This window comes from Malaya genurostris, chromosome 2 (assembly GCF_030247185.1).
Source record: "Malaya genurostris strain Urasoe2022 chromosome 2, Malgen_1.1, whole genome shotgun sequence".
NCBI lineage: Eukaryota > Metazoa > Arthropoda > Insecta > Diptera > Culicidae > Malaya > Malaya genurostris.
The window spans coordinates 103,682,992-103,786,304 of record NC_080571.1 but is presented as its reverse complement, the minus strand read 5'-3'; the positions used below and the strand labels follow the sequence as shown (position 1 = coordinate 103,786,304).

The 103,313-nt window shown below is 39.1% G+C and overlaps 1 protein-coding gene across 8 annotated transcripts; it reads left to right on the top strand.

Moving 5' to 3' along the window:
• The first annotated feature begins 1,782 nt into the window (after positions 1-1,782).
• LOC131432429 (ribosomal protein S6 kinase 2 beta) lies at positions 1,783-87,147 on the top strand. 8 transcript variants are annotated; one of them, XM_058598681.1, is made up of 10 exons: positions 1,783-2,331; positions 38,323-38,366; positions 39,094-39,114; positions 61,994-62,353; positions 62,419-62,727; positions 83,427-83,588; positions 83,654-83,976; positions 84,039-84,324; positions 84,385-84,960; positions 85,026-87,147. In XM_058598681.1, the coding sequence occupies exons 1-10, from the start codon at positions 2,292-2,294 to the stop codon at positions 85,374-85,376; spliced, it is 2,472 nt and encodes an 823-aa protein (XP_058454664.1). In that variant the 5' UTR covers positions 1,783-2,291; the 3' UTR covers positions 85,377-87,147. The 8 variants fall into 8 exon arrangements, with proteins under 8 accessions (XP_058454664.1, XP_058454665.1, XP_058454666.1 ...); XM_058598677.1 differs by lacking the exon at positions 1,783-2,331 and adding an exon at positions 10,497-10,662; XM_058598686.1 differs by lacking the exon at positions 1,783-2,331 and adding an exon at positions 11,219-11,315.
• Positions 87,148-103,313: the final 16,166 nt, after the last annotated feature.

Sequence of the window (103,313 nt, the reverse complement as noted above, 5' to 3'; positions counted from 1 at the left end):
TGTTTGGTTCCAAAATAACCGGCGAACAAAATGTGTCAGGTTACTTTGCGGAACCCTGTACTACACTGGATAATCTAGATGTATTTCATTTATGATCAGATGCAACAATTTTCTGTTTTCGATAAATGTTGCAGATACATCACACCTTATTCCGAGTGATCGCTATTCTGAATGCTGCCAACAAAGAGCTATAACAGATCATCTTACGTCGTCTACCTCCTAAAAGAATGAGTTCGTGGGGAGTTATCAAACCGGCTGATTGCGGTAAATCCTCCAGAAATACTTTGAATGCCAGTCCCAACGTCCCAAGGTCATTCCTTGAATCCCCACCCTTCTTGAGCCTACCCCTTCTTTTGACCCCCCTTGAACTCTCTCTTGAACCCTTGAATGATTCCTGCGCAAATTGGTGTTCGTCACAAATCCGGTTGGAACAAGAAGAGGAGGAGCACTGTGACCAAGGTGGGAGGACTAGGTAGAACGTGATCTGATGAGCATCGGGCGTGATCGAGGATTGTTGATTATGTGTTATCTTGAATGTATACAGTATTCAGTCAAGCTGATATATTATACTTAGTACGTTGTTTCGATGTAACTCTCGAATGCTGCCGTTTCGAAATGTCAGCGAACGTTGTGTTAGAGTTTTAAGTTTACTGCAGTAGAGAGAAGATGTTTTACTGCACTGGCTGTGCGATTGTCTTTTTCAATGGTCGAGTTTGTTTACTTGTAGTGAAAAATTATAAGTGAATCTATCTGTTTTGTTTAAATTCATTGAGAAAACATCGTAAAGCATTTGTTTATTATTTCACGTTTCTTTCACATATCATATAATAAACATAATTTTCAATCATCACTTCACTTTTCTTAGTTTCTTGACATACCTTGACAACTACTCGTTTAATGTCATAAATAAATATAAATATCAAAAGATCACAAGTGTTTCGACTCTCTTACTAACAGTTAGTTATTTAATTCAATTTTTCCATAAATCATGTCTAAAAAGTTTAGGAATGGGAAGAAGTCACGCATTTTTTTTTATAACGGCCAATAAGCCATCCATCAACATTCCCTTTGCAGAGTAATTTTGAATGACTCGGCACTCGCTGAGAGTAAGTCATAATAGTAAACGGCAGGAAAAAGTTTTCTCTTTCGTCTAGTCTTAAATTTAATACTCGTATCTTTCATAGCTCGCTTGCAATTTCTTTCGTAAGCAGCGTTGCCAGGTTGCCAGATTTGTCTGGCAAATGCCAGATATGTCTGGCAAATGCCAGATATGTCTGGCAAATGCCAGATATTTCTCGCTTCGACAGACACTCAAAATAACCAGATCTTTTGCACGATTTTCCAAATTTTCCCAGATTTTCCAAATTTTGCTAGATTTTGTCAGATCTCGCTAGATCTTTACGGTTTTGCCCTCTATATGATAGGTGGGGAGACCTTTTTTTGGTTCACTGAAACTGAGGCCCGGCAATATATAGTAGACCCAGACAAATAAAGATAAATTTTTGAATTTCAACAGATTTACGAAAAAATAACCTGGCAACTCTGTTCGTAAGTGGAAGTTGACAGATTGCTTATTGGCCGTTCTAAAAAAAACGCGTGATGTATTATTTTGCAAAATTTAGGCGCGTGTAAACCGATTCGATGAAAGTGTTTGTCGCCCTTTCAGGAAAATACCCGATTTACATTTCAATTGTCATATTTTTTTCTCAAATTAATCTGGTTGCTCTGCTGTCACCAAATGCATTATTGCATTGTGAAGGAAGGAACGCGAAGAAAACGAAACACTTTTCAACGCGATTAGGAGGAATGAAGTCGTGAATGTATTTCATTGCACGTATTGTCTGTAATTATTGTGTGTTCCCATTTTATTAGTCGATGAAAGTGCATTTTCAAAAAATATTGTTGATCACAGAAATCTGCAATAGCTGATATAAACGGAAAATCTAGTGAGTTTATTGTAGTGTTGAAGTTTTTTTGCATCCGCCTTGTGATATGCTGGTATTATCCATTGAGCAGACAAGCACGAAGTGAAAATATTGGTGGCTATTGCTCTGCATCTGTTCAAAAACAACCAGCAAAGTACAAAACCGTGCGATAGGACCCGCAGCAAGATTTTTGTTCGCATAAAACCGTACTTCCGTACTTGTGTATCGTGTTTCAGAGGAAGAGTGCATTCAATGACTAGTAGCGCTGGAAGAAGTCATTTCCGTTCAGCCTCTTTGTCAGAGTCCCATAGTCAACATTATTAGAGCGAACCAGCCAAGAATGCCATTAGCTAACTCGGTGGATCCATGGAGAGAGAAAGTCCCACACAATATCGGCGGTACCGTGGTGAGTGTTTGGAGTGATTTTTGCTTGGCTGTTCAATATTTTGTATGTTGTAGCTTGTAGTAAAACTATTTTTTATTAGATTTTTTTATGCTCAAGTTATTTTGTGTGTGTCAAAATTTATATGGTAATTGAAATAATTTTTGTTTCAAATATTGCTTTGCTTTGGTTGCCTGTAGCTCAGCGAAACAAAAAAAAAAGTCATTCTGTAGGTTGTTCACAAAAGACTTTTTGTTATTAATTTTTCGAAAGAAATCTTTTGTAATAGCTATTAAATACATGTGTGGCCAATCGATTTAGTCAACCTGTAACTGTATACACTTAAAAATCAATCTTGACAAATATATGTTCTGAACAGTCGGCCTCGACTCACGTTTGATTATGTTGTATTTGTAAGAATATGGATGCAAAAAGCATTCGGTCAGATAAAAAAACATATCTGCTGTAGCGTTCAAGCGATATCTACCAGCCCAGCGTTGGCAGTGCTTGACGAAGAAGTAATTTTATTGACACTTTCATTTAATCGGAATTATGATAACGATTTATTTTGGGTCGAATCAATTAGGATTGGAATGTAGTAATATCAAGATTTTACATCAAAGACGATGTTTTTTATTACCTCTGAGTTAGCCTAGCCCAACTAGGTTTCAATGTCTCCATTTTTCTGTCACCTGATATTCTATTGACTAGTGATAAGCGTCTCTTCTTCTCATGTATTTTCTTTCGTATGCAGTTTTCGCCAGTTCGATGTATCTAACTTCGACCGTCAGTCCGATGTATGTTTTCACCATCTTCTCGCCATCTTTGTATGTAATCAGTTGCGTGACAGATTAACATCAATTAATACTGTCAGCGAATGAAAGTATTTTTCGCGCCTCAGTTGGTACGGAATAGGCAGTCGAAAAAAGAACCTGTTGCGGAGAGTACTAACTTTATTGAATCAAGCGGAACAGGCAATATTATCTATCATAATATCAGCTATTGTTGAGGTGCGTGATTGTTCTCGCATTTGTCATTTGTCTAGACCGATTAGTAACCTTCAACCTTCAACCGTTCGACGAAAAGCATGTGCAAACAAATCGATAGTCGATGAGAGCCTCTCTTTGGTTAATTTCTCTTTCGATTATTACGAAGTTATTATTGAAAGACTTTTTGAAAATGGAGTTTCTCGCAGACTTTCGTCAAAATTTACAGAATTTTAAAATTGCTACGACGTATTTTTGTTGCTCATCAAGTCAGTTTAGCGTATCACACTTTCTAGAGAAATTGAAACCTGCAGACTTTTGAAAATAAGATTTTTTTTCGTGATTTACTGACTTTTGCAACCCTGTCTGAAGATATTTGAAATTTTTATCTGCATCTCTGATCGAAACAACTTTTGATCGAATAGATTCTAAAGGTCCCGTTTAGAAATACCGGACAATATTCGAGAGTCGAGTTAAAATGAGTCTGATGTGTTGCTTGACTGAATTCTAGTTAGAATGCCATCAAGAAAATCGTATAGATTTTTATCACTACTCGATGTAGAAGATTAACAATTGCCATTGGAGATAGGCTGCGTCAACTGAGATGTGGATGTTGTAGCAGATCTAGACATCATCCACAAACGTTAAACGAGGATCTCCCAGACGTTGATGTTGATTTTCCTAAACTTAGACTCAAGTCAATGGTCTTATGGGAACTTATTTGAAATTTCAAGGTTCTCTGGAAAAATCGATGTTTAGTGAAACACATATCCAGAAACGTTTCTAATTGGTTAGAAATAATTTGACTGTATAACATTCTGTGAAGTTTCACGTTTGGAAATGTTTCTCAAAAAAAAAAATGATTTAGTAGTTTCACGTTTTCACGAAAAAAATCTTATTTACAAGAAATGTTTGCAGTTGATTGCCAAAAGCTGATACAAGAAGAAAAGTGACAGTTGGATTCTCAAGGAGGACAACGATCTGGAACGTCGAAGCAAGACCTGTCGCTTGTGTGAAGTGCAAAGTGGTGTCGTGATTTAGGATTGCCCGTTCCAGTCGTCCGATGTCATACGCGCAAAATCACGTCCAAAGTATACCTCTAACGTGCCAAGTCATTTTTGACGTTGAAGGTAATTCAACCTGCTGTTAAGTTCTCAATCCATCCAATATTCGACTGTAGTATACTGAAACCACTATTATGACAGGAATGTCATGAGACTAATGCGATGGATTTTGTATCCAAGAACATCAATTCACCGAACTGCCCTGATCTACGTCCAATCGAAACCTTTTGAGTCAAGATGAAGCGGGAATTCAAAAATTCGTGTAGTGAAAGCAAACTCCAATAATTGGCCTAATGTATTTAAACTTGGTCCAATGCATGTATAAAAATACTCTACAAGTCTGGATTTTATTCCATAAATATGTGAGATTTTTTTGCAACAGTGTTACAATAATTCAGTGTTCGCCCTTACCTGAAAAGAAACAAAAACATCGCTCATGCATCGCAAGAACTTCTGTAACTTTAGAACTGTATGAGTACAACGTCTGCCAATTTGTATTGTTTTTATCAGTAGTTTCAATCATGCGTCGTCGAATCAAGAAATTGCCCGTGAAAAAATGGTTCTGCACTTGCTTTCAAAATCCAAAATGTCTGCGGGTGTGTGCGTGTGTCTGTGTGTGTATTTGTATGTAACAATCGAATCAAATGAAAGGTCTTATGATCCCATAGCCTGCTATTGTTGCTATTTCATTGAGATCCGATTTCCGGTTCCGGAGTTGCAGAATAATATGTAAAATTAAGAAAAAAATTGCACTTAATGTTCTCAGCAACGGCTTAACCGATTTCCACTAACTAAGGTCTTATAGCTCCTTAAAAAAATCTAGAACAATTTATCCGGATCCGACTTCCAGTTCCGGAATTCAAGCGTAAAAAGTGAAAAATTTTCAATTTCATGAGCATTTTTCACAAATGATGGTCAAAAACATGTGCACATTCCATAAAACTGACTGATAAATTCTTCTAGTTTGCAGAGCTTGTTAGTCTGTGGTCATATAAACTTAATTCGACACTACTGGTCCCCATTTCCTGTTCCGGAAGCACCGAAAATAGTGAAGACAAATCCAAACGTGAAACTCACTTCAATTTCTCAACGATGCTTGAATCGATTTTTACGAATCTTGATTTAAATTAAAGCTCACATTGTCTCGAAAGCTGCTGTAAATTTTCATCCGAATCCAACTTCCGGTTTCGCAATGACAAGGCGATGAGTGTCAAAGCTTTCAAACCGTCACGTGCTGGTGTGTGCGTCACCGGTACGTGCTGGTACGGAAGAAAGATTGAAAACACAACCGAGTCCATCAGAACCGTAGCACACATGACCAGGAGTTTTCAATCGCGTCGAATAAAACAGAATCACGATGCAGCTATGAATGTCCGCTACTGGTGTTTGATTTTGGTAAAACACGGTGCTAAATCGTTGAGAAAAATCTTAGCTATTTTATGATCAGTGCGACCGAAAGAGTAAAAGAATGTCAATGGATCGATCTTTTCACCGAGGCCCGGAGAGCCGAGTTTCATATACCATTTGAATCAGTTCTTTAGTACGCAGAATGTCTGTATGTATGTCACTTTTTTGTGCATTCACTTTTCTCGGAGATTGCTAAACCGACTTTCTCAACTTAAGAATAATTACTTACTCACTATCCTCAGATAAAGCGTGACTGATATTCACAAACTTTGATCTTATGGCCCCATACAAAATTTTAGAATTTCATTTGGATGCGACTTTCGGCAACGGAATCAAAAAAAAAAAAATAAATAAAATAATTTTAAAGCGGTGGAGCAAAAAACGTAAAAAAAATCTAAACTGGACTCGCATTTATTCCAACCGTTAGTCATTGTTAGTAGACGGCCTACTGAATTAACTTCGGCTATCCTGGTTCCCGATTTCCGATTCCGAAAATAGTGTTCAAAATCGCCAAAATTGAACTATTTTGGGTAAGGAGTGTATCGAAAATAAGCTATCCACATACATTTGTGTTTTACGCATGTATTTGTGATGGTATTTTAAGCTCAGATCACAGCGTGCTGTCCGTTTGACTGTCAGCTTTCGTTTGTTTACTTGTTTGTGCGGTTGAATTACTATGCGAAAATTGGCGAAGCGGTTTGGAATTCATCATGCCAGTGTTAAAACCACCATTAATAAGTTTAGGGAACACTATTCTTTGGATGAGCTACCAGGAAGAGGCAGAAAATCCGATTCTTCCAACCCGAAACTGGACCAGAAAGTGGTATCTCTAATCATGAAGAACAAATCAATGTCAATACGTGATTTGGCCAAAATAACAGAAACGAGTGTCGGAATGATCCAGCGTATCAAGAAGCGAAATCACCTGAAGACCTACAAGAATCAGAAAATCTCGAACCAAAGTGTAAAATAGAAGAAGCGAGCAGCAACAAGGGCCCAGAAATTGTATTCGCGTTTTTTGCAGTGTCCAGATGCATGCGTTTTGATGAACGATAAGACTTATGTAAGAGAGGACTCAAAAACCCTTCCAGGTCCACAATACTTTACTGTCGTCGTTGGGGAGGATGTGAGCGATGCGAACAGGTCGATTCAGGTGGAGAAATTCGGTCGAAAGGTACTGGTATGGAAAGCAATATGTTACTGTGGTTCGAAGTCAACCATTTTTTACACTACCGGAATTATTAATGCAGTGTGTGTGTGCATGTGTGTGCACTTTTCGAAGATATTTGAACGCGCTCAATTTTCTCAGAGATGGCTGAACCGATTTTAAAAAACTTGGGCTCGTTTGAAAGCTACTGTCGGGTCATTGTTCGGCACATCAAGTTCGAAGATGAAATGGTTGTGACTTTTGATTCCAGATATATGATGGTATATGTGACGTAACCGACAAAACACGTTGATTTTTACCGCTCCTATACACACACACATATATATATATATATATATATATATATATATATATATATATATATATATATATATATATATATATATATATATATATATATATATATATATATATATATATATATATATATATATATATATATATATATATATATATATATATATATATATAAGTGTGCCAAAATTTTGGGATCACCTCTATTTTCGTTAAGCTCTAGTGCTCAAAAGTTTAAGCACCTCGAAAAAAGCCTTCATGCAAAATTTGAGCTAAATCGGACATGCGTAAGGGGTGCTGCCCGGTGGTAAAGGTTTGATAATTTTCGGTCTTGAAAAAGCACCATAGGGGGGAGTACATAAAATTTCCAAAATCGAAATTTTTTTTTGATGCCGAAACTCTTAAAACTGCATGAAACATCGAAATTTAGTGTCATACCAAAAAAAATTTTTTTTGAAAAAATCAACTTTCTGGGACTGATATTTTTTCTAAGTCCCAAAAAGTCGATTTTTTCAAAAAACTTTTTTTTCGAGATGCCACTAAATCTCGACGTTTCATGCAATTCTAAGCCTTTTGGCATCAAATTTTTTTTTTCGATTTCGAACATTTCATGTACTCCCCCCTATGGTGATTTTTCAGGTTATATGAAAATTCCACTGAGAAGGGTTTTTTAGATTAGCATCACTGTTCTCATACAAATAGGCAACGCAAATGTCAAGCACTAGTTTGAAAAAATGATGCTGACTGTGTGACATAAACACTGAAGCATGCTTTTGTGAACTACTCGAATCAATCTGAATCAATTGGTGTCAAAATTAGTATCCGAAATTATTTAATAAAAGTATGAAATATATTTTCATGAGACTGTTATGAAAGAAGAGAAATGCATTATCACACGACTAGGTGGACTAGGGGTTTTTCTTCACTATTTTTGTTGCTTCCTGATCAGGAAAAGGGGGGACCAGTAGTGTCGAATCAAATTAATATGCCAACAAACTAACAAGTTTTGCAAACTAGGATAATTTATCAGTCGGTTTTATGGGATTTGTACCTGTTTTTGACTATCGTTCGTGAAAAAATACTCATGAAATTGGTAATTTTCAACTTAACACGCTTTAGCTCCGCAACCGGAAGTCGGAACCGGATAAAATGTTCTAGAAATTTTTAGGAAACTATAAGATCTTTCATTTGAATATTAGATTGTGAAAATCGGGTAAGTCGTTTCCGAGAAAATTGAGTGCATTTTTTTTTCTCTTATTTGCACATATTACCCTGTAACTCCGGAACCGGAAGTCGGATCCAAATGAAATGAGTCTGCTATTGAGACTATGGGACCATAAGACCTTTCATTTGAATCCAAGTTCGTGAAAATCAGTTCAGCCATCTCCGAGGAAAGTGAGTGCATATTTTTGTTACATACATACGTTTTCACACACACACACACACACACACGGATGGACACACACACACACATTTGCTCAATTCATCGAGCTGAGTCGAATGGTATATGGAATTCGGCTCTTCGATTGCATAGCCTTTCTATATGAAAAAGGAAAAAAGGAAATGTTAGAAAAACTGTTGATATTATTAAAATAAATCATCCGATAACTATTTGTTTGCTTTTGTTTATTATTCAATTTTTTCAATTTTTGCGCAAAATGTACTGCTTTTCGAAAAAAAAACAATATACGAGCGTTATTTATACTTTATGTCTGGAAAATGTTAATGGCGACCACACACTTCTATACGTGGACCGTAGAATCAACTTTGTCGGTGTAATTGTGGAAAGCATTGTAGTGATATGTTGTTTGCGAATAGTGGCAATATGTTCTACCACTAAATCTGTGGGTGGTCGGATCCATTGCCCGGTGAAATGTGAATAGCCCACAAGAGTAATTTAATATCCGTACCACGACAAACGCTTGATGTCGAGTTGGATATCAACGGGAACATGGTGAAAATGGGCTCAACAGTTTATCAACTTTCATCGTTCGTCTAGGATGTCATGATATTACATTGTTTTCGCTTTCGCTGCTTCTCCCCGCCTGTAGAAAAGTCATTAGGTTCCGAGCAGTGGGTTGGCTTGGCGTATGGTTCATCTTCAGCTCTCGTCGGTTTGTTAGAAATCAGTTTGTCACGCTTCAATTCTTTCAGTTCATTTGTATGTCCATTCCGTCCGATTTGCGGGAACGGCATAGCACGAGCAGTAGTACCATTACACTTATCTAATCATATTTTTTCTGTGCTCGCTCTTTCGAGTGACAGTTTCGAACCATATGCTGCTATCTGTAGATATTTACAAACCGTTGTCATTGACTAGTAAGAGGAGGTGCGGTATGATCCACACACACCCGGATTGTGCCGCAAACGGATGCGTTGTAAAGTGCTCTGCAATTATGAATCACTCGCAATGGGAAGAGACGCGGTTAGTGTTGTGTAATAGTGCTCCAGTGGAGCCTTTGAGGTTATTTCCATTTGACTAATTAATTCCTTCATTCGTATTTTAAGAACCGATCCCGTGAAACTTCTTATATCTACGATTTCCAGCAGTGCAAATTACGTTCCGTTGAAACATTTGTAATGGATTCGGAATAAAACATTATGCATAAAACCAATAGCTTCGAGCCGAAGTATCAATGTAATACGGTTTTGCTCGGAAGCGCAAAACGTGGGCGGGAAAATGTGGGAGTTCCAGTTTTTCCGATATCGATTTTTTTCCCTCTCCGTACTTGGTTTCGGTTTATGACCCTGCATCCCACACGATCCGGGTAATGAAGGCCGGAGCTACCTGCCACACTGCAGGGCTGCCTCTGCATGCGGACGTGTCACCGAGAGAAGATGCCTCCATCTCCCCATCACGGACTGTTGAACACGGAAGTGGGCTGCCGTCGGCGGAGCACAACTCTGAGGACCAATCAGTCGGTTGCTACGTCCGCAATGTGCGGAGCAAATCCGACAGATTCTTACACGCCAAGAAGAGTACAACACACGCAACTCTTTGTTTGCGTTTGTGTGTCTAGTGCCGAGGCTTAGTGGAATATTCCGAACGGCAATACGTGTGATGGATCTTAGGATCAGTTCCAATTTGTGTTTTGGTCGTTTTACTGAAAAAAAAAGCACGTGGAAAAATTTCTGCGATCTGCTTGCGACGAAGTACTGTTTGCTGATAGGTGCGTGGGTATTGTTCATTGGTGTTGAACTCGTTTGTCCTCGGTCCTCGGATTTCGTTATGTTCGTTTGCAATAGGAATGCCACCGGCTTACACCGTGTTCCATCGCAGTTACGATGTCGTGTTCCTGGCGAATTGTTGTCGGCGCTTCCAATCCTGGCATTGTTCGACAAGGGTGTGTTATGTTTAGCACTTTCCGAGGACAGTTCCCTGCAGTGGACAGTTTTCTGTCAAAGCTAACGTGCTGTCATCAGTCGGTTCTTGCAGGTAGCGTTGTACGTTGTTTTCTCGTGTTTTTTTTTTACAATAGTGTAATAATTGTTATGTTTATCGTTGTGTTTCAAAACTAGAAGTATTGATGTTTTCCTGGAATCGTACTTTGAGTTTCCCATTTTATCAAAGTCTTTTTCTTGCGAAATGCTGTACATTTTGGAAATTCATCAGATCTTTCATATTCTTATTGATCGTAAGCCAAACTTGCTAACCTTAGTAGCAAGCAAAAGAGTTTCAAATAAACCTACCATTACCTATCTCTCAGTGGTTGACGGTTTCCGGTGAGATTATCGCCGTCAGAAACACCACGACAGTTAGTTAAGTGCGATTATTAGCAGCATAAGTGGCAACCGCTCGCTGTCACCCTATGGAAAAACAAGGTCTCTTTCTCTTTCTCTCTCTTCCCAGCCCTCTCTCACTCTGCCGTGTTGTATATCAAAGAAAATCGTTCGGAATGTGTAGCGTCACAACACACCGAGCTTGTTTGGCTCGGCCACTGGGACAAGAAAATCAGTATCGAAAAAAGTGTCCGACGGCTAAGTGGTAGCAGCCGGACGATAGTTCCATCATAGTGGCACAACATATTTGCAGTGGGCACCGGAAGAAAGTAGACAAACGAGTGAGCGGATCTCGAGCATATATATGCCGTAAGTAGATTGGGGCTCAACGCTGAGTGTTGTGTTTGCGGAATTTGTTTACGTTTCTGATCTTTGTTGTGCTCATACCCGCGGAGATTCGAACTTAATAGAAGTGTTATGCCCCGTTTACACTTCTGCTGGCTGCCAGCATGCTGGTGTCAGTGTACTGCCCTCTGAGGAAAAAAACGTTCAACGGTGGTCCTTCGTTGGTCTAATACTTTGGATCATTGGACCACAGTTGAACGTTTTTTTCTAAGAGGGCAGTACACTGACACCAGCATGCTGGCAGCCAGCAGAAGTGTAAACGGGGCATTAGCTATCAAGTAAGCGGATGAAACTTTTGACACTGTAATCATCGTCAGAATCGTGACTACATCTCATGGAGAATGTAATCCATCCCAAAGTAGTATCGTTCGGGTTCATGAATTACGGCTGATTCGTTGCTGTTTTTTTGTCCAGTGAGACTGAATAAATCAATTTACCACTTAGTCAGAACTAAGTGTTTAAAGTTCTACCGAATTTGAAAACACCTAGAAACATGTGCATCTAGTTTGAACAAAACAGAACCTTTATCCTACTGAAAGAAATTGTGTTTCCGTAATTGGCACGAGTTTGAACCTACCAACCCTTCTGCTTCGTTCCGGACTGCTTCGGCTAATTACGCAAAACCTTTCGGTACGATGTAAGTGTTTATATAAAGGATTATGTCGTAAGAGTTGCAACTAATGTAATACGTAAGCGACAAATGTTTTCTTGGACGAACTTCGTCTGCAAACAGATTACAATATTGGTATTGCCACGAATGCCGTTGAATACTGTTATTAATTCTAGTTTCTGGAAATAAGCTTTATTCATACCGGGACAACGCTGCATAGCTCCAATATAGATGCTTAACATTAATTGAATCTCTGGTTCAACGAACTTTTTAAGTTAGGAAACGGAAATATCGGGCCGCGACCTTAAAAGTCAACAATTGGGAGATGTTCTTCCATCGTAGTTTTGGTTATATAGAACTGGTCAACTGAAATGGACTCCTGAAATCAGTTTAGATGATATTCAAGAACAACGACGAAGATTGGTTGCTTCAAGAGGCTAATACTGTAAGGACGGGTATAGCGTGATAAGTTAGTCGATGCCTTTCGTGTAGCCCACCTGGGTTTGATTTCTAACCTTACATATAGGGTCAGGAAGTTTTTCTGGCCCGAAGAGGCGAATGACCTTAAGGTTCAAATCTCTATAAAAAGGTCAAAACATTGAGGACCGGTAAAACTGAAGTGAAATTGTTTAGTTAAATTTTAAAACCAATTTTATAGAAATTGTATGGTCATGATGTATAGAGGCATCACACTGTAATTCCGAACCGTATTGAATTTACTATGGGTTCTGAAGAATTTTCGTTAAAATTAAAGTATGTGAATCTGCGAGAAAAGTTAGTTTTTTGTTACACCTAACACCCTGTAATGGGGCGACTGGAAGTTATATTCAAATGAAATTCAGGAATTTTGTATACCTTATGATCAAAAAAGAACCGGAATTTTCATTTTAAAATTCCCGCGCTTGTCCAATCGGTAAACTTTTATTCTCTCAACGTTGGCAACAATTTTATACACATTCTGTCAAATTTGGACGCATATCGTGCGATTAGTTTTTGGTTGGCGTCTATCCAAAGAAGTTGAAAAATTTTCGTGTGGCGATTTTTATAATGGATGAAAATTTAGAACAACGGCTCGCCTTTGAAGCGCCTTTCGGTCGATTGTTGAGCGGTTTCGACGTCACATTCATAGATCCACACCTCATCACCAGTTATGATGCATTCGATGAATGTGGGGTCACTATCTGCGTTGGAAATCATCTCTTTGGCCACATCAACACGACGCTGTTTTTGAATGAAATTCAGCTTTTTTGGCACCAGCCGAGAAGCGACGCGTTTCAAACCTAAAACATCAGTTAAAATGTGTTCGGCTGATCCATACGAGATGCCCAACAACACAGCAATCTCTCTAATCGGTACAGAACGATTTTGCAACACGATTTGCTTCGCCGATTCAATGTTTTCTTCAGTAACAGATATTGTTGGGCGGCCAGGGATCTCATCATGATCCAAGCTTGTACGACCACCTTTGAAGCGTTTATACCACTCGTATGCCTGTGTTTTTCCTAGACACGATTCACCAAAGACCTTTTCTAACATTTTCAACGTTTCGAAACACTTAAGTCCATTTGCAACACAAAATTTGATGCACGCACGTTGTTCTAAATTTTCATCCATTATAAAAATCGCCACACGAAAATTTTTCAACTTCTTTGTATAGACGCCAAACAGAAACTAATCGTACGATATGCGTCAAAATTTGATAGAATGTGTATAAAAGTGTTGCCAACGTTGAGAGAATAAAAGTTTACCGATTGGACAAGTGCGGGAATTTTAATATGAAAATTCCGATTTTTTTTATCATAAGGTGAAACCATTTCGTTTGAATCTAAATTAGGTAAAAACGGCTCAGCCATTTAAGAAGTTAGTGAACAAAAAAATAAGATATAATATCATAGAAAACATAGATTGCTTCGATATTTTTCTAGGTACAACAGTGCCTTTGCTCGTATGCAACATACTGTATACAACATGTGAGGCAGAATTTGTCATCCACTATTATTCAAGCAGTTTTTAACCACCGCTGTAAAATGTGGCCGAGCGTTGTTGTGATGGAAAATTACGGATCCGTATATGTTTTTTTCCTACTGGTAACAAACTAACCACTCAGAAGCCGTTCGTTAAGGGGCGGGTAGGGTCTAACACTTTTGAAAAATCATTTATTATTTTCTTTGTATTTTCTCATACTAAAACATTTCAAGAATATTCTGTGAAATTTTTAAGCCTATCAGAACAAAACTCAGTAAGTTATGGGCCTTTACCTTTGCTTATCTCATACTGCGAAGAAGTAAGAGCTCGGCACTTGACAAAACATTCTTGAAATGTTTCATTTTAAAAAAAATATGAAAGAAAAAATATGATTTTCTGAAAATGTTAGACCCTACGGGCTCCCTTGAGTAATAAGTTGTTTCCATTGATTTTATAGACAAAAAACTTTAAACGCGTTTTCCTCGGAAGCATGTTCCATCGTCATTCAAAAACTACTGAACTAATTTTGTTCAAATTTTACACAAACTTTCTACATTTAAAAAACCAGACCCCAACGTTTTTCTTTTCGTTGTTTGTTACTTTGGGGAGGCTTTGCTGCTACAAAATGGCGGATTTTTTCGCAAAAAATCGTAGTTTTCACTTTTTTTTTTTTTTTTATTCAATAATATAATATAATATTAAGGCACACTGCTTAAGCTCTAAGATGCCAAGGGTATTTACTAATCTTAATTATCGTCTAACTTAAAACTAGAGTAGTATCATTATGTAATATAGTATCTGGCGATCGGTAGTGGCCGGTGAATTGAATTTAGGATGAGATGATTCCAGATGGCGATGGTAATTTTCTATGTTGGCCGCATTCTTCGGTCCGTGAGGGTCCGCGGGAAACACCCCCAGGCTACGAAGGCCCGGCGGGTGGCCCGCATGCTGGTCATTGACTGGAGCGGTCTTCCGGTGATGGTGATGTTACGGAAGAGAATGAAAAAAAGAAGTAAATATTGTGGGAAACGGGGTAAAAAAGGGGTGTGGGAACAAAATGTTTGAAAACGACAGAGATCTAATTAGTTGCCATCGAGATGGTGAAAAAACAGGGAAAGGGGAACGAAAAAGTTAGTGACAAAAAAAAAGATCTTGTTAATTCCAATGAAGATGGTGGACAGGGACGGGGATCGAGAGAATCGGGCGGATGTTAGTGTCGAACCTGTAGGTGGAGATTATATTTTCTGAGCGAGGAATAACACATTACACTTGTATATCAATGTGTTTAAGGTACTGGTATATGAGAAGCATATATGAACTATCCCGACTCGCCAACACATCCCGAACCGGCACCTCAGGCGGTCTACCTCGGGCCCTGAGGGATTCCAGTAGCTTCGACCTGGCGTCACGATACTCTACGCACGACCACACGACATGCTCGATGTCCTGATAACCGTCGCCACAGGTGCAGAGCCCGTTCTCCACGATCCCGATACGCCGGAGATGTGCGTTGAATGTATAGTGATTTGACATGAGCCGTGACATAACGCGAATGAAATCACGACTCATGTTCATCCCCTTGAACCAAGGTTTCGTCGATACCTTAGGGATAATGGAGTGTAGCCATCGTCCCAGTTCGTCATTCGTCCATGAAGTTTGCCAACTTTCGAGAGTTTTCTGACGAGAAATACTGAAAAATTCATTGAAGCAGATTGGTCTTTCATAAATATCACCTTCCAATGCGCCCACTTTAGCCAATAAGTCTGCCTTTTCATTGCCCGGAATGGAACAATGCGAAGGGACCCAGACTAACGATATTAAATAAGACCGTTCAGATAAAGTTCTCAAATGTTCCCGTATTTTCCCCAGGAAATATGGGGGATACTTTCCTGGCTTCATTGCCCGGAGAGCTTCTATTGAACTTAGACTGTCCGTGACAATGAAGTAATGGTCTTTGGGCATGGTTTCAATGATCTCGAGGGTGTACTGAATAGCAGCTAATTCTGCGACGTAAACTGAAGCCGGATCACTGAGTTTGTAAGAAGCGGTGATGTTTTGATTGAAGATGCCGAAGCCTGTGGACTCGTTGATGTTTGATCCGTCAGTGTAAAACACCTTTTCACAGTTGACTGTTCTAAATTTATTATAAAAAATATTTGGGGCCACTTGAGGGCGCACGTGATCCGGAATTCCACGAATTTCTTCTCTCATGGATGTGTCGAAAAACACAGTAGAATCAGAAGTATCCAAGAAATGAGCACGGTTGGAAACAAACGAAGAAGGATTAATATTCTGAGCCATGTAATCAAAATACAAGGACATAAAACGGGTTTGAGAGTTAAGCTCAACTAACCTTTCGAAGTTTTCAATCACCAGAGGATTCAAAATGTCGCATCGAATGAGCAAACGATATGAGAGATCCCAGAACCGGTTTTTCAGTGGAAGAACGCCCGCCAGCACTTCGAGGCTCATCGTATGAGTCGATTGCATGCAACCCAAGGCAATACGCAAACAACGATACTGAATTCTTTCCAGCTTGATGAAATGAGTGTTCGCCACTGATCGGAAGCAGAGGCATCCATATTCCATAACGGACAATATCGTTGTTTGGTACAACCTGATCAGGTCTCCTGGGTGAGCACCCCACCAAGTTCCGGTTATTGTACGAAGAAAGTTGATTCTCTGCTGGCATTTTTGTTTCAGATACCTAATGTGACATCCCCAGGTGCCTTTGGAGTCGAACCAGACCCCGAGATATTTAAATGTGAAGGCCTGAGCTATGGTTTCACCCCCTAGTTGAAGCTGTAATTGTGCTGGTTCTCGCTTCCTCGAAAATACAACCAGCTCAGTTTTCTCCGTAGAGAACTCGATACCCATTTGAAGAGCCCATGATGATAAGTTGTCGAGAGTATCTTGTAATGGTCCTTGGAGATCGGCAGCTTTGGGTCCTATAATAGACACAACGCTGTCGTCGGCAAGTTGTCTTAGCGTGCAAGATGTGTTGATACATTCATCGATATTACTTACGTAAAAATTGTATAAAAGGGGGCTTAAGCATGAGCCCTGAGGAAGACCCATGTAGCTGAATCGTATTGTCGACAAATCACCATGCGCAAAGTACATGTGTTTCTCAGACAATAGATTATGTAAAAAGTTGTTCAAAACTGGCGAAAGACCATGCTGATGCAACTTCTCAGATAGGATATTTATAGAAACTGAGTCAAAAGCCCCCTTAATGTCTAGGAAAACTGATGCCATTTGTTCTTTACGAGCAAATGCCATTTGAATTTCTGTTGAGAGCAACGCAAGACAATCGTTCGTTCCTTTGCCCCTGCGGAAACCAAATTGTGTATCTGAAAGTAAACCATTAGTTTCGACCCAATTGTCTAGACGAAACAGAATCATTTTTTCGAACAATTTCCGGATACAGGAAAGCATAGCAATCGGCCGATACGAATTGTGATCGGAGGCTGGTTTCCCTGGTTTTTGAATGGCGATAACTCTGACTTGTCTCCAGTCGTGTGGGACAATATTACCCGTGAGGAACTTGTTGAATAAATTCAGCAAGCGCCTTTTGGCGGGGTCAGGCAGATTTTTCAACAAGTTGAATTTTATTCTGTCTAATCCCGGGGCTTTATTGTTACATGACAAAAGTGCAAGTGAGAGCTCTACCATCGAAAACGGTGATTCGTTTGTATTTGGTGTCGCGGCGCGGGTGATCTTCTGTTCCGGAACAGAGTCTGGGCATACTTTTTTAGCGAAATCGAATATCCAGCGGTTGGAGTATTCCTCGCTTTCATTCGTGGTGTTATGATTGCGCATTCGTCGGGCTGTGTTCCAAAGAGTGCTCATAGATGTTTCTTTCGTTAAGCCGTCTATAAACCGACGCCAGTAACCGCGTTTCTTGGCTCTAATCAAGTTCTTAGTTTTAACGTCTAACGCCGCGTAATTCCGGTAATTATCAGGTGTTCCATTTTTTCTGAATTTTTTATACGCGGAGGCTCTCTCCGCGTTTAAATTTGTGCACTCTTTGTCCCACCACGGGTTGGGAGGACGGATGTTAGTTTTTGCGCCGGGTACACGTTTCGTCTGAGCTTGAATCGCAGTATCGAGAATCAAGCCAGCCAAAAACGTATACTCTTCCTCCGGAGGAAGTTGTTGAGTTCTTTCAAGTTTCTCAGATATCGAGGTCGCATAGCTATTCCAATCAATATTTCGTGTGAGGTCATACGAAACATTGATTGTCTTCGATGGTTTTGAGCCGCTGGTGATTGATATTACGATCGGTAGATGATCACTACCGTGGGGATCAGGAATTACCTCCCACGTGCAATCCAACCGTAGCGATGTCGAGCAAAGGGATAAATCCAGCGCACTTGGTCTTGCTGGTGGTGCAGGAATCCGTGTCATTTCTCCCGTATTCAAGATTGTCATATTGAAGTTGTCGCAAATATCATGGATCATAGCTGATCTGTTATCGTCGTGAAGACAGCCCCATCCCGTACCGTGTGAGTTAAAGTCTCCTAAAACCAACGTCGGTGCGGGAAGGAGCTCTATGATATTACTGAGCCACCGATGCCCAACCAAGGCTCTAGGGGGAATGTAGATGGAAGCAATACAAAGGTCCTTACCTTTGATTGTAACATGACATGCGACAACTTCAATACCTGGTATCGAGGGGAGGTTAATTCGATAAAAAGAATAGCACTTTTTGATCCCTAAAAGTACTCCTCCATAGGGATCATCTCGATCCAGGCGAATAATGTTAAAATCGTGGAAGTTTAAGGATATTTCAGAAGTTAGCCAAGTTTCGCACAATGCAAATGCGTCACATTTCAGATTATTTACTAGAAATTTAAAAGAATCTATTTTTGGGATGATACTTCTGCAATTCCACTGTAAAACAGTGATTAGATCCGTGACCTCGGTGGATGATTTAGCCATCGAAGGATACAATCGCTGAGAGAAGGGGCCAATTTGCAGTCAACTGCTTCAAATATGTTTTTACTGTTGGCATGAAAGCAATTAAAATGCTTCTAAGAGGGTCTGAAATATTGAAAGTTGTAAAAATCCAGTCCACAACATCAGAGAACTTGATAAGTCCAGCACCTAGTTGGTTCTCTGGTAGATTTTCTGGGACGCTTGGGGATTTTGTAGTCCCGGGAAGTCGTGGGAATTCCATCTCGGAATTGAGTTTTCCGAGACCAGGAGCTTTTTGCTTCGGTGTTGTGTCCCGATTCCCGTTAGCTGTAACTTTTCGAAGCCCTTCGGAAGACACCTTCGAACCCTTACTAGGTAGCTTATGAGAGGATTTATTTATTCTTTTCCTACAGCTATGAGGGACCGCCGAAGATGGACCTTCCAAAGGGTCGTCAGAATCGCTCTCGTCAGTTGACAAGCAGGCATATGGGTTCGTTGTCTGTTTAGGAGGGGTGGCACTTTTAAGCATCTCTGCGAAAGAACGCTTGGAGTGCTCCTTTAGGGAACGCTTCATTCGATCACCTCGCAGTTTGTAAGCGGGACAATCAGAGAGGTCATGCGGACCCTCCTTACAGTAGAGACACTTTTCAGCATCCTTACCGCAAGAGCCGTCCGCATGAGCTTCTCCACAGTTAGCACAACGTGGCTTATTGCTGCAATGGGTAGCTGTATGCCCCAGTTTTTTGCAATTAGTACAGTTCATTACTCGGGGTACGAATAGGCGAACAGGCAAACGAACCCCTTGTTTGTAAACAACGTACCGCCATTGTTCGTGTGATCGACGCACTAGCACTTTTTATTGATTTATAGTGGTTTTTATTCGTTTCTATTTCCTGCGTTACTCGTAGTCTCGATAAGAATTGGACAGTTTTTTGTGTCGTGGTGAAGTGAAGATAATTTGTGGTGTTTTTCGGTCAGTTTCGTTGCCGCTCTTTTGCTATCGTATCGCGAAGTGACGCCTATCGAAGATATCGTTTTATCAAGATACTCAGTTTCACGCTCTCTCTTACCCGACCGAAGCGCCATCTGAATTTCACTGTTGGCATCCTGAGATTTGTTCACTATGGCTAATGCTTGTGATCGTTGTGCCAAAACTGTAAAATCGGAGGAAGATTTTGTTGAGTGTTCAGGTTTTTGCCATCATTTGGTACATATGAAATGCGCAAAACTCAACAAGCCGTTTCTGAAAGTTTTGGACGAAAATCCCAACCTGTTTTGGATATGCGATGAGTGTTGTAAACTGATCAAACTTGCTCGTTTCCGCGACTCGGTTTCTTCGTTTGGAAGCGCATTTGCATCTATCGCAGAGAGAACAGAATCGATTTTTGCTGAGCTGAAGGCCGAAATTAAAAAGAATAGCCAGCAAATATCTCGTCTCTCGCGCAAAGTGCCTGTTTCGTCGCCGCTGCCGCCGAAGCCCGACGGATTTGGTCCCAATGCGAAGCGTCGTCGGGAAGATAGTTCTGAGCCAAGTAAAACCTTGGAAGGTTGCCGGAAACCATCGGATAACTGTAATATCGCCACAGTTCCAACGCCCTGCTCCCTCGTATGGATTTACTTGTCACGTTTTCACCCCAGCGTTAGTAAGGAGATGGTTTCGCAGCTAACAAAAGATGGTTTAGAGTGCAGCGAAGATGTCACGGTCATCCCGCTGGTGAAAAGAGATGTCGACGTAAATACTCTGAACTTTGTCTCCTTCAAAGTTGGGATACTGCCCAAATTTCGGGAAGCGGCTCTTAATCCCGACACCTGGCCACAAGGTGTTTTGTTTCGCGAGTTCGAAGACAACAAAAAGCAAAACATCTGGTATCCTCCAATCGATATTTCTCCACCGATTCCCGACGAAAATGGATGCAGCACCGTTATGAATGTAGACGAAGTAACACCCAGCCCGCTCCGTTTGATGAGAACACCGCCCCGGCAAACGTTATGAGAGTACAATGGAACCACACCGGGACGCACTGAAGTTGATATTTTGGAAGCTCTCGAACCCCCCGCCACAGTCGTGCCACAGCAGCCAGCGTTCTCCAGTCGTCCTGGTCCTGTGCGTGGGTGTGGTGAAAGAGTCTTCCAAATGTCTCATCTCGGCAAGTATTTGCATATTCCGTCCTTTCCAAGTGCTGATCTCTCTCGCACTTATAGATGTCCTCCTCTCGCTTTGAATCGGATACCGGGATGCACAGATGTTCGCACCATGGAAGCCCCTGATACGTTCCCCACAGTCGAGCTATTGCAGCCAGCGGTCATCAGTCGTCCCGGCCCTGTGAGTGGGAACGCGGAAGGGGTCTTCCAAACCATCTCAGACGGCAAGTACAATTCAGTCTCAAACGATTCAGGCGTTGATTCACTTCCCGTCGTTTGCAGTTATCCATCGCACGATCAATCTAGTCAACCGCTGCACTTGTACTACCAGAACGTTGGAGGCATGAACATGCACATCACCGACTATTTGCTGGCTTGTTCGGATGATTGCTTCGACATCATCGCTCTTTCGGAGACCTGGCTCAGTGATTGTACGCTCTCCGTTCAAGGTTTTGGATCCAACTACGAAGTCTTCCGTACCGATCGCAGCCCCTTAAATAACTCAAAAACTATTGGAGGCGGGGTGCTTATCGCAGTGCATCGTCGTTTGAAGGCGCAACTGATCGAAACCGCATCTGGTAAATGCGTGGAGCAGGTTTGGGTGCGTTTGAAACTGGTCAATTTTTCCCTCTACCTTTGTGTGATATATCTTCCTCCGGACCGATGCCGCGATCTACCGCTAATCGATGCACACATACAGTCGTTGCAAGAAATTACTTCCACTCATGTACTACCCGTAGATGAAATCTTGATTGTGGGAGACTTCAACTTTTCCAGCATAAAATGGCAAACAAGTTCCGGTGGTTTCTTCTTTCCTGATCCGGCGCTCTCCACTTTCCACATTGGCATTACAACCATGCTCGACGGCTACAACCTCAACCTTCTTCGACAGTCGAATCCTGTCGTTAATGAAAATAACCGGATGTTGGATCTTTGCTTTTCAAGTAGAGAAGATGTTGCACCAAAGATTAGTGCTTCACCGTTCCCTCTGGTCAATTCCGTTCGTCATCATCCTCCACTACATATTGTGCTCGATTCAAATCGCTTACAGAACGCCTGCATTCCAACGGACATCATCTGCTATAATTTTAGTAGAACCGACTACACCAATATGACCGACTTCTTGACGCAAATCGACTGGGATGAAGTTCTCGACAACGATGATGTCAATGCTGCTGTGCAGACGTTTTCTAATGTTATGAGCTACGCAATCGACTACTATGTACCGAAACGATCGAGACGGCAGACCCGGCATCCACCATGGCTGACTGCGGAAGCGAGACATCTGAAAACGACCAAAAGAGCCGCTCTAAAGAGGTATTCTAAACATGGAGGATTTTCCCTGCGTAATCACTACGTGCAGATAAATCAGTTGTACAAGAAAACCGTTAAGCGCTGCCATGCCAACTACTTGAACAACGTACAACGAAAACTGAAATCAAATCCAAGGTATTTCTGGAAACATGTGAATGAGCAAAGGAAAGAATTTGGGTTGCCCTCGTCAATGAGCTTTGGAGATCGTACTGGTTCGTGCACACAGGAAATCTGCCAGATGTTTGCGGAAAAGTTTTCTAGGGTTTTTTCAAATGAAATCCTGACTCAGCAGCAAATTGCTGCCGCAGCACTTAACGTTCCCCTGTCTAATAACTCATTGAACTGCATCAATATTGACGAAGACTCAATACGGACGGCAATTGTAGGAATGAAAGCCTCAAATTCTCCAGGCCCCGATGGAATACCGGCAGTTATTCTTAAAAAGTGCTCGCGTGGAGTAATCGCTCCCCTCTGCAAACTGTTTCGAATGTCTCTCGCTACAGAAGTTTTCCCCAATTTATGGAAAGCTTCCTTTATGTTCCCAGTCCACAAGAAAGGCGATAAAAAGGATATAAACAACTACCGCGGTATCACTTCCCTTAGCGCTATACCAAAGCTGTTCGAAAAGGTTATACTGACACCAATTTTCAATCACTGCAAGCAATATATCGTCGATACTCAACACGGTTTCATGCCTAACCGCTCAACAACCACAAACTTACTATCGTTTTTGTCTTATGTGTTTGATGCAATGTCTAACGGTTTACAAACGGACGTTATCTACACAGATCTTTCCTCCGCTTTCGATATAATCAACCACGACATCACGGTTGCTAAGTTGGACAGACTTGGATTCAGTTCGAACATTCTTCGTTGGTTGCAGTCGTATCTTAGGAATCGTCGTTTAGCAGTTAAAATTGACGATCATACTTCCGGAGAGTTCCTCGCATCATCCGGAATACCACAGGGTAGTCATCTAGGACCGTTAATATTTTTACTGTACTTCAATGATGTCAATTTTGCCTTGGAAGGTCCTCGCTTATCGTTTGCTGATGATGTCAAGATCTATCACATCATCCGCAACTTAGAAGACGTAGCCTTTCTCCAGCGGCAATTGGTAATCTTCGCAGATTGGTGTAAAATTAACCGTATGATTGTAAATCCAGACAAATGCTCGGCCATTACGTTCACGAGGAGAAAAATGCCATTGCATGTCGAATACTTTCTGGATGGATCCTCGATTGGAAGATCTACTAGCGTTAAGGATCTTGGCGTCCATCTCGATGAGCAACTTACATTCAAGCATCACATCAGTTACATTGTAGCTAAAGCTTCCCGTAGCTTAGGATTCTTAATGAGAATAACTAAGCACTTCACAGACATACACTGTCTAAAATCGCTTTACTGCTCGCTTGTTCGTTCAACTCTCGAATATTGCTCGGCAGTTTGGAACCCATGCTACCTGAACGGTGCTCATAGAATTGAGGGAATACAGCGTAGATTCGTTCGCTTCGCTCTTCGTCGATTGCCGTGGACTGATCCTCATCAACTACCTAGTTATGAAAGTCGCGGGTTATTAATGGGTCTCGACACATTACAAGTACGACGAGAATTATCACGCGCTTTGATAATAGCAGATATATTCAACGGTAGGATCGACTGTCCCGTTTTGCTCAACGAAATTAATATTAATGTGCGACCCAGAGCTCTCCGCAACAGTGCTTTTCTTCGACTTCCTATACGACGTACCAACTATGGCGCAAACGGTTCTATTATTGGTTTACAGAGATCGTTCAACCGCGTTTCATCTGGGTATGATTTTAATGTGTCACGAAGCAGAATACGTACAAATTTTCTGAATATTATTAGGAATTATCATTAGGACCAAATTGTGTCTGTTGATTGTAAATAAATAAATAAATAAATGATAAGAACCCGGTCCAAGAGGATGTAGTTGGGCAAAGCAGAACCGGCGAAGGTCACACGATAAGAGTCTGATTGGGGATAGGACTTTGTTCCATCCCCGGCGATCGATACTGAATGCAATCGCTTGCAATCCAGTATCTTGACATTCTTAAGTGAGGGGTCTTTAAAACAACCCGCCCCGTACTTAAGAACGTCCTCGCAAGTCAAACTCGAATCGGTGACCACACCGTCGATTTCTACTTCGCGAGCTGGCACGTAGACGCGGTACTCCCGCGTAAAAGGATCATTTTGAACGAGCTCATTAGCCTGTTTTGAACTGGTAAACAGGACCCTGAGCTTGTCTGGACGTATCTTATCAAAACTTTTTATAGTATTGTATCGCGAGGACAGGTCCCGCGATATTTTTAAAATATTTAATTTTTTTTCTTTCGATTTGGTCCGGAAATAAACCGCATAAGGACCGGCCGGTAGTGCGAGCCCATCCGGATAGCTCTTTATGCGAGACTTTTTATAGTCAAGGGAAGTCTCCATTTGATCATCGGGAACGGGGGGGTCAGAATTTAGACTAGACATGTTGCGGAGCTACCTCCGCACAGAATTAAGTGAATCGGGGAGAAATAGAACAGTCGAATGCAGGAAGGAAAAAAAAACTAAATAATGATACTTAACTTAAATCCAACGTGGGCCACCAAGGCCTAGCCCTCGTCGATCGGCGTATCGCCGCTGCGATGGTGTGCAAAAAACCTCCGAGAGGAAAAAGCACACTCTTTTTTAATCCGCACAGTGATATCACGTACACCGCTGGGCCTGTTTTGATCGATCGAACAATCACCGGCTAACGGTACTGTTTCGATCGTCCGCTCACAACAATACACTGCTTCAGTATATAATGTGCATAAAACCTCTCACAGGAAAAAGCACTATTGTCTATTACACAATAGCGATCTAGTTTTGATCGTCCGGTCACTTTATCACACACGGCACTGGTTTTCAACGCTTTCGCAGTAAACACAAAGCACGTCCGTTCACTCGGAAGGTTGAAACGGCAATGTAGTTTTCACTTTGAACAACCACCAAAAAATAAAAAAAAAATAAAACAGAAACGTTGGGGCCTAGAAAAACTTCTACTCTATTTATGCTGCTTTGATTTGTTCACTTCTGATTAGTCTACGCTGAGATACAGTGGATACCGCAAATCATGATTTTAAGGAAGCGTTCTCAAAAATACCTTTCCACCAACTTATTTCCTAATATTATTCCACGAAAAAATGACAAAATGTTGTTCGAATGATGCTTTTTGTCATGCAAAACATTTGAATTTATTTTGTTGCACGATAATTCTGAAAAAAATCTCAAAAATGACGATTTTATTTTCATCATTTAGACCCTACCCACCCCTTAAAAAAAGAATAAACTTATTTCCATAACATATTTCATTTTGGTGTCGATTTGACCGACTCCATAGGCATCGTGTACATTTTTTATGTGTCGTTAAGACAGTGTAAAAACGATTTTCATCAGTTATGCTGCTTAAGGAGGTCAGCTACCCGTGTAGAGTGTGAGATTAAAAAGAAAACTCAATTTGATGTTGTGCTGTTCGTATATATCGATTACTTAATTTGCTATCGTTTTGGTCGTTTTAACGGTTAAAAGATCAAAATTGAAAGCAAAAAAAATGCTGTGTGACATCAAATTAGAAACTAGTTTTGCTCTTAGTGAAAGCACATTGAAAACTTAATATGATGTAGATTTTCTCGAAATTACACGTCACGAGCATAATCTAAAAATAGAACAGCCAAAAAAGGTCCGGGATAGTATACATTTAGGCGATATTACTCGCAAACAAGAAAAAAGATTTTATGCAATCTCCATATTAGTCGCAAGCAAGAAAAAAGATTTCATGCAATCTTCACACTACCGCGGAGAGAATCCGGTTTCGAACATAGGTGATTCGGAATGCGAACTTTTTGCGATTGCTATGGACTGTAAGTGCTAGCTATAAGGAGAGGGAAAATGTTCGATTATATGACAAGCAGTGTTGTTTCACAAAGTTGTATGCAGGTAGTTTCTGTCAATGCACACTCGTTGCGTCACTTCCATCCCGCATCCACCGTGAATAGCAGTGTGGCTATTTGAGCACAGTATAAAAATGTTCTCTTTGTCCTTCTCATATCCAAAGCTGTAGCATTCAAATATTATAATATTAAATTGAGTTATCTACTTGATCTCACACGACTCCCACATGTAATCACTTTGAAATACGAATTTAGAGGTTCTGAAGACCGAACGTTTTACAGTGAAGTCTCCTACAACACAGGGAACATCAGTTATGAATCCGGCAATAAGGTATCCCAGATCATTTGGTTTTTCGACTAATTGGGACAATGAATGATTATCTCGCTCCTGACCACAAATAGAACCAAAATCTCTTCAGTAAATTTTTAGTTCTTGTAGACTTATAATTTACGATCATTTGATGCAGAATTAGTCGTGTGACTTAAAATTTATGAAGATTTAGTTAGACGGTTAGAATTGTATTCAAGTTCCAAGATCTATTAGATGATTGATAAAATACTTCTCATAGTATCTAGCGTTAGTGAGAATATGAAGTTCTAAGCATTTATAACTAGGAATTGTTTTGAAGAGGTTCTTCGACACAGTTTGTGGATTACTTAGGAACATACAAATTAAACATATATTTTCTTGGTGGCTCCTCTAAGCCACTAAAGTATTATTAAGAATTAGCTCTAGGTTCTGAAATCTGAGACATTCAATGTTCGATGTTCGAACTTCGTAAACAATGAATTTTTCCATACTGTTGGATATAAAGTTATGGATATTTTCAGAACGGGTTTGGCGAGTAGATTATTTTCGCCATCCAGGTCCCCGATTTCTGGATGCACTGAAAATAATGGTCTAAAAACTTTGGAATGAACTTCGCGACGTCGTATGATTACAAATATCAAAACTTTTTTTTTTAACTAAACGCAAAAATTGTTACAGGATCGGATACTTAACGTATCTAGAAGGAAATCGATGACGTCAAATATATTTCTCATATCAAATTCAGAAATAAGCTCCTTCTACGGCAGACGATCAGCGAGATGAGAATGCCAAAGCCATTATTCAGATTAACCTGCTTCAGACAAACGTGGTACAGATGATCGCCAACTTATCTAATGCCTCACAGACGTGTGGTTTGACACCAATATTATCGTGGTTAAAAAGAAAGAGCATTATTTGCGTAAAATTTGAAAAAATGTTGAAAAAATGTTGAAAAAAGTTTCTTCGCGGATATGGTTGCGGTCAACTGCAGGATCTCGGCAGGATGTCAAAGCATTTTTGTAAAAGGCAACAAAGGATTGAAGGTATAATTCTTCCACTGAAACTTAACTTTGTATTTTTGTGCTGCCATTTGAAATTTGCTCTATTTCAAATGGATTCACTAAGTTGTTGATTTTAATATTTTAATTTTTTGAGTTTCACAAAACTATTGCCTTTAAACAGCAAAATGATAATACAATGTGATATTAATTGAAAATTTGATGAGTCGATATCATATTAGGATTTCAATCTGATGTTGCTATCATAATCAAATATCAATTTGTTCTAATTTTGATGTTAGACTTTACTCGGGTATTGTGTTAGGATAACAAGTTCGATATGGACGTGGTTAATAACGGGGCTACAATCTCAGGTCGTTGATCGAAAACCGTGAACCAGGAAAGCTGAAAATAATTTCTTTGGCCGTCTACTGATAATGACTACCGATTGGAATAGTTTTGAGGCAAGTTCAGAAATTATTTTACCCGGCGAACGACTGTAGGTTAAAGCCAGGTATTTTTCAAGTGATATACAAAACAAAGAAATAAATGTAGGCTTTTTACTTCGCCGCTTTAGTGACAGTATAAATATTTCAACAATTTTCACCCCGTAATTCCGGACTCGGATGTCGGATTCGGATGAAATTCAGGAATTCAATATGGAACCACAAGACCTTTCATTTGAACCGAAGTTTGTAAAAATCAGTCAATATTTTTGAATATATGACCACTCTTTCCGGTGCTACCGAAATCAGAAATCGGGAACCTGGATAGCCGGAATCTGTTTGTTTGGTTGTCTTCTGATAATGACTACCGATTGAAGTAGTTTCGGGGCCTTTTGTTTCATCTCTTTAAGTGACGGTATTTTTAACATACTTTACCTTATAAATCCAGAACCGGAAGACGGATCCAGATGAAATTTGGAAGTTTTGTATGGGACCTTTTATTTGAAGTTAAGTTTGATGAAATGAGCAAATTGAGGAAGTAATTTGAAATAGGAATTTTTACTCTAATCACTCTGTAATTCTGGAACCGAAAGTCGGATCGAAATAAAATTTATGAACTTTGTATAGGATATTTATACCTTTCATTTGAATCTAAGTTTATGAGAATCGGCATAGCCGTCTCTGAGCAAAGTGAGTGCATTTATTTTCATTTTTTTTGCACATATCACCCTGTAATTCCGGAACCGGAAGTGGGATTCGAATAATAATCAGGAACTTTGTATGGGGTTACGATACCTTTCATTTAAATCTAAGTTCATGAAAATCGGTTAAGCCATCTCCAAGAAAAGTGAGTGCAAAAAATGCTACATACATTGAATGCATATGTGCATTCAATTTTTTCAGAGATTGCTATACCATTTTGCACAAACTCAGATTCAAATGAAAAGTGGTGTGATCCAACACAAATTTCTTGAATTTCATTCAAATTCAACCTCCAGTTCCGGAACAGTGGGATGATATGTGAAGGCAGTGCAATTTTGTGCATTAACTATTCTCAGAGATTCTCAATCGATTCAGCTCGACGAACTGAGCAAATGTCCGTGTGTGTGTATGTGTGTGTCTGTATGTGTGTTGTCAACAAAGAGGTCGAGGTCTCAGAGATGGCTGGACCGATTTTGATCAAACTAGTCACAAATGAAAGGCCTCTCCGTCACCCTGAACGATATTGAATGGTCATTTAGGGGTTAGCCAAATTTTGTGCTAGGGCACATAACCGTTTTTATTAGTTTTACGTTTCGTCTTTGACTCATCAGTGCAGAGCAGTTCAAATTGAACTGCTTAGTGCTAAACTCGGCAGTTCAATTTGAGCCGCTAAGCAGACGTAAAGTTTCTGCTACTTACAGAACACTTTTTGTTATTGCAACGGAGTGCAATGTCTTTTCTGACGTGCCGAACGAAAACGTGTTTTCGACTATTTCTGGCCGATGCAGGTTAGGTCAGTTAGGGGTTAGCGGTTCAAATTGAACTGTCGAGTTTAGCACTAAGCAGTTCGTTCGGCACGTCAGAAAAGACATTGCACTCCGTTGCAATAACAAAAAGTGTTCTGTAAGTAGCAGAAACTTTACGTCTGCTTAGCGGTTCAAATTGAACTGCCGAGTTTAGCACTAAGCAGTTCAATTTGAACTGCTCTGCACTGATGAGTCAAAGACGAAACGAAAAACTAATGATAGTGAATGGTTTTTATATCTGATGTTTACTTTTTCGTCCATCTAATATTCAAATGAAAAGTTTCAAGGTCCCATCAAAACTGATTATATTTTAATCAGATCCGACTTCCGGTTCAGGAGATACAGGGTGATTAGTGTAAAAATTTCACATAAATTTATCGGGTTTATCGGGTTCACATAATTTAAGAGTCGACGACCAAATAAACATATTTTAGTTTTACCGGTATTCAGTTTTCGATCCCGGAAGGTACCCAAAAATTCTATGTGGAATGCAGTACGATTTTTATAAGATGGCCACAATCGTTTTCATTAGAATAATTTCATGAAAACATAAAACATCGAAGAATATTCACGCAAAAAACACATGCGGATTGATAAACAAGGTATCACCTCACTGTTAGGTTAGGTGGTGGTTTTTCATAAATGAACTGCAATTATCTTGAAAATTGTTCATAAATTTCTTTTGTTTGTAGATCTCGTTAGTAAATGTTTGAATAATCTCATTTTAGTTATACCTTTAATTTCGGAATCACCGAAAATAGTGTTCCAACATTCCCAAACGGTGCTCACTCCGATTTCTCGACGATGGCCGAACCGATTAATCTGATTAATCTTCCTACACTACAAAACAGACGAAATTTTCTTCAGCAACTGTTTGTCTTCGAATTGCTTTCAAATAACATCGACTGCCCAGCGCTTTTGGAGAGATTGCATTTTAATATTCCTGAAAGATCATTGCGGAGAACAGACTTTCTTCGACGATCAGTCCATCGCACACAGTACGGTCAAAACAATCCTATGGATGTTCGTTGTCATCGCTTCAATAGTGTTTATCATTTGTTTGATTTTACAATGAACAACAAAGACGCATTTAAAATAAAATATTTATGTTAGTTTAATGGTAGTAGTTGTATAGTAATAGTCTGTGCGATAATTTTATTTTAATCGAAGACAAATTTAAATAAATAAAAAAAAATTCATAAACTTAGATTGAAATTGAAGATATTATATTCAAAAAATACAAAACTCGTGAATTGTATCCGGATCCGACTTCCGGTTCTGGAACTACAAGACGGTGAGGGCTTAAACTTTCAAATTGTTGTTTATAAGTGACGATGCGAAAAACGGACAAAAATATTCTAAATTTGGCACAGTACTGTTTACAAATTAGATTGGTTATGCTTTTTTCTGCCTAAATGAACTTTCTTGTTTTTATTCAAGATTACATGAAAAGTTTTTTGAAGAATCCCTTAATAATTGTATTTATGAAAATATGAGTAATATGAGAACAGCATTATCGCATCACTAGTCGAATTGAAACAGTATTTTCTTTCGAGCTTTCCGAAAAAAAGTTTCTTAACATTTTTCCTTTAGTTCCGCACAGAGTCACGAGTTCCACGAAGGTTGGTTGTTTGGTTTCAGATAAACTAAACAGTCGAAATCATGGCAGAAGTAAAATCCTTTTTCTCTATCTATCATCTGTGTATGTTGATCGGTTTATTTCCGAAAATATTCTGAGTAATGACTTGAAAAAATGTCCAAAATTGATTATTGAAAAGTATTCAAAAATGATACGGAATGTAACAATTATTTTGTTCCAATAGTTTTTCAACAAATATGATACAAAAAAGTCTTACAAACGGTTGTAATACTAGCTGACCCCTTTAAGAATTTTTCAACATAAAACATATTGTTGTTCGATATTTTTCGGATTTAACTAAATTTACTTCTGAATCTTACGCACGATTCATTTCACGTGAACTATTTTGTATGTCTAGTGTGTGTAGTGATCAGATTTGAAAATATGATTACTCAAATCAAAGCTTTGCAAGTTCTACATTTTTTAGATTTACCTTTAAATGACAAAGATTTAAAGTTCTTTTACTTTTGTACTGGAACTTGATTTGACACAATAAAACTCCTCCACGATCGTTTGTTGCAAATATTTTCCTCAACCGTTGTGCTGAAAGTTGATGCGCATGATAAATTAACTGTTGACAGAATAAACACATCTAAATACCGATTTTAGAAACATCTTTGAAGTTTCAGAAAATTCGGAGAAAATCTTAAGGATTACAAATTCAGTTTAGTAAAAATATGTAAAATCAAAGTCTTGTTATTACATTCTTTTTGTGGAATTTGGCCTTTCTGTTTCAACAGACGCGAAGCCGATTTTTAGCGTACAGAATCATTGCATGGCTAGTACTACAATCCCACTGACACTATGAATCCTTTCAGGTCGGGGCCCGAACATATGACAACCGACTTGTAAGATCTGCGCTCTATGCATTGAACAGCCAACCTGGGTTAAAAAATGTACATATAACAATTATTTTTATGTAATACTACCTGAACGAAAATGAAAAATACTGTTACGAGTTGTGAATCCAGAGCAACGGATCAATAAAATCACGCTACTGACTAAGAATCCTTCCAGGGCTAGGTTTGAGCATACGACATCGATATTGTTTTACTACCTGAGCTATCGACCCAGGCCATGATAATGGCAAGCCTAGTATAATTGCAAGAAATAACGTCAGTATACTGAACAGATTTCCATCATGTTACAAAATTATCATTGATTTAATTGTGAAGATTAGCTTGGAAAGTCGTTAACGTCAATCAAATTACGTTGTCAGCGGTGGTGAATGCGGGATTTGCTCTTATCCTATTAAATCTTACATAAGTTTACTGAATGTTGTACACTTCAGCCGGTCGCTCTAACGTCATATGATCCTTCTTGCTAACAACCATACAATTAAGAAAAAATGATTAATTTCAGTATCCCTGTCTTCGGAATGCTGATTGTGATTGCGAAATAGCTGCTGTTATCTGCTGAGGTATCTATCGATAATACAGTCCATCAACAGAAGATGGGAGATGCGTGTTTAGTTTTGTTTTTTTTTCTTACTGTCAATGGGGTTAAACATCAATTAAGAGCCCTTTGATCTCGACTTTAAATACACATTGGCCTAGCGAGAAAATTGATACGTGCGGTTCGATATTACAAAGTAGAAAATGATATCTGTGGGTGTGCAGTAAATTAACTTTTTGCGGGCTTATTCGAACCACGGCAATCATGTATGACTCACATTCGGGGCTCCGGAATCCACGATGGGGGATATTTTTATCGATAAGATAATACGACTAGCACGACAGTTTAGATACACTTTTGTCGGTATCAATTATTGAATAGTGTAGTCACCTTCACCAATATTGAAGACGACCTGGTGTTTTCGAGGCGTGCTTTTGATGAGTTTTTCAGCGTAGTTTACTGAAGAGAATGTTATGTCTTCCGAATTTCCCTATACAGATGCATCAAGCTGTACTCTTCAAGATGAATTTTCGAAATAGTTCGCATCGGAAAATTGTGAGGGTCAGTTTAATGTGTTCATGCAATTTACACTTCGTTGGCGCGACAGAGGCGGCTCGATACTTCGGGTCGTTGTTCTTTTTAAAAGGGCTTAATTTATGGTATCAGGCTCAAACATCTCTGCTTTGAAAAGAAACTCCACCAAATCTCTGCTTTGAAAAGAAACTCCGAATATTGCGTTGGATGAAATTGATACTGTTTTCCAACTAGGCACGCTTCATTCGAACAAAACAACTGCTTCATTCGAGAAAATCGTGTTCGACCAATCGCAATCATGCTTTATCGTCGAGCTCAGAACTTCTTCCAGAAAAGATGCGCTAAGCAGAGGTTTCGAGGTTGAGGAAGGTACTGCAGGTTGGGTTTTGGTGAAACCCTGTTTCAATTCAACTAATGATGTAATGAAGCCATTCTCATACACCGGGGTCTTTTTTACGCGTTATTTTAATGCGGTTTTTTTTTACGCGGATTTCCGAAGTTACGCGGTTTTCATATTTTGTCTTAGAAATGCATGAAACGTCGAGATCTGGTGTAATCTTCTAAGACATTTGGCATAATTTTTTTTCCATCGCGATTTTTTTTCTACGCGGATTGCTTAAGTGGGCGGTCTAAAATTCTCCCGAAATCGATTTTTTCAAAAAAATTTTGTTTTTGAGATTTTACTAGATGTGTACGTTTTATGCATTTCTAAGAAATATGGCATTAACAAATTTTTTTTCTTCAGTTTTGCGGTTTTTTACGCGGATTTCCGAGGTTACCAGATTTCCGAAGTTACACGGTTTTTGTTTACGCGATACGTATCCCCCGCGTAAAAAGAGTCCTTAGTGTAATCGATAATATGAGAAATTGATGCATGTTCATTTTCTGATTTTTCGATACTATTTTCAGTTTCGGAATAGCTAAGGTAAATAGTATGGCTATCAGCTAACATATCTAGTATGTTGAATTAGCTAATATGATTTTTTAAAGTTTTTTGCATATCATTTTAAATTTTGACTTGAAATTTTAACACTTTTCACCTTGTAATTCCGGAACCGAACCGGAAGCCGGATCTACATAAAATTTCGAAGCAACCTATGAGTTTTTGAAAATCGATCGGTCCGTTTCTCCAAAGTTTTGAGCCATCCAATCCGGCATTTTTGGAACCGAAAACCGGAGCTCGGTATTGCCTAAGCCTATTTGTTTGGTCATCAACTGATAAGATCTATATATTTATAAAGTTTTTAGTACAGTTTTGTAGCGTTTGTACGAAGGAGTGTATCGAAAATAAGCTATCCACAAATTTTTGTTTCAAATTATGATAAAAACGATATTTTATGCAAACTAAAAATTGATCCTTTATTGTACGAGGTTAACTTGGGTATAATGAAACCGGATGAAATCTAAGTTATTCCTTCATGAATTTTCGAACTTTTGATCGAACGCTCTTCATCTAGTTCCGGACAAGTGTTGTATCGCATTTTTTGGACGCTTGAGCCCAAATTTTTTTGAACTCCTGCATGTTCCCACCTGCCTCATCAGTCTTATTGAAGACCCTCTTCACAATTGCTCAGTAACGTTCGATGGGTCGAAGTTGAGGGCAATTTGGTGGATTGATATGAAATTTATACCCTTTTCCGCAAGCCAATTGAGAATGGTTTTGGCATAGTGAGCCGACGCTAAATCCGGAGGTGTACTATGCTTCTTATATAAAGGCAGGAATCTCTTCTGGAGACACTCAGATCGATAGATTTCTGCATTCATAGTTCCGGTAGTGTAAAAAATGGTTGACTTCAAACCACAGGAACATAATGCTTGCCATACCAGTACCTTTCGACCAAATTTCTCCTCTTGAATCGACCTGTCTGCATCGCTCACATCCTCCTCAACGACGACAGTAAAATATTGAGGACCTGGAAGGGTTTTTGAGTCCTCTTTTACATAAGTCTCATCGTCCACCAAAACGCATGCAACCCACTGCAAAAGACGCGAATATAATTTCCGAGCCTTTGTTGCTGCTCGCTTCTTCTAGCAAAGTCTTGGCCAGAGCTGCTAAATGTCACTATCAACGAGCAACTTTGCACGACGAAGATTGGAAAGTTTATGTCACTGGACTGCTGCCAACCAGGCTCTACCAATCATCATATATTGAGTGTCTGAGAGCCGATCTGTCATAACTTAAATTCTCTTGATAATATACTCACCAGGACGCTCATTGATTGCCGATGCGATTGATATTATCTTCATTTCTCCTGTCACTGCTTGATTACGCTGTGACTAAATATTAATCAAGCAGCATAAACATTGAATTAAATTCATGTACACCAATAAACTCCGAAATCCGATGACTTTTTACAAAGAACAATTAACTTTATCAATTTATGTTTATGTTAGTACTCTCATGGAATTTTTTACTTCAACAGGGAATAGGAGAATGAGAGAGAGAACAAAATGCGTCACCTGTCTTTGACTGAGTATACTTCTACTTGGTCATTGAACTATCGAGTATCTCATTTGACAGACACTTTGACCGTACCGATTACAGTTGACGATGATTTTAGTCAGTCTGTCAAGGTCATTTGACATGACTGACAATTTACAGCTCTGGTCTTGGCATTACATTCCTTTTGTGGAATTTGGCCTTTCTATTTCAACAGACTTCGCAGCCGATTCTTAGCGTACAGAATCATTGCATGGCTAGTACTTCTTCTGTTCTACACTTTGTTTCGAGATTTTCTGCTTCTTGTAGGTCTTCAGGTGATTTCGCCTCTTGATACGCTGGATCATTGCGAGACTCGTTCCTGCTTTTTTGGCCAAATCACGTATTGACATTGACTCGTTCTTCATGATTAGAGATACCAATCTCTGGTCCAGTCGGGCTGGAAGAACTGGATTTTCTGCCAGTCGGGCTGGAAGAACTGGATTTTCTGCCTGGTAGCTCAGCCAAAGAATAGTGTTCCCCAAACTTGTTAATGATGGTTTTAACACTGGCATGATGAATTCCAAACCGCTTCGCCAATTTTCGCATAGTAATACCCTTCTCACTTAGCCACGTGTCCAGAACCTTAATTTTCACTTCCTTTTCAATACGCGACATTTTGAAAACGCAGAATTTCAACCGCACAAACAAGTAAACAAACGGAAGCTGACAGCCAAACGCACAGCATGCTGTGATCTGAGCATAAAAACCATCACAAATATATGCATACAACACAAATGTTGTGGATAGCTTAATTTCGATACACTCCATACTCCGTAAATCCGGAACCGGAAACCGAGTCTGGATAATATTCAACAGCAGGCTATTGGACCATTAGATCCTTTAATTGGTATTCTCAAATGGTTCCTGCTATCTTCCCGGGTTGGCGGTTCAATGCATAGGGCACTGGTCTTACAAACCAGTTGACGTATGTTCGAGCCCCGACCTGGACGGATTCGTAGTGTCAGTAGGATCGTAGCACCAGCCATGCAATGGTTCTATACACTATGAACCGGCTGCGAAGTCTGTTGAACCAGAAGGTCAAAATACTCTATAGGAATGTAATACCACACGGGTAAAAATCCATTGCCAGTACCATGATTAAAAATCAAGAAATCATGAATCATGTCTATCATGAATTAAGTCATGATTTCATGAGCAAAATGATTGATATCATGAACAATAACACATCTTTCATGACTATTTTCATGATATCAATCATTTTGCTTATGAAATTTCATGAGAAGGCATGGTTCATGATTTCATAATTAAAAAATCATGGTACCGGTAATAGATTTTTATCTGTGCAAGGCTTTGCTTGGCTTTTTCCTGCTGTTTCCGAGAAAATCGATTTCATATTTTTCCATTTTTTACACATTTTAATTTGTTATTCCGGCATTTTTTTATGGATCCAGTAAATTTTTCGTTTTCAACAGTGGCACTACATTGGTGTAGAGTAGAAAATAATACCTTGGTTACACTAAAATTCAAGCGAGTGGAGTAGATCGAGAGCACTTTTTAATATTTTTCCCCCGTTACTACGAAATCGGCTATGGGACGATAAGAACTCTTATTTTTTTTTAATTTTCTGAATTTTTAGTAACTTGTACTTTAAAACTGTAAAATCTCCCTAAAGTAACAAAACACGAAAAGGAAGACGTTGGGGTCTGGTATTTTACATGTAGAAAGTGTGCGCAAAATTTGAAAAAATATTGTGAAGTAGTTTTCGAACGACGATGGACACTAGGGTGGGACAAAATTTTGATTTCACCTCCACCAAACATCGGACGCGAAAATATGGTTTCACCGATCGAGCTAAAATTTTGCATAGTTCTTATGGGACCCAAAAAGAACACGAAAAGTTTGGCGGAGCCCGAAATGAAACCTTTTCATTTTTTCCCATACAACTTTGTCCCACAAATACAAATACAAATTACGCATAGACTTATCCCTAAACTTGTACCGTTGAAGTAAATTCATTTGCGCGTTATGAGTCAATCGCACCAAGCTGTACAATCGACTCGTAGTATTGATTATGATCTGTCACGTTTCGTTATTCGTTGTTCTGATGACACCATACTGTATGGATATCTGGCGAGATTTCGCAAATTTCCGATCACTTATTTTTCAATTTTTTTTTACATTTTACTCGTGTATTTAGAACAAAACTTCAAATGTGTTTGAGTCACCTCTCCGAAGCCTTCAAATTTTAAATACGTCATTCTGTTGATTTCATCCAACACCGTACAGTAACATTTGCTTGGACTCTCCACTCCACTCTTAGGTTGGAATATTTTGTTTGCAAAAAAAGAGTGAGTGAGCTCACCCAACCGGTTCACAGTTGTTTAGTTTGTTGTTTGTAAACAAATGAGCCCACGGATATGTGCTTACTGATTAGCGATACTACGGTCTCGCTCATTACGGTTATCGTGTAGAGAAACAGTCTGTTTCTGACATTCATTTTTTAGTTGATTTCTGCTTCGTCCAGGTTGTTTTTCTAATTAAATACTTTTGGTGCGCATTTACCATTTTCAAATCCACAATTGGCCATTTTATCTTCTGTTCAGTTTGCTTCAATGTGTTTATTTTTGCATCCCTCAAATTGTGTCAAGATCGTACTCTCGTGTTTGGTCTTATTTGCAAAACAGTATATCGTAAAATGATTTAAAAACACGCATACATACATACATAATACATTCGTATTTTCATACATACATACATACATAATCTCATCGGATTTCGCTCTCATTTACTATATTGTGTTTTTCAGCGCACGGCGTGTCTAACTCGATTTCAGGTCTCCGGATAGTTTCTGTACGTAAACGTCATCACATTACGATTTCCTTTTTCTACTCGATCGATATATCTCTCTCTCTGTCCTTATCTATTCCATTTCTCCTTTCATGGTTCGCTAGTGGAGTGACATTCGTTTAGTTTCAGTTGTCAAGGTGCTCGATTGTTGCTTTGTTTTCTCGTGTTATAGTTTTTTTTCTGTTTGCAATTTACTCTTCACAACTGCAGTCGTTTTTGCTCAGTGCACTGCATCGCACCGATGGATCTGCGTGTAATCGATGAATCCTTCTGCAGTGGTGGTTGCATCAGTGTAGAAAACGGAAACACTGCTAGTTTCGGATGCCGCATTATGCTGCTCGTTACTTTTTTGAAATTTGTCCCGTATTTGTTTCATTACTTTTAACCTAGTTCGATTTTATGCAATCGGTATTGATGTTTGGCGCTGTTTAAGTAGGCTCAACTACATTTATGAGTAGGTTCTATGTTTTACGTTGTGGCATGATCTGAATGATTGTAATGTTATCTCAGTTTTGAGTATAATTTTGCTGTAGCATGTTTGAATTGTTCATTGGTATATGTAAAATGTTATGCTATGTAAGTAATATCCAGATAGTCAACCGAAATTCGAAATATTTATCACAATCCACAATGTTTATCCTTTTAGTCGAATATGCCTATCATACAGTCAACATTTGTTCCTTCTTATTTTCACAATATCAAGTTTTACTTTATCACTATTCACGTCAAGAGCTACAAGGAACGCACACCGGTACGTATTTGGATAAGTACTTTGACTTGGACACTGGTTAAGCTCACATGTAGTGATCGAAGTACGCATCTGAATAGGGGAAGGGGGGGCTTTCAATTTGGTTTAATGATTTGAAATATTTATTGCGTATAAAAATTTGCACTGTCTTTAGTGACTAATAACACAACTAAAAACTATTTTTATATTAATTATTCGTTACGTTAAGTAATTGTTCAGAACGAAATTTCATAGGGTACTATCTAAGAATACCGCAGAAAAAAATAGTTCAAAAATTGTTCAATACTGATGTTATAGCGACGCGAAAATTTGAGGCGAATGCATCTATTTTCATCTTACCCTCAAGGTCAATCTATCGAACAGAGACACCACATCTATTTATGAATATTTATGAAACCAATATTTGACCAACAACACACAGTAGAACATTCAGTTTTGCGTATCATTATGTCAAAAAAATCATGAACAGTTACATCGTTTACAATGAAAATTAACTTAGTTTTTGTGCGTTGAAATTGTATCAGTACCTAACCTTAAGGAACTCAAAACTGTTTACCAGGTATATCGATGTGAAGTGAACGTTAAGACACAAATGTATCGGTGATGAACCTTAATTGTTTCTGTTTGGTTAGCATGGCATCTGTCAAACTTATTTGATATACATTGAACAAACAACATCATAATTCTTCATCGTGTTTTGTACCAGAAAGCGATGACTTGTGGAGAGCATTAAATTTTTGTTTTTATTTAAACAATAGAAATAAATGAAGATCGTGAAGGACCATTAAAAAGATAAATGACGCCGAATCGTTAGCAATATTGGATGAATATGACACTTCAGAAGCGAATGGCAGCAATGTTAAATGTTGCACAACAAGCAAATTTTTGACCGTTTAAAACCAATGGGAAAAATCCTAAAGTGTGGAAAATGGGTGCCACATAAATTGAATGAAAGACATATGGAAAACCGAAAAATAAAAATTGTGAAAATTTACCGCAAAGAAAGAAAATCAGTTTTGCATCGAATTGGTACCGGCGATGAATAATGTATTTATTCTAAGAACCCTTAGAAGAATCAACTGTTCCTGAGCTCACATCAGAAGAAAAAAACACAATTCAATAATAATCTGAGTTTGTTTTAATTTCATGACTACATATTTCGAGAACGGTTACTTCTAGACGAAAGATTACAATGAGTAAATGTATTGCTTTTAATTTAAAATAATCATTTTTAATTGGCTATTTTTCATCAACAATTTGATTACTTGAAAATAACTAAAAATACTCAATTTTCCAAAAGACACGAATAGCATTAACGTTTTAAGACTTACAATAAAAATGCCGAAAAAGATTTCCTAATTATATTTTTCGATGAATTTTAGCGCTTTTGAAAAAGTGTTAAGTTTTTTTAGCGTGTAGATTTTTTCAGTTCCATTCAGTTTTGCGTATCATTATGTCAAAAAAATCATGAACAGTTACATCGTTTACAATGAAAATTAACTTAGTTTTTGTGCGTTGAAATTGTATCAGTACCTAACCTTAAGGAACTCAAAACTGTTTACCAGGTATATCGATGTGAAGTGAACGTTAAGACACAAATGTATCGGTGATGAACCTTAATTGTTTCTGTTTGGTTAGCATGGCATCTGTCAAACTTATTTGATATACATTGAACAAACAACATCATAATTCTTCATCGTGTTTTGTACCAGAAAGCGATGACTTGTGGAGAGCATTAAATTTTTGTTTTTATTTAAACAATAGAAATAAATGAAGATCGTGAAGGACCATTAAAAAGATAAATGACGCCGAATCGTTAGCAATATTGGATGAATATGACACTTCAGAAGCGAATGGCAGCAATGTTAAATGTTGCACAACAAGCAAATTTTTGACCGTTTAAAACCAATGGGAAAAATCCTAAAGTGTGGAAAATGGGTGCCACATAAATTGAATGAAAGACATATGGAAAACCGAAAAATAAAAATTGTGAAAATTTACCGCAAAGAAAGAAAATCAGTTTTGCATCGAATTGGTACCGGCGATGAATAATGTATTTATTCTAAGAACCCTTAGAAGAATCAACTGTTCCTGAGCTCACATCAGAAGAAAAAAACACAATTCAATAATAATCTGAGTTTGTTTTAATTTCATGACTACATATTTCGAGAACGGTTACTTCTAGACGAAAGATTACAATGAGTAAATGTATTGCTTTTAATTTAAAATAATCATTTTTAATTGGCTATTTTTCATCAACAATTTGATTACTTGAAAATAACTAAAAATACTCAATTTTCCAAAAGACACGAATAGCATTAACGTTTTAAGACTTACAATAAAAATGCCGAAAAAGATTTCCTAATTATATTTTTCGATGAATTTTAGCGCTTTTGAAAAAGTGTTAAGTTTTTTTAGCGTGTAGATTTTTTAGTGTCTACTCTACTACTTCTTTTCCGACCGTATTGTCCTACCAATAACACTCCGAGTTACAATGATTTTTCATGAAAAAAAAACTTTTCATTGTTTTTGAAAATCGTGTCTTTAAAATTCTGGGTAACTGTCAAATCCTCGAAAATATTTAAAAACCAAAAAAAAAAAATGAAGAAACCGTCATTACTCTCATGAGAATACCGTAAAATTGCTGACAAATCTACAGTCCTGGTAATTCTTGTTGTATTTCCGTAATGTTATATGTCACAACCGGAATCATTCAACTGTTTTTTTAAATTTTTTTTTGAAATTTGTTTTATTTTCAGGTTTTAAATTAAATTTTCAGGTTTAAATTTAAATTATAATAACTATGAATGGGAGCAGTCCATTTCGCCGAATGTCGTTTCGCCGAATGTCGTTTCGCCAAATGCCATTTCGCCGAAAGTCGTTTCGCCGAATAGGTCATTTCGGCGAAAGTAGTTTCGCCGAATGCTATTTCGTCGAATGTCGTTTCGCCGAATAGGTCATTTCGCCGGAAGAGTCATTTCGCAGAAAGGGTAATCTCGAAGACATCATATAATTTTTTTGTGCCGTTATGCTTCATGTATAACTGATGTGGCGCAGCCACATAACCGAAGCTAAGGATGGCTCGGCGGCATAAAGGCGCCGAGGCGACGCCGGGTGAGTTGGCCGCCGATCCACCGTCGGAAGCGGTGGCCTCTTGCACTCAAACTTCTTACCGCCTCGTTTGCCCGGTCTACTCAAAGCTAGGTTTCTTTGCTTTAGTTAGGTCCGAACGAGCGGTAGCGAGGTCGGGCAGCACACGAATCAAATCGATGTGGCGAATTCAAGAGTACAAGAATAAATCTTTATTCAAGAAGTACAATTGTAGGTCAACAAAACGGACGTTAACGTATTATCATTCATTTGAGTTTATTATAAATCAATTCCAATTATAATATTAGGACAATTGCAGGAATCGGCGAAATGACCCTTTCGATGAAATGGCTTTCGGCGAAACGGCTTCTGGAGAAATGGCTTTCGGTGAAATGACCCTGTTCCTTATGAATTAATCACAAAAATACATTAATACGGCTACATCTTTTCTGCCGTTATTTTCATTACGATTCAGATGTACTTTATGGATATACTCCAAATTTTCTTTTCCCTAAGGCTCTGAGGGCACGTTTGGTCAAAGAGAAATAATAAAGATCTGAATGAGACGAAGAATTTTTGGAAAATTTCTGAATCATTGTTGAGTACAACCGGTACCTTCTATAATGACAGCACTCACCACTTGGCGGCGCACGTGATTCTGCTTTGACAAAAGAAAGTAAGCAAAAATGTTTCCACCTTATAACAATACTCCAAGTTGCCTTGGAAGTAACTTTGTCGACAGTTTCTACTGTGCTTGCTTGACGGACTGCGGAATAAGAAATATACCAGAATACCGAAGGAAATCCGGGAAAAGTACGAATGACTGACTCACGAATAAAGAACGTTGGATGCAATAGAAAACTAATCCTCGAGGGAATATTGCAGTTCGAATTAACACATTCCATCTGTATAAGACTTGATTTCTTTAACGATTGATTGGAGGCTGAATTGGGTTTCCGTGGTTCTCAAAATAAAATATCATTGAAGAAGCAAAAAATGTTTAAATGTCGGGATATGGAAACTATACACCATCATCAATGGCATCATGTCAGAGTAAAAATGAGAGATCTGCTCATCTCGATTCTGCTTCTATTTTGGCATTCTTTTGCTGTAAGCAATTCATATTCCCATTGTCAACAGCTACTACTTACAGCAAGTTGTTCCAGCATATTGTTAAATTCGTAAAAAATTATGATTAATTTTTTTGAGTTTTTGATAATTGAACTGTTATTATTATGTATACTATAAATGTATGACGAATGAGAGAAGTTCTTCTAGCTATGGTTAACACCTTCTTGCTGTTGCAGCTAGTAATTATTTTCTAAGTCTATTCAAGTCATTATCACTATTCGAATCCAATACCAGCTTTTCAGAAAGTATCTCAAAAATCCGTTCAAATAACAAAACTTCTGGTGCATTGTCGTTGTCTTGACGGTCTGATTAGCAGCGACCAGTGGCATATTCGAACATGAAAGCGCTAATCCATTCAGAGTGACACAAACACCCAGTTGACCTACGTGGTCACGAAAACACGTACTCCAGCCTATAATAATATTGTTAGATTCATACTGTTCAATCCAAACTCTAAGCATGCCTCACCGATTTCCTTCTTGCTATGAATTGGTGATATAATTTCATTGTCACCTTAGCGAATGAGATGCGGTTCCGTTGGCGAAAGCATAATTATTGTTGGAGGTACATATTGTGGAAAATTTGTTCGTATTTACACACAAGAATTCAATCTGCTGTACTGTATAGGAATTATCCTCCTTGCTGTACAATGACACTTTTATCATCCTTAATTATGTCATGGTTTTCCCATATTCTGGATGCATTTAAAAAATTATTCGAACAGTTGGTTCGGTTGGTTTGGTTGGTTAACATATTGGTGAAAGCTCAGAAGTGCTGCTAATTTAACATTAAAGTTACCAGTTTAACGGAGGACAAACAAACATTTTTACTGTCTAGTCTGTGTATTTATTTGTAGGTCTGGTACCTTGAGTTCTTCTAACGATAGACGTCTCCATCGATTTGTGATACCTGTTTATCTCTGCTGTAGGGCTGTCCAAGTCGATGCGACACGTATCTGGTTTTTCGCATTCGAGAAAAATGTATACAATTGAAAAAAATTAAGTAATTCAATCGATCAATCTTTTGGCATCCAAGAAATCGATCGAACTGATTACGATTCGAGCAAAATGCTAACAACGTTGTTAAACATTGAGGAAAGAGAATTATTCCTGTTGAAACCAAATAAATTGAGCCGTATAAACTGCATTCGATATTTTCTTCCATCAATAAACTAATGTACAGTTTAAAGAAAGTATGGTAGTTTTATTCGTATTCTCGTCATACTTGAATATTACCTCTGATTGGAGTCGATTTGACGAATCGACCAAATCAACACCAAACATAAGTTGATTCTGTCTAGTAGTAAGATCTTCAATGACTGCTGCTGAGTAGTCACCGAATTCAACGAACTCCTTTTAAATCAGTTCGGGTTTACATCTCATCCAAGTCAGTCGATGAAACAAAACCGTTACATTTGGAACAGAAGAAACCAAGTACAGTATTGTGTAGTGAACAATAGACCTCGAAGATGAGTGAACCAAACGAACAAAAGCTACCGCCGACACGAAAGAATACAATTGTTGTTGACTTCAGGCAGTGCAAAATTCGACCTTCGATACGAGAACTTGAAGGTTTGCTTAAGGAGCAAATGCATCTTGACATTAAACGTGTGCATTTACTTCAATGCAATAAGACCAATAATGTTGTTTATATCCAGTTCTATAAAGAGTTGGATGCAATTCAATTCGCTAAAGACAATAATAATGTGCACTATGTGGAGCATGAAAATATCAAGTACAACATTCCAGTATATATGGAAGATAGTGTTATAGAAGTGCATGTGCATGATCTTCCCTCAAGCGTCATCGATCCTTATATTCACCATACCATGTCCCAAAACGGAGAGATTCTCTCTATCGAAAAAGAAAAGTGGAAGAATTTTTTCCCCGGTAGTCTAAATAGCGTACGTTTGTTACGAATGCGCTTGAGGAGGCCTATACCTTCTTATGTGACATTCGGTCAGGATACAAGAATACCGTGCAAATCACTTGTTACCTATGACAATCAGATGGCCACATGTCAATATTGCCAAAAAGCTGTTCACTACGGTAAGCCATGCGATAAACCGGACAAGGAGACAACTATACCAAAGGACAACGGTGCTTCCTTCACATCAACCCCAAGCAACCCCAGTGCACCTGTGACAGTCACCAAAAACAGGGAAGTTTCCCCTTCAACGAAACCATCCAACGTAACCCCTATAGAACAAAGTACACCAGTTGCAGTTAACAACTTACCATCCAACCAACCAGCAACTGCAAACAATGTACAACTAGGCGCATCTACAGCAACTAGCAACGGAATCAACAACAATACCACGGCAATGGATGACGAGATGAACCACGAACAAACTGCCCCTCAATCCTCGCAGGAGGAAAATGGAAGCTCCTCTACCCCTAGAAAAAGGGTGACAACGAGATCCAATACAAAAAAAAAAATTATCTAAAAACTCAGCTAAATCGGCCACGTAAAGCTTGTACGCAAATAGGCCTGAATAAAATATCTTTTGAATAAAAAAAACTTCTTTTAAAACGCGAATCGATATAAAAATAGCCAGAATGTCCGGGTCCGTAATATTTCTTCACGAAAAGGCTCGGTCAATTGATCATTTTAAAGCCGTCATCAAGCTTAGTAAGTAAGAGAGCATGCAACGCCCCTGATTTTTTCCATTGAAATTCAGTTCAGTCTGAAGATGTGTACAAACTTTCATCCAAATCGTAGCAAGTGGATTCTGATTTTGCCAATTTTGCTGCTATTTCTGGAATAGCTCAGTTGCGCTTAAGGGGTTATATACCTTCCGGCACTAGAAAACTAGCCCATAGCCGCGAAGCCAAGCATCGAATAGTACATGTTTCGTTATATTCGTACAAAATTTTTCATCGTGATTGGGCTGTTGTATTGATAGTCATCTAATTACTATAGTCACCATGTAATTTTACTGATTTGTCGTCTTTCATTCAACGATTTGTGATAAAATCGGAAACAATGTTTTTGCTCCAAAAAACAATACCATAGAAAACAACAATTGTGCAATACTGCAGTTATTGCATCGCATAAACTCGAAGCAAATGCATCTATTTGCGTCTTGCCCTTAGAGTCAATAGATCGAACAGAGACAGCAGATCTCATTTTAATTTATTACTTGAGTATATGAGGAGCCAAGAGATGATTGGAGGTACCGTTTCCCTATGTGAAATATTGTAGATTGTACGACCCATGCCCCAAAACGATTTTTTGTTGGAATATATTTGCGGTGAGCGAAATATACCAAAAACCAAAGTGAATCGATTAATATCAAATTTTGAAATCACGTTCCTAATTTTGTCCCGGGTTGGTGGTTCAATGCATAGGACGCTGGTCCTACAAGCCAGTTGTATGTGCGAGCCCCGACCTGGAAGGATTCTTAGTGTCAGTAGGACCCATAGTACTAGCCATGCAATGATTCTGTACACTAAGAATCGGCTGCGAAGTCTGCTGAAACAGAAAGGCCAAATTCCACCAAAGGAATGTAATGCCAGGACTTTGACTTTGATCCCAATTGGTATAGTCAGTGCGTGGACGAAGGGGTTTGCGAAAATTAAGTTTGAATAAAGGTAATATAAAAAACCGAACAGAAGCAGTGTGGACATTTGGAGCGAGAATTTTTTTTATCGCAAACCGGGAAATTGATCGACGTTAGAGTTGTCACCATCAGTGCTATAAAACTACATTCAATTCAATTGAAATCGACTTTGTGCACACACCGACAGGTAGTAGAGCTGCAGTAAACTTCACATTCTTACACACACCCTTCGCAGTCGCACCGAATGAGCATCATCCCGTCCTTCATTCGTTTCTCTTTCTACCGAAGGTCAGTTTAACCAGCGTCAGTTTATCTCTTAGAGTAACAAAATATCTCTTACAATTGAATGAGAGAGCGGCCTTCAAGTGAAGCTCAAGTAAACATTCGAATTGGTTCAAGATAATGGATGAAAGGTAAAACAGTCATGATAACTGAAATATGAATTACAAAATAAACATAAATTAATTGTTCCCTCTTTCAGTTTTCATTTTTAATATTCCGAAACACATCTCAATACATTTCAAACAGTCGAAATTTTCGATTTGAACTTGTTGGTGATATTTGAAGACTCAAATGAGAACCGCCACCCTCTATTTAACATTATGGTCGGAGAGAGTTTTGTGTTACCGAGTTGATGTTTATGCCTAATCATTCGCCGTTGCTCACTACCCACAGTGAAGACAAGGAAGACAATGAAACAGGTAGACTACTTGGCACTACAAACTGAGCAAGCAAAAATTCAAGTGACCAGGTATATTGATTCAATTGAAGTAAAATGTAAAATGAATGAGAATGGATATGCTGACAGCCAACGGCCATAAATTTCATTTTCATCAAAAAATATTCGATTGAAATGAAGTTTTACCGCACTGGTTACCATGGAAATACTCCCTTTTCTTTTGTTGGCGAACGTAGACTTTCGCGATACTCCTCTCCCGCCTCAATGACTTTACGTGGTTTATGAATGGCTTCATTTGACAGAACAGTTTCAAGAATTGAAGGATAGTTAACTTCTTGCAGGTCTGTCTAAGGTGTATACTTTTCGGATGTTTTTATTTTGGTTGTCTCATTAATCCAACTTTTATCAATGATGAGGACTATAGGATAAAAATTAAACGATTTATTTAAGCTGCGATTCGAAGTAAAAGCTTTCATAAATTTCTTAAAATAATCATGAGACTTCCCAGATTTAGGACGGATCATCTTCCCCTCGTTATCAAACCCCATTACCCCATATTCCAGTAAAAAAAGAGTACAGTTTTTGAGTTCCACCACTTATAATGAAATTTGTTTTTTGAAGTGCATTCTCTGAAACTGAGTTTCTACAGCTATAGCAGAAAAATAATGAAATCAAAAGTCCATTCGATTTCCTAATGGATTCCGAATCCGACGGAACAATTGATTTCAGCCGGAAACGGTTGATATTTTAACTATACCACATTGTCAAACGGAGTGTGGGCGTCCGTACCGAAACGGATCCGATCCGATGATAAAAATGTCATCCTGCTGGTGTGACTGTTGTGACATCGCATGCGACCTCAGTTTCATTTTATTCCTATTTCCAATTCTTTGGCCATCGAAAACCCTAATACCGGGAAAGTTCGTTGTCATGCGTTTCGACGGAAAAGACGTTTTCATCTGTTGACGGTGACTGGGATCCTCCTAGTGAGTTAATTTGTTGATTTAATATCCAGTTTGCTTCCGAGAAAACCAACCAGGCACAAGTCAAACTTGTTTGATTCACATCGGAAGCGGCCAAAATGGGAAACCCAGAGTAACGCGCGTGCTATCGAACGGTTGTTTGCTATCAACATCTATCCGTGTCTAAATTAGCGCTAATTAGGATAATCTTTTGCTCTTCGGAAGAGAAGGTAATATATAATAATCGTTTCGCCATGTTTTGAATGTTGGAGGCTTCCAGCGTGCACTAAACCTATTGTTCTGGAAATATGGAAAGGAAAATCATTATTTGAATGGGGAAGCATATGGAAGACGACGATTTTTCATGTTTGCATCTATTTGCATCTGTTTCGTTGAATTCATTTGAACTGCTGTTAAACGGAATCCCCTACTATGAAGCAGAACTCAATTCTGACTCGATATCAACTGGTCAAGTGTAAAATACCGGTTCCGAGTATCAATATTAGCATATTGGAAAATGTTAGCCATAGCTTTGTGTGTTTTTGTGCTTGTGTTGTGAGGGTTGAATTTTGAACTGAGCACCAGTGCTGTAAAACTTCATTCAATTCAATTGAAACTGAATGTGGAACACATTGACGATCTCTCTAATGCAGTAAACTTCACTCCCTGACACACACAATGTTTGCTGACGGCCCGAACGGGCAGCATTCAGTCATCACTCGTTTCTCTTCAATCGAGGCTCAGTTTAACCACCGTCAGTTGATTTCTTGAAGTAACAAAATATCTCTTTCAATAGTGTGAGAGCGGCCTTCAAATGAGGTTCATGTAAACATTCGAATTGGTTCAAGATAATAGATGAAAGACTAATCAGATAGCTGAAATATCAATCACAGAATACACATAAATTAATTGTTTCCTCCTTAAGTTTTCATTTTTAACACTTTACTCCATTTATAATTCTATTCGATCGAAATTGCTTACTACCAGGAGCGAAGACTATGAAGCAGCTAGACTACTTGGCACTTGAAACTGAGTAAGCGAAACTTCGAATGACTAGGTACGATTATTCAACTGACGATGAATGCTGGGAGCTTCACTTGGAATTGGCAGCATAAGTCAAATGAATTAGAAAGGATATGCTGACGGTCAGTGGCCATAAATTTCATTTTCATCTTATATTATTCGGTTGAAAATGAAATTTTACCGCACTGCTGAGCACGGTATGTTGTTCCGTATGCTACGAAACACAACAGAGCAGTGTTGCTGTGATACCAACATTTTGTATTTATTCTGATTTTAGGATGATGGTTTGTATGAGAATATTTATAGGTATTCTGTGATTTTCCGGGTATTCAAATAAGTGTATGTGCGTTGACTTTTGTTCGAATCATTGCGAAATTTGTTTGAGACTACGATAAATCGGTTTGTTTCCGAATTTTCAGAACAAACATTTCTCTCTATTGCCAATTTAGTGCGATTCCAATTCATCCCTAGATTCCAACTCTTGAAAAGAGAGAATCGTTTGAGAAGAAGTGGTTTGTTCATTTACTAGTTTAGAATTATAGAAGTAGTTTTTTACTGATATAATACAGTATTAATCATTTTTAGTATTTTGATTCCAGTCAAAGATTGAGTTTTGTAGAATTGTAAACCAACAAGCATTGAAAATCAATCTGTTTGGATTGATTAGTAGAGAAACCAGCGGAACAGATGCAACGGAAAATAATGCAATTTTCACTTGACAAATCTTGTAGCTAGCTTGGTATTGCTGTGGAATGCATTTTTTCTTATAGGGACTTGCTTTTTGCTTTTTTTTAAGATGGGAAACTTGTTACTGTTATTTTCAGTATAAGTCATACACTTCACTAGAGTTTCAAAATAATTTATTTTTCTTCACTCAACCCATTAAATATTGTGCAGTTATATTTATTTTCTAATCATCAGTGCGTTAGTAGCTCACATTCATCTGCAGATACGACTTAGCAGTTCAATATAAATCGCTAAGTAGACGTAAAGTATAACACACGTAAAGTATAGACACTCAAGAGATGCAACAGTAAGACCTCTTGAGTGTCTCAATATTCCAATTGAATAGAAGTGCAATGCCTCACTTGTTATCTTCTACGAAAAGTGCAAGTAGATAGTGTAGCAAGTACTTTACGTCTGCCTGGCGATTTATGTTGAACTGCTAAGTCGTATCAGCAAATCAATATGAACTGCCAACGCATGGATGTGTTGAAAACGAAAAACATTTGGTTGGTTATTTTTTTAACCGAACGTCCAAATAACCATTGTACAGTTGGTTTTCACGAGATTTCTTTCCGATTCTAAGTTTCTTCACAGTTTGAGTAGAAGCAATTTAAACACACAGTTTAAAAAACTTATTCGACTCATGTCTAATTTTTTAAAAGGACCAATGTTTTTTGTTGTCTCCATTTTCTTCAAATCTTCTGTTAATTGTATAAAAATGATGTCCAAACAGACGTTTTAAGAAGTCGTTTCTATTCTGCAAATAAAACATGGAACGAAATTGAACGATTTTTCAGTGATCGGAAAATAAAATAAAATGTCACTTATATTTTGCTTAATATTTTTATTTTCAATTTTTTTTATTAAAACAAGTTTTGAAATTGCTATTAAAACAAGTTGAATTTCATGATTAATTATCTCGGGAATGGCAACTTCTAGAAGAATCGTCACAATGAGTTAATATATTGCTTTTTGCCTGTAGAACCATATTCTAGAGTTTAAATGATTTTTTTTCATCGGAACCATGAAGGTTTCAGATTGGTATAGCTGTACTTTTCCATTTTAATTGCACTAATTAAATTTACCTTAAATTTTATATTTTAATAAACAGATTGTTTGTTGCTTTTTGGAAATTCTAAAATTTTTAATTTCTCTGATAGTTCTTTAATTCTTGAAATAAACATTAAACTTTTATTTAGTGTATATTTTTCAGAGTGCCAATTGGTTCCCTAGAACTTTTTTCTGAGATTGTTTTTTTGTACAATTGATAGTTTCTGAGTTATAGCGATTTGAGGGAGTTCCAAGCAAAAATACACACATTTTCAAATAGATCAGTGTCTAACCGAATTGGTATCTCCATCAATGCGGAATAAATGGTTTGCTATACTGAAGACGCTTGTAAAGTTTCGTCCAATTTGGAGTGTGTGACAGTTAACAGTGTAATTATCACCACCCCTTAGAATAAAATGGCACCGTTGAAGGCTTCCGATGAGGCCTTCAGCGTAGCTAACTGTTTCAAATTGTGAACAGACTTCACAGAACTTCATAATGGCGAACATTTAGGGGTTTTGTTTGTTTGTGCAAAAAGCACATATTTTGTTTCTATTTCTTCGTGTTTCGCCTTCGGCTCATCAGTGCTTAAAGCAGTTCAAATTGAACTGCCGTCTCGTGCATAGCAGTTCAACTTAAACCGCTAAGCAATGGCGCCAACATTTTCGCTAGGGGTTGCGTAGGGAGACTGGGAAGATCTGTCTGAAGTGTAGATGCAATTTTGCTCCTTCCTTATGGAACTTATTTCGATAAACGAATGTTCTTTTGGGAGTTTCGAGCAACACCGACTTTCTTCGACGTTCAGTCCATCGAACACAGTACGGTCAAAATAATCCAATGAATGTTTGTTACCATCGCTTCAGTAGTATCTTATTTTTGACTTTACAATGAACAAAGACACGTTTAAAAATAAAATATCTATGTTAGGTTAAGAGTGTAATAATATAGCAATAGTCTGTGCGATAAATTTTATTTAATCGAAGACAAATTTCTAAATAAAAAAAATCTGAGCTGTAAATTGGGATGTTTCTCACTTGTAGACTGAGAACGATTGTGGATTATGCCCAATATTCGGTTTCGGTTTAGTTATAGCTTTTGGAATTGTTCTAGCTTCAATTATTGAATTCAATTGGAATTACAAAAATAATATTCCTTTATCCTTCCGGTTATGTCCTCTACAGTTGAATTGTTTATTGCTATGTTCGATAGTATACATTTAATCGGAAGATGGACAGCCTCAATATCAGTTGAAACCACTTTTCAACAATTTTAGAAGAAACATACTTTGGTTGTTGTATCTTTGGTAATCATTGCAGTAGTGTTCAGTAGAAAGTTAATTAGTGAAAAATAATGAAATTTACACGACATAAATCAACAGTAATTGGAAACAGATTTCAGTTGAATCGAAAATTTGATTGAAAATCGTCATCAAGAGAAAACTAGGTTAAAATGCATCGAATTTTCAATGCAAAGGATTTTATTTTTGAATTAACGCTCAATTTGGCTCTAGAAGTATATTTAAAAATAATGAACTTAAAAGTAATTTTATATTCAATACAAAACAAGAAAATTGGATAGCTTTTAAAAATTTGCGTCGTGAGAAAACCGCATAAAAACCCGCGTAAAAAGACCTTAGTGTAATTCGAAATTGGTATGACAATTTCCCATTAAATTGGTTTCATTTCCAAATAGTTTCGCTGTAACTAACCACAGAACTGATGAGCGTATATATGGCTCCTGATTCCCTACTTACTTGCGACATCTTGAATGGAGAGTTATGGGTTCAGTTTCAAACAAAAACTCTTCTCGTTTCTGCGTTTTTGCGATCCTTGGCTTTCGATTTCTCCTGGAGTTGGTCTTCCTGGATGTCGACAAATGTATTTTGAATACTTTTATTACGGCGGCGACAATTGATTGGGCCACATTCAACATTTTCGTCAACTTGGTGTGCTAGTAGATGGGATTTTAGCGATGCGCGAGTAAAATCTTGTCGATCGATACCATTTTCGAAACAGAAGAGCAAATATCAAAAATCAAATAGTAGTCATGATGTTGCATATATTTCTGCAAAATGAGTAGTGTACAGGTTTTTTTTAATACACCACAAACAAAAACATGTCGAGTCGAAAACCACCTATTTTTGATCATAACTTTCTTTATATTTCAGACGTTAGTAACAACAATTTGTTGTTATTAGTTAAATTGAGAGAGACTGCTATTAGTTCGGTTGTTGAGTTTTGATCACTACTTCCGATACTTCCGGAGCGGGTAACTGATAATCGGTAATCGTTTTAGCCGAAATGGATTCATGTGACCGGTAATCATATAGCATTGATACAGCCAAGGTTAGAAAAATTTTTCCGGTTTGACTCCTCTCTCTGAAGTTCTGGAACATGATCATCAACACAACACATCAACTTATGTGATCATATTATCTTTCATTTGAACCTAAGCTTGTGAAAGACAGTCGTTTCTGAGAAACTTGAGTAAAAAGAAACCTGAGTGGGTACCTAAACAGTTACTCTTACTCATAAAACGTGTTTTGCTTTATACATTAATGATGATCTAATGATAGATGAAAAATGCTAATACATGAATAATGCAAAGAATGTTACGGACGATTTGTGTTCTAGTCTTTGTTGAAACGTTAAGCCGTAATGAGCTAGTTTTAAATTTTGATTGGTATCTAACGAGGAAAACAGATTGAAAAAATGACATGTGAATGTAACTATGTAATGAAAACCGCGAAAATGTTACCGCAGAGACGGGACTCGAACCCGTAGCTAACTCCTACCCGAGGAAATTGTTTTGCCAATTGAATGTTACAGATGGTTTTTATCTAAACAAATGGACTACAACTTAGTTATGACAAAAATTTTGTGGGTCACAATGCCTAGGAATTCGCTTCTAAAACTTATGTATATGTTATCAAATTATTGAATAATAGTGAACAATATACCGTATGGAACGTATAAGGTTTTTTTTCAAAATCATTGACGCCCAATTTCAAAATGTTCATTAAGGTGCGTTTTTATTTTGGTTTATTTATGATTTTCCAGCAAAGGAATGAAGCCCAGGTTTTGCCTTAGTTGAAGGTATATTTGTCTTAGACCAATTGTGTTTTCGATGCACATTTTGATATAAAATCCTGGTTTCGTCTCCAGTGACAAGACTCTTTAGGAGAGGCTTTCTTTCGAGTCGCTGTAGAAGCAAATCGCACTTGGTTCATAAGACCGGTCTCTGTCAATAGCTGTGATGCTCAAACTTCATATCGATTCGCCCCCAAACTTTGTTTATTTACCCTTGTCTTTGGTATGTTAGGGACAGTGACGATATCTCACACACACTATATCGTGAATTTTAAACGATCACAGACTTGTAAAAGTCCGTGTCCGTGGTTGCTGGGCGGTCACAGCGGTCTTCATCTTTCAACTTGAAATTATCAGCTCTAAATTTTGCAAACATAACATGCCAAAAATGTTTCTTTTGACTTTCCATACTGAACAACGTGATTTCATAGACCAATCGATACATTGCACAGTGGGAAACAAACGATCAAAAACCCGACTTTGCTCAATAATTTTATAAAAACCTAAGCAAATATTTTCAAAGTTAGTATTTCTTGTGCAAATTTTTCCGTAGAATCGATTTATGGTCGTTAGAAGATTCGCAAAATTCACTATCATGCCCGTTTTGCTCCAATACCTCTTTTCTGACTTTACTTCGAAAACTAACTGTGAAACTCAGGAAACAATTCAATTCGACCAATCGGAAGGTATTCCTGATATGCTCATAAGTTATATATAATATATGGATTGTTTTTAATAAGATTGTCCACAAATAACTACAGTATTCTCTTTTACCCCCAGTCATCTTCTTCCATGAATTTACAGAAAAAAAAGTTCTACTGATCGGTGTTTGGACCAATATTGGTTAAACAAGACAGTTCTATGTTTCGCATATAACCTCAAATAATTAATCACAGATGGTCTCCATGATCGCATGCGTCGTGCTACATCGTTTTACCCCAATTTCCCCACAAATATAATTTTATGTTGAATTCAGATTTACAATCCCGAAGCAGATCCAATATTTCCTATCAATATTGGTTCATATCACGTACAAAACATCTGTAATCCAATCAAACACAATGGGAATGACAGTACTAGCCTGTTTAACCCGTTTTACCCCAATTTATTTCATAAGTCGTTTTTCTGGTTAAACGTTCTTCCGTAAGCAGGCTGATTGCGGTTGATGAAAATCGATTGATATTACGAAGAAAGCCCTAAAAATAAGATAACAGATGGATTCAATGGCCGCATGAATCTTGTTATACCGTTTTACCCTAATTTATCCTTTAACTGAGTTTTAAGATTTTGCTCCACATTTGGAAGATAGTTCGTAATATAAATAGATTTTCATCAACCGCAATCATGCTTCTTTCGGTATGCGAAAGAAAGTTTAACCAGAAATACGACTTATGATATAAATTGGTATAAAACGGGGTAAACAGGCTAGTACTGTCATTCACATTGTGTTTGATTGGATCACAGATGTTTTGCACGTAATATGAACCAATATTGATAGATCGTATTGGATCTGCTTTTGGATTGTAGATCATATTTCAACTGAGTATTATAACTAGAAAAGAAATGGGGTAAAACGGTACAATGAGTTTTCTGCTGTCAATAAAACTATATGCAATCGATTTGTTAGACTTTTTTACATCGGAAACACTCTATTCGCTCTTCTGCAAGTTCTTCGGTTTCATGTTATATAGTTAAGCTTGAATACAATGCAGTATAAAAAGGGAACTTGGGGTAAAATGAACATGATAGCGTTTCGTGCGGTCCTTCTAAATACATGGAATCGATTTTACTGACCATTGTTTTTGGTCTATTTTTCCCCACTGTGCATTGTTAGGAAGAAACTTGTAAAATTCCATTGAATCAGCTGTAACTAAAGGCATACATCATTGATAATAGAATTTTTCGTGGCTAGAAAATCAATGAAATAAAAATAAAAAAATGATCGGTAACGACTGTGGTTTGAACCAAGAATCATTAGATCCCAAATAGCATCCGTGTATCCATTGAGTGACAGAAGCACATATCTACTGGTCAGTTAATTGGTCCATATAAATTGATACAATCGTACTAGTTAGCCGTGTGAAAGCGGTAAGAGATAATTACGTGCTAAACATGTAAATCTCAATCAGTCATGACGTTAAACATAGTTGATAGACAGAAAAATGTTTAACTATTTTATCAATTTTAAAGTTTACGCTTTACATACTTATATATGAAAAAAATGGAAATTATGTCTAATCGAAATTTCCGTCTTCACTGTTTATGTCAGCATTGAGATTCCGTGATATTTAATTTGTAGATACTGTGTAGATTTAATCACCAACAAAGCTCTAGAACGACTAAAGCTTCAATGGACAAGAGATAATCACCCTCATTCTTGTTTACAACCGTATGCGATACGTTCGCAAGTATATCAAATTCGTATTACCGTTAACGTTCGAATCAATTACACTTTCAAATATCGCTCATGCATAAGAACAACGCCAATCCAACTTTAAACCATCAGTTCTGGTACAGACTTCAGTTGTAATAAGAAATGTTTGATATCATTTGTTATTTGATTTGTTTTTTCGCTGATTTTATATCATCATGCTTATTTACGTCCGTATCGACTATTCGAAAAATCTGTTTTAATCCACCTAGTGGTGTAATGATGCCTTTCTCATATCAATCATACTATCATGTATAATACTGTGGTATTCTTCAAAATAATTTTCTTCGATTCTTAAAAGAATAACCGAAATCGGTTTGTTTGACCGTCTACTGATAAAAACTATCAATTGGAAAACATTTGAGGTCGATTAAGAAATTTTTTTAAGTTTTTTCCCCATTTTCAGTGATGGTATACAATTTTTAACCCACTTTACCCTATATTTCCGGATCCGGAAGTTGGATCCGCATGAAATTCAGGAATTGCGTATGGGACCACAGGACCTTTCATTTGAACCTAAGTTTGTGAAAATCGGTCGCGCCATGTATGAGAAAAGTTAGAACATATATTTTCTTATTTTTGCACATTTTACCCCATAACTCCCGAACCGGAAGTCGGATCCAAATAATATTCAAGATTTTTTTTATGGGACCTCAAGACCTTTCATTTGAAAATTGTGAAAATCGGTTCAGCCATCTCTGAGAAAAGTTAGTGCCCTTATTTTTACAATTTTTTGCACATTTACCCCATAATTCCGGAACCGGAAGTCGGATCCAAATGATGTTCAGGAATTTTGTATGGGACCACACGACCTTTCATTTAAATCTAAGTTTGTGAAAATCGGTTCAGCCATTTCCGAGAAAAGTTAGTCGAGCGTCGGTTTCGGGAGAGCCTCCTTCGTCGGGGAACTCTCCGTCGGTGTAGGCTAGATCCTTCGGCGGGGGCTAGTCGAGTAGCCGCCACAACACCGATTCGAGTCGTCGAGGCGCCAGCGAACCGGAAGCCATGCTCCAACCGGAATCGCTGGACCGACCTCGGCACTCCTTCGGGTGTCCCGTGTGGTGTAAGAGACTCGGTGTCGGGAGATTCTCTTTCGCCGGGGAACTCTCCGTCGGAGTAGTCTAGATCCATTGTCGGGGACTAGATGAGTAGATCGTCGCGTGATACCGCTAGGATCGTCTGAGCGCCAGTGAACCGGAAGTCACGCTCCAACCGGAATCATTGGATCGACTTAGGCATCCTTTCGGTCGGGTCGTAGACGCGTACAGTAAGCGTCGGTTCGGGAGGACTTCCCTCGTCGGGGAACCCTCCGTCGGTGTAGACTAGATCTTTTGGCGGAGACTAGTCGAGTAGTTCCGCGTCGTAGCATTAGTTTTGGGTCGTCGAGGCGCCAGTGAACCGGAAGTTACCCTCCAGCCGGCATCACTGGACCGACCTCATCATCCAACTGGTCGATCCCTCGAGAGCAGGATGCTGATCCCCATTCTGCCTAAATCTGGGGAGGGTGCTGTGAGCACCAATAGCCTTCCACCCCGAAGTAATACCTAGCGGTGGTGCCGGGGAGGTAGGGTTGGAGATCCAAGGTTTTTTAGTGAGTAGTTCCAATCAACAGTTGGGTAGTCCTGTGGAGAGTCCCACACTCCGTGCGTAAATGCATTTCACCTTGTAAAAAAAAAACACACACACACATACACGCACAGACATTTTGCGTACTCGACGAACTGAGTCGAAGGGTGTATGACACTCGGCCCTCCGGGCCTCGGTTCAAAAGTCGGTTTTCACAGTGATTGCATAACCTTTCTTTATGAGAAAGGCAAAAAACATATACTTTCGAACGACTGCGAGCAAGCTATTCTTGCTTTCACTCGAACGCGATTCCTGTGCAAAAGAAGGATCGGTATCACAGGTAGTGTTTTAGGAAGATTCCAAGAATCAAAGAAGTGATGAATGCCCCTTAATAAATGGATATCGTACTCAAGATCAATTACATATATTCGAGTCCATGAATAAAATTTTGAAATTAAACTTCGTGCAAAATAAAAAAAAAACATTGAAGATAGCAATCCGATTGTTAGTTTCTGCGAAAAATATGTTGCATTTTTCTTGCAATTTTGTTATGTTTTCGATAGTCTACACATATTCATTACATTGATAAAATCATGCATTTAATATAAAATAAAGCATGTTTGCCCATGGCGTACTTCCATGAAGTACCTAATAGATATGGTTAAATGTGACGCGTAAAAACTTGGAACCGCGCATATATTCGAAGGGTCTCTCGAAAAAAAAACAAGCATTTTAATATGCCTGCTACGCTTTCTAAATGTTTTATTCAAAAAATAAATTTATCATTTGATTACAAATCACCTTCACATTCGAAAAGAAAGTTTCTGGAAATGGGTTAAACTGTTTTCATTGTATTCGAACTGTTGATTCGCAACATTAAACTGCCGAATCCAAACCACGGCATTTCGTCTATTCGTCTATAAACGAGAATAGAACTTTTCGTTCGTTCGAATGATGTTCGAATGCACTTATCGTTCGAAATTAAACTGGCATACATTATAGCGTTTCGCATAAGGTTAATCACAAGAATTGGAGTACACTAAGGTCTTTTTTATGCGGTTTTTTATGCGACTTTTTTATGCGAATTTTCAGAGTTATGCGGTTTTTTTATGCGAAGTTTCAGAGTTATGCGGTTTTTTTATATGTGAATTTTCAGAGTTATGGGGTTTCCCTTCTGCGTTTTTTTATGCGAAGTTTCAGAGTTATGCGTTTTTTTTTGTGCGAAGTTTTAGAGTTATGCGGTTTTTTTTATGCGAATTTTCAGAGTTATGCGGTTTTTTATGCGGCTTTTTTATGCGAATGTTCAGAGTTATGCGGTTTTTTATGCGAAATTTCAGAGTTATGCAGTTTTTTATGCGAATTTTTAAGAGTTATATGGTTTCCCTTCTGCGGTTTTTTTATGCGAAGTTTCAGAGTTATGCGGTTTTTTTTATGCGAAGTGTCAGAGTTATGCGGTTTTTTTATACGAATTTTCAGAGTTATGCGGTTTTTTTGCGGTACGTAAATTCGCATAAAAAATACTTCAGTGTAATTTCATCATGGCTTAGCATTTATTTGAAGAATCTCACTGATATTTAAATATTTTGTGGCATACGAGTCGCGTTCGAATTCATTCGAGTGAAAACAAGAATGGCTTGTTGACATTCGTGGGACAACCCAATATTCCTTTCACGAAAAGATTCAAAGAAGAAATTTATTGGGGTGCATTTTGCCCCGGTGTTATCGTGTGTTTCGCTCCACTCTTTAGATGAATTTTGATCCAGTTTTGAAGATCATCCTGCCTCTATGTTTGGACCCCCGTGATATAAAATGTATATTTTCCATGTATTTTCACGATCGTTTTATTGAAAATTTTATGAGTTTTGATGAATGAGATGTTTTTTGTATTGTTCAAATGAACTGGAAGCAGTCATGCATGCAACTTTCACGTTTTACCTCCTTTTCCCCTACTCTTATTCTAATCACTGAATGTCATACACTCCTATCCAAACGTGTTAAGTTGGTATTTTATATCATACAGTCTACATCGAAACTAAACATAATATTACAACTCAACCGTAACCGTACTGTAATGGTTCCGGTATACGTGTTAAATAATAATGGGATTCTGTTTTCGATTCGAAGATTCCATTAGTCGGCCAATGATCAAATTACAAGCATCAATGGCTTTGAGAGAGTTGCCCTGTTTCGCGTATAATCTTCCCATTCATTCACGAAACGAGAGCTTTTAATCTAGGAAATGTCCGTTTTTGTAAAGATTTGTAAGAAAAAGTATAGCACCTCAGGTAGCAAAATTTTCGGAACCGTCTTCTTTCCTTCCTTCCTACGGTCTTTGAGCTTTCTGAATGGGTTCAGATTCCTAGTTTGAGAAAGTATTGTGGATGCTGATTATTGGTAACCTTGGTAGCGATTACTTAACTACATTGAATAAGAAGAAATCAATAATCCACACAAAACAAGATTTGAATCCCATTAACCAATGGAAATGCGATCCGATATAGAGGCGAGAAAAACTTTTCCTATCGCCCCTCACAAACAGTGCAAATGGATAATCGTCTTTCGTGGCAAACCACCGCCGTCACTTTCGCCATTGACTATAAATGATAATGGAGAAAATGGTATCAACAGCCATAAGAAAACTCCTTATGTATGTTTGAATGGTGTTATTGCACGTTTTTGCTTGACATTTATGTTTTACTAGAGGGGAAAATAGGCGGATACGTATACGTTCCGATTGTATTTTTATGTTTATTTGCGGTATAGAGATATATGTTTTATTGAATTTTTGCAAGGTTGATGTTCTTTTTCTACGTATGGAAGCAATGGAAATTAGATATCAACAGTAGAAGTCAAATTGTCTAGTAGAGTAAACAACGTACATTTAGGCAAAGAATATATCGAATGCCGTTTATACCAATTCTTGTAATCATCAAAATTATCTTAATTTCTAACTTTCTGACTAGAGTCAACTGGTCAAAAAAAATAATTAGAAGCACCCCAGTTTAGATGCATATAAAATTAATAACTGCACTGTAGGGGCTTTCAAAGCTATTTAAGTTGGATCTGGGAGGAGAAATTCCAACCCCTTCACCAATCTTAGCGCTTGCATGATTTTAAGTAACTCCATATGTAGGTGGTCCTCTCCCCAAACAAATCTTTGTTATTCTATTATGCATTACTCACCATACGATCTCTTACCCTCCTGTTCCTATGTAAACTTCATTCTGCACGGTTAAACAATTTTCCTGCCATTGTCGATTTTTCACATTCATTATCAACACTCCCGTGTCTATAGAAACCGTGCTCGTCAAGGCTGGAAAGAAATCAAATTAGGTGGAAATTTGGATATTTTTTTATGCCGCCGATTTAATTTTCTCTTATTTTTTCCCGTCGTTCGCTATCTGCCTGTGAGATGAACATTGTATGTCCATGCATTCTATTCGTTTCCCTACCGGCTTGTTTTTTAAAGAATGGAATCCCCAAAGAGAAACCCCATCCCGACGCTGTCTGGAGCGGCCGATCCATTGTGATGTTTCGATAGTATAACTGAATTATTTCTCGATGTTTTTCCAGTCGTCGTCTCAAGACCATGTCGAGATGGTTGTCGATGAAAGCTACGATGGCTTACTTGGTCAGCAGGCACCTCAGCTCGATCCGGGTGGGCAGCTGCATCAGCATCAACTTCACAACCAACAGTTGGTCACCAGCGGCGTGGATGTCGAGGCAATGGATCTGGATGCCACCGATGTGTCGCTCATGAAACTAAGCGACGAGCAGGAGTACGACATTCGGGACGTGGTGCGTGAGGGACACGAGAAGGCTGACCCGTCGCAGTTTGAACTGCTCAAGGTGCTCGGCGAGGGTTCGTTCGGAAAAGTATTCTTAGTTAGGAAAATTGTTGGTAAGGATGCCGGCACGCTTTATGCAATGAAAGTAAGTCATTATGCGTTTGGATAATTCATTCCGTTGCTATAATAATGTTTGCATTTATATTTTAGGTATTAAAAAAGGCCACATTGAAGGTCAAAGATCGAGTTCGAAGTACTAACGAGCGCAACATTCTGGCTGATGTGGGCCATGCATTTATCGTTAAGCTTCATTATGCCTTCCAAACGCCGGGAAAACTGTATTTGATCCTGGACTTCTTACGGGGTGGAGATTTGTTCACACGACTGAGCAAGGAGGTAATGTTCACCGAGGAGGATGTCAAGTTCTATCTTGCCGAACTTGCATTGGCGCTTAATCACCTGCACGGTCTCGGAATAATCTACCGGGATCTGAAACCGGAAAATATTCTGCTGGATCAGGTAAGGTTTCCATGTGCACAGTTTTCAAATGTAAATAATATTCAATTTGTGAATACTATACAAAAGACCAAACGACAGCGAAGATGATATCGCCTTGAAGCGGTTGATTTTCTTGCTGCTTGAACACCTCTTTTGAAATGGCCAAAATTTATCACTTTACTAAATTGATAATAAATTTGTTTTCAATCGATAGAACTAACTTAGTTTCTTATTCAGTTGTTAGCTAGGAGCTTTCCATTGATGTATATATGTCCGCATAATGTGCACTTAGTCAGAAGTTATAAGCTTAAAAGGAAAGGGTGCCGGTAACCGAACACTCTCCCTTATATGAATATTCTGAACGGCCGATGATGAGACATAGCCGGGGTATCCATACATTGCCCAACGTTTTGGATAGTGTATTGGACATTTTTGCATTGCCAGTAACAATTCGATTGAAAAAAACCTTTTCTTTAGTTCCGTTGTAGCAATTGTTCGCACGTTAACAAACGGCGTTCGATGTCCCTTGGATTCAATTGATTCGGCACCCAATTGCCTACCTTTCGGATTATTCCCATTGCTTTTAAACGTTGACAAAAAGTTGGCTGAGAAACTCAGCGTCATTTTGCAAATTGTTCTTTGCGGAGGGTCTTGATCGAACATTTCCTCCAATTCTTCATCCTTATATTTTGATGGCTCTTTCTTCGTCGTTCTAATCATAATTGTCACTTTTAAACCGTGAAATCAACTTCCAACATATTCGATTAGCTGGAGTATGTTCACCATACACTCACCATCTAAAAACGATGACTTTCGCCGGCTGAAAAATTACTTTTTTGAACGGTAAGTGGAATGAACTTAATTGATTTGAACAGAAAAATTAATTCCATTTAATTTCACTATATTTAAAATTATTTACTCTTTGCCACTAATGTCAAGAAATTAACAGAGAGTACCAGTTACAGGTGTGCTATTTGCAACCTTCATCAGCGTATCAGTTCTTAGTCTGTTGCCTCGGTAGTTTTCTTTATATTGAAATAATGAAGAAGAGCTCCCCGCAAATACACTTTGTTCGTCTAAACATATAAATATTATTCATAATAATACAAAGTTAATTACTTAGCTAAATACTGATTCGGGAACTGTACACTCGAATTATGACCTTCAGACATAAGAATAATATGAATTCCAAAGGTTTGTCTTATGATACAGAGGGGAAATTCTTCAACTTTTTACTTCAAAAATAGACATCTGTCTTATAGATAAATCTCACAATCTCACAAAAATGTTTGAAAGAATTTCATAGCCTAATTTGTATGACAAGTATTTTGATAATATAATAATATAGAACTTGTACATATTGACCACCAACTGATAGGATACTATCGGAATCTTGTGACCCGCGAACCACGTACGGCTCATCGGATGTGATGCTGTGGTTCTTTAGTACCATATGCAAGTATATTTGTTTTATAAAAAAAGGCGGGTGGGTAATGTCAGAGACATAACTGGATGTCGTGAATACGAAAACAACTGACATGTTCCTTAACACTTCCGAATATCAATTGTATGAACTATGCACGCATTTCCCTTTTTCACATTTTTCGCAAAAACAAAGAAAGCTTCACTTGATCTCGATTACTGTGAATTTCACACAGCGAAAAGTGCACAAATCTAAGCAAACTATTCTTAATTTGCAGTAAACTGAGGATATTTCCCTACGATTTGCAAACAACAAATCCTAATAGTTCTTTAGAAAACTTTTAAGAGCCATTAGAACGGCTGATACTGTGCAATGCTCTCCACCGTTTTTTTTCCCAATGCTAATGACTGGCAGCTGTGACGTAATCGCTCTTGTCGAAAGCGTCCAGACGACACAAAACACATCTGCTCGCAGTGGCGATACAATCCAAACTGATTCAAGTTTTGTTGAGAGGCTTGTTTCTACCTGATTTCGTTTGTAGCTTTTTCACTAATGGGCGGTCCTAACGGCTATAAAAATAGCCGCATACAGAATTTAAATGTCGATTATTTCATTTCGGATTTGCATATTTTATTGAAAGAAACTATCAATATGCTGTAGGGATTCGTTTCCAGCATTCAGAAGAGTCAAATTGCGTAATTCTCTATGACATTAAACTCTGGAACATTTTTCGCAAAAAAAAGGCTTCACTTGATCTCGATTACTGTGAATTTCACACAGCGAAAAGTGCACAAATCTAAGCAAACTGTTCTTGATTTGCAGTAAACTGAGGATATTTCCCTACGATTTGCGAACAACAAATCCTAATAGTTCTTTAGAAAACTTTTAGAGCCATTAGAACGGCTGATATTGTGCAATGCTCTCCACCGTTGTTTTTTTCCCACTGCTAATGACTGGCAGCTGTGACGTAATCGCTCTTGTCGAAAGCGTGCAGACGACACAAAACACATCTGCTCGCAGTGGCGATACAATCCAAACTGATTCAAGTTTTGTTGAGAGGCTTGTTTCTACCTGATTTCGTTTGTAGCTTTTTCAATAATGGGCGGTCCTAACGGCTATAAAAATAGCCGCATACAGAATTTAAATGTCGATTATTTCATTTCGGATTTGCATATTTTATTGAAAGAAACTATCAATATGCTGTAGGGATTCGTTTCCAGCATTCAGAAGAGTCAAATTGCGTAATTCTCTACGACATTAAACTCTGGAACATTTTTCGCAAAAAAAAAAAGGCTTCACTTGATCTCGATTACTGTGAATTTCACACAGCGAAAAGTGCACAAATCTAAGCAAACTGTTCTTGATTTGCAGTAAACTGAGGATATTTCCCTACGATTTGCGAACAACAAATCCTAATAGTTCTTTAGAAAACTTTTAGAGCCATTAGAACTGCTGATATTGTGCAATGCTCTCCACCGTTGTTTTTTCCCACTGCTAATGACTGGCAGCTGTGACGTAATCGCTCTTGTCGAAAGCGTGCAGACGACACAAAACACATCTGCTCGCAGTGGCGATTGAATCCAAACTGATTGAATTTTTGTTAAGAGATTTCCTTTTATGTGATTTCGTTTGTAGCTTTTTCACTAATGGGCGGTCCTAACGGCTATAAAAATAGCCGCATACAGAATTTTATTGTCGATTATTTCATTTCGGATTTGCATAATTTATTGAAAGAAATTATCAATATGCTGTAGGGATTCGGTTCTAGCATTCACAAGGACCAAATTGAGGAACTCTATTTGGCCCGTCGCTGCTGGTTGATGATTCCACTCCCACGACGTCTGCTTCCATCGAACGCACGAAAAGAAATGATCGATTTTCGACCACGGTTCCCCTTTTATACGCATTCAGTTGAAGATATGTGCCTGACTACCTCAAAATCGTCGTCCTTGCGCGAAAAACCCAAGCGAAAGTAAGGTGTTTTCCGCGTTGTTTTCAAATTTTGAGAAAACTTAATTTTTGAGTTGTTTGTGGTTATCGCACACTGTTCAAAATATTATCCTGAATTCCTGATCATATTTTTGATGAAATGGTGAAAGAATTATGTTGCTACCATTAATACAAGTCGAGATATTCACGATTAAGTTCTGCCCATTCTTCCATATGGCTAATTTTGAAAAGGCGCCCCATAGTAAAGTAAGTCGTATTCACGACAAAAAAACATTGGAAAATCGTTTTGCTTTCCCGTGGTTTGTAGGCTTGACGGTATTGCAAACATCATCAGATACAACCAATTAGCGTTACAGTTTAATATAAATATGTGTTACAACTTTTAGCTCCATTATTGAATTTAATGAATGAGATATGGAACGACTTGAATAAGATGTTGATTGCATTACACTCCAAGATCCGGGGTTGGAGAGACCGGTAGGATTTAACTGAGCTCTGTTTTATGTTTCACTTTCATACTGCCGGCCCTTATTACCAGTATCAAATCGAAAATAAGTGGAGTGAATGTATCCCAATTGGGTTACATACTGTTACATACAGAGAGGATAATCAAGTATGCCGTGATTGAAAGAATATCGAAGCTGACAGCGAGGAAAGAAAAATTATTCATTCTGTTACATGTTCTCGTTAAAACAAGACGCAATTATACGATTAAGCATTTTGCCATCTTTTATTCGTATGTAACAATTTGGCGACGAGGAGCTGGAAAATTCTTCAAGACTTCAAGACAATTTCAAAAAAAGATTTTGAGCATGCTTCGCGGATCTGATGAAACTATGGGTGATTGTGAGGATTTTTCTAATCAAGCAATAATGAACAAGCTACTACTATTGCTGGACCGATTGACGTCTACACAAGCTATTCCGGAACCTCACGTACCAAGAAACACTCCCGAGCAGATCATCGAGTCCCTTTCTGTGACAATCAAGGAGTTTCATCATAATCCAGCCGAAGGTATGACGTTCGACCGATGGTTTTCGAAGTATGAAGATTTATTCAGCGCAGACGGGAGAGAATTGGACGACGCAGCAAAAATTCGTTTACTGATGCGAAGTCTCAGCGTTCCAGTTCATGAAAAGTTTTTAAACTATCTCCTGCCCCGACACCCACGAGATTTTACATTTGAAGAAGTTGTGAAGAAACTGAAAAGCGTTTTTGGACTTCATAAATCTCAATTCAGTCAACGATATGATTGTCTCAGGATTGTGAAAAACGAAGTAGATGACTATGTAACTTACGCTGGTATAGTCAATCGCCAGTGTGAGGACTTCGAATTGAACAACTTGACAATTGACCAGTTCAAGGCTCTAATTTTCATTTGCGGACTTCAAGCTTCCAAAGATGCAGACGTTAGAACAAGATTACTGTCCAAGCTGGAAACAGACGCAGCAGCAATGGTAAATCTCGAGACTTTAGTCACCGAATGCCAGCGATTATCGAATCTCAAACACGATACCGCTCTGGTGGAAAAGAAGCAGTCATCTCTATCGGTTCAAGCAGTTCGGCAACCAAAGCAGCAGAAACTCGCTAGTTCTCATCATTCAAGTGAGAAGACTCCTCGAACACCGTGTTGGCAATGCGGTGCCATGCATTTCGTCAAGGTATGTCCGTTCTCAAGTCACTTATGCAAACAATGCAACAAGACCGGACACAAAGAAGGTTATTGTAGCTGTTTCACTAAAGCAACAAAGTCCGAAGCTATACCCGAATCTTCAGCAAAAGGAAATCAACAAAAAAAGCATAAAGGTAAAAGTCGTTATCAATCAAACCACATCCTTTCCGTCAACGAGGTTAAGGCATCCAACCGGAAGTTTGTCACTGTATTCATTAATGGCAAAACCGCTCATCTACAACTTGATTGTGGTTCAGATATCACTATTGTCTCTGTTCATTCGTGGAAGAAGCTCGGTTCACCAACAATCACCAAAACTTCTCATCGGGCAAACACAGCTTCGGGTACTGCTCTACCTCTAAAAGGAGAATTCAAATGCCGAATGACCATCAATGATGAATCTAGATCTGGTACGTGCTACGTGACTTCAGTGAAAGATTTGAATCTGCTTGGTCTCGATTTCATAGAAGCATTTGATCTCTGGAACAAGCCGTTTGCCTCCATCTGCAATCAGGTATTACAATCAAAAATTCAACCTGAGTGTGGACATCGTTTTGCTAACCGATTCCCGGAAGTATTTGAAGACACATTAGGACATTGTACGCAAACGAGAGTACAATTATTTCTGAAACCAAACTCCATGCCGGTATTTCGTCCGAAGAGGCCAGTACCATTCCACGCCATCCAGAAAGTCAACGAAGAACTAGATCGTCTACAGAAGCTCAACATCATCACTCCAGTTGATTTTTCTGAATGGGCAGCGCCTATCGTTGTTGTGAAAAAACCAGGTGGAAAAGTTCGAATTTGTGCAGACTATTCGACCGGTCTGAATGCTGTTTTAGAACCACACCATTACCCTCTTCCAACACCCGATGACATCTTCAGCAAATTAGCGGGTAGTGAGGTTTTTAGTGTCATTGATTTGTCCGACGCTTACTTACAAGTTGAAGTTGATGATGAATCGAAAAAGCTTCTGACAATTAACACTCATCGTGGATTGTACCGTTTCAATCGATTGGCTCCTGGAGTAAAATCTGCACCTGGCGCATTCCAGCAGCTAATGAGTAGTTTGATTGCAGACATCAATGGAGTTGAATCTTTCCTGGACGATTTCATTATACACACTACGACCGATGCTGAACACGAGCGAACGCTGAATGCTTTGTTTAGTCGACTTCAACAGTTTGGATTCCGTCTACGGTTGGAAAAGTGTAATTTTGGCCAATCCAGTATCAAGTTCATTGGTCATATAATTGATGCAAAGGGTATTCGACCAGATCCAGCAAAAATCAGTGCTATTGTGCAGATGCCCTGTCCCACCGATGTTAGTCAGATTAGATCGTTTTTGGGAGCTGTCAACTTTTACGGTAAATTTGTCAGAGAAATGCACAAATTACGAAGACCCCTGGACAATTTACTAAAAAAAGACAATCCGTTTGTTTGGAGTCAACAGTGTCAAGAAGCTTTCATCAACATCAAGAAAGTACTTCAATCGGATCTCCTACTTACTCATTATAACCCTGCTCTAAACATTGTCGTTGCTGGTGATGCCTCAAAGACAGGAATTGGTGCCGTTATCATGCATCAGTTTCCTGATGGTCAAATGAAAGCCGTTGCTCATGCATCAAGAACACTTACGCAAGCGGAACAAAATTACAGTCAAATCGAAAAAGAAGCGCTAGCTCTGGTATTTGCCGTAACCAAATTTCGTCGGATGCTACTGGGTCGTCAATTCAAGCTTCAAACCGATCATCAACCGCTTCTGAAAGTGTTTGGATCGAAAAAGGGAATTCCACTGCACACAGCGAATCGTCTCCAGAGATGGGCACTAACATTACTTGGATTTGATTTCAAAGTGGAATACATTCCTACTGACCAATTCGGACATGCAGACGTTCTCTCCCGATTAATCAATAATCATGCAAAACCAGATGAAGAATGTGTTATTGCGTCAATATGCATCGAAGAAGATATGAACACCACTTTGGGTGACACGTTTCAGAATCTTCCAGTCACGTTCGAAATGGTTCATTCAGCCACAAATAAAGACAAAATTTTGCAACAGGTGATTCAATACATCCAGAGAGGTTGGCCGTCTGTGAAACAAATTACTGAACCGAACCTCAGGATATTCTGTTCACGACAAGAATCTCTCACAATCGTCAAGGGTTGTATCATGTTCCATGATCGAATTATAATTCCAGCTGTGTTTCGTACTCGGATTCTGAAACAAATACACCGTGGTCATCCTGGAATAGAGCGCATGAAATCAGTTGCTCGTGGTATTGTTTACTGGCCTGGGATTGACGAAGAAATCCAGAACTTTGTTCGACGTTGCTCTATATGTGCCAGTTCAGCTAAATCACCACCACAGGTTCAGCCTCAGCCCTGGCCGAAAGCAGATGGTCCATGGAAACGAATTCATTTGGACTATGCAGGTCCTATTGAGGGAATGTATTACCTGGTTATTATTGATTCTTTCAGCAAATGGCCAGAAATTTTCAAACGCGCTCGATGACGACGTTTTCTACAATTGGATTTTTAAATGAAACATTCGCAAGGTATGGAATTCCCGACACAATCGTCTCGGATAATGGAACTCAGTTCTGTAGCAGTCAATTTAAACAGTTCTGTGAGCTTTCCGGTATAATACACATTCGCACCGCACCCTATCATCCACAATCAAACGGACAGGCGGAGCGTTTTGTGGATACTCTCAAGCGTTCACTGAAGAAAATTGCAAAAGGGGAGAATATACCATCATCTGATGCTCTACAAACGTTTCTTCAAGTATATCGATCAACACCATGTATCAGTCTGGAAGGGAAATCTCCGGCAGAAATCATGTTAGGTCGACCAATGAAGACTAGACTCGATTTGTTGCGATGTACAACGTTTCAACAAGTTAGTCCATCACCAGTCGCATATCCTCAACGATCATCATCCTTCACAGTTGGTGCGCTTGTGTATGCTAAGGTGTACACAAATGCAAGTAATTGGAACTGGAATCCTGGAAAAATCATTGAAGTTATAGGAAAAGTGAATTTTAATGTTCTCTTGGATCAAGCCTCATGTCGTCGGAAACTCATTCGTACTCATGCAAATCAATTACGACTTATGTCGTTTTCGTTTTTAAATTGCACTACACCGGTGTAGCGAAAGGTGCACTGAATCCGTTCGTTTTTGCCAATTGCACTACACCAGTGCTACACTTTTTCTGCACCGATACCACTGGTGTAGCACTCATCAAAAGTTTGGTGTAGCTCTGTGCAATGGAATCGTTTATTGTAGTCAATGGTTACTGTTTATGTTTTCGTCAGTTTTGTTCGTTTATTCATGCCTCAGTGTAGCACTGCACCGGTGTAGTGCAAATTAAAAACGAAAACGCCATTAGATTCAATGGTGAACAACAATTTACAAATCAAGTTCAATTATCTCTAGAAGAATTAATTCACGATTTTGGATTGCCCGTTCCTACTCAAAGAAGCTGTATTCAAGAACCAGTCGAAAATTCCAGATCAAATCAAGGATGTTCATCTAACAGCCTAAATGATACCATGAGAGCAACTACACCACCTTATTCGACTTCGACGCCGATAAATTTTCAACAAGCTAATCCTACTGTCAGGCCTACCAGATCCTCCAAACCTCCCAGACGTTTAGAAGACTACATTCGATACTGAATTAAAGGGGGAGATGTTACATACAGAGAGGATAATCAAGTATGCCGTGATTGAAAGAATATCGAAGCTGACAGCGAGGAAAGAAAAATTATTCATTCTGTTACATGTTCTCGTTAAAACAAGACGCAATTATACGATTAAGCATTTTGCCATCTTTTATTCGTATGTAACACATACGATAACAATGGATGAACGGTAAATCAAGTTCATCTTTGACGTTTGACGTACACATACCACCACCAGTGTATCATGGAATACTGCGGAATGAGATGGAATATTGTGGAAATAATATAGACTGAACATGTGAGTAAAGCTGTCAAACAATGTTCATCCAGTTTATTTTGTGAAGTTGTATCACTTTCGGGTGGGGCCTGAAGGATGAGGTGATATGAAAGTGAAGTGTAAGTGAAAGAGAATGCAAGAACAGTAATAAAGGCCACCGTTACATCTCAGGCTTAACGATCGACCAATATTAAAGATATAAGTAGTTAGAATCTATTAGAATAAAAATAGTATCTCAATGTTACGATAGTTACTTGTGGAATGCATGTGTTGATATGTGTATATGTATGTATGTGTTAATGTATGTATGTATATATGTATGTGAGAATGTATGTATGTATCTATGTTTTTTTTTTTTTTTTTTTTTTTTTTTACAAGGTGAAATGCATTTACGCACGGAGTGTGGGACTCTCCACAGGACTACCCAACTGTTGATTGGAACTACCCACTAAAACACCTTGGATCTCCAACCCTACCTCCCCGGCACCACCGCTAGGTATTACTTCGGGGTGGAAGGCTATTGGTGCTCACAGCACCCTCCCCAGATTTATGCAGAATGGGGATCAGCATCCTGCTCTCGAGGGATCGACCAGTTGGATGACGAGGTCGGTCCAGTGATGCCGGCTGGAGGGTAACTTCCGGTTCACTGGCGCCTCGACGACCCAAAACTGATACTACGTCGCGGAACTACTCGACTAGTCTCCGCCAAAAGATCTAGTCTACACCGACGGAGGGTTCCCCGACGAGGGAAGTCCTCCCGAACCGACGCTTACGGTACGCGTCTACGACCCGACCGAAAGGATGCCTAAGTCGATCCAATGATTCCGGTTGGAGCGTGGCTTCCGGTTCACTGGCGCTCAGACGATCCTATCGGTATCACGCGACGATCTACTCATCTAGTCCCCGACAAAGGATCTAGACTACTCCGACGGAGATTTCCCCGGCGAGGGAGAATCTCCCGACACCGAGTCTCTTACACCACACGGGACACCCGATGGAGTGCCGAGGTCGGTCCCGCGATTCCGGTTGGAGCATGGCTTCCGGTTCGCTGGCGCCTCGACGACTCGAATCGGTGTTGTGGCGGCTACTCGACTAGCCCCCGCCGAAGGATCTAGCCTACACCGACGGAGGGTTCCCCGACGAAGGAGGCCCTCCCGAAACCGACGCTTTCGATTCCCGTCAACGCCCGACCGAGAGGATGCCTGGGTCGGTCCAGTGATTCCGGTTGGAGGATAGCTTCCGGTTCACTGGCGCCCTGACGATCCTAGCAGTTTTACGTACTACTCGTCTAGTCCCCGACGATGGATCTAGACTACTCCGACGAAGAGCTTCCCGACGAAGAAGGTTCTCCCGGACCGACGTTTATTCGCTGATCCCTCTTGAGCCTACTACGGTACGCGTTGATCCGCACTCCATTTCCGCTGCAATATGCCCGCAATTTGGGATGCCGCGGTCGACACTGCGTTCCAGTTCTCTACGCAGTGGCACATTCTCTGGATCAGGTTTTCCGGTGTGGTGTCCCTGCCGCATGCCTCCAGTAGATCACTCCTTTGAGCCGCGAAACGGGAACATGCGAACAAGACGTGTTCAGCCGTCTCAATCTCGTCTGGGCAGCCAGGACATACAGGGGATGTCGCGTGGCCGAACCTGTGGAGGTACCATCTGAAGCACCCGTGGCCTGTGAGGAATTGCGTCAGGCCGAAGTTCACTTCTCCGTGAGGTCTATCTAACCAGCTCGAGACCCTAGGTATGAGCCGATGTGTCCACCTGCCCTTGGTTGAGCTGTCCCACTCTTGTTGCCATCTGCGTAGAGAAGCGGCTTTGGAGGCCCTACGGGCGTTCCTGTCTCCTCGCATGCTGTAGCGCTCCGCGTCTTCCTTCACTATCAGACCGATAGGCATCATACTTGCAACCACGCAGGCCGCATCCCTCGATACAGTGCGGTATGCACTGATTACGCGAAGACACATCAGTCTATGCGTACTCTCCAGCATCTGTGCGTTGCGTTCCACATTTAGTGCCGACGCCCATACCGGGCTGCCGTACCTGAGGATCGAAACTGCCACTCCTGCCAGTAACCTTCGTTTACTGGAGCGCACAGGCGAGCTGTTGGCCATCAAACGGGAGAGCGCCGCGATCGCTGTTGATGCGCGCTTGCAGGCGTATTCAACGTGCTTGCTGAAACTGAGTTTGTCGTCAAGCATCACACCCAATTGCTTCAGTGATCTCTTGGAGGGGATCACGCAATCTCCGGCATGTACCAGCGCCTCCTGTTCCGATTTGCGGTTGTTTACCACCATCACCTCTGTTTTGTGGTGCGCGAGTTGCAGTTTCCTGCTACGCAGCCAGTCCTCCACCAAGCAAATTGAGTGTGATGCACTCAGTTCGACCTCTTCGATGGATTCGCCGTAGACTGTCAGCGTGACGTCGTCCGCGAACCCGACTATCTTGACACCCGGAGGGAGCCTCAACCTCAGTACTCCATCGTACATTATATTCCACAGGATCGGGCCCAAGATAGATCCCTGTGGTACTCCAGCCGTGATTGGAGTGCTACGTGTGTCTTCGTCGGTCTCGTAGAGCAATACTCGGTTCTGGAAGTAGCTTTCCAGAATCTTGTACAGCCCTTCCGGTACTCCTAGTCGAAGTAGGGAATCAGCAATGTCTGCCCAGCAAGCACTATTGAACGCGTTCTTGACGTCTAGCGTTACTACCGCACAGTAGCGGATCCCTCGTCGTTTGCGCTGTATAGCTACCTCCGCCGTGGTTACCACCGATGTTATGGCGTCCACCGTCGACCTGCCTGTGCGGAACCCGTACTGTTGACCGGACAGTCCTCCTGCCTCCTCTATGAAGGGGGCTAGCCTGTTGAGGATGATTTTCTCAAGGAGCTTACCCACAGTGTCTATCAGACAGATTGGTCTATACGCCGAAGGATCCCCTGGGGGTTTCCCAGGTTTCGGTAATAGTACCAACCTTTGTCTTTTCCAAATGTCTGGGAACATACGCTCGTCCAGACATCTCTGTATGACCTCCCTGAACATGTCCGGTTTTGTCATTATAGCCGCCTTTAGAGCCACGTTCGGGATACCGTCTGGCCCCGGGGCTTTCTTTGCATCGAGCGATCTCGCCGCAGTGAGCAACTCCTCGTTCGTCACCTTTACGACTTCATTCGCTGGTAGCGGAGCTGGCTGCCAGGGGGACGTGTCGTGGTGGGGAAAGAGAACCGATATGATTTCCTTCAACCTCGCCGGACTACGTTCAGGGGGTGCTAGCGCCCCTCTCGTTTTGGCCATCACCATCCTGTAGGCATCGCCCCATGGGTTGGAGTTGGCTCCCTCGCATAGCTTGTCGAAACAGGCTCTTTTGCTTGCGCTAATGGCCTTGTTTAGTGCTAGCTTCGCCGCTTTGAACGCCGTGTTCCTCTCCATCCTCATCTCCGCTGATCGAGCTCTTTGCATCCTTCTTCTAGCCCTGAGGCAGGATGCGCGAAGGCGTGCAATTTGCTCGTTCCACCAGTAGACCGGTGGTCTATTGGTCCTCGGTTGAGCCTTTCTAGGCATGGTCGCGTCACACGCCCGTGACAAGATAGCGACCAACTCGTCCCCTCTCAGGTTCGCGTTGTGCTCCTCTAATCCGAGGGCAGCGCAAAACGTTTCGCGGTCGAAGTTAGCCACCTTCCACGCTAGAGTTTTGGGAGTATTTCTCCTCCTTGTGCTTCTCGCCAATTGGCCGATCGTGTAGCGAATGGCTAGATGGTCGCTATGGGTGTAGCCATCATCAACTCTCCAGTTAAGATCTCCAGCTAGGCCGGGACTACAGAAAGTCAGGTCGATAAACGACTCGACTCCATTCCGCTGGAAGGTACTTTTCAGTCCATCATTCGCTAACACGACGTCCAACTTGGCGAGGGCCTCCAGTAACGTCTGTCCTCTCCTATTGGTGAAGCGGCTGCCCCAAGCCGTTGCCCAGGCGTTGAAGTCTCCGGCTATCACCACCGGCTTCCGACCCACCAGGTCTGCGGTCAACATGTCGACCATCCGAGTGAACTGGTCTATTGACCATCTCGGTGGTGCGTAGCAGCTACAATAGTAAACTCCGTTTACCTTAGCTATGGCTACACCCTCCGCTTGTGTTTTCACCACCTCTTGCACTGGGTATCGACCAGTCGTCAAGATCGCCACCGTCTTGGCTTCGTCAGACACCCAGTTCCCGTTATCTACCGGTGTGTGATAGGGATCCGAAAGAATCGCGACATCAATGCTCCATTCCGTCACTGACTGGTGCAGCAATTGCTGGCCAGCTGCACAGTGATTTAGGTTCAGCTGTACTACTTGCATGCTGTTTTACTCCCTCCACTTGTTGAGCAAGTAGGTCCGCCCATGACGTGGTTTGTGGCCTTCTTCTTGCTCGCGCATAGCATGCAACGTGGCGTTCTTTCGCATGCATACGCCTTGTGCCCCTCGCCGCCGCAACGCTTGCAGAGGTTGCTCCGGTCTGGGCCTTTGCAATTCCACGACTTGTGGCCAGGTTCGAAACACCTGAAGCACATGTCGACCACCGGCGGTTGGTAAGCGGTCACTGGGCATACCGACCATCCGACCTTTAGCCTGCCCACTTTGAGGACCTTATTGGCATCCGTGGCCGATAGCTTAAATGTAGCTATCTGGGTGCCCTGTGGTCCTTTCCTCATGCGGATGGATTCCCGTGAGACATCCACACCTCCTTGCTCCTTGATGGCCATGGCAAGTTCTTCTGCGGTGGCGATTTCGTCCAACCGTTTGCACTGGAGTGCAACCTCGTTACGTAGGGCTCTAACTTCGGCCGTATCGCCCAGGACTTGTTGGGCAAGCGCAACAAGCTCCGTTCCGCCATGAGCTCCCTTTTTAAGCTCGAGCAGCATCTCTCCCGTCTTCGTACGACGGATGCTGCGAACCTCTTTGCCAAGCTCGGCTAGCTTTGCCTCGCTCCGCATGGCCTTGAGCACATCGGCGTACTTTTCTTTGTCGGCCTTAACCAACAAAGCCTCTCCTTTGTCCCTAGCCTTCCTCGCGGGAATGGGCCCGGCCTCTTTTGGGACCTTTTTCTTCTTCGCGACCTTCACCCATGGATTCTCGCCGGGTTCGCTTACATGGCTCGGATCCGGGGTTCGAGTGCCGAGGTTTGGGTTGAGCCCCTCGCCACGTTCCTTTGCCCCATCATTTCCGCCATGGTCTTTGCTCCTTTTGGCCTTGGGAGTCAGGCGTTTACTGCCTGGAGAATCCCTGGCGCGTTTCCGGCGCTGTTTATTCCGCTCAATCGTGAGCCGGAGCGCATAGTCGACCGCCTCCTGTTTTTTGTCGGTATCGAAGGTGAAGGGCTCTGTTTGAGAACACTTCTCCGACTTTCCGCCACCCTCTAGCCGCACTATCAACACCTCTTGGTCCCTTTTAGCTACGTTCACGGCCTTACGTAGCTTCAGCAGGTTCGCCTTCAGCTCCTTGCTGATGTTGGATTTCTCCTGCGCGAATTCAATAATCGCGTCGAGTTGTTCTATGACCGCTGTCATACTCGGCTTGATTATTTCCTTCCCTTGCTCCTGGGACTCAGGCTGGTTCGCTGGTTTGACATGGACATTGCTGTCACTCGTCTCCTCAGCTACTGCCTCGCTCTCCTCTCTCGCACCCGTTCTGGATGGAGATCTCCTCAAACCCCCTCTTGCGAAAGGGTTTACCTCCTTACTCGACGTCGATGTTGTTGATGTAAAGCTCATTTTATATGGGTCCCCCTTATGGCTACCGTCAAACCCAGCCGAAAGTAGTCGCTATCATGATCCCATGGTTACCTATGCGGTGCAGTGAGGCCATGCGAGGGTTGGCTTTACGCTCAGAGCCGGATCAGCGCAAATCAGGAAAAGGGCATCTGAACCTACTTCCACCCAGTCATCCCAACCGGGTGGCTGAAAGTGAGACGGCGTGCCATAAGGCCTGCCACGGTTTTATGGGACGGAAGGCAGCTGCGGCATTAGCCTACTCGCCATTTCAAGCCGGTTCCACCCTGCTTTACTGAAGGAGTAGAATACCGCAGCTGTCAGCCCTAGTTTCTCTATATATTCCGATCTACCGTATCGTATCCATGGATGGTATGGTAGCCAGTATGCCATAGTTAGGACCTCACTGGCGTTAGTCCTAACGTGCCGAGTCGGCACTCCCGTTGGGCTTGTGCACTTTGAGCGGCACACGATCGCTTTGGTAGGACTTGCTTGCGGATACATGCAGCTTTTTGTAGGGGATTAGCAGAGCCCACTGCCAAACCCCACCGCATCCTAGGCAAGCCCTACAACTCGCAGTTGCCGGGGGAGGGGTCGTCAAGCCCTTAGACATAGTCCCTGCTGCCCCGTGTATGTATCTATGTATGCATGTATGTATGTACTGCACCCAAGACTGGTGCTACGTCGCGAAACTACTCGACTAGGCACCGCCAAGGGTCTAACCGACGAAGAGTTCTCCGGAAGATCTCCCAAAATAGACGCTTCCGGTACCCGTCAACGACCCGACCGAGAGGATGCCTGGATAGATTCTGTGATTCCGGTTGGAGGATGGCTTCTGGTTCACTGGCGCCCCACGATCCCAACGGTGCTACGTCGCGATCTACTCGTCTAGCCCTCGGACGGAAATCGGAATATTTTTATAGTATCTAAGGACCTCTTAGTAGAATCTAAGATGATAAAAATCGGTTGAGCCATCTTCTAAAAATCGTAAAAATCGGCTGAGCCATCTTGACTTTATTTTCACCTTTTTGGTGCACATCACCCTGTCATTCCGGAACCGAAGGTCGAATCTAAATGAAATTCAATAAGAGAACGGCTCATGCCTGCCAAAAAGTTTTGGTAGAAGAATTCGAAGAAACAATAATAGCTTTTTCAGATGATATTCGGAGCGGTTGCACTCTGGGATGTGCAGCACATATCGTTCGACAACAGTGGATGCAAGAATTGTTCACTTGGGTATGCTAAATCCGCTTTTTCCATTTCGATTTTCCAGATGATGGATTCGTCGAGGAGAGTGTTTCATTGTTGTTAATGGCTGCCAGTAGTATTAGGATTATTTTGGGTCGGTTTACAAAAAGTGCAGCGTTTTGGAGATATTGGCATGTAGCCATCTGATTGTCGTAGGTAACAAATGATTCACTCTGAAACCTTGTGTCCTAACCGAAAGTCACTTAAGATGGTATAGTCTTCTTTAAGCGCATGCGTAACAAACGTACGCATTTCAGAATATCGGGGAAAAAGTTCTTCAACAAATCCTTTTCGATAGAAAAAATCGAACTTCTGTCGCATTGTCCTTCATATAAACTGGTATGTTGTCCTTGACGTCCACAAAGTGAACATTGTTATCTTTAGCGAATTAAATAGCTTGAATCTCTCTGTAGAACTGGATTTTACTACGGATAATATTCGTCGTATTTGCAGCATTGAAGCAAATGGAGGTTAAGGTCAAGATGCATTTTCTTCTTGAATAAACCTTCAAGTTCTCGTATCAAATGCCTAATATTTTGCACTGCATAAATTCAAAAATAATTGATTTTTTTGTCGTGGTGTATGCGATGCCGGTTGCTTTTGTTCATTTGGTTTGCTTATTTCGAAATCGTCTTATTGTCCACGACACAAGACGGTACTTGTTTAGCTGACTTGAATGAGATGTTAAAGTGAACTGAAGATTTTCGTCTGTGTTGAAGAACAAGCTGGATAACGATACCTGCAGAAACACAAACTAAAAAGCAAAGAATTTCAGGGAAATTTTATTTAACGTGGAAAAACCAAGAACTTGCAAAGATGTCACATGTTCATGCCTCTCCAGTTTCTTTGCATAATTTTTGAACAAGAAAACTTCATCTCGGTGCGAATTTCTGATTGGATGAATAACAACAAAACAGACAGATACAGATGCATGCAATGGGCAGGTGTTTGATGTTAATTTTATTAAATGACTCTTAAGTATGAATCAGAAATTTTGCAAAATGTGTAAATTCATATCAATGTTTCAAAAAGTACAGTCTGTTACATAAGAGAGTGGTCACTGTTGTGAGAAAATGAAAAGACTCAACACGAAAATACTTTTGAATATTGTTTTATTAGATCAAAAACTTACATTAATAGCAAGTCCAACCCCCTTCAGCGTTATTAATGGCTTGACATTTTCGAGGAATACTTTGAGCGAAACTTTGCGCGCATTCTTCTGAAAACGATCTCCAAATTTTGTGAATTCGGCGAACAAGCTGCTTCAAATTAGGTGGTCGGTTCTTCACAAACTTCATCTTTATTTGAGCCCAAACGTTCTCAATTGGATTGGCATCTCTTCTTAGTCACGAAGGCTTGGGTCATTTTGTGACCTTTCGGGTTTGAGCACAAAAAAACTGCTTCCTAGCGCGAAGCGTACACGGTACTTATTTAGGAAAAATGCTGACATCGAATTGTAAACAATAGATAGCTGATTTATTCTCGCATTGCATGAAGGACACTACTGCCCTCTGTGTTAAAAAATGCTGATCCACTCCAATCATTCCACTTTACCGATCGCGAGTAATAGTGACCACGCTCTTATGAAACAGACTGTATATTTTACAAACAATTTGAACCGAGATCGTATTATTCCGTACATTGATGCTCATCCAACACCCAACTGCTATCAATTCTGCCCAACTGAGAAATATTACGCCTTTGATAGAAAATCAAGAAGATATGGTGGAACAATCTTGAGCGGTCTGATTCAAAATATGATGCATTCAAAGAATTGTTTGAAATTTCACTAAAATCAAAACGGAATCATTTTTTCGTTATTTTTCCTATAAAAAACCAATAAATAACATTAATTTTAAATACTCAACATTGTTATTTCATTAACATTATTGTTTCGAAATAAATCATTTTTTTTCTGCGTCCGTTAACCTAAACAGTTGTGTTTTCTGCGGGTGATAAGGAATGCATCCACACAACGGTCGGTGCTACCGACGGTGGATCACTATTGACTCTGAGAAAATATTTTTTTTCACGGACGGATCATGATATGAAGAGGCTACTGCGTTTGGTATATTCAACAATAATGTTTCGGCTTCATTTAGGCTTCAAGAACCTGCATCTGTTTATATAGCAGAGTTAGCAGCAGTTCATTATAGTTTGAGTGTAATCGTCACATTACCTCCAAACCATTATTTTCTCTTCACAGATAGTCTGAGTGCAATTGAAGCCATTCGCTCAAACGCTGCTGGCAAAAATGAACCTTTTTTCTTGGGCAAAATAAAACAGTGCCTGAACGACATATTGCATAATAATTATCAAATCACAATAGTTTGGGTCCCGGCTCATTGCTCCATTCCAGACAATGAAAAAGCCGATAGTTTAACCAAACGTGGTGCTATTGAGGGTGAAATTTATGAGAGACCAATTGCTTTCAACGAATTCTATAGCGCGTCTCACCAAAGAACACTTGCCAGCTGGCAAGCTTCTTGGGATGAAGATGATCTTGGTCGGTGGATGCACTCAATTATTTCTAAAATATCGACAAAGGCATTGTTCAGGGGACTGGATGTGAATAGGGACTTCATTCGTGTGATGTCCAGACTCATGTCCAATAACTACATGTTAGATGCACATCTCCTTCGAATTGGACTTTCCGAGACTAATCATTGTGCTTGTGGCGAAGGTTATCGCGATATTGATCATGTCGTTTGGAGTATCGTGATGTCAGATCTCAACTAATAAATTCCTTGTGTACCCAAGGTACTATATCCAATGTCCCAGTTCTTTATAATTTTATTAAGTCCATTGGAGTTACAATTTAAATTTTATTTTATGTTAGATTGTTTTCTCTTCCATGAGTTCATCCAATAGCCAGCTATCTTATATTGAATAATAGTGATAAACTGATACAAACAAACATGAAATAGTTATAAGATGATGTACAAAATGAATGTATTTGATTTAGTGTAATTTATAATAGCAAATCGCTTGATAAAAACAGTGTTTAGATTAACTAATGAATACCAAAATACTAATATGATATTCGTAATGTACTAAGTTTAAAGTACTATGTATTGTGGCCACGGCGAAGAAAAACTTATGTACATTCATAACTTTTTTTGTCGTTACGTTTGTCAAAGACGAAACGTAAAAAGTAATAGAAACGGTTATGTGCCCTAGCACAAAATTTGGCTAATTCCTAAATGACCAAACCTACATCGGCCAGAAATAGTCGAATACACGTTTTCGTTCGGCACGTCAGAAAAGACATTACACTCCGTTGCAAAACAAAAAGTGTTCTGTAAGTAGCAGAAACTTTACGTTTGCTTAGCGGTTCAAATTGAACTGCCGAGTTTAGCACTAAGCAGTTCAACTTGAACTGCTCTACACTGATGAGTCAAAGACGAAACGTAAAAAGTAATAAAAACGGTTATGTGCCCTAGCACAAAATTTGGCTAACCCCTAAATGACTTATGTATATTGCCTATGAAATAAACATATTTATGAAAAAAAAAAGTTGTAGGAAATAAATTGGAACTCTGAACCAGTCATATTTTGACCTGCAGCCTATTATTATCACCTCTATTCTGTATTTCGTTGCGAATCGGAATCGATCTAGATCGAATGTAATAATTTACATTTTTTAATGCGATCGAGTGATGCTTTTGTAAAGAAAACTCAAACTCGATCTAAATACAGAATGCAAAATTTCGTATTCGATCGTAAAATATGATTCGAACGAATTTAGAATTTAGAATTTAGAAATTTCTGTTCGAAGTTTGTTTGAAAATTACTAGGAAAGTTTAGAAGGCTGATGGTGAACATTCCGGTTTCCGAAAATATAATTATATAACATATGATCCTGTATTATGAGTTTCTTAAATCAGCAAATGATGAAATTGAACCAAGCAATGCTCAAAAAACGACCAATATGGTTTACAAGACATGAAAAAGCCATTTTGCAGAACGATAACGTCTCCTCATTCACAGCGAAAATGGTCGAAATCATAATATCTGAACTCAGATGGCCCCATCCGTCGTACTCCTCAGATTTGGATTTTTTCGACTATCAAATATCGCACGAATTTGCTGAGCAGGCTTCGACTGGTTATGATGATGTGGGAAAATGGTTCCCCAACTGAATTACTTTAAAAGATAAATAATTTATTTGACGTGAGTTGGTGAAGAGATGGCAACTACTTTGAATAAAGTATCTTACACTTATTTCTTTACAATAAACCTGTAGTTTCAAAGAAAAAACCTGGCACTACACTTAAACATGACCAAACACCCTTGTGAACCAACGGTTTGCTTAGAACAGAGTCCGTGTATTTCTTGCCATTTCTTTGCTTGAGCGATATTTTTTTCTTTCATTGAAAACACGTATTCAGTTTTTCATAATTGTCACCGAAAGCACTATAGCTAACACACTTATGTATCGAATGTCATGCAATTTTAACAGATGACATCTGGTGGGTTTGTTTTTTGAACGCTATAAGGATTATCAATTACATACATCTTCTGTCTGTCAGACCGGGGACTTATTGAACGATGTGTTAGTCACAGTCGTATTTATTAATTGGAGACAAACACTGATCTGACTAGTGCATATTTTTCAGTAGTCATGCCATGCCATAATGCTAAACGCGAACTAGTGTAATTAATTTGTACTATTTTTCACTGAAAACCGTTTCTCCAAACCTTGTTTTCTAGGATGGCCATATAGCACTGACCGATTTTGGACTATCGAAACAGCCGCTGGACGGTTCGAAAACTTACAGTTTCTGCGGCACGGTAGAATACATGGCTCCCGAAGTGGTCAATCGAAAAGGACACACCTTTGCTGCCGATTGGTGGTCCTTTGGCGTACTCATGGTAAGATTCTGTCAGGTTTTCATGCAGCGAATTCGTCGCTCACAAAATTGCTTCCTATTGTTTAGTTCGAAATGTTGACCGGAAATCTTCCCTTCCACGGAAGTAACCGAAATGATACGATGAACCAAATCCTGAAAACGAAACTTGGAATGCCGGAAAATTTAAGCCCGGAAGCGCAGAGTCTGCTGAGGGCTTTGTTCAAGCGAAATCCACAGAACCGGTTGGGCGTAGGGCCGAACGGAATTGATGACATCAAGAGGCATGAGTTTTTTGCTAACGTCGACTGGGATGCGTTCGAGCGGAAAGATGTGCGGCCACCCTTCATTCCTGCTGTTTCAAGGGATGATGCATTTTACTTCGACTCGGAGTACACAAACAAGTCACCAAAGTAAGTGTGTTGGTTGATTTTTAGCTTGTATTGTGATTTATTGGATTATATTTGTTCAAAAGGGATTCTCCGGGAGGACCAGTCAGTGCCAGTGCCCATGAGATTTTTAGGGGTTTTAGTTTCGTGGCTCCAGGATTGTACGATGATACACCCAATTTCGCCAATGGAAGTGGTAGCATGATGAATCAACAGCCATCAACTCGATCGCCGTTTTCCAATGAAATTCCGGGAGTGAAACCGGGAGCTTTCAGCGATGAGTATACGTTGATGCAGGAGTTAGGGCGGGGAACGTTTTCGATTTGCAGGCTTTGCGAAAGCAGAACAACAAAGAAGCACTACGCCGTGAAGGTAAAATCGATTTAATAATTTGGTGATATAATTTTTAGAAAAAAAACTAAACTTTGATAGATTATTGACAAATCAAGTCATGACTGCCGAGAGGAGGTGGAAATCCTGCTGCGCTATGGTAACCATCCGAATATTGTTTCACTGTACGGAGTGCATGAAGATGTCACCTATGTCTATCTGGTGATGGAACTATTGAAAGGTGGCGAACTACTCGACAGAATTCTTGCTATTCAGTTTATGAACGAAGTGGAAGCCAGTGCGGTGCTAAAAACGGTCGTTTCTGCCGTTGCTTATCTGCATGAGCATGGGGTGGTCCATCGAGACCTGAAACCGTCCAACCTATTGTACGCTTCAGCGAATCATACACCCGAATCTTTGAAGCTTTGTGACCTGGGCTTTGCGAAGCAGTTGCGAGCGGATAACGGATTGCTTATGACACCCTGTTACACGGCAAATTTTGTTGCTCCGGAGGTGCTGAAAAAACAAGGCTACGATTTGGCATGCGATATTTGGTCGCTTGGTGTGCTGCTCTACATCATGCTGGACGGTAAGACACCATTCGCTAGTACACCAAACGATTCTCCGGATATGATTTTGGCAAGGATTGGTTCAGGAAAGGTAGATTTGGAAACGGGGGTAAGTTGGAGGCGTCTTATCGCTAATTCATCAATAATGACGTTGTCGTAAATTTTTTTTTTCAGAAATGGCCTAGCATATCGGAGGAAGTGAAGGATCTACTTCGACAGATGCTACACATTGTGCCACAGCGAAGGCCAACTGCGGCACAGATCTTGAAGCATTCGTGGCTATCTCGATCGCGACTACTGTACAATCAAGTAGGAATGCAACATCAAGCATTGCAGACGGTTTTAACTGCTGACATTACAGCTGCACCGGCGTGTTCGCTCTGTCCAGCGGACACCACGGAAGCCATCAAGGGAGCAGTTCATGCGACGTTTCGAGCTATCTCTTCACCCCAGGCAGCGAACCTTGGACCGGTTGGAATGTCCGATCTGGCGCGACGAAGAAAAGACAAAATGAACCATTTGTAATTTTAGCCGAATGTGGGCGTCCGCGTGTGTTTCATAAATTGTGTATGATCGTAAATGGTTCGTATTGTGTGTGAAATTATGTGTTGTTTCGTGGCGTACGATCGACCGACCGACCGACCGACATCTAAACTCGTTTCGAAGCGGTGTAATTAGTTGTTCGAACGGATCAGTTTCCGTGACTTTACTGGCACAGTGACTATGAATATGTATGGAATTCTGAACCACACAATAATTGTTCAAAATTCCTTTCTATGGAACGGGATTGATTACAAAAAGGTTTTTCACACCTATCTAGACAATTTTGAAAACTAGGCAAAATGTGTACAATTTCAGAAAAAATTACAAAGCTTTTATTAATAACAAATGTAATAAAATTCTACTTTACTAGAACGAAATATAACTTATTTAGTTCTGTTTAAGAATCCTTTTAGAGCAATGTTTGATACAATCATAAAATGAACGCAACAGTACAGAATCCTTTGATTAACCGTAGATCCATAGTTGAAACAATAAATTCTTGTACATTCTCTATCGGTACTTTCATAAAGTGCTGTCAGTGCATTTTTATCTTATATAGTTACTGTCGGTTTGTATGTAGTTTCTACATGCTTTGCAGTTAGAGCGATTGCACCTTTGGAAGTTATTTAATATCTAATTATGACACGGTACTATCGAAACCATTCGTCTTTAGTCTATTGCGCAGGAGGAAAAATGTTGATCACTATAAAATAGAACAAATCTGTCGAAGTTTCGTATCGGTATGCTGCGCCCGCTGCTTATCAGTGATGCTTTTGGATGTATAACCGCTTCGTCGCTTTGATTAGACGTACAAATCAACAAAATGGAATAGTAGCACCTAAGACAAATTAACTTCACAGAAAATAAAAGTTCAATTAATATTTTAAAGCATTTAATCTAAGCAAACAAAGCAACACTTTTGTTAGGACATAAAAATGAAAATATCGTCTATACAAACTGGAGCTAACAGTAATACTAAATATTCTTCAAACTTTTTCTGACACGTTTGCCAAAACCATACACACCAGTGGTAAAGATAGATATGGAACATAAACAAATCACTATATTTACAATGATAATCGTGTGCCATACGTTGTGACTAAACCTACAAAACAAAATAATAGTTTACTAAATTATCGTTTTGAGAAAGAGAGAGAGAGAGGATTGTACCTGTCGCATTTTCGGGGTCATTCCGCGCTAGCCATACAAAAACGGTCATATTCTGGGTGTGTGTTGAAAATGTTTGGTCTATTGGATTTGAACGTGTCATGCATACTAACACTTATGGGCATAAAAATGATATGTGATAAGCATGTTATGTTTTTTTATTGTTTACTTTGACTAATCGCAAACTATTGTTTAACTAATGAGTTTTATTGACAATAATTTTACAATACTTTTTATTAGTTTATGTCAAATCCTACTGGTACTAGGAAAAGGTATTAAGTTTTAGTATCAATATTACTACTTGTTTAGATTAAAAGCAAAGCTTTTTCAGAAGAATTGAAAAAATATGTTATTAAAAGATTACAAAAATTTATATTTCTGTTAGCAGAGGATAGAACCAAAATAACTTCTATCGCACGTCAAAACGATATCCCACAAACATTCTTTGGAACATTATCTTTGATTGAAGAACGAACAGGTATTTAGATGCATATGAGTATGCTAATCCGTAATGGTAATAAGTTCAATGCATTATTGAAAATAATATGAATAATGAAGTATACAAGTAAACTCATTACAAAATCTACTTTGAGATAACATGTTTTATTCAATTAATGTTGAAAGAAACCCCTAGCTGCTATTTTGATTGATCCTCGCTAACAAACTTTTACTATTTACACAGTGTTCACTAAGTTCGAATACAAATTTTCACCATTGTGTATGTATTCGTCATATACGTATTCTGTATTGCTGTAAACTTTTGCTCACGGATGTTCGATGGATTGAAATCAAGCTTCGAGATAGATGGTGGCCCTTACTACGAGTATCACTATACGGTGAAAAATAAGTGAAGTGATTTTTATCTTGTTATCGGTATCACTTCACGGTGAAAACCAAGTGAAGTGAATGTAGGTTTTTATCACTAAAGTCGTTTCAGAGAATAAAGTAATTACTTAGATGAGCTTGTTGTTATTACGAACATCAAATCACCAAATTTTTTTGTTGGAAAAAATGATTTTTTCACTACATTGATTACTTCACTGAGCGTGATACTGGTAATAGGTAAAATCAAGTAAAGTGATATGTGAGTGAAGTGAAAGTGGAAGTGTAAGTAAGAACGGTAATAAGGGCCGGTATAATTTCCGATGTTTTCGTGATATTATATGGATACGATGCGCTTTCTAAGAGAAACGGAACAATCATCAATAAGTCTCGCATGTTTCTTGGATTGGTGGACGATATTGATATTATTGGGGTTGATCGTAGAGCTGTGGAAGAGGCGTTCGTTCCTAAGCCATAAACTAACAAGAGAAGTACAAGGTGACTGGTAGGGAACGAGACAGCACAAACGGTGTTGGATCCGAAGTGGAGATTGATGGACGAGGTCGACGATGAGTTCATATATGATGGAACACCAGTGACATGTTATAATGAGGAAATAGCCGGCTTTTAATATGGCTTTGTACAGAATCCGTAACCAGCTAAATTCCCGTAGATTGAAGACACGCACAAAACTGGCTCTATACAAGTCGTTGATACTAAATGTTTCCCTATATGACCGTGATTAAATTATTAACAATCAATTGCGGAAAACAATTTCACCAACCTACCCCAAGTCCAGCCAAGTTAAGTAAATTATGTGAAATACATTAAATGAATGAATGGAAAACGTTAATTAGTGAAAAAAGTTAGCGTGTACAATTGTCTGATGTCTTCATGGAGGCCTAAATCTGCAGCAGATTTTATGCTGATGGATGGGTTTTGTTCGGGAATCGACATCTGTGACAAACACTAAATGCTAAATGTTTTGATGACATTTAGTTAATGAATATTGGAATCTTTTTATCACAATTTCCCATTTCTAATTGTTTTAATCTCTTATTTCTATTTGTAAATTTTGACTTATTTTAAAAAAAAGGAAAAAGAGAACATTTCTGGCATCGAAAATTTCACAATTTTTAAGTGTCATCATAAGTTCTCATTCGTTCGAGTAATATAAAATACCTTGAAGACTGACCCAGAAAGCTTAGACACCGTTGAAAACCGCTGACGTTTCGCAATAATTGAGAATCTGTCAATTTTTGCCCAGGGGACCTTGACGCCTTCCGAAATCAAAAACAGAAATAGAAAACAGGTTTGATAAATATTATGGGGTTGTTGATCCAGTACATTACACTGTGATGAAGAGGTTTTGAGAGTTTCGTGATGGTCGAGAATTCACCGCCGATAAAGCAAGCAGCGGCAGGCCCTATGAAGCGGTTACATAGAACAATATCAAAACTACATAAAATGGTCAAAATAAACGACAATAAAAATAATAATACATAAAATTGTACTGTATGACCGGAAAGAGAAAGTGCGTGAGCATTAGGGTGGGACAAAATATTGATTTCAGCTCCACCAAACTTTTCCTGTTCCTTTTGGGACCCATAAGCACCATGCAAAATTTTAGCTCGATCGGAGAAACTATATTTTCACGCCAGAGGTTTAAAGTTTGTATGGGATTTAGTATGGGGAAATTCACTTTTTACAAAAAAATCGGCTGGATATCAACCTATTAACTCTAAAAATCAGTGCATGTGTTGTTTTCGTAGGAAATTTAACGAGAAAGAAATCTTTAGAAGGCCGCAAAACAATTCGACGTTTGTAGAAAAAGTTATTAAAGGAAAACCGGCACAAGGTCCGAACAGTGTCTCATTCCTTAATACATCTAGCACCACTGCTACTAGTGGTGGTAATATGATTTTGCTTTCTTTTATTATTCCATAACGATTGATTTGAGTTATTTGATGTCTTCACAAAAGTTTCTCATCCTATTATGAGAATTTTTTTTAAATGACAAGCTAGGTTCCAAAACTCACTGTAAAGACACAAACATGTCAAACTTTTTAATTTGAAGAAATAGGTTTTTGGAATCTACTACAATATTTTAGATAAACTAAAATTCAACAATTTTGCGAAAATATAAACTCTCTATCTCTTAAAGTTTAGAAGATATAAACGGTACTATTTTATGCAAATAAAAACATAATTTACATGACTTTTTTGTGTCTTTCCAGTAAAGTTTGGAGCATGGTTTGTCACTTAAAAATAATAGATATTTAACAACGCCATCTGGAAGACTCATGCAATATTCAATTCACCGACCACTGACCACTCGCCAGGTGAAAGCTTAATTCTCGAAAATCCGAGACGACATAATCTAATGATATGATTCTAGTTTTAATTTAGTCGTTAATTAAGATTAGAAAATACCTTTGGCATCTTAGAGCTTAAGCAATGTGCCTAAAAATATATTTTATTATTGAATAAAAAAAATACCGTTATAGCACATTAAATGGAAATCACATTATATTACCTTCACTAGCAGCAGTTGTGCTAGATATATTAAGGAATGAACCATTGCACAGTGGGGAAAAATGGACCAAAAACGCGACGATTTTTTTTGGAGGCATGATACAGCTGACCACAAAGCACTTTTTTGGTGTAAAATGGTCAGTAAAATCGATTCCATGTATTTAGAAGGACCGCACGAAACGCTATCATGTTCATTTTACCCCAAGTTCCCTTTTTATACTGCATTGTATTCAAGCTTAACTATATAACGTGAAACCGAAAAACTTGCAGAAGAGCGACTAGAGTGTTTCCGATGTAAAAAAGTCTAACAAATCGATTGCATATAGTTTTATTGACAGCAGAAAACTCGTTGCACCATTTTACCCCATTTCTTTTCTTGTTATAATATTCAGTTGAAATATAATCTACAATCCAAAAGCAGATCCAATGCGATCTATCAATATTGGTTCATAATACGTGCAAATTAACTGTGATCTAATTAAACACAATGGAAATGACAGTACTAGCCTGTTTAACCCGTTTTACCCCTAATTTATATCAAAAGTCGTATTTGTGGTTAAACTTTCTCTCGCATACCGAAAGCAGGCTGATTGCGGTCGATGAAAATCGATTGATATTACGAAGAAAGACCTGAAAATAGGATTACAAATGAATTCAATGACCGCACGAATCTCGTTATACCGTTTTACCCCAATTTATATCATAAGTCGTATTTCTGGTTAAACTTTCTTTCGCATAACGAAAGCAAGTTGATTGTGGTTGATGAAAATCGATTGATATTACGAAGAAAGACCTGAAAATAGGATTACAAATGAATTCAATGACCGCACGAATCTTGCTATACCGTTTTACCCCAATTTATTTCATAAGTCGTATTTCTGGTTAAACTTTCTTTCGCATAACGAAAGCAAGCTGATTGTGGTTGATGAAAATCGATTGATATTACAAAAAAATCCTGAAAATAGGATTACAAATGAATTCAATGATCGCACGAATCTTGTTATACCGTTTTACCCCAATTTATCCTTTAACTGAGTCTTAAGATTTTTTAAAGATATTTCTTCGTAATATCAATTGATTTTCATCAACCACAATCAGCTTGCTTTCGGCATGCGAAAGAAAGTTTAACCAGAAATACGACTTATGAAAAAAATTGGGGTAAAACGGGTTAAACAGGTTAGTACTTTCATTTTCATTGTGTTTGATTGGATTACAGATGTTTTGTACGTGATATGAACCAATATTGGTAGGTCATATCGGATCTGCTTCGGGATTGTAAATCTGAATTCAACATAAAATTATATTTGTCGGAAAATTGGGGTAAAACGATGCAGCACGAGGCATGCGATCATGAACACTATCTGTAATTTATTATTTGAGGTTATATGCGAAACATAGAACTGTCTTGTTTAACCAAAATTGGTCCAAACACCGATCAGTAGAACTTTTTTTCTGTAAATTCATGGAAGAAGATGACTGGGGGTAAAACAGAATACAGTTGTTTACGGCCAATCTTATTAAAAACAATCCATTTATCTAACTTATGAGCATGTCAGGAATACTTTCCGATTGGTGGAATTGAATTTTTTCTGAGTTTCACAGTTAGTTTTCAAAGTAAAGTCAGATAAAAGAGGAATTGGAACAAAACGGGCATGATAGTGAATTTTACGGATATTCTAACTATCATAAATCGATTCCACAGAGAAATTTGCATAAGAAATAATAATTTTGAAAATGTGTGCTCATGTTTTTATAAAATTATTGAGCAAAGTCGCGTTTTTGATAGTTTTTTCCCCACTGTGCATTGTTTGGACCTTGTGCCGGTTTTCCTTCAATAACTTTTTCTACAAACGTCGGATTGTTTTATGGTCTTCTAAAGTTTTCTTCCTCGTTAAATTTCTTCCTAAAACAACATATGCACTTATTTTTAGAGTTCATAGGTTGATCTCCAGCCGATTTTTTTTTGTAAAAAGTGAATTTCTCCATACTAGATCCCATACAAACTTTAAACCTCGGGTGCGAAAATATAGTTTCTCCGATCGAGCTGAAATTTTGCATGGTGCTTATGGGACCCAAAAGCAACAGGAAAAGTCTGGTGGAGCGAGAAAATATACCTTTTTATCTTTTCTCATACAACCTTGTCTCACCCTAGTGAGCATACCATAGTTGGGCAAGATTCTTCAGATGAATGAAATATCCTGCTGCTGGATCCCACTTATACTTATTTAAGACTAAAAAACGAAACGGTTTGGGAGGAAGTGTTGGTAAGGGTCTAACGAATGAAAAAAAAAACATTTTTGTGATTTTTTCTAGAGTATCATTCAAACAAAGAAATTCAAATGTAAGGCATAATACAAAGCATCATTCGAGCAACATTTTGTAATATTTTCGTAGAAAATATTCAGAAATAAGTTGGTAAAAAAGTATTTTCGAGTACGAATCAAATAAATTATAATTTGTGGTGTCCACTGTATCTCAGAAAGAATGCTTAACGATCCGCAGGTGCCAAAATGCACAGTTAATAAAACCTCGAATCCTCGAGAGGATTTAGAGATTCTACAAAAGCGACACACGATTCGCAGTATGTCTGTGCAGAAGTAAATTCGGCACGCTATAAGGGATACCAAGAATGTTTTGTCAAATTTTCAAGTCAATCTAAGCCTAACTCTTAGGCCTGTGTACCGAGCTCTTGATTCTTCGCAGTATGAGATAAGAAAAGATAAAGGCCCGTAACTTTCAGAGTTTTGTTCCGATAGGCTTGAAATTAAAAAAAATATTCTTGAAATGTTTTATTACAAGAAAATACAAAGAAAAAATAAATAATTATTCAAAAGTGTTAGACCTTACGCGCCCCTTATAACCTATCGCATCATTACATTCATTAGTCTCCTGGTTGCTACTCCATTACTGACCGGAATCAGCTAAACTTGTTCAGAATTTTCTCAATGATATGTCGTGGAATTGGCAAAGCATCATTCAAAATATATCTTCTGGTCAGAAGTAACCCCAGAATAGTATGATCAGTACCGGTACCGGGCAAGTCCGAATGTAGGTCGGGTAGGCAATAGGAAGGGTTGTTCGTCCAACACTTGTTGCTACTAGAGGCTTTTTATACTACTGCGTCTCCACAAGTGGCACGGGAAGAGGACATTTGGTAGTGTACATTTATTTATTAAAACAGAATTAATAGATACTTATCATAGGTTATCGCAGAAAGAGCAAAAATTAATAACAATTTTCCCAATTGAAAATGGCTTCTACCAAAGAGAATAGTGAATATGATTTAGGCAGAACGTTTGAACTTATAAGAAGACAAAGCCTCCAAAACGTAGCTATGATCTGGCAAGCTATTTGTGGCTGCTGGAAGATTTCACAACCATTTATCATTTTTTTCTGGATATCTCTCAGTATGTTCCTATCTCATACCTCCCCGTGATGACATTTGATAAATAGAACGGTGTCGACTAGGTGCTATCGTTTCCTGCGTTAGTAACAGAATGAGAGGGTGCGTATAGATTTGTGTCATAAATCAAGTAAACATAGATTTCTCACTGCTCGGAGACAGTGACAGCGCTTATTGTTATGTCGTTTTCGCTTGATGCCAAACCTAACCCAGTTTTCCATCCTAACTGCTGTCAAGGAGCATTTACGCATCCATTTTTTCACCAAACGGCACTTTTGATTACGCTGATAGCTCTATTACATTACTATTACACTCGGGTCTCTAGGATTATATAAATAATCTCATTATAAGTATTTTATGTAAGACCGCCGATAGGAAAAATATTTAGATGAGTGCAATATCATACTAAGTTCAAATTGCATAAATGGCTGGTTCTGAAGACTGAAGGTTTGGATATGAGTGGTAAGAAATATGATATTGGATGCAAACTGGAGTGTTGGTAAGTCAAGAAATATTATTTGTCTTTTAATACTGAGGAACACAAACTAAATACGCGTCGATTGCTTGCCATTTACATGGGTTCGAAAGTCTTCCTGTAATGTTCGAATCCATTTGATGCCAACATATCATTATGACGGGGTTGGTCGATCCAGCGGTGACCTCGGAACACGATTTGTTCTGTATACGAAAAGGGTCATCGGAATTCGTTTAAGTTAACATCTTCCTGAGTCCTGGAATAAAGATATTTGCACGTATAAACAAAACACAAGGAAACATCTTTTTTCTGTAAACCGCTGTCAGAGAGTTGGGCTTTGGATAGGTAAAACACACACACTCTTAGTATTTGAAATGTAAAGTTTGCCTAGAACCCTATAATCAATTATGCTTACGAAATTAATCGGCGTTTTATAGTTACGATGAAAATACTGGGCTTAGCAGCTTGTTCTAAATTTTGCGGTCGCATAGATATGTCACCATTCTTGAAACATGTATTGTACGACCAGATCATGACGAATATTCTTGCAACAGTGAAAGAGGTATTCCATTTATTCGCAAGCTAACGTGTAAGAAACGCGGTTTCACTTGATTGTTTGGGGTCTCCTTCATGATTTAAAATTTTCTGGGAAGATTTTGTATATCAGCGTCAAGTGCATTTTGTAAGGCGTGTCAGTTGCGGGAGCACAATAAGAAGGACTCCGAGTATAAGGAATGGAAAACTCATCATGAACCTGATTGCCACGGAAACTGCTTGGGATCAGTTGGTAAGATGGAAGTGGGTGCAGTGCTCGAAATGTTTAAACGGTCGGATATTTTACATAACGTTGAACATGATAATATAGCTAAAATAGTGCTAATATTTATGAAAATGTGACAGTTCAAAAGAAAGAATGTGTCGGACATGTTCAAAAATTTATTTTTATCTTATCCTTTGAATCAATATCACTCTAACCTATGGTTTTAGCAAAAAAGATTGCAGATAAACATATGATATTCTCCTCCTGTGTGTAGAACTCAAAACAATGGATATGCAACCAGCACGGATCAATTACTTTGCATAATTGCTCACCCGCTGATCAACTAAAGTGCAATCAATTTTAATTATCGTCAAAATTCCTCCTATTTCATTCAGATTGCTCCGAACTACCCACGCACATAATCCAGGGCAACATTGCAGTAAACTACTGGAGACTACTTTTATATAATAAAGATGTACCGCGAATTGTTCGATTCGATTAAATTAACGCTGGTGTGCCACAGAAGTTGATTGCCGGGATTCTTGCTCTTAGGTCAATCTGGTTAAGATTTACTCTAGACGAAAGATCGGGGCGAAAGTGTAGCCGAGATTACGTGTAAATTGTCACCGAAATTGAACTTGATGAAAATTGGCAGATGCTCTTTGAGGAACACGGTCTAGTGCGTTCCCGAAACCGATACGTTTCCAGAAAGCTGATGACGCCAAAATGTCGGCATTCAAATTTTGGTGGTTTCGTTACACCTTCGCCTGAATTCACTTGAGTTTGTCGTGCAAAGCTAAGAAACGCGTGCGATTACTTCATGATAACTGTTCAGAAAAAGCGAAAAAAATGACGCTTATTCCATTATATCCACTTTAACAAGCAATTGCTAAAATTGCTTTAAGTTGAGGTTGATATTAGCATAATGATACTGTTGCCAACGGATACTTTATCAATGAAAGTAAGGAATAAGTTTGAATGCATTAATAGGTCAGTCATACTGGGTTTCGGAACTATTTATAGCGAAGGACACTTCACTCAATTAAACGGATAGGATGTTTGAACCGGTTTCGTGGTATAGCTGAAGGAACCATAATTGTTTGCATCTAACAGCATGATAACGCAACTGGACGAAGTAATGACAGAAGAAGGGTGGATTGTGTACTAATGGATATATTGAAGATTGAACTAAAAAATGCAACACTTTCATTTGTATATAACTTGATATTGATTTGATGACATTTTGGGAAAATCTAGATCCGAGTGTAATGTTTACATGTGCAAAATTTCGTTACAATTTGTAAAGTGGTTATCGAGATGGTTTCCAAGTAAGAAAAATGCTGTGCGCGTTTGTGAAAAATCTAGGCCAGTTTTACAGGTGTATCGTCAAATAGTTGGGAGTCGACATTTCGATCGTGTTCTGTGCGCAGTGTGAAATATCTGGCAGTAAGAAAACTTGCACAAAATCTTGGTTTGCCTGCAAATACTGTCCATAATGTTCTTAAATCTTTCGATACACGTTTCACAACAGCTAGGAAGGCTGGAAGCGGAACAAAAACGGATCTCAGTAAGAAGGACGCGAAGACGAAGCAGAAAAGACCAGATCTTTTGGTACGGGCTGTGGCTACACGGATAAAAATCTATTATCGGTATAACGATTTTTTTAATAATGAAATCATGAACCATGCCTTCTCATGAAATTTCATAAGCAAAATGATTGATATTATGAAAATATTCATGGAAGATGTGTTATTGTTTATGATATTATTCATGATTTCATGATTTTAAATCATGGTACCGTCAATGGATTTTTACCCGTGTAGGAAAATAAAAATATCTCCAACTTTCGTGCATACTTTCACGAACCGACAAGGTATGAAGTCGTTCAAGGTGAAAACTGTACCGAACCGTAATGATAAACAGAATGTGACGGCTGAAATCAGGGCTCGCAGGTTGTATCGCGAATATTTGAAGTACAGTGTTCCTGCGTGATAATGGACGATGAAACTTAAAGACTGTCCCAGAAAGTATGGACGCACTTTGATTTCGCTGTAAATAATTCACAAGTAGTGAATTAGTGACTCCACACTCATCGAATGCATCATAACTGGTGATGAGGTGTGGATTTATGAATATGACGTCGAAACCGCACAACAATCGACCGAATGGCGCTTCGAAGGCGAGCCGTTGTTCTAAATTTTCATCCATTATAAAAATCGCCACACGAAAATTTTTCAACTTCTTTGTATAGACGCCAAACAAAAACTAATCGTACGATACGCGTCAAAATTTGACATAATGTGTATAAAAGTGTTGCCAACGTTGAGAGAATAAAAGTTTACCGATTGGACAAGCGCGGGAATTTTAAAATAAAAATTCCGGTTCTTTTTTGATCATAAGGTTCTGATAATATTAGATTACAACAACAGAATATTATTCTCAACATTTGCTACTTAGCCATCGTAGACTAACTGGCGCACCTTCTTGCGAACGTTCCTCATTAAATTCCGTACAGACTTCGGGTACGGAATCTAATGGGTTTCGAAATCTTACCGCAGCTACAAATTGCTTACCAGACCATAACATTTTTACCAAATTTTTCGACTTCAATCGATGTCTCGGACTGGTTTAACACTTGCCCTTCTCGCACCGTATAATATTGTGGTCCCGGCAATGATTTGTAATCGAGTTTCACGTAGGTTTCGTCGTCCATGATTATGCAGTTCAAATTTCCAGCAAAAATCGTATTGTACAGCTTTCGAAACCTCGGCCTGATCGATGCTTCTTGTTTCGGACTACGTTTTGGTTGTTTCCAGAGATGGCATTTCACCAGAGTGATAAACGCTAGAGTCAGATTTCTGCCACACCGAGGATGAAAAAAACGAACCACCGCACAAAGAGGAAAGCGCACTTCTTCTCAGTGTCGAATAGACAGCATTTGAGTGTGTGCTTGTGGTTAAAGCAGCTGGCGCGAGTGAAACACATTCTCTTCGCATGAATCGCTCACACGCGCTCTCGTCTAAATACACCCAAGTGACCACTGGCGCGTGATTGTGAGCGAACACTTCTGTGAACTTCAATTAATAAAGAGTAGATCTGGCCTTGCTATGAAAAATTTGCAAGGAAAACCGAAAATTTTACGATAAATTGTTTTATTTTGCTGATTTTGCGTGTCCACGCTTCATCTACGAAAACCATACAGCAGAGTGCTCACCGGCGTGTACACCTCTGTGAAAGTATCTGCATCCACCTCAGAGAATTTATTAGCTAATGCTCTAGCACAGGGGTTCCCAAACTATTTTGGGTCATAGACCCCTTTACTAAAATTAACTTAGGCCTCAGACCCCCATCAACAAATTCCTTTGAAAATTCAATTTCTTGCTCTGTAAAATACTTACCAATTTCTGCGTATGGTCAAATAAACACAACTTTTTTAGCGTAAATATTTCAAATATTAAGTTGTTATATCAAACAATAGGGGGTCGATTTCTAGACCCCCATAGTCAGTTTTCGTTTCCGTCGACCCCCGCAAAAAGGACCCCAAGGGGTCTATATCGACCACTTTGGGAACCCCTGCTCTAGCACTTTGGTGCGATTCAGTGGAAGAGGTAAAAGAAAATAAACAAACGCACTCTTGATGCGTGCACACTTACACAACAGTGGTGTATAAATGTGAAAGAGAAGAGCTCTCGTTGAAGTTGTCAGTGCGAGGGGAGAAATTTTGCTTGCTCTTCGTCACACAGAGGAGATAGACATCTCTGGTTGTTTCTGCTTCTTATAGGTTCGAAGATTCAAACGTTCTTTAGCACGAAGAACATTTGACTTCGAAGTGCCCACTTTTTTGGCCACATTCCGAACTGAAACCTCCTTCTTTTGCTCGAACGCCTTCAGTATACGTTTATCCAACTGAGGGTTAGCAGGACCTTTTCTTCGACCCGTTTTCGGTTTATCCTCAAAGGTGTTATCCTCACCGAACTTCCTGATTGCATTTCGCACGGCTTTTTCACTAACTCCTTCCATTTTTGCTATCTTTCTCAGTGACAGTCCGCGTTCTGTGCACCATTTGTACACAATTTTTCGACGTTGTTCTGCTGAAAGTCCACGCATTTCGAAACAAACTAATGAAAACGAATAAACAACTGCACAAGTGGTTAGAGAAGAGTGTAAACAACAGGACGCAGCCATAAAAATTGACAGATTCTAAACCATTGTGAAATGGCAGCGGTTTTTGGTTGCGTCCATACTTTCTGGAACAGTCTTTACATGTAGGAAGGCTTTGGTCACCTTTCCGGAATGCCTTTTTATACTGCCATGCAATGAAACGGCATAGAGGAGCATTCCAGGACGAAGAAAAGGCCAAGTTTCCCAAAAAATAATTGGTTTGTCAGCCAAAGCTTTATCACTACCGAAACGGTAAACAAGGATATATACCGTGAAGAATGCCTAAAGAAGCGATTGTTACCATTTCTACGCAGCCATGACGTTCTTTCGCCACCCTGACTTGATTTGGCATCCTGTTACCAGAGATGGCATTTCACCAGAGTGATAAACGCTAGAGTCAGATTTCTGCCACACCGAGGATGAAAAAAACGAAGCACCGCACAAAGAGGAAAGCGCACTTCTTCTCAGTGTCGAATAGACAGCATTTGAGTGTGTGCTTGTGGTTAAAGCAGCTGGCGCGAGTGAAACACATTCTCTTCGCATGAATCGCTCACACGCGCTCTCGTCTAAATACACCCAAGTGACCACTGGCGCGTGATTGTGAGCGAACACTTCTGTGAACTTCAATTAATAAAGAGTAGATCTGGCCTTGCTATGAAAAATTTGCAAGGAAAACCGAAAATTTTACGATAAATTGTTTTATTTTGCTGATTTTGCGTGTCCACGCTTCATCTACGAAAACCATACAGCAGAGTGCTCACCGGCGTGTACACCTCTGTGAAAGTATCTGCATCCACCTCAGAGAATTTATTAGCTAATGCTCTAGCACTTTGGTGCGATTCAGTGGAAGAGGTAAAAGGAAATAAACAAACGCACTCTTGATGCGTGCACACTTACACAACAGTGGTGTATAAATGTGAAAGAGAAGAGCTCTCGTTGAAGTTGTCAGTGCGAGGGGAGAAATTTTGCTTGCTCTTCGTCACACAGAGGAGATAGACATCTCTGCCTGTTACTACGCCAAAATTTTGAAAACTGATTTGAAACAAACATCTAATCAAAATGAATTCAAAGCTGATTTGACATTGGTCTAATTAATTTGAAATGATGAATAGCTACATGCTATATAGGAAGATGCTTTTCAGATCGAATGATCAATTCTTTTGGCAACAGTGTGTGTATGAGTGTGATTACTGACTAAATGCAATGTTTGAAATAAAAATACTGAAAAAAATGTAACGGTGTATATGTTTTATAGTGCCCAATCGATTTTCCGAAACTTCTTTGAGCATCATTTGTTTATGAGTTGCAGTGTTAAGAAGGACGAGGCATCTTGAAAATCTATCTCAAGATGTGTTGGTTCCTCCATTCGTGCAAAAGAATTGGTTTGCCACAATAAAGAAATGAACAAAATTGTTTCCAAATCGTGTGATGTGAAGTTTGATGATTTGTTACCCATTTATAGATTTGCTCTAGTAATTATGAGCCAGGTTCTTTAAGGATATAGGATATAGTTTTAATTATGACCCAAGTTCTTTAAGTATACGGATTTTCCAGAATCCCCAAGTTTATATATTCCGAGAAATATACGAAGATTTACAAGAAGTAGGTTCGTAAAAAAAGTTATAGTTATTTGGGATTTGGTTTGTAGAAAAAGATTACGTTATTTTTGAGTATGTTCGTAAAAAGAGTTATGTAAAAAGAGATAACGTAAAAAAAGTTTACGTAAACGGAGGTTTGGGTGTACAAGGAAAAGGGATGATTACTTCGCTGGTGACCAAGCTAAAATCATATCAGAGATGTTGAATATTGTCCCTGTTCTGTTGTGTTCAAGTGGATAATGTAGTTTAGTCGGTTGATTGCGTCATTTCTTGCTGTAAAATCACGTTTGGGAGTTGGTGTAATACACATTCAGTACAGTAAGCAGGTCGTCAAATAGTGAGATAACTAAGTTCTCACAAGTTCCTATCTCATGCCTCCCCGTGTGTCTATGATGACATTTGGTTAATAGAACGGCGTCGACTGGGTGCTATCACTTTCTGCGTTAGTAGCAGAATGAGAGGATGCGAAATAGCTAATAAGTTAAAGCCCATCCTAAAGTGCAATGTTTATCATAGTATATTGAAACATATAATTCTATTGTTTATAACATTATTTATTATATATTATTATTATTATTATTATTATTATTATTATTATTATTATTATTATTATTATTATTATTATTATTATTATTATTATTATTATTATTATTATTATTATTATTATTATTATTATTATCATTATTATTATTATTGCAGTTCGCTTTCACAACTCATCCAAGTCAGTCGATAAAACAAAACCGTATACGTTCGGGACGGAAGAAACCAAGTACAGTATTGTGTAGTGAACAATAGAACGACTTCGAAAATGAGTGAACCAAACGAACGAAAGCTACCGCCGTCACGAAAGAATATAATTGTTGATGACTTCAGGCAGTGCAAAATTCGACCTTCCATACGAGAACTTGAAGGTTTGCTTAAGGAGCAAATACATGTTGACATTAAACGTGTGCATTTACTTCAACGCAATAAGTCAAATAATGTTGTTTACATCCAGTTTTATAAAGAGTTGGATGCAATTCAATTCGCAAAAGACAATAATAATGTGCACTATGTGGAGCACGAAAACATTAAGTGCAACATTCCAGTATATATGGAAGATTTTGCTATAGAAGTGCGTGTGCATGATCCTCCCCTAAAGCATCATCGATCTTTATATTCGTAGAACTATGTCCCAATACGGAGAGATTCTCTCTATCGAAAAAGAAAAGTGGAAGAACTTTTTTCCCGGTATTCTAAATGACGTACGTTTGTTACGCATGCGCTTGAAGAGGCCTAACCTTCTTGTGTAACTTTCGGTCAGGATACAAGAATACCGTGCAAATCACTTGTTACCTATGACAATCAGATGGCCACATGTCAATATTGCCAAAAAGATGTTCACTACGGTAAGCCATGTGATAAACCGGACAAGGAGACAACTATATCAAAGGACAACGGTGCTTCCTTCAAATCAACCCCAAGCAACCCCAGTATACCTGTGACAGTCACCAACAACAGGGAAGTATCCCCTTCAACGAAACCATCCAACGTAACCGCTATAGAACAAAGTACACTAGCTGCAGTTAACAGCTTACCATCCAACCAACCAGCATCTGCAAACAATGTACCACAAGGCGCATGTACAGCAACTAGCAACGAAAGCAACAACAATACCACGGCAATGGATGACGAGACGAACCACGAACAAACTGCCCCTCAATCCTCGCAGGAGGGAAATAGAAACTCCTCTCGCCCTAGAAAATGGGTGACAACGAGATCCAATACAAAAAAAAATTTTAGCTGAAAACTTAATCGGTCACGTAAAGCTTGTACGCAAATATGCCTGAATAAATAATATCTTTGTAAAAAATATTATTATTATTATTATTATTATTATTATTATTACTATTATTATTATTATTATTATTATTATTATTATTATTATTATTATTATTATTATTATTATTATTATTATTATTATTATTATTATTATTATTATTATTATTATTATTATTATTATTATTATTATTATTATTATTATTATTATTATTAAAAGAGCAATATTATATTTCCTGCAGTACTGCGACGAAAGAAGAGCATAACTTACACTGCAACATAAACTGTTATATTGTATCATAGCATATTATTTCATATATTATCGTCTTATATTATTTTATGTTATGTTATAATATGTTGTATGGTTTTGTACTGCATTACATTTTATCATATTATATTGTATTATGTTGTATTATATTTTATTATGTTATAGTGTACTTTTCTATATTATATTATATTATACTACATTATACTATATTATATTATATTAGCAGTCGGATTAGATTCAAGAACCATTTTAACTGGGCTGTCGTCCGACATCCTTACGACATGCCCATCCCATCGTAGACGTCCGATTTTAGCTGTCCGTTCGATAGGTGGTTCTCCTAGCAGCTGTTGCAATTCGTGATTCATACGCCGTCTTCCATCTGCACTTCGCCATAGATGGTCCTCAGTACCTTTCTTTCGAATACACTGAGGGCGCGTTGGTCCTCTGCCAACATAGTCCAGGTCTCGTGGCCATAGAGAACAACCGGTCTAATTAGCGTTTTGTAGATGGTCAATTTCGTGCGGTGGCGTACTTTTCTCGATCTAAGGGTTTTCTGAGTCCAAAATACGCACGATTCCCTTCCAAAATACGTCTATAAATTTCTCTGCTGGTGTCATTATCGGCGGTCACCAGTGAGCCCAAATAGACGAACTCGTCAACCACCTCGATATCGTCACCGTCTATCAATATTCGTGGTGGGAGGCGTTGTGTTTCTTTTCTAGAGCCTCTTCCTCTCATGTATTTTGTTTTTGACGCATTTATGGCCAGTCCGATACGCCTAGCTTCAGCTTTCAGTCCGATGTAGGTTTCCGTCATCTTCTCAAGGTTACGTGTCACAATATCAATATCGTCAGCGAAGCCACAAAGTTGTACGGACTTTCGGAAGATCGTGCCACTCGTGTCGATCCTCGC

What these genes read in the sequence shown, in the direction of transcription:
- LOC131432429 (XM_058598677.1), top strand. Translation starts at nt 10,512, where the DNA reads ATGTCGTGTTCCTGGCGAATTGTTGTCGGCGCTTCCAATCCTGGCATT. An exon ending in AAAATATTCTGCTGGATCAG is followed by an intron (nt 62,728 to 83,426) that starts GTAAGGTTTCCA and finishes CTTGTTTTCTAG; the next exon opens with GATGGCCATATAGCACTGAC. An exon ending in GGTCCTTTGGCGTACTCATG is followed by an intron (nt 83,589 to 83,653) that starts GTAAGATTCTGT and finishes CCTATTGTTTAG; the next exon opens with TTCGAAATGTTGACCGGAAA.